We start from the raw sequence: 143,580 nt of genomic DNA on the forward strand, positions 1-143,580 counted from the left end.
TTGATCTTTTGGGGTTTGATTTAGTGGGTCTAGCAAGGACCTGCTAAATCAAAGGCTGAGTGCGCCTAACTTGACCCCAGAGCTCCCATTGCAAGTGCTACCACTTGTAAAGTATTATTGTCCTTTACGGAGATTGTAAGACTGCTTTCTTGTTCTATTTTTATACAGCTCCTCACACAATGGAGTCCTGGTCTACATCTAGAGTGCCTAGATTCTACCACAGTGCAAATTCTTAATAATAATACACTCAGTCCCTGCTTCTGTTTACTGTATGTTCTCACAGTCTCAGTCATCCCTTATCATGGCTCTTATTCTTGTGAGCCTGGCATCCTCAGAACCTGGGCAGCCTTTATTCATATGCTTCTGTGCAGAAGACTCTTGCAGGACTATTTTTATTTATTTTAATCTTTCTGCACTCCAAGTCCTCCCCCCCATCTCCTAAATGATTGGGCAAATCACCCCCCCCACACACACACTTTTATTCCATTAGTGTGAACTTTATTAGCTGCTCTTGGCAACAGCTATCTTCTGTGATTACAAACATCTCTTTTACTGCCATTACCACTGACGCAACCCCCCGAGGAAGAAACATTTCCAGGCTGTTCTAAAGAGACATTTTCAGTCTTCCCTGAGTAATCACTGTACTTATAGACGCGGTGGAGCTGGAGGAAGAGTCTTTTGTTACCTGTCTGTGGCTACGTCTACAAGTGCACCCAACTTCGAAATAGCTTATTTCGATGTTAAGACATCGAAATAGGCTATTTCGATGAATAACGTCTACACGTCCTCCAGGGCTGGCAACGTCGATGTTCAACTTCGACGTTGCTCAGCCCAACATCGAAATAGGCACAGCGAGGGAAAGTCTACACGCCAAAGTGGCACACATCGAAATAAGGGAGCCAGGCACAGCTGCAGACAGGGTCACGGGGCGGACTCAACAGCAAGTCGCTCCCTTAAAGGGCCCCTCCCAGACACACTTTCATTAAACAGTGCAAGATACACAGAGCCAACAACTAGTTGCAGACCCTGTATATGCAGCACGGACCCCCCAGCTGCAGCAGCAGCAGCCAGAAGCCCTGGGCTAAGGGCTGCTGCCCACGGTGACCACAGAGCCCCGGAAGGGCTGGAGAGAGAGTATCTCTCAACCCCCCAGCTGATGGCCGCCATGGAGGACCCCGCTATTTCGATGTTGCGGGACGCGGATCGTCTACACGTCCCTACTTCGATGTTGAACGTCGAAGTAGGGCGCTATTCCCATCCCCTCATGGGGTTAGCGACTTCGACGTCTCGCCGCCTAACGTCGATTTCAACTTCGAAATAGCGCCCAACACGTGTAGACGTGACGGGCGCTATTTCGAAGTTACTGCCGCTACTTCGAAGTAGCGTGCACGTGTAGACGCAGCTTGTATGGCACAAAGGCATCCGGATGCTTTGCTGGGATCCTTAAATGCAATTCTACTTCCAATAACTCTAGTTATATCCCATGGCAGACACATATTTCCTAAACTGGCCTATTTGTTTTCTGATGTGAGGACAGCTCAGCAATATGATATGACCCTTTCCAAATGGGTCTAGGAAGAGTTCATTTTCCATATGATGTGGTCAGAGGCAGGGACAGCAGGGAAGCCAAGGCACAGGACATCTAGTGTGTCTAGCTGCAATCATGGATCCGGGGCAGCAAGCTCATTGTATGAGCCACCAATGTCAGCTTGTGCTGTCTTGTCAGTGTAGCACTCGGGAGCAGTCAGTGCTAGGGGAGAGGGCATGGATCCAGCAACCCTGAATGCATCCCAGCTTCCAGAGATGCTGTTGAGTGATGGAGGTGGCACTGCATCCATGTATTCAGCTCCCCAAACCCCTGCTGGTTTCCTATCCAAAGCTCAGGGCTCCCAGCAGAGGAAGTGGATTTAAGAACAAAACCACACTGCCCACCCCCAGCATGAGAAAACGTTCAGTGTTATCAGTGGGTGAGTGGAGGGAATAACTAAGTACCATGTCAATGATTGCTCTGTGCTCTTCCTACTACCCTGAAGGAGATCCAAGTTTGATTGCTGGTTCTTGGCTCTTGCTCAACAGGGCTATTAAGTATCACCCTGAGAAAGTAGGAGGAAGTGACTTGATTTGTAGCAATTTCCCCAGCAGTTTGAGGAGCCACACAAGCAAAGTTTTGTCTAGTTCCCATTGATGAAGGGAGTCATGGCCACGAAACAGGATCTTTGTCTTGGAGGATGGCTGTGAAGCACAAGAAGAGGAAAGACCTTGAAGGTCCTTACAAAAACATTGAAGACTCTGTATTTTCAGGGAAACCCAAAATCATTGTAACATCTGGTAAACAAGCTGAAGTTCAGTAGTTAAGATTCACAAACACTTGTAACAGGATCAGTCCTTTGGTCAGAAAAATCTTTATTATTCCAGTCAAATAGGGCCAGGTTTGCAATTTTGGACGTTAGAAGGCTATATAAAAATAGCCTTCATCCAGTAGTTACAAACAAACCCCAGTCATTTGGTCACAGATGGGTAAAGATGGGATGGAAAAAAACAGGCAAGATTTTTAAAAATCCCTCTTCCTGCCCTCCCAAAAACCTCCACCCAACTATGGATTGTTGAGTTTGCTTGTGCACCTAAGAGTTCCACCAGAGTGATGAAAGACCTTTGTCCTGAACTCCAAGCCAGATATGGTATCAGGCAATATCCAAAAGGTTTCTAATTTTGGGGCGGGGGGGAGGCTTCTATATTTAGGTAAGTTCTGGCTAGCCCTGGGCACAGCATATTTCCTCGTCCCACGTGTTCCAGGTTGCCTTGCAAGGGCTAGGAGAGCTGGGGGGGGGGGGGGGCTGTTCCTAATCCCTTTAGTGAAGACGTTTCAAGGCTGCCGCCACCGTCTGCTGCATTTTTAAAATAAAAAGACTGGTCCCTAAAGTTGCCTGTGGACTGATTTTCCCCTGCCCCGCCCAGCCTCTGAGCAGGCCCAGTCAAGGGGGGGGAGGGGTTGACCTTTCCTCCCGGGTTCCCCACCTCTCCGCCCGCTCTGCGAACCGGCCAGCCCTGCAGCACGCGCAGAGCCTCCGCCCGGCCGGGGCCGCGCCTGGCCGCAGCGTCTTTTGTTCGCGGCTGCAGGCCCGCCCCCATGCCGTCATCCAGGCGCCCGAGCCAATGGGAGAGGCGCAGGGAGTGTCCCGGCGGGGGTCCCTCCTCCCCGCTGGCGCTCGCGCTCTCTCCCCGCCGGTGGTTCGCCCTGCAGGGGTGTCCCCGGCGCAGCGCCCTATATAAAGCCCCTGCAGCCAGGCAGCGGCCGCTCCCTCGGCGGCTGGAGGGTCAGGCAGCGGCGGGCAGGAGCAGACCCCCCATGAGAGTGGCTGGCCGCCGGCTCGCAGCGTGATGCTCTCCCCGTGCTCTCGCCAGCCGCTGAAGATGCCCGCTCGCCCGGGGCGGCTGCTGCTGCTGCTCCTCGCCCTGTGCCTGGGGCCCGGGGCGCACTGCGCGCAGCCCAAGACGGGCAAAAGCAGGAGGCAAACGCAGCAGCTCGCCCAGCCGCCGGTCCCCGGCAGCCAGAGCAAGCGTGAGTGGCTGGGGCGCGGGGCCGGGGTGGCGCACGGAGATCCCCTGGGAGCGCTGCCCGGGAGAGCCGGGGCCCTGCGGGCGGGGCCCCGGGAAGGCTGGGTTGTTCTCTGCTGTACCCTACTCCCTCCCTTCCTCCAGCTGGGTGGCCGAGTGGCGTCAGGGGGTTTACCTGGTGAGCAGAGCACAATGGGATCGAGCCTGTTGGTCTGTAGCATGGCAGACCCAAGCAGTCCTGCAGCACCTTGGAGACTGACCTGTGTATTTAGTGGGTAGTGAGCGGTCCTGGGCCAGACCCACTTCTCCAGCTACAGGTACTGGATGGGTTTCCACTCCCAGTGGCTAAATGCAGTGTCCTGCCGGGTAGACTGTCTGTGCGGGGCAGCTGTGATAGTCTGCAGCTTCAGAAAAAACCAAGCAGTCCTGTAGCACCTCAAAGACCAGCCAGTTTAGTTATTTGGGCATGAGGTTTTGGAGGTGAGACCCGCCGCTTTCATGACAGCAACCCTGATGAATCCTAGATGCCAGACTTTTCCTTCCAACTAAACCGCGGCTTATTGTCCTGTTTCACGTCTGGGGATGTGGTTTTCATTACAACCCCTAGTTCAGAAACAATAGTTTTATTATCCTGTGGAACTGACAAAGATATAACAAAGGAGAATGCTGAAAGATTTCTGTGAGCAACCAGATTCGGGAGCCGTTTGCTGGAACGATGGCTGTTGTTGCCTTTGAAAGCCTCTGAGGATCTTGAGGCTACATCAGGAACAAAGTTTCTGGTGCTGAGCTCTATCAGGCTGTGAAGTGAGGGAAGTGGTGGAAGCCTGGCTGCTTGGCACACTGAGAACTGAGCTGGACACAACGCCTATAAACCTAACCCTGGGAAGCCATCCGTCATGGGCTGCAGCCAACCCAAAATCCACTGGAGCCAGTGGCAGTCTTTCCTTTGACCTGAACGCAGCTTTGAGTCAGGCCCTAGATGAGATTCTGAGCATGTTAACTCTTTGTTCCCAAGTCCTTCTAAATTCCTGTGCAGTTTCCACAGTATCTAGTGCTGGGAAGATTGACAATTCGTTGCTGGATCTTGACTTTATATTTGTGTCCCAAATTCCTGTGGTCTCAGCAGGAATTTTGCATGCATAGACAATTCAGGATCAGGACCTCATAGTTAAGAAAACAAGTGTTTTATTATTCCACATAAACAAAAATAATGTAGCTTTCCTTTTTGTGTCTGGAGTGCTGTGGTTAAAGGAGGCTGAAGTTACCCAAGGGTCCTGTTTCTTTTTCAGAGGGCTGTTATGACAATGGGAGATACTATCAGATAAACCAACAATGGGAACGCATTTACCTGGGGAACACACTTGTCTGTACCTGCTATGGCGGAAGCAGAGGCTTTAACTGTGAGAGCAAGCCTGAACGTAAGTTGGTGGGAGTCCTTATCTTCATGATAAATGGAGGATGGATTGTGAGACCAGTTAAATTATGCGCTAAAAATATGGCAGATAAGATTCTCAGCTGGTGTTAATTAGCATGAGAACCAGCAATGCATCTGTGTTTATTTACACGGAGGAGCTGGCCTGAGATTTAAAGAGAGATTATTCATTAGAAGCCTGGGTCCAAATAACAGTCCACCACAAGTGGGATCTGGATCTGAATTTTGCAGGCAGCCTCATCTCTACAATTCTCTGACCTGACCTTTGATCTGAAATCCCTAACAAATGCAAACAGTGGAACTGGAACCAAACTTTTTCTCTCAACTTTTTAACTGATTCCATGGCCTGTAACTTTAAACAGGCATTCCAGAGCCCCACGTTGTGAGACAGCTTTAAAAAAAATTTTTGTTTCATGTTGACTTTCATTTGCAACTTCTTCCCTGGTCTTTCTAACTTGCATGTGAGTTTCCCATAGTTGGGTGTGAGTTTGATTAGAAGGTTCTTATACCTATTTGTTGTTATTCTGGGATACTGCAATTCATCCTCAACTGCCTAAAGCTATGTCTACATTACCGGAAGATCGACTTGTTCAGGGTTGATCTTCTGGGGTTCGATTTAGCATGCCTAGAGGGGATGCGCTAAATTGAACCATCAGGGCTCTACAGTCAACCCTGGTACTCCTCAATCTCATGAAGCGTAACATACGACGACGAGAGGGTTTCTCCCATCGATCTCCCTCTGTGCGGACGGCCAGACAAATCGATCTAGGATATGTCGATTTCAGTTACACAGTTCTAGCGACAACAATTGTGTGTCATGAATTGACTTTTCAGTCTAGTGTAGGCCTGGCCTAAGTGTCCTAGGGAGACGCAGAATACACGTGGATAATCAAGATTCTGGATAGCAGAGGGATTTTGAAATGTAACAGATGATGGAGGATGTGATCCTGTGTAGGATGACAAGGGCATTTGGCTAATCAGCTGGAACTGCATATATTGGGCTGTATTCACTGGAGTGCTCTGGCTGTTGCCAGTTATGCTGTTCTGGTGATGCAAAGCAGCCATAAACCTTCTTAACTGATAGGCTAGTTTATGGCTGTCTTTCCTTGCTGGTACAGCACAAACCAGCTGGTTTACAGCTCTGTATAGCAGCTGGTTCTCAGCAAGGGGGCTGGGGCCACTTGGGGTTCTGCAAGCAGGTTGCTGGGGGGCTGTTAAGCAGGGCTCTGCATTAGGCTTGTTGGGGCCCAGGGTAGAAAGTCAAACCCCTCGTGTGAGGCTGAAGCCTGGGTTGCTGAGCCCTGCCACCTGGGGCAGATGCCCAACTGTGGGTAACATCACTTTTTGGGGCCCCAGTGGTATGCAGGGTTCCCACTAATATTTTTTTGTCCCTGGGTAGAATAAATTTTGTTATGTGCACCACCAGTAAAAACACACGCTGCCAGCTGTGGGCGCTCTGCTAATCAGCTGGGTGGCATCTGAATCTTTCCCCCAAATGCTCTGCTTACTGGGAATGCTGGTGGCATGGGGCCCCAGGCATCTCCCCTGCCTGCTACCCCTAATCCTGACCCTGTTTTTTATAAGCAGATGGCCAGTTACTGGGGCACAGGTGGAGTTTTTATAGCACATTGCAAGGGGTGGGGAGGGAGGCTCAGAAAGAAAAAGCCTGAGACCCCCTCCTGGAGAGGTCCTTGTAGGAGACCTCAATGCTTGGATGAATTCCACTCTGCTTGCTTTCATGCTGCCACTTTAATGTGGCTGTCACTCTTCTTTGAAAACTAGACAGACATGATTTCTCTTGTATGAGGAAAAACCAGTAGAGGGGACCGGACAGGAATAAGGGTGCAGGTGGTTTGTGCTCTAATTTGTGGTCATTAATTTGTGGTCACGTGGCCTTTTTGTCCCCTCAGCTGAAGAAACTTGCTTTGACAAATACACTGGATCTACCTATCGAGTTGGGGAGACTTACGAGCGCCCCAAGGACTCCATGATCTGGGATTGTACCTGCATTGGGGCTGGGCGTGGGCGAATCAGCTGCACCATTGCAAGTAGGTAACAAGGGTCTGGTTGCTCCAGTAACTGCGCTTCCCTGCTGCGCCTCTTTCTGGGGCGACTGATGGGACAGCCCGAAGTGCAGTGCAGATGTGCTGATTACTTAAAGGCACGGGGCCTGACGCCAAGCCCCTGAAGTCAGTTGGAGTCTTTCCATGGTCGAAGCTCCTCCTCTTCACATGAATGGTCCCATGGAAGTCCGTGGAGTGATTTATGGGGGTAAGCCTTGCAGGGCTGGCTGGGCCTTCAGTTTCAGAGCAAAGGTGCCAATCTGTGACGTGTGTTAATGCCCTGTGACTCAGTAAAGAGTGTTTCAGCAGCTGTACATGTAACCCACCCACCTCAGGTGTGGGCCGCTGACCCGTGTAGCGGCAGCTGGACCACTCACAGAGAGGAAGAAAGAGTCTCCTCTACAGCTTAGCTGAGAGCCAGGTGGCTTTTAGTTCACACTGGAGAGGTTCCTGCGCTAAGCTCCAGAGGTGCCAGGTTTGAGGCCACCTGTGGGTGGGTACATGTGCTTAGTACGGCTCTCAGAGGGGCATTGGGTCTTGATGGCTGCTCTGGACGTGTGTTTACTCCTGGCAGAGAATGGAGGCCAAATCCTTAGCTGGTGAAAATCAGCACAGCTTTAATAGCGTCAATAGATCTGTGCTGATTTACACCGGCGGAGGACTAATGTGGTCTCTGTAGTGACCGCTCTGTGAGTCTGTTTGCTGGAGATTCAGGGAACCAGGCTGTGATTTCTCCAGAGCCGCCCTTACCCATATTCACAATACGGACTTGTGTGGGACACCTGAAAAATTGGCACCCCTGGGTCTTAATATCCACCATCCGCCTCATGCGATCCCTGTTATGTGGCGCTGCTTTTTCCTGCGAGGAGCTGCCTCAGTTAAAAGTGGACAAAGCCTGCCGGAGCTATTGGCAGAACCTGTCAAAAAGCGATTCAGGTGGCCAGGAAGTCATTTGGTTGGTATTTGCCAATCCCAGGGAGCTACTGTCAGTTTCTAAATTTACTGTGTTAGTCCACAGGACCTTAGTTGAATATTTGTTTTAAAATATTTCTTTAGCGCTCTGCTGCGGTTATGACATCGCACCTCTAAAAGGTCATCCTCCCCCTGCCCTGGGCTGCCATCGGGCATGGGGCACCAATTTAGTACTACAGCATAGGTTCCCATCAATCCAAAGACTGGTCCGAGGTCTCTCAGACCGTTCCCAATATGCTTTTTCTCTTGTCTTGGCTTCCTCACAGCCCCCCGCCCTCCGCTGTGCTCTCTCGCCACTCTTCTGTTTTCTTGCCTGTCTCTCTGGAACTCCTTGCCTTTGAGTCGGGTCCCTCTTTAAGAAGTGACATCTCTCTAGCTTCTGATTAGACTCTCTCCGCAAAACAGTCTCTGTGGTGCTCATGTGGGGTTAGATTTCCCAGTCCACATGCTGTCTTTGAGAATCGCAGCTGATTGCACCCTTTGATACAATAGCAGGTTTGGTTGGGTTTGTCACTGGCTTGCCATGTGCAGCCCCAGGTACTTCCCGTAGGACATCAGACATGAATCCTCAGACTCGGAGGGAAGGGCGTCTTACAAGGCAGCCTAGCTCAGCCCTGGATTCAGTGGAGTTGTATTGGGCAGAGCTGAGCTTGGCCCAGAATCAGTAGTGGGAGATTTACAGTGCAAAAGATTAAATGGTTGTTAAACTCTGACTTCTGTTTCCTCCTCATGGATTTGTTCCAAAGCCCACGGAAGTCAGTGGAAAGTCTTCCCTGACTGCAACTGGCTTCATCTCGGGCTGCCGCCCAAATCGTTTGGTTATTCTAGGAACTAGACCAAGGTCAGGTGCCTCTGGATCTTGATCTTGATCAATGGATAATCCTTATCCATTCGGACAACTCCATGCAGTTGTCCGGTTCTGAAATTCTGCACTAACTAGTGGGATCAAAGAGGCATTTATTGTGAATCTTTCTGATCCTAATTGATCCAGAGATTGACCGTGCACTGAGTTTTGGAGTAAACAAGATTAATATCATAACCTGGGGTCCTGCCCCATCAGATCTTGTTTTCTAAAATTCTGGCCAGCGCTCCTGGCTCTCCTGGTTTTAGGCAATCCAACAGGCCTACGTTGAGCTAATTCAAAAACTATTTTCTTTAAAAGTTGTGAACAACAATTTACTTGAATTTTTAGCACTTTTTGGGGAGTGTCTAAATGAAATGAGAGTTTGTTTTCATTTCAACTAAACTTGAAGAGGAAGTTTTGTTGTGGCTTTTAAAAGCTGAAATTACAGTAAATAAATACATAAAATAAAAAAGAAACCAAAACATGAAAAATGCCATTTGAAATTGAAAAAAGTAGAAGTCTTTTCTTTAGAAATTTCCCATTAAAAAGCCAAAGAGTGATTAGTCTAGAGCTTTGCCTCTGCTGAGGAAGTAGGTAATGGTGTGAACCACTAATGTAAATATTTTGCAGTGGTGCAGATGAATTTTAACATAAGTGCATGACTTTTACAGGCCAATTTTGCACCAGCGCAACTAGGTTGTTGCAATATTTTCCTGCAAAAAAAAAAAGTTCTGAAGAAACAAAGTCTTACCCGAGTTCTGTGGGTGACTTGGGAGCTTTAGAATATGTCACTGATTCTTCTGTTGGGAACTCTTTCTTTCTCTGATGTTCAGGGGAGCACCTCCCTGCCAGCCATTCCTCGTAACAATCACTGTTTTCCTCTTAAACTTTTAGCAAAGATAAATACTATCTCCCATTGCCCGGGGATGCTCTTTATGTTTAAGTGTCCAGGGACTGGATCATTTGTCACTCTACAGTGAATCTATACAGACCGAGCTCTCAATGAGGTGACGACTCAACCATTTTCTGTCTGACACAGATCGGTGCCATGAAGGGGGCCAGTCCTATAAGATTGGCGACACCTGGCGCAGACCGCACGAGACCGGCGGCTACATGCTGGAATGCGTGTGTCTGGGCAACGGGAAAGGGGAATGGACTTGCAAACCTGTAGGTATGTAATGGGGTTGCCGACACATTCCTTTGAGAGACCTTCTAATATGGAGAGGCTCAGGTGGCCATGACCTTTCACCCTGTTTGCGGTGTTGCCAACCCTAGAAGAAGAACCCAGGTTTTTAAAAACAAATGCAAGAACCTTGTCTTTTCCTACGTTCCTGCAGCTGAGCGATGCTATGACAACACGGCTGGCACGTCCTACATTGTTGGAGAGACCTGGGAGAAGCCCTACCAAGGCTGGATGATGGTGGACTGCACCTGCTTAGGCGAAGGCAGTGGGCGTATCACCTGTACATCCAGGAGTACGTATTGCTCTCTGTTGCACTTCATTCTTCTGAAGCTCAGGCTCAGAAATTCTGTTTTTTCCTGATCCCTAAGACGCTGTGTAAGAGAGAGAAAAAGGAAGACAATGTCCAACGCGGGGGGTGTGTTTGGTCCGATGTAGAGAAGTTGCCATAGTATTGGACGGCACCAAAACAAGCTGTATGAGGGATCAGATTAAGTTGCAACAGAAGCGAAAAATGTTAAATGTTTTTTTACCACATCCTGTTCGGGAATCCCACCACCCTGGTGGACACACTGTGACGTTAGCTACGTGGGCAAGGAACAAGCTGGCAGGTTGCTAGGTCTGTGCTGTGCTTGTGGGAAATATACATATGAACTAACTGGCTATCTAGTGTTTATGCACTTACTTACCCTGCATGTGTCCCCCAGGAACCGAGTGGAATTGTGCCAAGTTAAAGACCATTTTTTAGTTTGCAGAAGAGAAGAGTGAAGGGCAATTTGTTAGCGGCCTTCATCTTCCTGAAGGAGGGCTCTAAAGAGGATGGAGAGAGGCTGTTATCGGTAGTGACCGATGGCAGAACAAGGAGCTATGATCTGAAGTTACAGTGGGGGAGGTATAGGTTTGATATTAGGAAAAACTATTTCACCAGCAGGGTGTGTGTTACCCAGAGAGGTGGTGGAATTTCCATCCCTAAAGGTTTTTAAGTCCCATCTTGACCTAGTCATGGCTGGGATGATTTATTTGGGGTTGATCTTGCTTTAGGTAGGGGGCTGGACTTGATAACTTCCTGAGGTCTCTTCCAGCCCTATGAGTCTATGACCAGCCATAAAGAGTTTGGCTTGGAACTGCCACTCCTGGAGAAAGAAGGCGCTTGTAAAAGGAAATTGTCACCTGCTTTATTTTCTTGAGAACCTGGTGTTATTGACTAATCCAAAAATTCCTGGTAGAGCTCTAAAAATGCACAGTTTGCCCATTTGTTTTTTAACATAATCTAGAACATCTAAAAGCAGAAGAGAAGTGATTATTTAGTCTAATGCATTGCCTCCATTGAGGATTTAGGTAATGGTGTGAACCCCCTTTGCAGGGGTGCAGATGAATTTTAACATAGGTACATCACTTTTACAGGCCAACTTTGCCAATGCACCTACAGTATTGCAAAATTATTCCAATGGATTGGCCTATAAACTGTAGGTAGGAGATTTACAAATCACTTCTGATTATTACTTTTTTCTGCTATGGTTGTACTGAAAAACAAGCCCCATTTTGGAGCAATGACAATTTTCACCAGCTGAACTTCTGCCCTGAAGGAATTTGACCTGGTCTTTTGCACCATTTCTTAGGTGGGTTTTGAGATCTTCCTCTGTAGCTTTTAAATGGCCTCATGCCCAGTTGCCTTGCGATACAAAGCTAAGAGCTTTTTGCTAAAATAAACAATAGAACTGTAAAGAACTAAAATTTATAGATGTTTGAAATAAAAGTCAAAGTTCTGGAGAGAAGTAGTCAAGAAATAAAGCTATAAAACAAAACCAGCCTGGAGAATTTCCACTGTTTAAAAGCACCTAGGAGGAAAAATAATTAACCATCAAATCAAATGGGAAAGGACAAAGCAGAGAGATCACGTTATATACAAGCTTCAAGTTATAAATCAATAAGAACAATTTGGCAGTGTTCTTCACCGCACAGTCCTGGAGTCTACTGGTAGACTTTATAGGAAATTGCAACCTATCCATTTTTTTCCGCCCAATAGTGGGTTTTGCTTCCCAAATGTAATCACATATATAAATGTATTGTCTAAAATGACAGTTGTGGCTCACATAGTAGTTTAAACACTGATGTGTGGGTAGCACGCAAGTATTCCGGCCAAGATTTTCCAAAGCAACTTGTGGTTTGGGATACCTAAATGACTGGGAGCCCATTCTGAGACACCTGATCTTCAGAGGGCAAGTGGCCGCATTTTCATATACGTATAATTACGTTATCAGCCCTTCAGCCACTTCTCTCATTCTTGGAAAATGTACAGCACAGTGTCATTTTATCTACTGTGATTTGTTAATGTCTTTTCCACAAGTTAGTGTTTGATCCAGAGCCCTCTAGCTCTATGGCAGTCTGAAGTAATCTGTACCTCATTTCCCAGTTGTACGGACGATATAGCAGACTGCTTTTGACCCACGATTAAATGTGAGTCATTGTATTGCGTTGCCACTGCATGTGAGGGTAAGGTGCTGTAATGGAAGAAGAATGAATTAATCTGTGTGGCTCTGCATGCAGCTAGAAGTAGTTTATTATGATATTGTTTGAATCAATTTGCTCAATTCATCGTGGGTTGTAGGCTGTTTGTTAAAAGACTGATTTCCCAGACATACATGTGCAACTTCCATTAACTGGAATCGTAGTTGTTTGCCTATTTCTGGGGGAAGAATTTAATCCCAAAGACATTGCCAGTTATACCGGATTTAGTTCCTTCCATATGAAGTAGTCCCATGAGGGCCCTGTCTACAACATGCAATGACCATGCTAAGAAACCATTTGGCATTAAACAACATTAAAACTGGTTTCATCTTAGCAGGGTTTTCTCCACTATAAGGACAATGCACAAGGTGCTTAATATGGTTTTGAAAACTGTTAGCAAGAGTCGGAAGCTGGTATCACACTGTGCCTCGCCTTCACTGGGAGCACAACAGTACTAACCAAAACTATGCTGAAAATCAGTACGTTCAGTAAGTCCCATGACTTCAATGGGACCAGGATTTCACTCCACATTTTCGAATGGCTTCCCAGCATTTGCCTTTCTGCAACAGAGCCATAAAGCAGTGGTTCCCAACCTTTTCCACTAGTGCCGACTCCCAGTCGCTACCCCCCAAAAACCATTTGAAGCCCCCCATCAAAGCCAATTCTAGCCCCTATGTACACTTAATTGAATGAAAAAGGAAACCACAACATAGATTTTTGGACAGCCATTAATAACATGATTGGAAGATATTTAATTTAAAAATACTAATTGATTGTAACTTTGCAGTTTATTTAAAACTTATTTTCTATGCTAATTTTTATTGGTTTTTCATGGACCCCAGGTTGGGATCACTGCTATAGAGCATATGGACACCTACATAGAGGTGATGGAGCATGGTAGCGGAAAATTAACTGAACTGCAGACGATTAACCATGAAATATCAAAAAAGGACTTCTTAGCTGTTTGTGATGAGCCTGCCACTAAACACAAGGAAAACTGAGCTTTGCTCCCGTTGTTGTAACTGTTTCTTTTCCTCTGCAGATAGGTGCAATGATCAGGACACCAAGACTTCGTACAGAATTGGAGACACCTGGAGCAAGAAGGATAACGGAGGAAACCTGCTTCAATGCATCTGCACTGGGAATGGCAGAGGCGAGTGGAAATGTGAAAGGCATTCAGCTGTGCAAACAGCTGGCATCGGTAAGTGGTCATTTAGTGCAACGGAGGCATTGGAAGTAAGTCACCCATGCCTGATTTTCTGCTGATTCACACAACAATGATTGAGATAAAAATCTTGTCAAAGCTAAAAGGAGTTCTGCCAAAGGAAATATGCAATATTTAAGGCCAGTTTTTCACTGGAGGCTAAACAGTGTTGTCCATTGGGCATGAACAAATGAGAGAATTCATTTACGCAGAGCTTGCGTGCACAAAAAAGCCGTTTGCGCATGCAGATTAGAACATTTGCACATTCAAGAAAGCAAAAAAAATGGCATGCTCAGAGTCATGGATCCATGAATAGAGGCTGTATTTTTAAACTGTGGCACTTCAGGGTAATATTTATGAAATCAATAGGGTTTCTAAAGGGTGACTTACTTCCTGAATTTAAGCTTGAAGACCTTGTGGATCTCGGAAGTTAAACTGTTCTCGTGGCCAGAGAAACACATCCTCTTATGCTCAAGCTTTAATATGTGGAATTGTCAACAATGCACTGTATTAAGTGAATTGTATTTGTATATCAAATCCTTCGTGATTTTTTTTTGGTATGGGATTTTATTTAGTTTTCTGGAATACAGTGTCCTCTGTTCTAAATTTATAGTAAAACATTGAGCTTCTAAAGCGGAAGTGAACAACCTGTGGATTGAATGCAGTCCACTGGCACTCTACCTGTGGCCAAGGGACCCCCTGGCTGTCCCCCAACTCCCATGTGCCTCTTTCACATTGGGGCACTGGAACTCCACACTTCCTATGATGTCTCCTCCGCCCCAGCATTTTTGTAGCATGTGAATCGCCTGATTGGCGCTCCATCTGTGTTCCTCCCGCTCCCTTCCAGAGGTGGAATGTCGCAAATCAGCTGTTCGCAGTGTTCCAGTTCTGGTCCACTCCCCTTCCTCCCCCTCTCTTTCAGAGGTGGAATGCCGCGAATCAGCTGTTTGCAGTATTCCAACTCTGGGAGGGAGGGGGAGGAGCGGGGACAGAGCACCCATCGGGTGATTTGCTCCGCCTCCAAAAGTGCTGGGAGGGATGGGGGTGAGTAGTAAGTGCAGGACTCTGGTGCCTCCATGCTTGGGACATGGGGGAAAGGGGAGCAGGCAGAGGGTCTGCAGTTGAAAACATGTACCCCACTCATGCACCCCACATGCTATTCATGATTGCCTATCCCCATTTCAGAGCCTTTCTTAATTTAAGTATTTGGGCATGTTAAGGCTCTAGATCTACTTTTAATAAGTAAGTCTGGCCTTTCCCCTGGGATGGTGTTACTAGGTTTTTGGCTACCCATTTCCTACTCTTGCCATCACCAGTTTATCTCCATGGCGATAATACTAGTAGACAGAACTTCAGGAAACCTCTAGCTTTTAATAGGCAGAGTTCAGAGCAGGCCTAAGCTGCTCAGTGTGTAAACTTGAGTGGTTGTCAATGACTTGCCTGCACTTTCATTCCCAGGTTGACTGACTGTTTTAGGTGGAGCTAAACAGGTGGTAGGAAGAGAAGGAAATTTTTAGCAACATTTCCACATGGAGCAGAGGCTTTTGTGTCTCTTTCCATACTACTTTTAACTAGAGCTAGTGGAAATTTTTCCTTTGAGACTGTCCTTTGAGACATGGACAGAGATGTTTTTTTTTCTTGGGGATGGGGGGGAAAAACCCAACACGTGTCTTTTGGTTTTTTTGGAAAATCAAATCCATGCCGTTTTCCCCTCTTTCTTTCCTCTCTTCGTTGGCTCCAATTTTGGTTTTCAGTTTTTCATCCAAAAAAGCAAAACATTTTCCTAGGAAACCTCAATTTCTGTGTGCACCTCTCCCCCCATTCGCTCCCCCCTGCCACAAAAAAAAAATTCCTGTGGGAAAACTGGCATTTTTGACTTGCTCTCTTCACACACCTTGGCTGTGCAGTGGCTGTTGTTGGGAAGGATGATCATCAAGGCTAGAGATTCCTTTTTAATGTTTAAAGTTACTAATTGAAGTGCAAAGCATTATGATGAAAATGGAAAGTGATTCCATATCAGCAGACGTTACACCTAGGAAAGTTAAATGGGCTTTTCCTTGAACGGGCTTTTCCACTGGAAAGGGCTGAAAACATTAACATCATAGCCCTTGACACTGATCTTCTTTTTCCCCCTTTATTTTTTGGGTTGAAACCTGCCACTTGCTGCCTCCTTCGTAATGTTTTCTGCCTTAGGATCTGGAGCTCCTACCTTCACAGATGTCCGAACTGCACTTTACCAGCCTCAGCCCCAGCCTCAGCCATATGGACACTGTGTTACTGACAGTGGGGTGGTGTACTCCGTCGGCATGCAGTGGCTCAAGACTCAGGGCAGCCAGCAGATGCTTTGTACTTGTCTGGGGAATGGAGTCAGCTGCCAGGAGACAGGTATGAGCTTACCTTTGATGATCACTCCTCAGCAAGTCAAAGCCCCAGTGCAGCAGAATGCTGAGCCAGTGCATGGGGTTGTCCACGTTAGCACTCCTGTTGAAGGCAGCGTTTAAGTGCTGCGTTGGATGGAGACCTATATGCTGAAGGTTCTTACCTAGAAAATTATCTCTAGTGCCCCCTCTGAACTCAGGTGCTGATACAAAGCCCTTTGAAGTCGGGGGGGCAAAGAGTCCCGTTGACTTCAGCGGATCAAGCACAAAGAGAATTTCAGCTGTTTCACTTCTTGTGAGTCCTAGTGTCCATAGACATGAGAGTATGCTGCTCTTGGGCAACGCACGTGACGTGTATTAATGGCCCCCACACACACGGAGGGAAGAGAAAATCCCTTGGGCGCTTTTGTGTCTCGTGAGAAATGAGGATCTTGGTGACTGTATAAGCAGGGTGTTCTGAAGAACATGCAGAAGGAGGAACAGTGAGACCTTTGGGCTGTGTTTACACTTGCATACCTCTTTTGAAAGAGGTATACAAATGAGGTAAATCGAAAATGCAGATGAGGTACATATGTGCATATCTGACACCTCATTTGCATATTCTTATTTTAAAATAGCTTCTTTTGAAAGAAGAAGACCAGTGCAGAGACTGCTCTTTCGAAAGTAAACGCCATCTTCGAAAGAATCCTTCTTCCCTTTTTTTATGGGGTTTACTTTCGAAACAGCAGTTTCTACACTGGTTTCTTCTTTCAAAAGAAGCTATTTTGAAATATGAAAATGACGTGTTGGCGATGCAAATTTGTACCTCATTTGCATTTTCAATTTACCTCATTTGCATGCCTCTTTCGAAAGAACAATGCAAGTGTAGACACAGCTTTGGAGAAGGGAAAGGAAAGAACCCCAAATTTCTATTGATCTTAATTATATGGGCCTAGTTCTGTTGGACAGAACTAACTTCCATTGAGTTACATTCATCAGCATAGGAGAATGACTCCATGGGAAGCAGAATTAGTAACTAAGTTTCAGCAGTATGTCTTTGGAGGAGGACGGAGAATGAATGAAAAATTTACAAGGCCAAATCCTCAGCCGGTATAAATTGGCTTGGGGCAACTCTTTACTATTTATTTGCTGTTTACGTTGGCTAAGGCTTTGGTCCAGAGACGTAGAGTTACTCTAGGGCACAAAGAACTGAAGTGGGGACTCTGAGTTGTAAATGCAATGTTGTGCTTTGCTTGTTTTAAAGCTGTGACCCAAACCTATGGTGGCAATTCTAATGGGGAGCCATGCGTTCTGCCATTCACCTATGGTGGCAGGACCTTCTACGCTTGCACCACAGAAGGTCGTTCGGACGGACACTTGTGGTGCAGCACAACCTCCAACTTCGAACAGGACAACAAATACTCCTTCTGCACAGGGCAAAATGGTAAGCTTGTCTAGAGAAACACGTTGGGGCTGGGGGCGGGCGGGGGGGGGAATCCCATGAATCTCCAATATTTGGCACTTATATAGGCCGGATCTTCAGCTGGTCTCAGTCGGCCTGTAATGGACACCGTCTCCACCTTGCAGGGTTGGAAGTTTTAATGTTTGCCAGATGCAGGGAGGATAGAGAACATGTCACAAGAACGCTCCTTTTGCCTTTGGGGGTTTTCTTGGACTAGCTAGAGAGGGTCTCTTCTGTACATGGCACAGGGCCCAGATCAGCATTTTTATTTAAGGACATCTCTATGTCATATCGTTGCTCTCCCTACCTGACCTTTAGAACAGAGTTGTTTAGAGTACAGCTCGCTGTCTTTGAGCCAAGGGACCTTTAGACCTCTCTTGGCTGGTTGAATTTCAACCTGTCAGACAAGAGCCCTAGGCCATGAAGGGAGAACACTGCCCAGAGCCTGATCTGTGCAGCTCTTGGCTCCTCGGATGTCATGCCCTCCATTCTGGCTCCCCAGTCAGTCTGCCTTTATAGCAGCAACCCTAATGTGCCCTAGGAAGGAGAGCTGTGGACATTCCTTAAGACAAGTCCAGGAAGCCCAGGGACCTTCCATAAGACAGGTGAATTTCTGTTGGATCTGATCCTAAGTGAAGAACGGTCGAACTTATTCAGACATACGTAGATTTAGTAAAGTGGTGAAATTACTACTACAACTTAGATGTGTCATTTCTGAGCACTGTGCCATTTTCATGGGGTTTTTAATACCTTCTGGTTCCCTCGAAGGCAAATCTAGATCCCTTTCCGCTGTGTCACAATTATTCCATTTTAAGAGAATTGGTAGAATTCATCTGCTCTTGATGGCATTGGTGATGGACTTCTAAGAAATCCCTTTCGCTCCACTATGGGGCGTGGAAATCTCAACCAAGCAAAGTCCGGCCTTCCTGGCTGTTTGTGCATCATTGAGCTGTAACTGTTTCCTAGGGGCTGAGGATATATTTAAAGTCATCGGACACAGCCCAGCTCTCAGTTAAATCCATCCAGCCCCATGTGCCTCTGTGGGTTTGTACAGGTGTAGCAGAACGGAGAGACTATCGGATTCACTGGGCCAGCTCCATGGTCCCATTCCTGGTGGTTCGTGACCACTCGCAAAGAAGCACTAAAGTACGTGGAGCTGGATCTCTGATCTGTGCACGTGGGGGAGCTGCTGTCATGACCCCCGTGCCAATGCCCTTCCTGGCACAGGGGCCCGTACAGGTTTTTCCTGCTCCCCAGAGATTCCCATGGCCAGACCCCCATCTGTTCCTGGGGGTGTAGGAGAGGCTTTCTGGTTTTGCAGGTCCCTTGAGCATGGACCAACTTTTCACAAGCTTTGTATTTCCATGATGAAATCAATGTGCATCAGAAAAGAGAGTTAAGGATACTCTGGTGAGGGGCACAGGTGAACAGTGTCCGTGCTCTGTTCTGAAACAACTGCTGGCTCCTCTGGGGAGACCACCAGCTCAGATACATCTCTTCTTTAATTCCCCGGCTTGCTGCAGTGCTGGTCCAGACCCGGGGTGGCAACTCCAATGGTGCCTTGTGCCACTTCCCCTTCCTGTATAACAATCGCAATTACACTGACTGCACTTCTGAGGGACGGCGAGACAACATGAAGTGGTGCGGAACCACCCAGAACTACGATGCTGACCAGAAGTTTGGCTTCTGCCCTATGGCTGGTAAGTGGTGGATGGGAAGGTCTCTGGCCGGTCTCTGTTCATGACTGGTCACTGAGGTGTCCGCTCTAGAGCAGCGGTTCTCAGATAGCGTTCCGTGAGCTGTTACTGAGATGTAGAGCCCACGTCCGCTGCAATGAACCTGCAGTCAGTAGTGGCTTCCAGGGAGCTGTCACCCAATTCAAATTTCTTCTAGGGCTTCTGCAGGGTTTTATGAGCAATGACTTGGGTATTACAAATAGAAAGTAATTTCCTCTGCCCCTGTGCACAGCCATCCATAACTGCACATGTGACAAACCAGAGGGCATCGCCACCAGTCTCCCTACCTAGAGCCTCACAATTTCGCCAGTAGAAAGACCTAATCTAGCATGTATAATGAATGCCCAGGGCCTTGCATTTAGAGCACCTAGTGAAAGTGGGATTTGGAAAACTAGTGAGGCCATAAAAACCCTCGCATGAGGCTGTGGAACCTGTAGCAAAGTGCAGAGGGGGTGATACCAGTGTTTGTGTTCATGGTGATGCTGGCTAAACAAAACCCCTTGCGTTCTTTGAGCAGCCCACGAGGAAATCTGCACAACCAACGAAGGCGTCATGTACCGCGTTGGAGACCAGTGGGACAAACAGCACGACATGGGCCATCTGATGAAATGCACGTGCATCGGAAATGGCCGTGGCGAATGGACCTGCATTGCCTACTCCCAGCTCAGAGGTGCGTGTCTTCATTCGGCCACCACGGGCCTGCAGCTGCTCTCCCTGGAGCCAACGGGTTTCTTTCCACTGGCTTCTCTGGGAATCGGAGCAGGCCTGCCACATGATTCTCCAAGAGGTCTCTCTGGGGGCAGTCAGGAGAGAGTTGTACAAAAATCCAGATGGTGTTGGCAGTCAGGAGTAGTGCTAACCCAGCACTTGCAGGGAGGGGAAGCTGAGGTAAACCTCACTTCGCTTGATCAATGCGAATCCCTGCATTCTCTTACTTGTATTTAAGGGTCGTCACCCTCGCAGCACTGGTTGGGGGAATCTGGAGCCGTTCTCCTGTGCAGACAAAGCCCCAGTCTAGTCTGAAGCTGCAAGGCAAGGTTAAAGGGCAGTGCAGTTCCGTTTTGCTCTTCTCCAGGGAGGTTTTTAATTCCTCTGTGTAGGATGCATCCCCTTTGCAGGCTAATCTGTATGAAAAATCAGCAGGACGGCACTGAGATTTCTTTTCAGCTGTTCGAGTGCGGAAGTGCTTAGACAAGACCAAAAAGAGGACTTCAGAGTGGGAGAGCGTAGACATTTAATCATCCTGAGACTACTTACAGTGTTGCAGTCGTGTCTGGAAAAAGCAGAGTGGTTGCTGTCAGAGAGCCAAGAAAGGCTGCTCACGCCACTGCTGGAATTGGATATAGCATACATGGGGCAGCTCTCTCCAGGGCTTTGAGGTTTTCCACAGGTCTTGTACAGAGCTGGGAGAGACGCACACCTGAAGGAATGGCTGTCCTAACTCAGCCCAAATGGCCAGCACTCTGATCTCCCAAGGAGAAAGTGGGGAAAGTGTGAAAAGGAGCTGTTGGGTTAAAGCAACTTCTGCTGCAAAGAGCAAAGTAACCTAGTTAGGGAAATAATTTCCCTTCTTAAAGGGCGTGATTCTCTCAACAGTGCTCTTCGATCACAGCTGTGTCGGAAACCACTCTGGCCCTAGTTGCCATAGCTGAGAACTGACAAAGCAACAAGGGATTTAGCCTCGCAATGCACTCTTGAGGCAGGGAAGTGCTAGCCTCATTTTACGGATGGGCAACTGGGGTAGCGCAGATTAAATGACTTGCCCAAGGACGGGAAGTCTGTGACACCTAGAACTGAATCCAGGTCTTTGGAGGCTGACTCCATGCCTTAGCTATTAGCAAACCACATTTATAAATCACCACTGCTCTGTTGAACTGACTGCAGGATGCGACAGTGCTTTAGCAGGCACTAATAACGAGCTGGCTGTATAATACATCAGTTCTTCTCTTGGGGTTACAGCAAAGCATTGTCAAGGTCCTGGGTAAAGTGCAAAGAACATTTTGGATTGCAGTCACACTATCTAATCCCATCCCAGGAAGCTCACTCTGTTCTCTGACAGATACCTGAAGGTGTCTGTCTCTTTCACACGTGGTTACCTTCTATAGCTTTTCAAGGCAGTGCAGGAGGGTCATATGCTGAGCAGCAGATGTCTTTTGTACCTTTTTTTCTTAAATGCAAAGCGGCCATCGAGTGAAGCCTCATGTTCTCTCTCAGACCAGTGTATTGTTGATGACATCACCTATGATGTTAACCAGACATTCCACAAGCGTCACGAGGAAGGACACATGCTCAACTGTACGTGCTTCGGCCAAGGTCGTGGGCGATGGAAATGTGATCCTGTCGGTAGGTTACACCCCTGCTGCTCCCACGCGTGAAGGCCAAACTGTAGCCCCGCAATACAAAGGAGATATGTGAGGGGGCCGGTGTGTGCATCTTTGGACAAGCTCTGCCCTCGCTCTCTCTAGTCCAAAACCGAAGTGCCTGACTTCAGAGGATGGCCCTGGATTTCCAGTGCAGGGCGCGAGAGCAGAATTTGAGCTAACTCCAGTTATCTGACATGCGATGGTAGAAGCTGATAACCTAGATAGTGGTGGCATCTTTACGCCGTATGATGCTACCCTGCGAGCGTTACTACACTGTCGCATTCTGTAGCTTCAGCAGCTGCCAAAGATCTACACTAACTGAGCATTTTAGCTACCCGTTGGATTGAACTCTGACCAGGCCCACCGCCAGGGACGGGGGGCAATTGCCCCTGGGCCCAACATTTCAAAGGGGCCTGGAGCTCCAACCCCGCTGCGGCTGAAGCTCTGGACCACTTTGAAATGCAGTGGAACACGGGCTCAGAGGGACCATGGTGGGAACACTAGGGCAGACTGTCTTAAGCCCCGCCCCTACCGGGGTAGAGAGCCAGGCCCCCTCTCCCACCTTGCCCTGGACTCATAGTGCCTCTTGGCGCTGCTGACTCTAACAAAGGAGACAGCAGATTCCATGTAATTAGCTGTTGCATGCAGCAATGCTAGACTCTTGCTTGTAAATTGTTTTTTCCTCCTCCGCTGAAATCTTCCAGTCTCCTGGCTGAACGGAAAGGCAGGCAAGACACCACCAGCAAATATTATCTTGGGCTAAACTTATTTCTTCTGGTGGCCTATTATACCGGGCAGCCAACCAAAAAGAGCAAGCCAATGCTAAGGGTGTATGTGTTGCTACCGCTCCAGAGTTTAGCTAAAACCCTCATAAGTCTGTACTGGAATGAAGAGATTTCTACTTTTCTAACCAAAAAATGGACTCTGATCTGATGATAAGACTTGGTTGTTTGATCGGTGGTTACCAACCCTACGAGAACGATAATGTTTCAGAAAGCTCTGGGGGGTAAAATTCTGCTTTATTTACAATGTATGACTGCCCAGATTTACTGAAAGAGATCAGATAAAGTTCTTGCAAATTGCTCCTTTTAAAGAAGGAAAGAAATGTATTTTGAAATGAGTTGAATTTTATTGGTGGTTCTCCTAAACTTAGATCCTCTTCTTCCAAAGAGAGCATACTCTGAATTCTCATTGCAGTCCATCAGTAAGACTTCTGCTGAGCTGGCTTCAGAGCTGAGCTATGCTCACATTTGTCTGGAATCACTGTGGTGATGTGAATGGTGTCACTCTAGAGTTTTCACCTGAGGTTTTGCCATGACCTTCATGGGAACAAGACTGGGCCTTAAATGACAGAAGAACAGGCCCAGTGGCTGCAGCAGAGTCAGGATCCAAACCAATATCTGCGGGCCAGACCCTGGTAGCAGAGAAACACCCATTGTCCTTGGGAGTGTTGTCATTGGCCAAAACACACCACAGCTGAATTAACTCCCAAACATCTGATTGCCAATGCAGTAATAAATCTAAGGTCTGAATGAGTTTCCATGTTTTCTAGTTTTGGAGTTGGACTTCTGTTGCCCCTTTGAATAACACTTTCAGTAACACTGTTTGCAGCATGCTTTTCCTCTTTGTTATTCCCCAGTATGTTAGCTCAAGGCTTTTGTTTTGGGTTTTGGTCATTGAAGTCACTATCTGACACTTACCGCTACTGGTTTCATGCCTCTAGACCAATGCCAAGATTCAGAAACCCGGACCTTTTACCAAATTGGGGACTCGTGGGAGAAATTCGTTCATGGTGTTCGATACCAGTGCTATTGCTATGGCCGGGGAATTGGAGAGTGGCATTGCCAACCTCTGCAGACCTATCCAGGTAAGAATTCCAAAGATTAAGCAGATTCTTCTGACTCGTTCTATTTTAATAGGATAGGATGAGGTTGGCGACATCAGTGAACACCCAGCCTGCCTCCTTGCCTGATCTTTGCAATGTGCATGTCCTTTTGTGTCCTTGTCAACATCACTTATGGTTAGATGGTTCTTTCTGTATAACAAGCAAATACAGGGTTTGAATTCTCTAGGTTCCTTTGCTTGGTGAGGGTTTCCAGCTCCCAGCACCCTGGGAAACTTCTGTTGGTTTTCTTTTAAAGCAGAACCACTTCTACCTGAAGGTAGATGCCAGTTGGTGTCAAGCTCTCACAATCACAATTAGAATCTAGAATCATTCTGTTGGCTTCCTGGGGGTTGCTCTCGGTTCACACTAGAATCTAGCCCCCTGGGTTTTATTTCTGTTGGTGTTTTACTAAAATTATAGATCTGCAATCCATCTGCTATGTCTATATTGCTTGGGGCTATTAAACCATCCCCATGCATGGACAGAGCCACCTTACCCAACCTACCTGCTGAAGCACAATGCACCATAGCAGGAAATGCCTTCCATGGTCAGTGCCCTGAACCAAACATTTGAACTCTCCTTTGCCCAATCAATTCTAGGAAATATTCAGAAGCCGGTCAATATCTCTGTTTGCTGTCTTGTTCTTTGGTCATTCCATGAACGTGAGGTGATAAGAGCAGCAGTTGCAGCAACTGTTCTGTTTAACGGTTGCTTCTCCCACTGAGCCTTCATTTAACTATTAAAACTTTACAGGTGAACATGCTAGTAAGGGTTTATAAAAAGCCAGTTCTGCTCTCCAGGTTTTGGCCTAGATCTTGCTTCTAGATCTCACTGGCCTAGATCTTGCTTCCATGTTGGAATAAATAGGATGGGTAGCAGGTTCAAAACTAATAAAAAAAGTTTTTTCTTCACACAGCGCACAGTCTGTGGAACTCCTTACCAGAGGAGGCTGTGAAGGCCAGGACTCTAACAGAGTTTAAAAAAGAGCTCGATAAATATTTGGAGGTCAGGTCCATAGATGGCTATTAGCAAGGGGTAAGGTATGGTGCCTGGCCTTTTGTCGAAGGCGGGAGAGGGATCGCAGGAGACAAATCGCTTGATCATTGTCTTCGGTTCACCTCCTCTGGGGCACCTGGCATTGGCTACTGTCGGCAGACAGGCTACTGGGCTAGATGGACCTTTGATCTGACCCAGTATGGCCGTTCTTATGTTCTTATGTAGCTCCATTAAAATCAACAGAGTAATTTTAGTGCATGGAGTTAATCCTACCATAACCCCAACACGAGCACTCCACCTCAGCTCCACACCCAGTAGCCGGGCCAATCCTGGAGCGCGCAGCATGGCAGGGTCCACCTAGGAGCGGAGTGCCCACCTGGGAGCATGTGCAGTGTGGCGGGGCCTGGCCCGGAAGCGCAGGCAATGTGGCGGCGGCCGGCCTAGGAGCGGAGAACCTACTCGGGAGTGTACAGCATGGAGTGTGGAAAGCCCCACGTGCTGGACCAGTTTTTTTGGCAGTCCCTTGAAAGTGGCAGCCCTGGGTGTCCACCCAGCTCGCCAGCCCCTAAGACAGGCTCTGTTAGTGCATAACTTGCTCGACATCAACAAGCTCATTTATCATGAGTCCCAACGTAATTATTGATGGAAATGTGCTAATAAAGTGAGACCCAGAGAAAGGTAAATACTCGCTAAACAACCATTGAACCACTAGGCTATTTGCCAGCCAGCCACCTCAGGGTCTGGGGCAAAGTAGGAGGGGCACCCAGCTCCACGGCCCTGGAAGAGGTGGGTCCAAGGGCAGAAGGGGCAGAGCTAAGTGGAGGCAGCCCTTAGCGCTTCCCTCTCACAGCCACACGGGGCAGCAGAGCAGCGCTACCGCGTCTCCTCAAAGGGGCCTGGCGCTATGGCTCCTGCTGCTGCTGAAGTAGCAGGGGTGGTGGCTGGCATTTGAAAGGGCAGGCCCCGGGGCAACTTTCCCTCCCTCCCTCCCCTCTCCGTCAGCGGCCTTGGACAGACCTCTTTACTTACTGTCTTATTACCACATAAACTCATGTGAGGCACAGCGGCGTGCGCGAGTAACAAAATAGGCTGAAGTAGAGATGTATCTGTGCACAAGTGGTGGTATTTGATATGACCGGGGTCCTTGTAAAAACTCAGATAAAGTAACAGGCTTGTGGTTTTATACCTACATTGTGTTAAGGGGAATAAAATGATTTGTGAGTAGCTGGCAAGTTAGAACTGGTCAGAAAAGGCTTATTCATCCACGCTGATGTTTTCAAGAGAGTGGATCGCTTTTGACAAATTTTTCAGTTTTAAAAAGGAAAAAGGAGGGAGAATGGAATAAACCACTGAAAATTGTTGCAGCTTCATAGATGACACTTCTTGGAATGAAAAATTCCCCGTTTCTGTTGTGATGCCGTGTTTTGAAATGAAAGCTAATTATAGTAAATTAGATTTTTTTTTTCTATTTTTTTTTAAAAAGTGTACTGAAATTAGCAAATACTCATGTTTTGACTGACCTAAACAGAATTAATATATGGTTTGTGAACATTTTTGATATTTTTGAATTTTCATTCTAAGTGGAGAGTTGTTTGGCGGGGGGGAGAACGCAAGCACCTGCCTTTCTGTTCGCTTGTTCCTGGTCCATGGTGACAAAGAGGCTTTTCACAGCCCACTAATTGTCCACCCCGTTGCATGCCAGGGCCTGGACAACCCAGGGGCCGCGTTGGTCCCAGCCCTACAGGGTCTGGCCACGCTGATGGCCCACACAGAGGTGTGAGTGAGCTGGTTGGATTCTCTTGCGTCTTGTATCGCCTCTCTTCTTCTAGAACCTGAGCACCTCCCAGTCTTTAATGATTTATCCACCTGACCACCTAGAGAGGTAGGAAAGCATGTGAAGTGCAATGACTCCAGAGTGAATCTACGTTGCAAACCCTTCCCCGGTCCCTGCAGCAGTGATTCGTAGAGCCTGGGTCAACATGCTTACCACAAGCCCCACGAGCCCATCTGGATTTTTCCCCTCAGGCTGTGAGCTGCACACCACTGGCTTGGTGTCAGAGCCCAGGCTCCACCCCAAACACAGACGTCTACACTGCAATTTTAGCTTCATAGCCCCTGTGCTGGAGCCAGCTGAGCCAGGCTCCGAGACCCAGTGCTGCAGGGTGGTGTTCTAGACATTCCCGCAGAGAGTTGCCCATGGACAGACAGGAAATCTGGCATAACCAGTGTCTCCAAATCCCAAATTAGTGCCCTAATCTGTGACCCTGGACAAATTACCTGGTCCCTTTGGGTCAGATCAGCCAAGGCGGTTTGGCTCATAAGTTCTGTTTGGTTTCAGTGGAAGATAAGAAACTAAATATCCTTGTGGGTCTGGGCCTTCCTGTCTCTGCCCCTAATCATCCTGCCGCCATCTCTCTCTGGGGATGGACTCACAACTGAGCTCTTTACGAGAGACAAAACAGGACTGGGTGGGTTGAACTGAGGTCCGCCAGCAAAAGGAAGAATGGGATTTTGTTGTTGTTGTTGCTGAGTTTCTCTCACACTTGCTGAGCCCTTTGGCTCCTAGGTGTCTCAACCAAACATCTGGCTGAGCTATGTGAAATATGCGCTCCGTTAGACTGGAAACCAAAGCTTCGGACTTCCTTGAGGCATGCAAATGCCTGGAAATGGGTTTGTAAATCAAATATAGAGTTCCTGAATATAGATTTGGGGTTGACAAGCTTTAAAATATTCTCTGTGTGGGTCCGGATTTGTTTGGCTGGAAGTCTTTTTTTAAGTACGTGCAGGTATGTCTGTTACACAGTTGTCCAAACAAACTATAAAAGGAAATCTGAAAAGGAGGGGAGGGGGGAGAGATTTAATGGCTGAAAGAACAGATCGTGCTGGAGGGTCACACAGCTCTGTGCTGGAGTTTTCCCATCACTTAACACCTACTAGTATAGGCACAGAGAGGTAACCTCATAGCGTAATACTCTGAGCGTGTCTGATAGTCAGACCTTCTCAACACCTTGTTGAAAGCTTTTCCTGTGTATTTCTGGTCAAGTGAGGAACACAAACAAGACAAGAGGAGACTGTTTTGTGGGCTTTGTTCTAATACCCAGTGGAACTGTGGGTGCCTTTCCACTGAGCTACCTGGACATTGGATCAAACTGTTAGCATCTTTGGTCCTGACTCAGCTAAATACTTAAGCACGTGCTAAAAGTCTGTTGGACAGACACATGGTTTTTTAATGCTTTGCTGAATAGATGTTCTCTTAAAACACGCGCCTAAGTGCTTTTCTGAATCTGGGTCTTAAACCTCTGGGCGCACTGTAGGCTTGGAAGCATGTGTGTGGTACTCGTTTTTGTCCTCCACCCAGTGGCTGTTGTAAAACCCAGGTGTTAAACCCCGTTGATAAAGAGAGGTTGCAAAATGTAGTGTTTTCACCCGATGCTGTTCAGAAAAACTGCCGCTTCTAGCAAGATGGACATATGGATCAATTGGAATAAATGGGATGGAAATAGTTAAAGATCCCCCCCCCCCTCTTTTTGTTGCTTAATTTATTTGTGTGAGGCTGGGGCCTTTCCCAGATTAATGGAGGATGATGGGGGCTACACTCCATCAAGCTGAATGATGCATTGCTGAGTAAAAGCCTGAAATAAGCCCACAGAAATGGGGCTCTCTTATAAGGAAACTTATTCTGCCCCTGGTTCTGCTTTGGTACGTGATTGTCTTCTGAACTTTATTACCGGCAGTGGCTGTATTGTTGACCTTCTCTCCAGCCAGCCAGCATCTCAGGTTCTCCAGCACTCTGATGCACTCTTATTGTACTCTGTTGGCTTGTGCAGTTCTCAGGACACTGATGCTGCTTTGGGAAAGCCCCAGGTCCTTTAAATTGCTGATGGAGCCGCACAGGGTGCTGAGGGCTGGCTGAGGGAGGCATGGCGCAGTCAAAGTAGCGCTAAGAGCTGGCTGCTCCTAGCCCCGCCTCTTCTTGCCAAGGCCCCACCCCAACGGGGAATTAGAGCTGAATTCCCCTCTGTCCGTTGCCTAGGGCCCGTTAAAGTCTGTCATCAACCATGCTCCAATTAACTGTGGAGATCTGCTTCACTTCAGGGAGAGCATTCCCTGGACCCAGTTCTGCATGGTGCAGAACACACCCAACTCCGACTGGCTTAGGCAGTGAGGCTCCTTAGCACCATGAAGAATGAGGGTCTAGGTTAGCCAGAATTTTACACTGTTAAAAATTAATCCTAAATGCAGAGAAGTGCAACGTGCTGAAAAATGTCCTCTTATTCCCTGTGGTGTGTCAATCTACCCCACTGTTTGGCAAGGCTTTTTTGTATACCACGTATTGCACAAGTCTTCTATCACCAACACAAATCTTCCATCTTAAGCTTATCCAGGCTTCCTGTGCCAACTCCTACAGAGCAAGAAGTGTACCAGAGCATTTGCTATAATGAGTGTTGGTGGGATGGGAGGTGGGAAAAGAACAAAAACATTTATTTCAAATGTTTGTAATAATATTATGCAAGCAAATGCATTTGGATTAATAAATTATAGATGTACAGTGGAATCTGTCTAATCCAGAGCGCACTCATCCAGCAACATCTGTCATCCAGCATGATTTTAGTTAGCCGGGTGAGCACTTGTCATGAGCGTGGCCAAGTTTCCTGTGATTCCATGAAGTTTGTTTCCAGCCCCCATTCCTCGCTCTCTGTTCTGTGCTGTTATTTAGCTGTAATTTACCCCTAAATGTCTTCTAAGAGCGCAGGAAGCAGTGGCAGTGTTGGTAATGCTGCTAAACAACATTGACCTCCTCTGGTCCAGCAAATCCTTTTGTTCGGCACCAGTCAGATCCCCTGGTGCTGGATTAGAGAGGCTCAGCCTGTGCTAAATATCACACCAGCGGGTTAAAAAGTTAAAATTGGTAATTTCTATTTCAGGGGCCACTGGGCCAGTGCAGGTGATTATCACCGAGAGTGCAAGTCATCCCAACTCGCATCCTATCCAGTGGAATGCACCTGAAACCTCACACATTTCCAAGTACATTCTCCGATGGAAACCGGTAAGTACTTCCTTCAGTCATAGTATCCATCAGCTGTGTTTTTAGCTTCTGCCAGGCCAGGCTCTCAGAAGCTCCAAATGAAAACCTTCTTGGTTTGGGGCTTCAAAGTATTTTTTCCAATAAAAATTTGAAAAATGTTGACGAAAACAGAAATTTCCTGATACAAATTGCCGTTTTTTTGTTAAAAATGTTAATTCGAAAAGGCATTTTTGTTGGCAGTGGGGGAGGAATGAAAAATTTTCATCTCGTCTCTACTTGCTAATTCTGTGATTTCCCCACTCCCCCGCTATTGAGGGTGTTTGGCTCGCTGTGAGGGCGACTGGACTTGATGACCTCTTGAGGTCTCTTCCAATTCCAGTATTCTATGATTCTATGACACTTGCCTTGAGCATTACAGGTGCTGGTTATTATCTACTCATGTACAGTCATCATGGTTATCTCTGAGTGAGCATTGTGCTTATGAATTTATCATTTCAGTTGGAGTTAGGTACCTAGATATCTCTGCGGATCTGAGCCTACGTATTAGGTAATATGCTCAGAAATTTGGCATCTTGAGGTTATATCCTTGTGAGCTCCCTTATTTGGCAGGAACATTGGCATTGTACCATGTCTATTTTACTGGAATAATTAGGGTACATTGTATCACCTTAATGAGGAGGTGAAAATGAGCAGGCTACAAAGATATAAACAGTCAGCAGAAGATTAAATAAAGCCCTCATTGCCTTTCATCTGTACAGTCTGAGCCAAAAATGGTTAGCCACAGCTGGCTGGTTCATTCATATTTAAGTGTGATTCATTTTAACGAGTGCAAATGAGTCCTGTTACAATGCCTCAGAGAACTCTCTTCACAGATGCCTACTCCTCTCTTAAGCCTGTTGGTGCATACTCACAGCTTGGCATTATGAGAGCTGTTGGCCCCTTCTAGCCAAATGGAATCTCTCCACTGATTTCAATGGGTTTTTGGATCAGGTCCTCAATGAAATGGGTTTCAAACACCAAGGTGTAGCCCTTAAAAAGGTGGCGATTTATTTTAGAAGTTCCTGTAGAAATCAGTTTTGGCTCAGAGGGGGAGAATTTCTCAGAGCAAAGCTCTCAAAGGGTGAGCCAGCATGACTGGATGATTGCCAAACATTGTCCCTGCTGTACAATTGCTGTTGGACTTTTCATGTCTGTTTGACTGATCCCTGGGCTGATACTGCTGTGAAAACCTCTTCAAAGGCAAACTATTAAAACCACTGTGCACACAACTCATTTCACCAGGACTATTGTCCTGTGTCCCATTATGTACCTAAATGCCTATAGATAGCCACCCGTCCTTCCCAGAACGTTCGTTCCATCCTGATGTTGGTCCAGCCCCAAATATAGACCTCTAGATCTCACAGTGATGGGCAGCCATATGAAAACATAGTTTGATATTTATGCTCTTGGGCTTTGGGGTTCTCTTTCATGATATAGGTTGAGCCTCTCTAATCTGGAACTCTCTCGTCCGGTAACATCCGTAATCCAGCATGATTTTAATTAGCTGGACAACCACTTAGCATGGGTGTGGCCAAGTTTTCTACAGTCCCATAAAGTTTGTTTCCAGCCACCAGTCCTGGCTCTCGGTGTTCTGTGCTGTTATTTAGCTGTAATTTACCTCTAACTGTCTTCTAAGAGCCCAGTAAGTTGTGGAAGTGTTCGTAATGTTGCTAGACAATATTGACCTCTGGTAGTCCATCAGATTCTCTTGTTCAGCACCAGTCAGGTCCTGAGGGTGCTGGAGGAGAGAAGTTCAACCTGTATTTTGGATGCCTGTGTTCTTTTAGAAAAACCAGAGAGCGTTTTGGAAAGAAGCCACCATCCCAGGTCATTTGAACTCCTATACGATCTCAGGCCTGAAACCTGGTGTGTTGTATGAAGGGCAACTGATCAGCGTACAGCAGTATGGACACAGAGAAGTTACACGCTTTGATTTTACCACCACGAGTACGACACCTATTACTAGTAAGTAACATTATAAAACTATATTTCCATGCAGTTTCCTTCCTATGGTGTACTTCCTCATATGGTAGTTTCCTAAATTACTTGTTGCCTGTTAAAAATAATCATCTGCATTCTCTATGGATGTTACAATAGTTTTTGGTTCTCACTTCTTTGCCACACTTCATATTTATCTTTTTACGTAGGTAATAGGTACACCCAAGTCCTAACTGGCATAAATTAGCACAGCTTCACTGAGGTCACCGACCAAGGATCTGTCCCCCAATTTGTTTTGGCTTGACATTTATTAGTTCAAATAATCCCATCTGGCACCTGCCAATCTTTCTTTTTTGCCTTAGCAGGCAACACCCTTTCAGGAGAGACAACTCCTCTTTCTCCAGTGGTCGCTACCTCTGAGTCGGTGACAGAAATCACAGCAAGCAGCTTTGTCGTCTCCTGGGTTTCTGCTTCTGACACTGTCTCAGGATTCCGGGTTGAGTACGAGCTCAGCGAGGAAGGGGACGAGCCACAGTATCTTGGTAAGGCAGACGTTTGAACCTGTTTGGCCAAGTGCTCTGCTGCGGGAGGTTACTGCTGGGTAGTTGGTTCTCCTGCTCTTATATCTGGGTGAAGTCTGTAAACCATCTTCTTTTCAAGGTATGAGGAACTCTTGTTTAATATTTTTGTCCATGGAGATTTACATATTCTGTAACATCAACATATTAGACTGTCTTCTGGTTAGAATGCTAGACTGGGATTTAGGAGGTCTGGGGTTCATCCCTCCCTCTGCTGTAGACTCTGTGAGCATGGGCAGCTAAACCTTAGTCTCCCTGTGTCTCAATTCTCCATCTGTAAAATGGGAACAATGCCATTTCACAGGGGCATTATGGGGGCAGAGCTTAAACAGTGCCAGGATTTTTGCTCTGGAAAAGAATCTGAGGGGAAGGAGGGCATGTTTGATTTGATGCCCATTCAGCTGCTACCATCCTTCTCCCCACATGTTTTATATAAATTGTGGGTGAACCACCAGATAATTCTTCACCACCTCCCTGACAGAACTAGAAACTTAGCAGGTGAGTTGGTGTGAATCCAGCAGTGCTGAAGTCAGGCAGGGCAGTGGGGCCAACAGCTACTGTGGGCCCTGGGGCAAGATGGGAGGGCGACCTGGCTCCACGCTCCCAGAAGGGGCGGGGCCTCGGTCAGTCAGACATTACCGCTACCTGGACTGTGGCTCTGGGGCCCCCTCCTCCTCCAGAGCCATGCAGAATGGAAGAGCCGCACTTCAACTGCCCCTTTGCCTCTCCCTCACCATCAGCAGGCCTGAGGCAGAGTGCAGTTGGATGCTGTACACGCCTGCCGATGCGGCTTTGGGCTGACCTATACTTCTGTGCCTGCGCCATGCCCCCGTCCTTTTGTAAAGAACTGCCTTAGGTGCTGTAGAGCTGTGCAGCGGGCTCAGAACAAACACATTTCGTAACAAGAAAATGGTGACTCCACAGAATGAGCCCAGAGTTTCCAGTTGATTTTTGAGGGGGTGGGGGAACCCCGCTATCAATAAGACTTTTTTCTATTTGCTTTTTTGCCAAGATCTCCCGAGCACGGCCACCTCTGTGAACATCCCAGACTTGCTACCTGGGCGTAAGTACATCGTCAACGTCTATCAGATCTCAGAAGAGGGAGAGCAGAATCTGATCCTGTCTACTTCCCAAACAACAGGTACCACAGTGGGAGGTGCTCCTTGCCTTTGGGATTTGCTGTTCTGTGGATTGTTCTCTCAGAGATGTTTTGACGTATCTTGGCCTCGCTTACTTTTCTCCATTGTTTATTATTCCCTTCAATTCTTTCAAACAGCACCTGATGCACCTCCAGAACATAACGTGGATCGAGTTGACGACACTTCGATTGTCGTTAGCTGGAGCAGACCACAAGCTCCCATCACAGGTCTGCCTCATTTACGTGTAACTCTTTCAAACTGTTGAGGGAATATTTGCAAAACGTGGCGGTTCGAAGAGAGGAACATACAAAGCTCAGCAGAGCAGATGAGCAGTTCTGTCCGCCCTGAGGTGCCACATAGACAGCATATTTCAGACAAATGGAGAGTCCAAGACTCACCTAGCAGGCTGCACAGTTGAAGCTGGAGAGAGCCTGTAGTGTTTGGTTCATGTTGGGTTTTACAATTTGAAGTCTGTAGTTCAGTGGGTTGGCTGCAATACAATCCCTGCAGGTTCAGTTGCAGATCTAGGTTTGACTAACCACCATCTCGCTACAGGTTGCTCCTGCTTAGACGGTGACTCTCTGGTCTGGCAACATCTGTGGGCTGACAAGACTGAGGATATTCCTGGGCCAGAGAGCCCTGGAGGCCGGGAGTCAGGCAACAGAAGGGCTGGCAGCTCGGAGCCCAGCTGGGCTGGGAGCTGGGGCCACAACCGATGTGGCACGGCTGTGAGCCAGGGTTGGGGCTGCCTAACTGGGAAGCTGTAGCTGGGGTTGGGGCTGCAGCAGGATGGCTGGCTGGGGCTTGAGTGGAGCCAGCTGTGAGCTGTGGGGCTGATGGCAGGGAATCTCTCTAGGTCTGGCAAATTCTCTTGTTCAGGGCTGGTCAGGTTCCAAAGATGCTGGCCCAGGGAGTCTGACCTGTGTGTCTTCTAAACATAAGGCCTCTGTCTGCCCTGGCATCATCCTCATAACAAACCTAGGAAGCACATTCTTATCAGAATCCCAACCTGCACTTCAGATACGGGGGCTTCAGCTCTGTGGATATGGGTTGGCCCATTCTACAATTCTCAGATTTGTAAGGGATTCCTCTGGCTATCTAATCTAGCCTCCAGTGGGGCCACAGATGGGGCAGCTCTGACCTTCACTGGAAGTTCAAGGGTGTTTTGCGGTTTCTTCAGGGAAAATGTGTTCCTTTCCTGTTTTGACAGCTCCTTGTGCTGGTCCTAAGGACTGTGTTTGGTGATCATGTCTGTTCCATCACATTAGGTTACAGAATTGTCTATACTCCCTCGGTGGAAGGTAGCAGCACTGAACTCAACTTGCCTGACACAGCGACCTCTGTGACCCTCAGTGACTTGATGCCTGGGGTTCAGTATAACATCTCCATCTATGCCGTGGAAGAAAATCAGGAGAGTACGCCCGTCTTTATCCAACAGGAAACCACAGGTGTCCCACAGAAAGGTAACAGCCAGCATGCTCCCTGGGGTATCAGTCGTTCCAAATATCAGAGAGGTAGCTGAGTTAGTCTGTATCTTCAAAAACAACAAGAAGTCCTGTGGCACCTTATAGACTAACAGATATCCATATCTGTTAGTCTATAAGGTGCCACAGGATTTCTTGTTGTTCATTCCAAAGTCATTTGTCAGACAGAGCAGGGCCCAATAAAAATGCAGCCTTGAGAGTCCAGCTTTAATTGTGAGTACATCACCAGCAAGGGCTGTGAATGGGCCTATAATCAACATTGGCCTTCACTGTCCACCTCACCAAATGTTGGCTAAAGTACAGGCTTTAAAAATTGACCTAGTAAAGGCAAGTGCTATTTCCTGCCAAGCACAGATTGCCACTTTGGGATCTCTAGTTTTCATTAGCAGAAACTTAATACTTACCTAGGCCATGCATACCTTACAAAATTAGGTGAATCCAACTTCTGTTAGCAAACAGCTGTCAAATACGGGTGCACACTTTGTGTCAATGGGGCATGTCTTCATCGGGGTGCTTCTCTCGATGGTATCGTCAGTGTGGGGTATTGTGGGATGGCTCCTGAAAAGCAGGAAGGGTTGACGTAAGCAACACAGTGTCTACACTGATACCGCGTGGACATAACTGCGTTGAGGCGCTACTTGAGGCAGAGAGGCGCTTGCATCAGTGGGAGGCAAATTTAAGTGAGAACAGCTCTTCCGACCCAAGACAGCTTACATAAGAGATCTATCTTTTCTCTTTCATGTTTGTATGGTACTTAGCACAAGGGGATCCATAACTAGGCTCCTAGGTGCTGCTGCAATACAGATCATAAACAACACTAATAGCCAAGGTTAAGATTTTTGTCATGGTTTTGCAGGCAACAAACAAAAATCCACCTATGCCCGTGACCTGCCCCGTGACAAAATAGGGATGATGGGGGAGGGTATGGCCAACCACCCCAGTAGCTCTGTGGTCATCCTTACCCTTGGTGGTGGCTGGGAGCTGCAGTCCCACCACCCTGGGACTGAAGTGGAAAATGTTACGAAGGTCCCTTCCATGACCTCTGAGACACAATCTTAGCTTTATTAATACCTAGCAGTGAAATTATGGATCAGTCAATAGGCTGAGATCTGTTGTAAGAACATGTCTACACAAAGGAAAAAATCTCAACAGATTTTTCTTAGTCGTCATCAAGGTCCTCTTGTGAGATCATATTGCCAGTATTGAAAAGGCATCTTGTAGCCTTGAGACTTCAGATTTCAAATGTCTAGGGTTTGGAACCCTGGTCAATATTTAAACACCTGAATAATTAAGCAGATTTTTCAGGTACTGAATGTCTGCTAAAGGCTACATCTACACAGTGAGATTTTTTTCGAAATAATTTACACAATTTGTGCTATGCACCCATCATGTAGACATAGCCTAGGAGTGGAAATAGCTCATCACTTACGAATTCGGAAGCTTTATTGAAGGCACTCAAGTTTAAAAAATATTGCCCTTAACTTCAAAAAAGCTAATTCTGCAGGCTTTATAACAGAACTGAAAAAGAAATGCTCTGGGAGAATTAGGGTCTGGTATGGTGTTAGTGAATCGGGCGTTCCTTTGATGACAACAATGCCAGGAAAGAACTAAGCCCAGTGATTTTATGATTTGTCATCTATATATTCTGAGATCAGACCCTGTGGTTGTTTTAATTGGAGACTCTCCAGGTATTCTTCTGATTTTTTTTTTTTTTTTTTTTTTCAAATCCTTTTCTTAAATAGCAAAGTAAGTGCTTCTTTCCAGTCACTGGATATTTTTCCCCCTTCAAACTTACGACTCTATAAAAGCTGCTTCATTCATTTGATTTTTTTTTTCAGTGTCTTTTGTGCCAGCAAAATGTGATATGCAAATCTTGGAATAAACTTTTCTAGGCCAAGTAGGGTAATTTCAAATGTATGAGATATACAGATCTTCTCCAAAAATCATTTGTTATAAGGCTAGTTTGATATTTTCAGTTACGTTAATGGTCTCTGTCAAATGTGCAAGATTTTAGTTATTCAGTCAGAACTCTTTCCTTGTTCCACACCTTCTTCCTGGAGTCACCTTTAGCATTCTGTAAGGAAAGCCTGTGTCTTACTGGATGTCTCTCTTCTGTCAGGTGATGTTCCTTCACCCAAGGACCTTCAGTTTGTGGAAGTCTCTGATGTCAAAATCACCATCCTATGGACCCCACCGCCAAGCACAGTGACTGGCTATCGGGTGGAAGTCATTCCAGTTAATCGCCCTGGTGTACACGGACAGAAAATACCCGTTACTCGGAACTACTATGCTGAGGTCATCGATCTTTTACCTGGGACGACCTATCTGTTCAAGGTCTTTGCAGTACTCCATGGCAGAGAGAGCAAGCCATTGACTGGAGAGCAAACAACTAGTAAGTGTCTTTCCTTTATGTGTTGTTATGGATTTCTCAGTGACTATTTCTCTCTTTTTTTAGAGTAACTGGTAAATACATCACTTAAAGTGGAACCATTTGTTCTAGCCTTGCAACATCCTGAAAGCAAAATGAGGAGCTGAGACTTCAGCTGGTCATTCAGTGACCCTATTAGCAGATGTATTCTCTTCGGGTGGTATCTACACAGCTGTTATTAAGGGCATTTATTTGTCCACAAAACTCCAGTCAACAGCTCATTTCTACACATAAAAGCAGATTGATCCTCTACCAAAAAACTGACTTAAAAAAATTACAATGCTGAGAACTGAAAACCTGACTTTTTTGAGGGGTAGGTTCCACAGACAGTGTTTTGTTTTTTCACAAATCTTAATTTTGTCAAAGGACATTTTAAAATGTTTTAGATGGAAGAGTTTTTGACTGGTGCAAGTTGCAACATGGGATTGTAACATAGAAAAGTTGAAAACTACTGTACTGAGTAACTCAGGGTCAGGCTTTTAAAGGAATTCAAGTGTCTAACTCCCATTGGATCATCTTCTTTTCTTTTTTTTTTGTCCCCGAGCCTTTCCTGACCCTTAATTCCTATGATTTAGGTGTACCTCCTCACAGGCAGACTCAAACCTGGGACCTCTGGAGCTTCGTGCAGGCATCTCTATAATTTGAGCTAAAAGCTAGCTACATCTCGGCTCAGGCTGTAGAGTATGCTAATTCTTCCCCACTGCATGGGATAGCGAACTGCACATAGGTGTGTGGGTTACATAAGCATTGTTAGGGGGCAGCATCATCTCTGTTGCATTCATTTTGCTCTGGATTCAGCATTGCATTTAAGGATGTGCATAACTTTAAGTCCATATTTAGGTGCTTTGCTGTTTCAGGGACCTTAAAGATGAGAGAATGTCTGTATGGAGACATGTGAAACATTCCAAAGACCTTGTCCAGCAGAGACAAACACACGTAGGGTTATTTTCTGGCACAGTTCTCCACTTGACTGTTTCAGGTGACCATATTCCTCCCTAGAAATATGTTGTGTTTTATTATATTTTTATAAGTGGCGAATATGTTTTGGTATTTAAAAAATCACCTGCCAAGGTTTTCAGAAGAGTGCCCAAAGTTAGGTTGCTGACCTCCTGGAAGAACTGTTAATACACCCGGTGCTTTCCCTTCTAGAACTTGATGCTCCTACCAGTCTGCGGTTTGATAACATTACTGAGTCTGCCGTGTTAGTGACCTGGACTTCACCGCGTGCTCCCATCACCGGGTACCAATTGACTGTGGGTCCCACCAGAGGAGGCCAACAAAAGCAGTATAACGTGGGGCCGTCTGCCACCAAATACACGCTACGGCATTTGCAGCCTGGGACTGAGTACACTGTCTACCTTGTGGCTGTGAAAGGCAACCAGGAAAGCACCAGAGAAACTGCAGTTTTCACTACTTGTAAGCACGATGGGGGGGCTTATTCATTTGTCGTTTTCATCTTCAAAAGCATAGGCCTGTGTATGAAACCAGCCGTTCTAATGCCTCTTTCAGATAAGTCCTGTGAAATAATATTTGAGTGTAGCTGCTCAGGAAACAGTTTTCCCCTGATATTCCATAAGAAATTTACATAAAACCCCAAACTGTTTCATTTTTGTAACTGCCCACAGGTGGACTGGAACCTGGTACATCTGGAGTTTGAGTTAAAAGACTTTCTTTGTGTTAGGTGTCTAGATGCCACTAGATGGGACAGTGAATCCCATCCCTAAGTGTGTGGGTTACATTTCCACTAGAAATTTCTGATGAAATGTTTCAGCTTTTTGCTGAAAAGCCAACCCAAAATGGAAAAAAAAATGTCAGTTGTCAGCAACCCAAATGCCGCAACACGTTTCAGGCAAGCATGTGTTTTAAGCTTCATCCAATGTGTATTGATTTGTTGTGTGGGTTTTCAAATTTTGCACTGAAAACCTAAGGGAAAAAAAATCATTAAAATCTGGTATTCTCCATGGAAATTTGCATTTTGATGGAAAAAGCCACTTTCCCTCAAAACATTTTCAGACAGTTCTATGTCTGAGCCTTTCTGGTGTTAGCTTGTGGTTGAAGAGAATGAGCAGCAGATAAAATGGTCTGTTTCTGGACAAAGATTATAGTGTTCAGATGAGTTGGTAAAGAACCAATGTTTATTTGTAGAAAGGATAAATATTTTGCTACTCAAGTAGTGACGAAGTTGTGAGAGAAACCAACAAGAATCAAAACCTCTTATTAATACGATTGGTAACCACATCCTCTGTTCAAAGGATCGTGTGGGTTTTATATCGCTGTGAAGTTAAAATGAAGCCCCCATGTTTATCCCTGGTGTAACGGAGATATTGACTTGTTCAGTAAAGTTACACCAGAAGTGCACTGGGGTTATAGAGTCTGTCCTAGTTGTGGTCATTCTGGATGAGGACGGTAAGGGTGTGTCGACACAATAACTTTCCTAATGTCTACACAATGCAACCGCTATTTTTTTTTTTTAATTGGAGATACACATCTCCTAGGACTGGAAGGGACCTCAGGAGGTCGCCTAGTCCAGTCCCCTGCCTCCCTCAGCAGGACCAAGCACCATCCCTGACATCTATCTGCCCCAGTCCCTGAGTGGCCTCCTCAAAGGACTGAACTCACAGTGCTGGGTTTAGCAGGCCAATGCTCAAACCACTTCAAAAGAGTGGCTGTCTTATTTTGAAATAGGTATATCTCATTGCATGAAGATGGGGAATAGCGCCTATTTTGAAATAAACCATATGACCTCCAAGGGCTCTATTTCAAAATAGGCTGTATTGTGTGTGGGCGATATATTTCAAAATAGCTAAGTGCTATTTCAAAATGCATTTTTGTGTGTAGCAGTGTTATTGTTGGGGGGGGAAAAAAAAAGCTCTTCCGGCATAACTTATTTCAGAATAACGTTGCTGTGTAGCCATACCCTGATTGGCCAAGGTAAAGACAGCTACTGCCTTGCGTATCTGCTTGATTGAGTAGAGTCTGTTGTAGGTTAGGAATATGTTGTGCAACTGTGTGACTTTTTTCATCAACTGTATTTTAAAGAAGAAAATTGTAAAATCTCAGCTAAGGTTATTTTGCTTGAGAAGTTTGTGGACTCATTACAGGATCAGCCAAATTACAAGTCCTTAAAACAGATGGAAACAAACATTGACGCCCTCCGCCCCAAACATCACTAACGACTTGGGGGTGTGGGTGACAAACAACCGCCCCCGGGTTGTCATCTAATTTTGCACTAAATTAGCACAAATACAAGGTTGAAAGTAGATGGCTTACAGGGCAGCAGCACTTGCGGATTTCCGTAACTCTTTGGATATCACTGAGTTTGAACTCCATTTATCTCTCTCTATTTCACAGTGCAGCCCGTGACCTCCATCCCTCCCTATAACACGGAAGTGACCGAAACGTCGATTGTTGTAACCTGGACACCTGCACCAAGGATTGGTTTCAAGGTACTTTCCCACTAAGCCCTTGGCTCTATTTTTCTCTCTCTTGCTTAATTACATTCATTTTCACCCAGCTGGGACCAGTTAAGAATTAATGGCCATAGAGTGTAGTTTGGTGAAGGTAAAGGCAGGGACAAACATGGAAGTGCCCCCAGGACTCTGTGCTATCTTGTGTTCTTCCTCTGAAGCGAGTATCCATGTTTGAAAATATTTGTGTTCACCCATGCGTGAGCCATGGCCCATTGAAGTCAATAGGAGTCTTTCACCTGTGGGCTTTGGATCAGGTCCCTATTTGAGGCAGCATGAGGACAGTCTTGTCACAAAGCTCTATGAAATTACATTGTCCCATTCTGTTCCACGATGCTGAGGCTCCCCCATCTACAGGGCTGTCCGTGCCTTTGTGATCCATCATAGACCAACTTCCCCAGTATGCTTAGACACCTGGGTGATTCATATACAAATCTGGAAAGCAACCTTCTCCCTTTCTTCTCTGTTACAGCTGGGTGTGCGGCCAAGTCAAGGTGGAGAAGCCCCACGGGAGGTGATTTCTGACTCTGGTAGCATTGTTATCTCTGGCCTGACTCCTGGAGTGGAGTATGTCTACAGCATTTCAGTCCTGATGGACGGCCAGGACAGAGACACGCCGATCATCAAAAGAATAACTACACGTACGACACCTGAATATTCTTATTAATCTATAACGCACTCACTCTATTTTGCTATGGAGTTGTGTGGTTAAGAGGGTCGGGTAATACTGGACTCTGGAGGGTTGAATTCTATTTGCAACTCTACCACTGAAGGATAACCTTGGTCAAGGCTCTTTGTCTCTGTTCTGCCCTATATTTAATGAAAATAAATAACAATAATGATTTTCCTTTATAAAGCACTTTAGGATCTGGGTCTGGTCCAGCTCCCATTGAATTCAGTTGAGTGAAAAGGACTACTGCTAGTAGTATCCCTCAGTCCATAAAACAGTGTGTTTTGTGTTTCAAATTCTCTCTCTGATTCTCCGATGACATTAACATTCTTGCACGTGGCTAGTCTGAGTAGAGCTTTGAAAGCAGCTTGTTTAATCGTTCGTTAATTTTAAGGATTTGAACTGTTTTCTTATTCAAATGACTCCTGGGGTTGTCAGCTGATCCTGCCTGTGGTTTCTTGTAGCGTTGTCCCCACCAACGAACCTACATCTGGAGCCTAATACTGACACTGGAGTCTTGACGGTCTCCTGGGATAGAAGCACCACTCCAGGTAACCATGTAGCATTAGAAACAGCGTTGCATCACAATGGTATAGCTCAAGGACAACTCCACTGATTTTACTCCAGAATTTCATTAGTGAAACTAATGGCCCAACACTTACTCTTAACCAGGCACCAATTAAATGATTAAGCACCATGTCATTTTTGGCATGTTAATTCTGCTTGCTTTAGAATATCATCGGACAGAATACAAATGTTCCATATTCCTGTATGAAAACGGTTTGCAACAAGACTCGTGTACCTGCCATGTTAAATTGTGATATTTCAAAGGATGTAGAGGTTGCCTTTCAATTCAGGTACAGTATGGTGAGCGCATTGATTATAAGATGGATAGAAAGTTGGCTGGATCCTAGGGCTCAGTGAGCAGAGATCAACGGACTGATGTCTAGTTGGCAGCTGCTATAAAGGTTGGTCCCTGGGGCTGGTTTTCTTCAACATCTTCATTAAAGATCTGGATGGACTGCACCGTCGGCAAGAACATGGATGACGCTATACTTTGGGAAGTGGTAGATATACTGGAGGGAGGGATAGAGGCCGAAGTGACCTAGACAAACTGGAGGATAAGGTCAAAAGAAATATGATGAGGTCCAACTAGAACAAGTGCCAAGTCCTGGACTTACGATGGAAAAATCCCAAGCATTGTTACAAGCTGGGGACCGACTGGCTAAGTAGCTGTTCTGTAGAAAAGGACATGGGGATGACTGTGGACAGGTGGCTGGAAGTGACTCAACAGTGTGCCCTTGTTACCAAGAAGGCTAATAGTCATGCAGCCTAGGAGCACTGCCAGTAGGTGGAGGGAATTGATTATTTCCCTTTATTTGGCTTTGGCGAAGCCACATCTGGAATACTGAGTCCAGCTTTGGCCCCCACTAGAGAAGGGATGTGGATAAAGTGGAGAGAGTCCAGCAAAGGGCAACGAAATGATTCCGGGGGCTGGAGCACAAGACTTATGAGGAAAGGCTGAGGAAACCGGGCTTATTTAGTCCACAAAGGAGAAGAATGAAAGGGGAGCTGATTACAGCTTTCATCTCCCTGAAAGATGGGGAGGTGTCTGAAATGGATGGAGCCAGGCTGTTCTCAGTGGTGATAGATGACAGAATAAGGAGCAATGTCTGAAGTTCTGGTGAGGGAGATCTATGCCAGATCTTAGGAAGAGCTATTTCACTTGAAAGGTGGTGAAGCACTGCAATGGGTTACCTAGGGAGGTGTTTGAATCTCCAGGCTTAAGTGCAGGCTTGGCAAAGCCCTGGCTGGGATAATTTAGTTGAGATTGGCCCTGCTTTGAGCAGGGATTGGACTAGATGATTTCCTGAGTTCTCTTTGAACTCTACTCTTCTATGATCCTACAAGTGAGGACACTGCTGTACTATCCTCATCAGGTAACATAGAGTCTGAAATAAAGCACAAAAGACCCAGACGGTTTCTGGCACAAAACGAAAATTTGAGTTTGGCTCATTGAAACTGAGGGTGCCATTTTCCAAAGCACCCAGCCTTGGCCTAACTCCTCTCCCATTGATGTGGAGGGGGTATTTCTCCTGAGTCCAGCAGGAACTGTTAGGCCAATGTCTATTGCTTTTGAAACCCCTGGGCTGAGAGATGAAACTTTCCTATTTCTTGCCATCGAAATTTTGGCTTGAGAGAACAAGTGCTAAGTGCTGCAGAGAATAGCCAGGTGTCTCTGTTAAAGCCCAGGGGAGCTGCACAGCTTAAGGCCCTACTGGCCACCTCTTTGGAGGTGTCACTGTGAAATGAACTGCCCCTACCACGAGTTAGTGCTTGCCTGCCTGGTTCAGGGTGACAGGGCACATCTGTTTAATGCCATTTCTATTTAGGCTGCGCAAACCCGGTTTCAATAAATCCGCTAATTGATTCCTGTGATGTGTGTTTCAGGGATCACTGGGTACAGAATTACCACCGTTCCTACCAGTGGGCAGCAGGGTTACACTCTGGAGGAAGTGGTCAGTGCAGACCAGAATTCCTGTATCTTTGAAAACCTGAGCCCTGGCCTGGAGTACAACGTCAGTGTTTATTCTGTCAAGCATAACAAGGAAAGCGTCCCCATCTCCAAAACCATCACGCAAGGTGAGTGGCCAGCCTGGCCGTGGTCAGAGACCAACCTTGGGAACTGTCTGCATGTGTCTCCTGCAGATTAGGTGGTGAAGGATTTGGAGGTTAAGACCCTAGTGGCAAGACAGTCACTTGTCTTCTACACCCTTATTCCCTCTTACCCATGGGCACCCCATCCTCAGGGGCGGAGCTATACACTGTGCATTTGCACAGTTGGGCAGTGCCTTTCCACCCCATGCCACCCCAGCCAGCAGATCTGAGCTGGTGAAGAAGGGGAAGGAAGCACATAACATGGTACTGGCAGGAGCTTTCGGCAGATTGTTTTGTGGGTATTTTGCTACGTGCCGGGATGCCTCCTCTAAGCTTCCATTTGTCATCCCAGTACCACAGTAGCCTGATAAACATCCAAATCCCTGGCTGACTGGGTGTCTCTTGGCTTTGTGAGCATTTGGTTTGGCTTTGTTTCTGCTAAGCCATGAAGCAATGCCAGCGATTGCGTTTCCTGAACGCTTGCTGTTTAACCCTGCTTTTTAAAAATGTCTGTGCTTCACCGAGTTGCTGTGTGCTCTCGGGCATCAAAAGCAGCGGCGTTGTGCCGTTAAAGCAGCAACAACAGCTTTTAACCTGCACTGTGCTCTGGTGGGAGGGGAGAAAAGCACTAAAGTGGCATCACTGTGTCTTCTGGCGCTCGTTAAAGGTGATGTGGGAAATGCACCCCATGAGGATAAGTAGCTATATTACAGAAAATGGACACGTTGCTGCACTTACTCTGTAATGTGTGTGTTTTCCATAACAGAGCGAGAAGTTGTGCAGTTATTAAGCCATTTCTATCTGATTCCCTTTTTCCAGCTAACTCCTAATGACTCTATCAGAGGTATTAAGCCTTAGGGCAGGGTTGGCCACGAGTGGTGAGTGGGCCACATGAGTGGCCTTCTTGAGGCTGCAGCAGCCCACTGCGGTTCCACCTGTGGCTCAATGGGCCTGTATGTGCTGCTTTTCCTCCCCACAACTCTTGCGCACTGGGGGACCGGAGCTCCACGTTGATCCGCTCCTCCCCCTGCCTCCCAGCACTTTCAGAGAGCCCTGTCACCTGATTTGCACTCTGTCCCAGCTACTCCCGCTCCCTCCCAGAGGTGGAATGCTGCGAATCAGCTGTTCGCAGTGTTCTAGCTCTGGGAGGGAGGGGGGACAGAGCACCAATCAGGTGATTTGCTCCTCCTCCAAAAGTGCTGGGACGGAGAGGGGGGAGGTGTAGGACGTGTGGTGCTCTGGTACCCTGAGCAAGGTATATGTGCGAGGGAGGCCACCAGGGGGTCTTTGCAGGTTGCCCACCACTGCCCTACATCCAGTACCACACCTTCTGCTGACTCCAGGATTGCTGGTGAGGTTCTGTTGACTACAAAGAAACCGCTCCCTGTAATGTAAGGACCATGCAAAATCCCTGACTTATGTTGGGTCTCACTTGTGGCAGAGCACAGCTTTGCTAGCATCGTCGTGTCCATTGGAAAAAATGTCACAGCCCTGCGAGCAATGCGAAAGGTACCAGGTGCATTTAGCAGGTTATTGATCCGGATCCTAACTCAATGGCTTGGTGTTAACACTGTAAAGGCTGGTTAAGAACCATGTCAGTTTCTCTCAGCCATTCTCTGCTCCTGGCTGAACATTGAGATCTGGGCGATGCTGGGAGTTTCACAGGGGAAAATCCATAGCCTAGAAAAACTCATTTTTAACCACTTGCAGTTGTTCTAAGCAAGCTTTATCTGGCTTCCAAGTTTGGGGGGGTTTATTTCAGCACCCTGGTGCTGCTGTAGCAGGAAGACCTCAAGAACACTGGGTCAGAACCTCAGCTGCCATTCGGCCGTTGAAGATACTCTGGTTTAAACCATCTGCCTTTAGTGACATAAATAGAGCTATAACAGTTTTTGCCAGCTCAGGATTTGACTCAATCCAGTTATTTCACTGTTCTCAGTGGTGGATAACTTTATGATCTGAACAGTTAAAGCCAGACACAGTATTTGGACTATTGTGGTATTTTTTTTTCTTATTTTTAAGGCAAAAATTCTTGAGGGTCAGTTATCGGTAATCTGGCTTTTATTAACAGGCACAGTGTTCTTTTTAAAAATGCTAAATTTGGGCTTGTGTCTTTACGAGAATCATTTAAAAAGCCATCATAGGGCTCAGCTGTCTCCTCCTTACAGTAAGCTCAATGGGAGATAGGTACTTACGCTGCTTAGGATTATGTACATCCCATCAGTCCAGATCCTCAAAACTACTGAGGCACCTAACTCCCACGGAAGTCCTGTGCTCCTGCCTGCTACTTGGGCTTGGTCTACACTAGGCAGGTAAGTCGACTGCAGATACTTATCTGCAATCAACTTATCTGCTTATCTGCAATTGACTTACCTGGCTGTCCTCACTGAGGAAGGTTGATGGGAGAAACACTCCCATCAACCTCCCATCCTCCTCACAATATTGAGGAGTGCCGGGGTTGACTGCCAATGCCTGATAGGTTGATTTTGCACATCTCCACCAGCACTCGAAATCAAACCCCAGAAGATTGCCCCTGGGTGGGGAATGTAGACATGGCCTTTCTCTTTGTAAATCTGGCCCTCTGTCGGTTGCAAGGTGTTATTTCGCATGAGGAAGGGCAGCACAACTGGGCCCTCAGGATGATGTTGGATATCACCATCATCACTTTACCGTTTCCTCACTGTTAAGACATGTAACCTGATGAACGCTGCTTTATTTCCCACCCCCTTCCTCCTTTCTTTTGCCTCTGTGTGTCTCTCTCTCTCTTGGTCCCCCGTGTGCTAAGCAGAGGTGCCCCAGCTCACTGACCTAAGCTTTGTTGACATAACTGACACAAGCATCGGCCTGAGGTGGACCCCGCTAAACGCCTCCACCATTATTGGTTACCGCATCACGGTAGTTGCAGCAGGAGACAGTGTCCCTATTTTTGAAGATTTTGTGGACTCTTCAGTAGGATACTACACAGTCACAGGCCTGGAGCCGGGCATTGATTACGACATCAGCGTAATCACACTCATTAATGGCGGAGAGAGTGCCCCTACCACTCTGACACAGCAAACGGGTGAATTTTGAGAACTTCTGTCTTCATGACCTGGATGGTGTCTCATGCTGTCACTAGCTGCTAGGATGATGGGGCCTTCTCTGAGAAGAATTGAGTCACTCACTGTGATGGGGAAGGGGACAAGACCAGCTTCTGTTTTAAGTATTGCGTGGGAAGGCCTACGCATCTTGCATTTATTAGCCCTGTGCATGAATTGCCTTTTTTTATATACTGCAGATACCTGCAAAGTCTAGACTCCATTCATGATGGCTTTTCAGGTCTTAATATGAAACATGGGTTATATGATCCCCAAATTATAAAATCCTGAATCGCAATCTCCGAATGATTCTGGAGACACTCTTTGGGTCTTGACTCTGGTCAAGTCATTTGAGCTGTTAGTAATTTTTTGGTGGTGACTCAACTCTTCCAATTGTGCCTCGAAAGGAGGACAAGAAACACTGGTCCCTGAGCACACGCTAGTGACAGGCATGTCACACTGTCAAGGTTCTCGGTAGTGCATGGGTAGACGATGAACTGAGACCTAGTTGTGCATGAAACCCTGTCACATCTGAATAAACTTCAGAGGTGCTAAACACTTAAATACATGAGTAGATCTAGAGGCTAAGGGACTATGTCCTCTCCTATGAATGCATGTGTCCGTTTTTTGTATGAAATTACTTTTTCACATGTAAACTGCTGTCTGGAAACTTAAGCCTCTTTTGGCCACATCTCTACAACACAACATCCGAACAATGCAAGGCCAATATTCTAGAAACCTGCCACCTTGCTTTCAAATTATCTCAATAGAATACAATGAAGTATTAGCAATTGCCAAGAGGCTAAAGGAGCCAGACAGTAGCTGGAGTGTTTTTCACTTGTAGAGGAGCCAAATGTCACTGTTTGCATGGGTCTGACATAGTAGCCTCTTCTTTGCATGAGCAACACTATAGATTCCCTGAGCATCCATCCTGGTAAACTCTCGCCTTCCAGAAAATGTTAAAGAAAATACCCCAATATTCCTTCCACATAGCTGTTCCTGCACCAACTGATCTACGCTTCACCAATGTGGGACCCGACACTATGCGTGTGACCTGGACTCCTCCAGCATCCATTGAACTGACCAGTTTCCTGGTGCGTTACTCGCCTGTGAAGAAGGAGGATGACGTTGCTGAGCTGACCATTTCACCCTCCGACAACATGGTGATTTTAACAAGTAAGAGCTGACTTGCAGAGCTCAGCTGAAAGTCAGAGACTTTTCTACATCCGCACTTCCCAAACTGATGTCTACAGAGCACTTGCTGGTCTGTAGATCAGTATGCTGGCTCTGGTCACGTGGTATTAGCTCCCTCCCCTTGCTTTGCAGCAGCTAGGTTATGTTAACAGAGGTAGGAAGAATCACAGAATACTGGAACTGGAATGGACCTCTAGAGGTCATGGAGTCCAATCCCCTGGACTCGTGGCAGGACCAAGCACCATCTAGAATCATGCCCAGGTGCTGGGTCCAGCCTGCCAGGCATTTCTCTCCAGCTCACACAGCTGATGAGTGGAGCCTGCGTATTTACAGCCAGCAGCATGTGTTCAGCTGCCCCTCCCGCCATCTTATTCCATCTGCAGACCAGCTGGTCCTAGGATTCTCCTGCTAGCTGTGCAGAGGGGGAGGGGATGGAAAGGAGAGGGCGGTGCTTAAGTCAGGGTGTTCCCGTGCCCCTGTATCCCATCTTTGCAGAGCAGGGATCTGGGAAAGTCTGAAGCATGGATGGCAAGTGACTCAGGAGTCCAGAGCAGGGGAAGGAGGAGACAACAGAGTAGGACAGCTGTTCCTAAGAGACAAGAGGGTGGCTTCTCTCGGGAACTTACCTAGCAGTGAGCACGTACCTTGCGTCACTGTCACACGTACCCAGTCTGGGCCCCACACACACAGTCACTGCAGCACACACTCAGTCTGTGTCACAAAGTCTTTCTCGCGCAAAGTGTTTCTTTTTCATGCTCTCTCTCTCTTTGTGTCTCTCCATAGACCTCAGCCCCACCCCTTCTGCCTGAGGCTCCGCCCCTTCCAGGGGGCCCAGAGGCAGCCTGCACCCAGTACCAGAATTCATGGAGTTGGCCCCTCTGTGACAATTATTGCCCACCCTGATCTAGATTATCCCTGATAGATATTTGTCTAACCTGCTTTTAAATATCTCCAATGATGGAGATTCCACAACCTCCCTAGGCAATTTATTCCTGTGCTTAACCACCCTGACAGTTAGGAAGATTTTCCTAATATCCAGCCTAAACTTCCCTTGCTGCAACTTAAACCCATTGCTCCTTGTTGTATCATCAGAGATTAAGGAGAAGACATTTTTCTCTCTTCTTGTAACAAACACCCTTTGAGGTACTTGAAAGCTGTTCACATGTCCCCTCTGTCTTTTCTTTTCCAGACTAAACAAACCCAGTTCTTTCAGTCTTCTCTCACAGGCCATGTTCTCTAGACCTTTAATCATTTTTGTTGCTCGTCTCTGGACCTTCTCCAGTTTCTCTACATCTTTCCTGAAATGTGGTGCTCAGAAATGGACACAATACTCCAGCTGAAGCCTAATCAGCAGAGTAGAGTGGAAGAATGACTTCACAGGTCTTATTTTACAATGCTCCTGTTAATGTATCCCAAAATTATGTTTGCTTTTTTGCAGCTGTGACATACTGTTGATTTAGCTTGTGGGCTACTCCGCATGTCTTGTGTAGTACTCTTTCCTAGGCAGTCATTTCCCGGTTTGTATGTGTGAAACTGATTGTTCTTTCCCAAGTGGAAACAAAGCGTCCTTCCTGAATGTTGTGCTAATGGGGATAGCTGCCCCATGGACATTATGAGTGGTCATGAAGTGGGGAGATGGGGTTTCCATGATTTGTGAATGGGAAAGTGGGTTGCTCCATGACATAATTTCCTGGACGATGGGGTCTATCTTCTGAGCACATTGAGAAACCCCAGATCTCCAGTAAATTCCTTGTTGGAGACCCTGCTTATGAAGCGGGGGAGGGGGGAAGCAAGGTGTTTACTAAAATAATGGACCGAGTTCTCTACTGGTGCAAACTGGCCCACCTTCATTAACTTCCATAGAGCTATGCTAGTTTACATAAGCTAGGGACTTGGTTTACTATTTTAACTAAAGTCAAACCTTGCAAACAATTATCTCACGACAAGGACAATGATTTATCCCACTGTGGGGCAACTGAGCCTGGTTAGGTATTAAGAGTAGGTACATATTGCAAATCTTGTTTGACAACAAGTCAATGACTTTGCGTGCACTGAGTTTAGATATGAAGCTGCAAAGGATCAAATTAAGCAAAAGTCCCTTCCGAGTCTTTAAATTTAGATAAGGAAACTAAAATGTGCCATCTGAAATTTCAACAGCGCGGTGCAATTGATCTCTGACGCTTCTCTCAAGCGTATAATTAATCTGTTCGACTTGATACAAAAGTTGTGTTTTGTTGGGAGGATTTTTCCTTGAAACTGGACGAGCGGATTGAGTGAGAGATGGTTCCGGCTTTAAAAACAAAGGATTGCATTCTTCTCTGGTCTAAATCGGAATCGCATCACTGAAATTCAGCAGTGCTAGTCAGTTGACATCAGCTGAGAATCTGGCCTTGTGTATTGCTAATTTCTCAGAGATAGACGGTCTCTCTGGAAAACTACTCACTGCTGACAAGTGCCTGGAAATAATGCCCTTGAAAATAATCATAAAAGAAAGAAAAGAAACTGCCAACACTTGTTGCAGGTTAAAACTTCCAGTCAAACTAAAGACCCTCCCCCTAGCAAAGAAAGTTTGAAGATTTAGCTGGATTCAAATGTTTAACTATATGCATTAGGCTCGGGTTTTGCACAGGCTAAGTAAAAGTTGGCCACTGCACCTAATGAGCTGTGTCAGTTAAAATTGCTGAGGTTTTTCAGTTGCTCCAAGAGTCCATCAATTGTGAGCATCTAAAGTGGTGTGTTTTAATCCTTCAGACATGCTGCCTGGCACTGAGTACCTGGTGAGCGTCTACAGCGTTTATGAACAGCATGAGAGCACTCCTCTGACAGGCGTGCACAAAACAGGTATGTGGAAACCCGCTTGGGAAAACTTCTGTTGCCTGCTTTCCCTTCCATTAACCACTCGCTAACCAGACCCAGGACATCAAACCCTTTAAGATTTGGCTCCCCTGGACATGTATTGTCCTATTGTTGGAGAGCTGCACAAAAAAAGTTAAAGGAGGGAACCAGAGAGACAACTTGGGAAGCGTTGAGGAAAATGGTCCAAGGGCCAGCTCTTCGGTGGGTTTTAAGTGGTGTGAAATTGGCTAGGCTGATTTACATCCATTGAGGATTTGGCTTAACAAGAAACCAAAGTTCAAGTTCCCCCAGGAGGTTGCCCATACAGCAGGATCAGGCCTATTCTTTGTATCCCTCTCACATTTTACAACCAAGTACCAGAATGACTCTTTTATGCATTTTCTTCCCTTGGCTTGTTTATCCTCTGAAACCAGGACAGGTGTTTTGTTTGGGCGAAGATTTAAAACTGTCAAATGCCTCAAGTCCAAAGGACTCCAAAGATGGACTAAACTGGTGATGAGGTTCCATAGGTTGCATTTACATTCCTGTGGTTTTTTTTTTTTTTTTTTACACCACCCTATGACCTGGATCTGGACACATTTGTAAGGCCAACGTTAAGCAGCATTTGGCAGGAGTGCAAATGGGATTCTGAAATTACGCTGTGGGGGAGGGGTGGGGGAATCCCTCATGACTACAAAAATAAATGCGTCCGTTACTCAAATAAGCTAAACCTTCCTTTTCTTGGGCAACCTCCTGCTCCTACCAGGTCTTGATTCTCCAACTGGCATTGACTTTTCGGATATAACTGCCAACTCTTTCACTGTCCACTGGATCACTCCTCGCGCCACCATCACTGGCTACAAAATTCGCCACCACTTGGAGCATGGAGGTGGGAGGCCCAAAGAAGACCGGGTGCCACCTTCCCGGAATTCCATCACCCTCACGAACCTGGTGCCAGGGTCAGAGTATGTGGTCAGCATTATCGCTGTCAATGGCAGAGAGGAGAGCTTGCCCTTGGTTGGCCAGCAAACAACAGGTCAGTTCGGAAACAAGCCAGACAAAATGTGCATTGAAATTTTCCTGCCTCTGTCTTAACAAGCTGTTTAAACTATGCTCCAGCAAGTCACTGAACTACTGAGTGCAAAGCAGAAAGTTGGCTAGAGGAGAAAAGATCTGATTTCAGAGGTCTCCAAGTTCAACAGGCAGACTCCCACGGAGTTCCATAAGCTTAGGATCAGGCCCAAAGCGCAGAAAACCTGTTTGCTCAGGAGACAAGGCATTTTACCGTACAGAGGAGTTTCTGAAGAGGCTGTGCTCATTCGGATAGGCTGGGCCAATGCCTACTGTGCACACTCCTTTTGTTTGAAATGAACCGGGGCTGGGCTTGGGTTAGGGCACCATGCTGCCAGCAAAGGGACAATCCAAGGAGTTGCTGTTGGCTCCATGGCTGGTGGATCCATGAGGATGGAACCCTTTCTTCTAGGGAGACTTCAAAGCCCTCCACGAAGGGGAGCAGCCTTCAAAAATACATTCTCTGGCCATGTCCCTTTGCCCTAGGTTTTATTTTAGAGAAGGGAATGCTTAGGGCTCAGTATATTGGCCACAGAAGTCAATAGAAAATTTTCCATAGTCATTGAATTCAAGCTTTTAGCCAGGTATGTCCAACTGTGGGTTGTTGGAAAAACTAGTTAGTAGCAACAGACTCCAGTGTAAAGTGGGGGGGAAATACAAACCTGTAGCGTTTGTATGTTTTAATTTTCTTTGTAACCCTGACCTCTTTCCCTAGTTTCTGATGTTCCAAGGGACCTGGAAGTTACTGCCACTAGCCCCACCAGCCTGGTGATTTCCTGGGATGCTCCTGCCGTTACCGTCAGATACTATAGGATAACCTATGGTGAAACAGGTTAGTACGCGCTAATACTACCACCTGTACGAGACCTCCAAATGCAAAGCTTGAAGCTTGGACCATTTAAAAACTGCAGCAAATCACGAAGGCAGGTATTCTCGGGACATGCAGTCTACACTAAAAGGACGCCGTGCGTGGATGCATATGCAGTTAGAGAAGGCTAGCGATAAATATGATGGCTGAACTTTAAAGGTGAGGCAAATCACCTTCACCTACCACATCTGAAACTCCCTGGGCCTCTCGTTTACCTCTTGGTTTGTGATGAAAAAGTCTTTTCCAACTCTTTAGCAGTTGACCCAAATCCCCTTGAAATCAATGGAAGTGTTCTGCTGACTTCAGCTCAGTGGGTTGTGGCTCATCCCAACTTTTTGTTTGGGAGTAATTGCCAGCTTGTTCACCACAACTGCTTTCTTGCCTTCCCTCCTAGGTGGCAATAGCCCTGTCCAGGAGTTTACTGTGCCTGGCACCATGTCCACTGCCACCATCAATGACATTAAGCCTGGAACAGACTATACTATCACCATGTACGCAGTGACAGGCCGTGGAGACAGCCCCGCCAGCAGCAAGCCAGTCACCATCACGTACAAAACAGGTGAGACACATGGACAATGCTACTAGCTTGTGGTTAAACTCTTAATGGCCCTTGGGTTTGGCTGGAACAAGACGACCATTTGCTTCGGTGGAGTTACACCAAATGTAGCTTTCGCCTGTCATGTTGATAATGTTACCAAATGGGATGGTGGCTTTTGGAGAAGGGAGCTTTTAATAGTGAGACTAAATAAACTTACGGGAGTTGTGGAGCTATTGTTTGGGGGTGAACCATTTGTTCTTGCATCGGTTTTTGTTGGCGGAAGCATGCCAAGCGAAGGCTGACTCCTCACCCTTGGGATGTCAAAGCACTTGGGCGGTGTGATGTAGGATGACTGTTGTGTCTGTACCTTATCTCGGGCATTTCTAATGCCCTGTAGTCTATAGTCTGACCTTAATAAGAACTACTCCTGATGAGCTCTTGGGGGCAGAGACTGTCTTCCCCTTAGTCCTTTGTAAAGGGCTTGATCCAGTGCCCATTGACATTGATGCAAAATCTCTTTCACAGCCCTTTTTTAAAAGGTTTTCACTGCCCTTGTTGGGTGTTGGATGTAGTGAGCCCAGCACTAGGGGCACGATGCAGAAATCTTGACTGGGGCACCTAGCTGGATTATAAATGGCATGGGGCAGGAACTGCCTCCTGCTCTTTCTGTACAATGAGGTCCCGTTCTTGGTTGGCCTTTAGGTACAACTGTATTTAAATGTGCTCAATCTTATGCACTCGAGGGTACAAATAGTAAGTCAGAGTAGCACAGGATTTCCATTAAAAACCAGTAAGGAAAAGAAAAGCAGATGTGATTGTGCTGTGGAGGTCGCAGTGGGCCCTGCAGACATGGGAGGAATTGAGGAAAGGAGAATTCCTGCACTGCAGATGCTCAGAGGTCTTGTTTTTCGCTGCACAGAGATTGACACACCATCCCAGTTGCAAGTGACCGATGTCCAGGATAACAGCATCAGTGTCAAATGGTTGCCTTCGACATCTCCGGTCACAGGATACCGAGTGACAAGCGTCCCCAAGGATGGCCACGGCCCCACGAAAACAAAAATCGTCCCTGCAGGTGAGCACATCTTCCCATCCCCCAGGCTCTCTCCCTCCAATCACCGGGAGTCCATCAGCCTCGCTTCTTAGAACCCCTGCAAGGGAGACATTGAGAAGTTTCCCTCTACAGCTGGAGCATGTGGTCGAAGGGCTCTTCCCGTGACTCTGCATTTTGTCCTCTGGAAGGTTTCCCTGTGTTTTACCAGCTGTGCTGGGATTAACTCTCAAGGTTGTTTGTTGCTGCGGCCAGGTTAATGTTCAACCCCATTCCAAAAAGTGGGGACGATCTAGCTGCCTTTGTTTTGTTTCTCTAGCGGAGAGAGCCTGATTACAGGGCTCTGCCAAAAGGGGCCTTCGAGGGGTTATAAATTGAAATAACACCCACTTGGATGACTCTCTGCACAGAGCAGGCTGAAGGAGCCATGGTGCACATGAGTCAGGCCTGGTATGGCCAAACTCTGCTGACCTTTGGCATCACAGTAGGTCTTCGGCTGCAGTTCAGTACACTGCTCACTTCTGCGGGACAGCAAACTCATCAACATTTGGTTCAGGTTTAAAAATAAGGCCCACAGGTCAAAGCAGGCAGTCAGAATTCCCCATGGGACTGGATGAATAGCTGGGTGGCTGTGTTACTCCCCTCCCTCCTTTGTCCTCAGCTCTGCTGTGAGCTGTGGCCGTTCCCGGCGAGGGGCTAGGCCTACAAAGGTAGATAAAAGCCAGAAATGTTGGAGATCTTTAGACAGTCCTGCCCCTGCTCTGCAGAGTTCCAGCCTCCTCCAGCAAAGGCGGCAGATGGAGCCATACAACAGCTAGTGGTGGAACCTCTCTGCTTTCTCCCGTAGATTCCCAGGCTAGTCCTTCTCTTTTTTTTTTTTTTTTTTTTACATTGCATGTAGCCTGGGGAATTGAATCCTACCGCGAAATGACTGATTCCTTCCGATTTCCCCCAAACAATCCAAGCAGACTTTCGGCGATGGGCAGGAGATGTTCCGTGTAGCACTGTTACCTCCCCTTGGCGATCATACCCTCCCTGCTTTGACTACGGCGCTGCTATATGGCAGCATGGGATTGATTTCAATGAGCGTTTGGCATCTAAATGCCTTTTGAAAATTGAGGCTTCAGATACCAAATCATCTCACTCTCTTCCCAGTAATTGTTGCTGTCTTTTCCTTGCAGATCAAACGCATACTACCATTGAGGGCTTGCAGCCCACAGTCGAGTACGTGGTTAGTGTCTATGCTCAGAATCAGAATGGAGAGAGCCTCCCGCTGGTTGAGACGGCCATTACCAGTATGTACTTAATTTTACCCAAAAAACCCGCAAAACTACTTTTAGTAGCTTCTGATATGGGAATCCACTGTGCACCTTTTACTGTGGGAACTTCGGAGACCTCTAGTTTCCAGAGACTGAGAGCAAGCTGGATCTGCTGCCAAAATAACACAGTTTCTCCCAAATGCTGCCAAAATATGCAATTCCCCACAATGCTGAGCTTTTAATTTTTTTTCACTGAAATGGCTTAAGGAAAATCATTTGTGTGTCTTTAGCAAGTCTTTGGAAAACGTTTTGCGGAGACCTCATTTCTAAAGCAGGAGGGCAAAGGTGGTTTTTAAAGGGCTAGATTTTTGACTAGGAGTATTTGCCTGAACAGTGGAGCAAGAACCTGCTTTTTATACCCTGATGTGGACCACTAGACCTTAGGACCCAGCATACCAAAGTAAGCATGGCTTACCCATCTGATTGCTCACTCCCAAGAGCAGCTGGGTGGGGTCCTGGCCCATCTTTCTCTGTGCTGGTTAGCAGCAGAGTACAACTTGGGAAGGGCAGAGAAAGCAGGGGAAACTGTGTGTCATTTAGAGGGATGTTTCTAATGCACAGAGCTATTCCTGGGGACAAAATGGTGCATGTACATGTCTGTTAGCAAAGCCGCGATTTAACCCAAATAATTATAAAATATGGTAAAGCAGACCAAGGGTTTTCTTAAGTGTTGCATAGGAGTATTGCATCAACTGCTTCAGTGTTACGGCAGATGCTTCCTATAAAATCGCCTTTGCTCACTTTACAGCATAGGAAATGCAGGTCTGTAGTGCTGATACCATGTTGCAAAAAACTGACTGCTTAATTCAGAGCCGATGATTAAGGGCCTGACCTTCAGCAGGTGTAAATGGGTACAGGGCCACAGAAGTCCGGATCATCATCACCAGTGCTGTACTTATTTATCCTGGCTTAGGCTTTCATGCTCAAATCTAATCTTATGAGAAGATTACAGTGGACCGCTCTGATTTGTGGGTATATAAAACGGTGTGTATTTGGACACCCCATGCATGCTTGTAACAAAGCCTAAGGTTGTTTTTGATTTAGAACATAATCAACCTCGTCATTCGCTATTGTTGTAAATGATTTAATTGGATGTTAATTTTTCAAAAAAAATCGTGGGACTGGTTCTCCCCAGCCGTGTACGGTTACTTGCACTAGTGAACAGTGAGCACAGCGTGGGCGTGCAAGGCTACTAAATTGAAACAGCGGGGCCCGATTTCCATTGAGACCAAAGTTCCTTATGCTTGTGTGTCAGTGTAAAAGTGAATCCTAGTTTGTGCTAATTACATTTCTGTCACTATCAGGCCCCACCTCGTGACCCAAGTGGCATAAAAGGGCCGTAGTATCAGTGAGACTCAGATGCATGGGGTGCAATCTTGGCCTTATGCAAGTCAATAGCAAAACTCCTGTGGACTTGAGCAGGGCTGGGATTTTTATGCTCACTGTGGAGAAGTGCAAAGGCCTGTGCAAGGCAGGGGAAAACTGAGGCAAACCTGGAGGCTGCTTTGCATGTCATCAAAATGCTTTTCCCACTGCCTCCCAACCCGCTTTTATCACATAACCTCTCACCGTTAATTTGCCTAACAGACATTGACCGCCCTAAAGGACTGACATTCACTGAGGTGGATGTCGATTCCATCAAAATTGCTTGGGAGAGCCCCCAGGGGCAAGTCACCGGCTACCGGGTGACCTACTCAAGCCCTGAGGATGGAATCCATGAGCTAGTGCCCGCCCCCGATGGTGAAGACGACACTGCGGAGCTGCCCGGCCTCAGGCCTGGTTCTGAGTACACTGTCACCATCGTTGCCTTGCACAATGACCTGGAGAGCCAGACCCTGAGCGGGACCCAGTCCACAGGTATACCTCTAACGACGTGGCCCAGCAGGCCCTGGCAGCATCGGCTTTGTCCCTGTGGAGTAAAAAACCCTACGCTGGGCAGCTGGTACCTGGCTGAGGGAGGAACTCCACAGGAGCGCTGGGGGTATTGGCTGACGAGAGGGGGACTTTGTGTGCTTGCAGAAGTGGGTCGTGTTTGAAGATTACCAGGGATTTCCTATGTAAACTTAGGAGGTTTGAATTACTCGAATTGCTGATGGCAGGGTTGAGAGCCACATCACAGACCCCTCAGGAGCTGGGGCATAAGTCGCTTCTGCTCCTTGCTAGGGCAATTCAGTGGGGTGGTCCGGCTTCTAGCACATGTTAGAGCAGCCTCGCCTGAGCAGACAGTAACAGTCCTCAAGGGCCCAGTCTGCCATGCCAGGAAGAAATCCAGGGTGGCAGTGGGAGGACCAAGGATGGCTGATGGGTGGTTTCCTTGTGCAGCCAGGGCAGCACAGAAGGAGCGGATAGGAGTCCGGGACCTGTCCCCTAAACAGATATGTTCTGCTATCCCTGTCAGTCACTTAGCCCTATTGTACCACAAGTGCTTCACACGCCCTCCTTGGCGCTGCTCTGTACGCTCACCGGCTGCCATTTCAACCTCTCCTGCAACAGAGTGAGAATAGGCTCCTTCCAGATGAGTGCCTCCAGCACGTCAACGATCTGGGCCTCAATCCCCTCGTATCTCGGGAGACATAGAATCGTTACAGGATCAGATATTCCTGGCATGGAGCCCATGAAAAAAGGTTCCTTTTTGAGAGGGGCCTAGCCACTCTCAGGCTCTGGATATGGCAGGTTATCTGGTTTGTTGTGCCACCGCTCCATCACAACAATATGTGTGTGTTGGTGTGGTACACGTTCACAGGAGTGCAGCCCTCCTCCTAGAACAAGGGTGGGGAACCTCTTTTGGGTTGGGGGCCACTGGCCCACTGCAAAATCAGTTGGGGCCACGCAAGTGAGAAGCAAAAAAAAAAAAAAAAACCTCTTTCTGGTGTAGTCTGCAGCTGGAAAACAAAATAAAAGCAGATGCCCCTCACACACCACCCCAGAGCCTGGGGCCAAGGCTAGTACATTTTGTGGGCCCCTCTAGGCTCTGGGGTGGGGCCAACAGTGAAGGGTTCGATGTGGGTGGGGGCTGCCAGGGAGTGGGTTGGGGCATGAGGTCTGGGCAGGAGGAGGTTGCAGGTGTGGGCTGGGGGGCATGATCTGGGCGGGAGTGGCTTAGAATTTCCCTCTTGCTCAGTAATTTCCACGCACCAGTGGCTGTATACCTTTTAAGTGGGTGGGTCTTTGCTCAAGAGCTGAGGCCTGGAACTATTATCTGAGCTCTGTCGGCTGCCAGCAGTCTGGAATCTACAGCAGAATTTCCCCTGTTGCCAGCCAAGTCCTGGTAGCAATTCACAATCGAACTTCTGCTAACTTTACAAAGGAAAAGCTGACGCTGAAAGGCCACAAATGCACTGCAAGTTATGGATCTGAATTGACAAATTAATAAAACAAACTACCTGAAGCGCTAAAATGATTGGAGGTGGACAGGCTACTTATACCTGTCAGAAATGCGAACAGTAATTCTTCAGTCACTTGTCCGGGACCCATTCACTGAACCGTTGGCATCAATGGGATTCTTTCTGTTGCTTCCAGCAAAGCAAGGGAGAATTGCATTGTATCTAGATGCTGTGAAATGAGAGGTGCTTTCCAGCTAGATGGTCATGATTGGCATTATGGTAAGCGATAGATCTGGCCTGTTAGACCAAGAATTACAAATAATGAGACCATCAATGTGTCCCTGCTACTTCTATTTCTTTAGTTTACGTGAACCAAAGGACTTTAAAGTAAGTTCTTTATTCAAGTATTAGGTATATTAGCTCACACAGATACAGTAAACAGCCGTATAGCTTCCACAGCCAATTCTCCACTGCCTTGTACTTTGTGTAGTCATCCATAGGTTGATGTCAGATGGTCCCATTTTGGCTTGGCAGTATTTCTATATCCACCCTGCACTCACTGGAACTTCTTTTGCACCCTTATCCATCAGGAATAATGCCGTAGAGATGAGAGACTTTAGACAAGCTGCAAGGCAGTGGCGAAAATGACCTAAAATGTCATTGTGGGGGCATGGGGATGAGAGAGGCTGAAGAGGAATGGTCCTTGAGACTGACTTATTGAATGGAAGCACCTCCAAAGCCAGGTTGTGATAGCACTTCCGCAGAGCTTCACAACTCTTCAGCACAGCCCTTTTCATTTCTGTTGGACTACACAGATCTGGGGAGAGATAACATCACAGCTGTGTGTATCCAAGTCTCGTCCTTGAACACCATAGCAGCTGGGTTCTGTGGTGACAGATCCAATAGCTACCCCAAATCTATCATTCTCCGAGGCCCTCACTGGTGTATTTCACACCTCGGACGCCTCCGTGCTCATGGCTGACATGTTATCTTGACTGGAGCCATGTTCTTCTGAGCTAACCGTCGTCTCATTCCAATTTTTCACAGCGATTCCTCCTCCAACAAACCTGCAGTTTGTTCAGGTGACTCCAACTAGCCTGAAAGTCAACTGGAACGCGCCCAACGTTCGTCTCACTGGCTACCGAGTGCGAGTGAATCCCAAGGAGAAGATGGGGCCCATGAAAGAAATCAACCTCTCCCCGGACAGCACGTTTGCTGTCGTGTCCGGATTAATGGTGATTTTGTTGGGTGTGGCGTGGGGGAGAGGGGATGTTGGATTTGTTAAGCAATTTAAAAATGTGTCAGGACAGAACCTCAGCAGGGGTAAATCAGCGCAGTTCCTGCTGATGTGGCCTTTGTTTTAAGTCTGGTTGATTAGCTGTGGAACGTAGTCCCTTGGATCTCAACGGTTAAGACGACAGTGGTTCTGTCAGCGCAAACCACGGTCTCCCTGTCGTCTCTTCACTCCGCCCCTTCCAGTAATGCCTGGGGGCATCTCGGGCAATATGCTTCTGTCAGAACCAAGTTACCAGCATAATGGTGCAATTCTCTGGCATAGGTTCTGCAGGAGGCCGCACTAGAAGACTGAATGGTCCGTTCTGGCTTTAGACTCTATGACTATTTTTTTTTCTTTTTCCCAGAAGCTTCTGAATTGTGCAAAAATGAGATTTTTTTTTCATTAAATTCCTTACCCAACCTGAATTGGGCCAGCTCTGGCTGCTGTAAACTGCAAACAGATAATCACACGGCTTCTCTTTAGTTAGCCACCTGGCCAGTAAATAGTAGGATTGTACTCCAAAACATACTTAGCACTGCTGGCTAATGTTCATGAAGGATCCTGGGTTCCTAAAACCAGCTGCCCTGGCTCTACCAGCCTTCACATTTCTGGTTTTTCACATATTTGTGTCAAATACATTTTTAAAGCAGACATTTGAAGCTGTTGCTGAACCTGAACTTGATTTTCTTGAAGAGGGATTAAAAAAAGAGGGAGAGGAGCGGGTCTGATGCTTTTCTGACTTGCATCTGTTTTACCCCAAAGAAACCGCTATTGACTTGAACTAAGGTTTGCCATTTCACTGAGCTTAAAGTCAGGCCTTAGTTTTCCCATTCTGTATTTATCTGGAAGTAAATCTAACCATCCGGTTCTCTTTAGCTCACTTGATTTCTATGTTATTGAAGAGTTTCATGTTTAAATAGGACCTCAGTGTTGACTAACCAGTGACTCTACCAAACCCCAGATGAGCTTATGCTTATTTCCCTGTATCCTAGCTGTCCCTGCTTTTCTGAAGATTAGATGTTCCATGTAGTTCCCTTATCATTGTATACCTTTATTTCCAGGTGGCAACCAAGTATGAAGTCAGTGTGTATGCGCTGAAGGATTCTTTGACAAGCAGGCCAGCCCAGGGTGTGGTCACCACACTTGAGAGTAAGCAATCCTCCTTTACAAATAGCAGCAGGTACCATGCATGGAGTCAGTGGGCCAAGTCCTGAGTAAGGACATAGCAGAAGCAATGAAGTGAAGACATCAGCATGTGGCCCTTCAAAAATACAGGCTGAACCTCTCTAATCTGGCATCCTCGGAACCTGAACAGTGTTGGATGAGAGAATTTGCCAGATGACAGGAGGTTAATATTTTCTAGCACATTACCATTGCTTCCGTGCTTACTGGGCTCTTAGAAGCCAGCTAGGGGTAAATTAGAATGAAATAACACAGAGCACTGAGAACCAGGGCCAGTGGCTGGAAAAAAGATTTATTGGGACCATGGGAAACTTGGCCACCCCCATGGTAAGTGGTTGTCTGGCTGACTAAAATCATGCCAGATTTCATATGCTGCCAGACAAGAGAGTTCCGGATCAGAGAGTTTCAACCTGTAGTTGACAAATATCAAAGACGCGGCTAGAGAAGATTTTGTTTTAGTGCCTTCCCGCATCCCCAGATCATTGCTTTTTGCCCTTATACTGACCTCAAATCCTTCTGTGCAGATGTCAGCCCTCCCCGCAGGACTCGTGTGACCGACTTTACTGAGACAACCATCACAATCACCTGGCGCACTAAGACGGAGACAATCACTGGTTTCCAAGTGGAAGCCATCCCGGCAGATAGCCAGACCCCTATTCGACGGACCATTAGCCCTGATGTTCGATCCTACACCATCACTGGTAAATGAACCTCCTCTCCACTGCAGTGCCATTTTGCTACTACAATCGCAAGGGATACGTTGGGTTGCTGCTCTGGGCTGGGGATCCCTTGGTGGGAATGGAGCCGAGGTGGAACTTAGGTGGCTTCCTTGTGCAGGTCATATAACACGCGTACACGTTAATCTTGAGAACTCTCATTAGAGCCCTCTGAGAGCAGAGCTCCCATTGGAGCTAACAGGTGGCACAGTAGCATCAGGTCTGGATTTGATGGGGATGCAGGAAAGCAGTCTTGTGTGATACCTCCTAGACCATCTCCATTTGGAACCTTCCCAGCTTCCAAGATCTGACTAGATCTTCAGTGACTGTCATTCCCCTTCCATTCCCTAACCATTTCTTCATTCAAGTTTTCTGCTGGTTCCACTGTTTGGTTTTCCCCTTCATTAACCCCAGCCTGACCACTCAACATGTAATGAGAACAATGTCCTCGTCTCTTTGTAGCGACCCTTTGTACGCTGCTTGCTCCTAGTTGGGTGAGAGCAGACTGAATACCCTGTTACAAGATGTTTATTTCTCACACAAAGGTAACAGACATCTCAGATTTATCAGTGGGGTTTTTTAAAAGCACTCAGTGCTGATCTAATTCCGCTCCTGTTGACTTCGTCAGAAGCGAAATTAAGCTAAGGGGTGCCTTTGAAAAATCTCTCCGTTAATTTTTGGCCAGTTTACAGCCAACGTACCCAACCTCGGTGTTAACAACTAGTTAGATTCTTGGCGTGACTGCAGCAGGTTTCTGTATAGCTCTTCAACCAGGCAGGGTTGAAACTGTAATATTTCTACTCCAATTCCAGGCTTGCAACCAGGCACGGACTACAAGATCTACCTTTACACCGTCAATGAGAATGCCCGCAGCTCCCCTGTTATCATTGATGCTTCCACCGGTAATGGTGCTTTTTGTTTTGTCTGAAGTGACACTTGTGCTTTCCTTGACTTCGATCATGTACACAATTGTCTACGTGTTACAGCCTTATTTTCTCCTGCTGGGGGTGATGTTTGCTGTCAGTGACTGCCGCCCATGGAGAACCTTCATTCTCTTGAGCCCTTGGGGTAGGAAACATGAAGACGTACTTGGTGTTTACCACATTAATTAAGTGATTTATTTTTTTTTATTTTTTTTTTTTTTGTTTGCTCTTAGCCATCGATGCGCCTTCCAACCTGCGCTTCCTCACAACCACGAGCAACTCCCTGCTGATTTCTTGGCAGCCACCCCATGCCCCGATCACGGGTTATGTCATCAAATATGAGAGACCTGGTGCACAGCCCAAGGAGCTGATCCCTCGCCCGCGCGCCAGCACCACAGAGGCTACGCTCATTGGTACGTCTGCTCCCATGTGGGAGTTCATCTGCCTAACGCCCTCTGTACTGAGCTGATTCCTATGTAGGGGGAAAGGTGAGGTGGGCGGGGAAGGGTCTTGGCTGGATCAGACACTATGGAGCTGTGCATGTGGCCAGAGCCTTGGAGCCATTCCGTCCCCTCTTCTCCTGCACGTGCCAGCTGTGCTGCTGAGATGGCATGGAACAACAAATAATCTGAACAAATTACATGGCTGATGCAGATTACGCCTGGCTAGAGGAAGGAGAAGCCCGAGGTGATGTACTGGCACCCAGAATCACAATTTGGCTCCCATTCTGTTACCAGCACAACACCTCTATGGAACTGGCCCGTGTGCAGGGCAAGGTTCACTCTTGCTATCCAGCCTTCATTAGCAAACACCCAGACCGCTGTCAGCTTCTAGAAAACACAATCTGAAGTGCCTTCAGTGCTCGATAATGACGAGAGCTGTAGAGTCCAGGTCTTGTCACGCCAAAGGATTATGGGGGCACAGCCATGATCACAACAGGTGGTTTCTGAGTGTTTAGCACAAAGGTGATTGGCGAATGCATTGTACTTGTGCAGTAGTACTTTCATTTCCATAGTAGGGAGAAACACCTTGACTCCTTATTTCGTAAATCTCTGCTTAGCTCTCCCTGATGGTCCATTTTATAATTAGGGGTTTCCTTAAGCATGAGGTCATTCTGTTCCTCCCCAGGTCTGGAGCCAGGAACTGAATACACCATCTACATCACTGCTGTGAAGAACAACCAAAAGAGTGAGCCATTGGTTGGCAAGAAAAAAACAGGTACAACATTTTTTTTTTTTTTGGGAGAAGCTGACATTTCCTCACTGGAGAATTCATGGCTCAGCCCTGGGATCATGTCTTCTCCAGAGGGCTAACATTATAACATAGCTTAACATATCCTTTTTGCTGGGGTCTGTTAACCAAACACAAGCTTTCCCTACGAGGGAGGCTGCTTGTAGAAAATAGCATGCTTCCTCCCTTTTCTCTTTTTCTGCTGTAAGAAGAGGGCTGTGGTTTCATCAGCAACAGCTCTACAATAGAAGTGTTCTGCCGAAGAATACAAAGCACGCTGTGGTGAGCTCAGATAGCGAAGACACGAGAGTGTATCCAGTTTGGAGTTTTTCTGTGTACCCAAAAACATAATTAAATGAATGCTGATGTTCACTTTTCCTTCTAGCCTGAGATTTGTTCAATGGGAGAAGCCCACATAGAGTGAAGCTGTTCATTTGATACAACTTGATGATTGAATTTGTATGACTTTGCATCCAGTCTGTGAGATGCTGTAAAGAGGATGCAGCAAGTAAAATCTCTGTCCTGCTGGAGACCTGAACAGCAAAAAGATTGAATCCCTTAGCCTGGGCCTAAAGTTATCTTCAGTTGGCAGATTATGAACATCTATGTCAATTGCATCTTGTTTTCATAATTTGTGCATTGGTGGCTTCTTTGCAGAGCAGTGATCACAGCTTGGGCTCAGAACAGGTTGAACCTCTCTGGTGCAGTAACATTCATGGTCTGGCGTGATTTTAGTTAGCTGGAGGACCACTTATCATGGGTGTGGCTAGGTTTCCCGTGGGCCCATAAAGTTTAATTACAGCTACCAGTCCTGGCTCTCAGTGTTCTGTGCTGTCATTTAGCTGTAAATTACCCCTAAATGTCTCGTAAGAGCCCAGTAAGCAGTGGAAATGCTGTTAGACAATACTGACCTCCAGTGGTCCAGCAAATTCTCTCATTTGGCACCGGTCATGTCCTGAAGGTGCTGGAACGGTTCAACCTGTAGTATGAAAATGAATGAAATTTCTCTCATTCTTCCCACGCTTCAGCATATATTAAAAATAATCTCAGCAGACTCCTCCCAAAGAGGTCCTAAAAAGTGTGCTGGATGTGTGGGGCAGTTGCTATTGTTTAGTTGCTTTGAGCGGTTTACAGCAGTCACTGTAGTTGCCTAGTTTATCATCACTAATGCTGGGGCTTAAGGGGCTTTGCTTTATTGCTTCTAACCTTTCTTTGGCTAGATGATCTCCCACAGCTGGTAACCCTACCGCACCCAAACCAAGGTGGACCAGAGATTCTCGACGTACCTTCCACTGTGGAGAGGACGCCTTATGTGACAGACAGGTTTGAAAATGGAAATGGTATCCAGCTTCCAGGCACAAGTGGCCAGCAAACCCTGGGAAACCAGGGACAACAAGTCTTCTTTGAAGAACATGGCTTTAGAAGGACCACCGCTCCCACCACAGCCACTCCCATTAGGCACCGGCCGAGACTGCAGCCCCCAGCCGTGGACAAAGAGATCGACCTTGGTAACAGGTACTCCATACAGAGAGTGGACTTGGTTCAGCCTTCATTCCCTCACTCATTAGGGCCCAGGCGCAATGACACGACGGGCCAGGAAGCCCTTTCTCAGACAACCATCTCTTGGAGGCCTCTGCTGGAGAGCTCCGAATACATCATCTCATGCCAGCCAGTTGGCACTGAAGAAGAACCTTTACAGGTAATTGTTTTCTTTTCCCCCTAGGGAGCAATGAGAGTTCTGCCATTATACAGGCCATGACTATTGCAGCCCACAAACATTTCAGGAGAAAGGACCTGGGATTCTAGCTCCCCTGGGTTGCATTCTAGAATGGATAAAAGTCAGAATTTGCTTATAAGTATCTATCTGCATCCCGCCTAGGCACTTCCTGTGTGCCACGTCCCAGAGCAGCCTGAACAGCCCTGCAGGGTTAAAGCACTTTTGGTCTCTGGCAGGGACAGGTGCCTGGAGGGGAAATGGCTGGTATACTGGTTGAAAGACAAAGACCCTGGGATGCTGTTTGGAACTTCCTATAGGGAATGCTAATGTAATGGAGATGCTTGGGGACTTTGTCCTATACAACTGTCTAGGAAAAGACCTAGGTAGGACTGGGGAATCTTATCACTGGAGGGCTTTGAGGACAGGTTAGGCAAACAGCTGCCTGAGATGGTCTAGGTCATATTTAGACCTGTCTCAGTGCAGAGGCCTGGACCAGATGACTTGGTGAGGTTCCTTTATAGTCTTACCTTTCCATGGTGCTATGACACACAGTAGGGGAATGAGGCAGCCATGTCAATATTGCTGATCTAAAGGAGGTCTTGTGGCTGAAAGAAAACACTGGAATTTCAGGGATTTGGATGGTTTCTGTTCTACCACAGACTTCCTGGGTGAGCTGGGAAAGCCACTTCACCCTGTGCTAATAGTGAGAGGGCAGTAGCTCCCTACCTCACTGAATTCCCTGATCGGCACTTGGGGAACTGCAGGAGTGGACCCTTGTGCGAGGTACCATAACAGAATATCCGGCCTTATCCTGAGCCTCTCACAGCCTGAGAAACATGCTCTTTCCAAAGTCAATTCCGCGGTGATGTAATTGCAGTTCAGAGTTCCTGGAACTTCCTCCTCTGCAACGCTGACGGGCCTTACGAGAGGTGCCACCTACAACATCATAGTGGAGGCACTGAAGGATCGTAGGAGACACAAGGTTCTGGAGGAGGTTGTCACAGTCGGCAATGCGGGTAGGTTAAAACTCAACGGTCTCGGCAAAAGTCTGCCTCATATCTCTTGCCCCTATTTCCTCGTTTCACGTCCGTCTTACAATAGACGCCGTTCTCTCTGGTTTTGTGGCACAGATGACTCTGCCTTGGTGGTAAGAGTTATGTTAGTCTGCTGCCTGAACGTGCATAGAGACATGGAGTGGGTGATGACCAAGTTCTGTGGGCTCTGTTCTTTTACTGGACCAACTTCTGTTGCTGTGATAGACTGTTCGAGAGGAAGTCATAGCTGCTAGGACCGTGGTAATGGTGGTGTCCTGGCTGACATTCCTCATTACTGGTACCAAAATAATATATCTAGAACGAGGAAGGAGTTACTCAAAGTCCATCACCTCCTTCCTCTCTCTCCAGTGACCAATGGGTGGTGATTGGCCAGGTGAACTGTGACATCATCTCACTGATTAACAGATTTGCCTGCTGGAGGTTGTCCATAGGCCAAAGAGCCCAGTCAGTGGCTCCTAGCTGTGGTGTAGCCAACACCTCTTCTGGCTGTAAATCACCTGGCATGTTCATTGTATACGAGCAAACCAGCTGGGCAGAGGCCAGCTCTGCACATGGGTAGATTTTGGGGACCTGCAAGTGCAGTATACTCCCCTGAGGTATACACCTTCTCTGTACTTAGTTTTGTTCTGTGCCAGAGTTTAGCTCAAGCCCCAGTATACCCAACCGCCCTGAAATTTATCACTCCCCCAGCGTGCAGAATCCAAATGCGAGCTGCACCATGCAAATGCAGCGTGCTTCTCTGTAAAGGCGATTTAATCTGACGCTTTCCAGTCGCAAATGCAAAACGAGCACACTTGAAACCCAACACGTCAATATGCAAACAAGTTCCACCTCTATGGTTTTTATCATCACTCTGCTGCTCTGCCAAACGCCTCTGGAAAATAAATCATTCCGAGGTTGATATGCTGGCAGTGCAGCCAAGCAAATGCTCCATCGTTATGAGAACATGGATTAATAATTCTCTTTCTAGGTTTGTATCCCTGTGTATGACACCTGTTTGCTTGCTCTTCTTTCCAGTGTCTGAAAGAGTGAACCAGCCAGCTGACGACACATGTTACGACACTTATACTGGCTCCTTCTACTCTATTGGAGAGGAATGGGAGCGACTGTCTGAAACGGGCTTTAAACTCTGGTGTCAGTGCTTAGGCTTTGGCAGTGGTCACTTCAGATGTGATTCATCTAGTGAGTAGCTTGCTGTTGTCCATCTTTGCCTCCCTCTAAACGTTGGGCTTAATTAGTACTAATGGTATGTTTCGCAGATCCAATCTGACCCAAACACAAAGCAAATAAGTGCATGCGCTTGTACATGTTTTGTGTTGATGATGGTGGTGGTTGCGTTTTGCAGTCTTTGCAGTACTTCTCTTCCCTGTGCAAGCTGTAGTCTTGTTGATAATGATCAGTAATGCTTTGGTAAGGAAATTACCAATCTCCCTTCCCTTGCAGGGTGAGCCCAGTTAATACTTAAAAACAAGTGGACTGGGTATCTAATGTAGATCTGAACAGTCATTTAGGAAAACACCCCAATGGGATTAGGTAATCTCTGAATCCTAATTTTATACATCAGTTCAGTGGATTTGAAACAACTCTCATTAAAGTCAATGGGTATGGGACAAACTCCACAGTTTGGATTGAAAGAAAAACCCACAGAATTAGAGAAAACTAGAAGGGATCTCAAGAGGTCATCCAGTCCCCTGCACTCATGGCAGGACCAAATACCATCTAGAGCATCCCTGACCTATCATTATAACCCCTGGAGGCTGTCAGTTGGCATTGCCAAGCAAACCACACTTCTGCAGTAGCATGGAGTTTAACTCTTGGCAGGAGTTGGGCGTTAGGAGACAAATTTTGGCTGAAAGATCGGGGATGAAAACATTAGAATGATCAAGCAGTTCTGCAGGGTGTGAGTCTCGCTGATTGTAATGGGAAAGGTTCGATTTCAAAGTAAGCAGAGAACGAAGGGAATCTCTATGTTGTATGCAGCTTTAAAAGTAATTGCGACAAAGCAGACATTTGATACAAAGTTTAATTGTTGTTTTCCCATTATTTGGTGTGAAAAGATTATACTATATAGTTACTCTTTTAAAATACTAGTAAGTTTTCTTCCCTACCTCGGCTCAAGTGCCCGCTTAATTAAGCATCGTTTTTATGCCCGTTGACACCAGCCATGGCTTGCTCCTTGGGTTTCTCTGCTCTCCTGTTGGACCGTGAGGCTTCAGAGATTAATTCTCTGACCCCTAACTGATAGGACTGTGTAGACTAACCACTCACTTCTTTGCTCTTGTTTATTCAGAATGGTGCCACGATAACGGCGTGAACTACAAGATCGGAGAGAAGTGGGACCGCCAGGGCGAGAATGGGCAGATGATGAGCTGCACGTGTCTTGGCAATGGAAAGGGAGAATTCAAGTGTGACCCACGTATGTTTCTTCATGGTGTATACGGACGTTATCTCAGTTTCAGGCTTTCGTATTACCAGTGGCTCTTAGAATCTGTTTAGTGGCACAGAGTGGGGGGATCCTAAACGTGGTTAAAATGTGCCAGTGTTTATGGTGTAACCTGGCATCCCAAGGTGGGTGAACAGCAGTGGGGACAGATGTGAGGTTCTCAGGATTTTAGAGCAGGAACTAAAAGATTCTTCTCCGTTAGACAAGGTTGTAGGAGGCTCATGCGCCTCTGCTGACATTAGAGGGGGGGAGAGTTCCATGTTACTATTCAACACAGAAGGCATTTCAGATGATGATGAGTAAAGTGAATGCTTTAAATCCAACTGATTTACCCAAGGCCAATCAGTGAGTCACTGGCGGAATGGGAAATGGTAGTTCTGACTCCTGGGTTTTTGCTCTTGCCAACCCCCCACCAGGCTCATCCCCAAAGTCTTAACCCTGAAAAGCAAATGTAAACCACGTGATGGACTCTTGCTTCTTCCTTTCATTTTCCCCAGATGAAGCCACGTGCTACGACGACGGCAAGATGTACCACGTAGGAGAACAGTGGCAGAAAGAGTACCTTGGTGCCATCTGCTCCTGTACTTGTTACGGAGGACAACAGGTAGACAGAACTAGCCTGGCATGCTAATAGAGATGTCATGATGCACAGTATTGGACAATTAGCCATTAGGAGATGGCGGGGGGGAATATCACACATTAATAATATGCTAAAACCTTAGACATTTCGGCTCGAGTCAGTAATTACATCATCTGGGACTGTGGTCACCTCTGAAATAAACACAAACTTCAAAAAGGCCCTGTACCTACAAAATCCAGAGGTGAATCTTGAGAAAAGTGGAAGTTGGTTTCCTTTGTCTCTCCCAGCTTTGCAAACATGTGCCGTCCAGTACACCGACTAAAGGTTCTCAAATTTTGGCCCCAGGCCGTTAGTAGTCTCTGAAGATAGGGCTGGTCGCAAGGTACTAGCCCATGCTCCTTGCCAGCTGCTGAACTTATTCATACTTTCCTCCTATTTTTCAGTGGCTGTGTGGACAGTTGTGTGTTCACACAGTAGGAGGGGGAGTGGGCCATGCAATTTTAAGTGGGGAGAGGTGTTCATGAAACAGTCTCCCTGTTGAAATCCGGCCCACACTGGAGAAGTCTTAGAGCCCCTGCTGCAGACTTACTTAAACCAGCCCCCTCCCTTAATTCCTCCCCTGTGTGAATGAAAGGGTTTCCATGTTAGCACCACTCTTAGCCAGAGAAGTCAGAGGCAAAACAAGTAAATGCATAAGGAGGAAGGCAAAGCAGATTCACCCCTACTTTAATTTACACCCTCTTTTACTTCTGTACCACTAGTGTCAAACTGGAGAAGCTTCCTTGACTTCACTAGTTTCCCCAGGGATGAATTCTGATCTGTGCATAGTATCAGAGGGGTAGCCGAGTTAGTCTGTAGCTTTGAGAACAAGAAGTCCCGTGGCACCTTATAGACAAACAGACATTTTGCAGCATAAGCTTTCATGGGCAAAGACCCACTTCATCAGATGCATGAGTCATGCATCGATCTCTGTGCAACGTATGAACTTAATCTGTCATGAGGCTCTTTAGAAAGTGTCTGATTGGGGCGTGTGTATTTCTCAAGGGCTGGCGCTGTGACAACTGCCGCAGACCTGGTGCTGAGATGACTCCTGAAGGCACTGCTGGCCACTCCTACACACAGTTTTCACAGAGATACCACCAGAGCACAAATACTGTAAGTAGAGCAGCCCCATTTCCATTCATTATGAGTCTTGCCTAGGGCGACATTGCGAATTACATACTTATTAACCATAATCATGGCTTAGAACCACTTGCAGATTTCCATTTGTTCTGCAGTTGACAAATATTTTAAGGCCACCTGCAGCAAAGAATGCTTTAATACTTGGCTGAATGGAGGCCTGCCTAATGTTACCTCTTTTCCAAACCTTCGTAAGCAAAGGCAAAAATCATAAATGGTTTCTAGTGGGAAATGTAAATAGCTGCAAATGCAAAGAGCTTGGCTGCATTTCTACTACGTTGCAGCACCTCTTTTATAGTATTGAGCACTAACTGGTTTTCTTCCCTCCCAGCAGAATGTCAATTGCCCGATTGAGTGCTTCATGCCCTTAGATGTACAGGCAGACAGACAACATCGACCGGGAAAGTAACATCTAAAAAAGTCTTACAACACCACCAACACCAATCGATCGACCAAGATGACCATCCAAACTGGAGTGATGCTAGCAAAAGCAGATCTTTAAAAATGGCCTTCTGCTCCTGAGTCACTTTCCCAGCTTAAGCTCAACTCACAGCTTCTCCAAGCATCATTCTCGGTCTATTTCAGACTTCTCATGTATTGTCTCATTTTCTCCTCAGTGTTTGATACCATTCAGTATTTTCAAATGGTAAAAAGATGCTAAATTGTGAATTGGTTGGGGATGAAAATAATGCTGGGGGTGGGTAGGGAAAAATGGGATCAAAAGCTCCTGTGCCATGCAAACAAAAACTAACAAGAATGATACTACTAACATTTACAGGAAGAAAAGTACACTGAACACTTTGTCTTCACCTAAGCGTGCAGCCAGCAATAATCAAGTGACTGCACACCCGATCACTGTGATATTTAAAATATGCACAGTCTTAATTCTTTCTCAATGATCCCATTATTTTTCTAGCTGTCTCTTTGTATCTCATACTGTTATTTATCAATTTTTGTTCCCCATCCCTCAAGTGTTTTTATATGGGAAAAAAATGTATTGATACTTAGTATGCAGTTGACAAAGAGGAATTTGGTGTAATTATGATCGGTGATTATTTTTTATACTGTAAGTGCCAAAGCTTTACTACTGTGGAAAGACAACTCTTTTAATAAAAAGATTTACAAACCAAATGTGTGCTTAGTGGTTTTCTTTTTTATTTTCAGTTTTGTTGTTGCAGTGGGCGTCAGATAAAGGCATACTCTGAAACTGGAGTAGCTTTGCTTTTTGAAATAAGACAAGACAACCATCTTTCTGCAACATGAAGCTGAAAATAGAAAGTATGTGTCAATTGCTTTCTTAAAAGACAGAGTAGCAAAGAAAATAATCTGAATTACAGTAGCCCCTGGAGATCAAAGCAGCACTGAGTTAATACAAAACTTGGAGAGCCTTGTACACACACGAGAAGAAAGTGATGGGGAACACTTCAGGCCAGGGACTGCTTACATGTTAAGACAAAAGGTGGAGAGAAAAAGAAGTATTATCTCAATTTTAAAGACAAAAAACTGAGGGATAGCATGTCTGGCCTTGATTCAACACTAATTTAAGCATGGGACTACCTTTTAAGCACGTTACCTCATCAGTTTTAATAGGACTACTGGCATGCTTAAAATTAGCAGCCATACGTAGCTTAAAATATTTGCTGAATTGTGGTCCACATGACTTACCCAGGATTCCCAAGGAAGTAGTAAAGGCAGGAATAGAACCCACATCTCCTGAGAGCAGGTCTATGCCTTAGCAGCACAATCACCCATACAGAGTAAGCACTGGGAGAGAGAATAAATCATCTTAATTCCGCTCTCTTTACAGCTGTTCAGGGAGGGTAATTTAATCACTCATTTCTGAGCACGTACAGAGAGGTCTCAAAGAATTTACATACGCGCACTTCACTCCTCTTCCAAAAATGGGCTGCTATAGCTACCTTTCCAACACGGAAAATAAAAAAAAATCAAAATGCCGTTTGTTCAGACACTCTTGCTAGTAAAAGTGATCTCAGCTGGAACCATACGTTAGGTGATACTCTCAGATAATGTATTTTTTACAGCACCTCAGCAGAAATTTTCCACAATAAGGGAAGACAGATATACAGGGAAAAAGTGGACAACTGTGTTTCAAAATGGGTAACAACTGCAGAATAATTGGAAGACTGTTTTGCTATGATCTTAAGGAAATGAAAATGTTATGATTTGATCAGTGATAACTGACTCAAATTTCCTAGTTGATGCATTCCTACCTCACCTTGTTTGAGAGACTGGTGTTTACTGAAACCACAATTTTATCATCCAGTACTGTTTTACATTCATACAGCAGACCACCCCAATCTAAATATCCCTTTAGAACTTTTTTTTTTTTAAAGTAAAGTCAGTTGGATTGCAATGAACTGAATAAAGAAAAAGACCCTTTGGGTTGTACTGTCTGCCCTGCAAAAACCTCACGTTATGAGGAAATACCAACTGTAAAAGCTTCCCCTATGATTCCCTGAAACAAACTCTGCTCTCAGCTACACAGGAGTTGCATTATTCAAGTCAAGGGAATCACTGTGGTTTTACTTAAATACAGAATCCGTAAACCACTGTGGATTTACTTAAATATAGCCTGAGAATGGAATCTGGCTTCTTGACATGAGAAATATGCAACACACAGCAATTGTTTTAATGGATTTCTATCCAGCAACTGAATTGTTTGCATCTCAGACAATTGTGGCAGTAAGAATGAATAATATCCTAACATTGTTCCAATAGGATGAGCGAAATAAGTACCTAAAGTACACCCAGGTTAGAAAGGCTCAGAGCCATAGGGGGAAAATTAGTTTTTAAAACTAGATTCCCATTATTGTATCTTTCCCAAGCTCTGTTGTTCATATCTATCCTGACTTCCCTCGAGGAATCTGTCTTTCTGACCTTAGCTCCAACTACCTCATTGCCAGCCCAGGATCAGCCTTCTCCAGTGTCCTGTCTGGAAGTGGCCGATACCACAAGTTGTTGTAGAATCTGCCAAGAAATCCCTACAGGAGCTACGTATGGGATAAGTTGTCCTCAGAACATTTCCATGGGTCTGACCCCCAGTTAATCAGATGCTGGCACCTGCTGGGCAATGATATGCCTTATCTTGCAATGTTCTTTTCCTACCATTCAGGAGGGAAGTATATCTTAACAGCGCACGATGCCACTGAGCAAGCGTCAAACACGTCTGCACCTTAAAAGGTTAAAACTATGCCCTGCTCAACAATAAACAGCAAGAAGCCAGCACGCTCCAAGCACCATCACTGAGGGAACGAACCACTCACTACTTAAGCTCCAGACCCCCAGCAGGAGGTCCCTGAAGGGAAACACACTGACAGCCGAGCACGAGTCCACTTTGTCTACCGGTTCTCGACAACATGGCTACATCTACATGGCAGACATCAAACGTAAACAGCCTCTGCTCAGTCAACACATAGTGAAACAGTGGGGCACAAGTCATAGAAGCCACTTCTAATCAGCTGGAGACGTTGTCCTTGCTGGGCTCGGTAGGGACAGGCACAAAGGACACATCGGCAGTTCTGTGCCCGTCCCAGCAGTCCTCAAGAGATCACCTGGCAGAGGGGCATTACTAGAACCTGGTGTGTCCTCAGCCCGTTCCTCCACCACCCCACCCAACGCTCCTCTCTCACGCACGGGGCACTACAGCGGGGAGAGCTAAGTGGTTTATGACCCCCTTGTGCTGGAATCTGGCCCCTCTTGAATTCACGTGAGCTGGTTCAACGTGCCGCTGTACAAGCCCATGCCCTGCAGGGGGCAAAGCCATCTCGAGTACTGCGTGCAGATGTGGTCTCCTCACCTCAAAAAAGATATATTGGCATTAGAAAAGGTTCAGAAAAGGGCGACTAAGATGATTAGGGGCTTGGAAAGGGTCCCATATGGGGAGAGGCTAGAGAGACTGGGACTTTTCAGTTTGGAAAAGAGGCGATTGAGGGGCGATATGATAGAGGTATATAAAATCATGAATGGTGTGGAGAAAGTGAATATAGAAAAATTATTTACCTTTTCCCATAATACAAGAACTAGGGGACACCAAATGAAATTGATGGGTAGTAGGTTCAAAACTAATAAAAGGAAATTTTTCTTCACACAGCGCACAGTCAACCTGTGGAACTCCTTGCCCGAGGAGGCTGTGAAGGCCAGGACTCTATTAGGGTTTAAAAAAGAGCTTGATAAATTTTTGCAGGTCAGGTCCATAAATGGCTATTAGCCAGGGATAAAGTATGGTGCCCTAGCCTTCATAACAAGGGCAGGAGATGGATGGCAGGAGATAAATCACTTGTCTTCTGTTCTCCTTCTCTGGGGCACCTGGCATTGGCCACCGTCGGCAGATGGGATGCTGGGCTTGATGGACCTTTGGTCTGACCCAGTATGGCCGTTCTTATGTTCTTATGGGAGCTGTCAGAGCGGAGCTGCTGTAGAACCAGAAAATGGGGGCACCTATAACTCAGGGGGCACAGCACCCTGCTCTGAGGGACTGACAGGTGGCAGCAGTAAGATGAGGCTATCTACCCAGGCGCATGCTGGCATGCCACTCGCCAGGGAAAGCACAGACTAATTAGGGTCTCTTAATAGACTCAGCTAGTCTCTCACAGGAACTGGCTGCAGCCTGAGCACTTCACTCATGCCCCACTCGCCTGGATAAAACACTCGTACATCTGGGGCAATGAGTGAATCCAGCAGCCCTGGCAGAAGCCAACCGTGCACATCTGAGAACGGAAGTAGTTCCAGGCAAGACGCCTGCACATGAGCTCTGACTTGGATTCGCTTGGTCTGAGAACCGCGCCGGTACGATTCACAGCAGCTGGCGCTTCCCCTTTCACCTCTAAGCAGCAATTCAACTTGGTCTTTGGCAAGAACACGCCCACCACACAGTGAACCTGCAACTGCCCCAGATGCAGGGCCAATTACACATGTTCGGCACAAAACGAGGCTAATGGATTGGACACACTGGGAAAAAGCAGCTAGCGCAAAAGTAAATTGGCGTCGTTTCAGTTTATAACCCAGATTTTTATCAATTCATTACCAACGTGGCTGCAAGGCAGACGTTCATAGTGTTTCCCCAGCTTTTTAATGAATTGGTAAAAGCTGAGCTATAAAATTTTAACTCGCTTCACGAAGCCCCATTTCCCAAACACACACACACCATTTGGGTGACATGAGAGACTGTAGCCAGGAATCGCATATTTATTTTCGAAAGAAATTAATTCCCTTAGAGGCATAAACTTCTTTTTGCTTTAATCTGCAGCCAGCAGTCAGGCTTTGTTCGGTGACGACACTAGGGTCCTCTACTGCAAGCAGACTGGGTTTCCAGATGGCACCAGTGCAGGTACGGTCACTGCTTATGCAAGCCTGGGGTTGAGTGAGTGACAGCAACCGGCTACGGTAGCCCAAGATGAATCAGTGATGGAACAGCCGAAGATTGGTGTGAATGAGAGTTATTCCCAGCTCGTTGCATGCCTCAATCACAACTTGGTCAGCTGCTGAACCAGAAGGAGCAGCAATAAATTGTACTCCGCTCTGAACAAAGAATTGGAGAAACGAAAGGTTAGCGACGACAAGCAAAAACAACTGGGTGAGCTGTGCAGCGAAGTGGTGCAACCAGCACAGACGTGCACTTGTCTCTAGTTCAGATGGTGAGCCCCATCTTTGAACAGCCACAGAATAAAAAGATGGCCTCCGCCCCAAAGGGCTTACAGGCCAGAGAGGAACTTACTCCCATGAGTAGCCCTGGTCTGCTTCTCAGACCAGTAATGGCTCGCCGGTGGGGGGAAAAAAGGGTCACAAAACAGCATGATCGTAACATCCTTTGGCCACATCTGTAATGCTTTAACAAAATCGACTGTCGATATGCAATTCCAGTTCCAAACACAGCACAGCTGGAACTGGCTCTGTCTACCCTCGACGTCCTCGGCTGTCCTCGCAGAGGGAGGTCGATGGAAGAAACTCTCTCCTTGATCTCCATGTCTCCTCATGAGATTGAGGAGTACTGGGGTTCACTGGCCACCCCAGAGAGTTTGCATCCCCACTAGGCATGCAAAATCAAACCCCAGAAGCTCTGCATAATATAGACATACCCAAAACCACCCTGGCGTCTCCCTCATGTCACCCTGACATCGAGGCCTCACAGCGACCTTACCCGTTTGGCGCGGTCCACGTTGTCCCTAAAGGGGAAGAAAGCATCCGAGCTGAGGGAAACTGCATCTAGCTGGCCAACCCACTCCTTCTTCTCAGCCTCAGTCAACTGTGCTGGGACTTCCTCAAACATCGCCTGCCACTTAACCAAATCGTCGCCCTGCGGAGATAGAGTCAGCTCAGCCCAAAAGCATTCACAGAACCACAGAAGACTAGAAACGGAAGGAACCTGGAGAGGTCATCGAATCCAGCCCCCTGCCCTCATGGCAGGACCAAGCACAGTCTAGACCCTCCCAGACAGATGTCTGTCTAACCTGCTCTTAGGTATCTCCAGTGATGGAGATTCCACAACTTCCCCAGGGAATTTATTCGCTCCTTCACCTGCTCTCTGGCTATCACCAGGCCACAAACAGCTTCTGGATTTCCCTCCCAACCACCTCCTAAAACAAGGGGTGTCATTGCTTTTCCATCCAAGTTCACGTCTCTTCCATAATCCCGATCTTACATGGTGCTCTGCAGCTGTGACCTTCATACCAGCCACTATCAGAGCCTGTGAAAGTAGATGACCAACCAGAGCTCCTGCTACCATATGCATGGTTAGTGGCCTAGACGTGCCTTGCCTGGCCTGTTTGTGTCGTGCTGCTTTGTGTATAACAAACACGCACGCACGCGCGCGCACACACACACACACACACACACACACACACACACACACACACACACACACACACACACACACACACACACACACACACACACACACAGTTTGATATAAGGAGCTTCACACATGTATGAGGAACAGGGGTTTGACTTATGAGTCACTTCCTCAATCTAAACTAATTCACCTCCCACACAATCCCCTTAAGCAAGCCAACCGCTGAAGTGTGAGTGAGCCACGAGGAGCCCAGTCCAGTGGTAAGGTTCACGCTTTAAAAGGGGATATCTGCTTTCCCGAGGCAGTCACTCACTGCCTGCAACAGCCAGGCTGGAAACCAAGCAGCCTTAGAAACGAACTGCAATAAATCAGTGAAAATAGAGCTGCACGCGTTTAGAGGTTGGCAATCCTCTGAACCTTTGAGTCTTTGTTTTCAGAGATTCAAAATTAATTTAATGTCTCTTGGAGACGGCCAGATAAAAACAGCCCTGGAGATTGATGCCCTCTGCACAAGTAAAAAAGTCAACGGCCCCTTCTCCTGCAGCACACGGTGGGTGGGAAAATCAGGAGATACGGTTCTATCCACTAGCTCTGCCACAGACCTGCTATGTGACCATGGGCAAGTCACCTCCTATCTTCATGTCTCGTCAGCCACCTCTTTATGTTCGAAGCTCTTTGGGGCACCACCTACCAGTGTGTACATATTCAGTGCGTGGCGCAAGAAGGCCCCACACTCAGCTAGGTCCCTGAGGTGCTGCTACCCAAGAGAAATAGCCCACCAGATGCCTCCGCCCATGAAAGACGATCACAGCTTCGCTACCCACTTGTGTAGCTAGATCGACTGCAGCTACAATGATTGCAGGAGGAGCCGTCGTACAGTCTTCCCTAGGAACTGGGCAGAGATCATTTTCACCCAGGCCAAACAATTCTCACTTCCTAACAATCTCTGCCCATTCACAGCCGGGGCCTCATTTGACCTGTGGCCACAGGTGAACAACCGAATCCCATTACCACCCAGTCCTCCACACAACACCTGCAGGAGATGGACGGGTAGCCTCACCAATTGAAAAACCCTAATCTGCCCCCTGTCACCCGAGGGGCTAAGAGTGCAACCTCAGGAGCACGCTCGGTGTGGTGCAAAGGAGGCATTGCTCCTCTCCTTCCACAGTTAACGCGTGTGCCGGGAAAGGGTACAGCCCCGCCCCAGACAGGAAATCAGGTGCTATGGTGGAAGACTGGCATGAAAGGAGGAGCAGGAAAAGAGAGGAATGGATCACCCTCCAGAGTGAAGAATCCCTGCCTATGGGGGGCGGAAGATAAATAAAAATGATCATAGAAAACAAAGACACCAAATGAAATTAATGGGCAGCAGGTTTAAAACGAAAGGAAATTCTTCACACAGTGCACAGTCAACCTGTGGAACTCCTTGCCAGAGGAGGCTGTGAAGGCTAGGACTATAGCAAGGTTTAAAAAAGAGCTACATAAATTCCTGGAGGTTAGGTCCATTAATGGCTATTTTCCAGGATCGGTAACGAAAGGTGTCACTAGCCTCTGTTTGTTGGAAGCTGGCGATGGATGGCAGGAGAGAAATCGATACCTGTTCAGCCCACTCCCTCTGGGACACCTGGTATTGGCCACTATCAGCAGTGTATTCACCTGCACTGATCCCACGAGAAACCATTTCCAGCCTGGCTTTGCAGAACCCTCCCAGGCATGGTTCCTTCTCATTTTAACCACCCAGGGCAGAATAAATTTTGTTACATGCACCAAGGTATGCAGGGATGTGCACCACCAGTAGAAGCTGGCTGTGGGTGCTCTGCTACTCAGCTGGGTGGCACTTGAACATTTCCTGGCAGGGGGCAGGGTGCTGCTCGAGGGCTCAGCTTACAGGGAAAACTGGTCCTCTCTTTGGGGAAAATCCTGGCACTTTACCTCGCCGATGGTCCCAGTGACATACTGATCGATGGCATTGGAGATCTCTGCCCTCTTCACTCCGGCTTTGAACTTCATGGCGAGCACACGGGGGTGGTGCCTGAGCCACCAGTGGTTGGCCTTGTCACCAGCCAGACGCGTGCAGTGGATTCGGGACTGCTGGCCTGCCCCAATGCCGATAACCTGGAACACATGCAGGGCATTGTAATTAACAGCCGACGCACACTGTGATCTTTATCACAGCAGCACCAACCCCAGAGCAGTTATGGAGACAAGTGGCTTTCAGAGTTGGCTTTCCTTCATCAAGGCAGAGAAAAGCCTCACAGACCACTCCTGATGGTGGTGAGCGCTCTGTACATACCCAAACCCTTCACCTTGCCACATGGGTGTAAGGAAGATGCCAGTACTCGTGACTTCACTGGGCCTCCGTAGCTAGGTTCTGTGAATGCACTTTTACCTGTGCGCAACCAGACGCAGGATGGGGCCCAAGGAACCAGGACAGGCACCCTGTTGGGAACAAACTTTTTCTGTAGTGGCTCTTCCTAGTCAACTACTTGCACTTTAAATTCCCCATTGCACACTTACTAATCTCTCTTTCTTTGCATCTGTACTTTCTTCCTCAGACACAAAGCCTGCCTGAGCCTACCACCCTCACCACCAGGGCGTTTGTTTCTCTTACCCATTGTGTGAATGGCTGTCGCTGTTTTATCATTTGTATTCCCGTAGCACCTAGACGCCCTAGTCATGGGGCTGATAACTATTGTGCTGGAGAAATGGAGAAGCAGAATTCACGATGTAAACTTCCGCCTCTAGTGGCATTAGAAAAGGTACAGAAAAGGGCGACTAAAATGATTAGGGGTTTGAAACGGGTCCCATATGGGGAGAGGCTAGAGAGACTGGGACTTTTCAGTCTGGAAAAGAGGCGACTGAGGCGCGATATGATAGAGGTATATAAAATCATGAATGGTGTGGAGAAAGTGAACATAGAAAAATTATTTACCTTTTCCCATAATACAAGAACTAGGGGACACCAAATGAAATTGATGGGTAGTAGGTTCAAAACTAATAAAAGGAAATTTTTCTTCACACAGCGCACAGTCAACCTGTGGAACTCCTTGCCGGAGGAGGCTGTGAAGGCCAGGACTCTACTAGGGTTTAAAAAAGAGCTTGATACATTTTTGCAGGTTAGGTCCATAAATGGCTATTAGCCGGGGTAAAGTATGGTGCCCCTAGCCTTCAGAACAAGAGCAGGAGACGGATGGCAGGAGATAAATCACTTGATCATTGTCTTCTGTTCTCCTTCTCTGGGGCACCTGGCATTGGCCACCGTCGGCAGACGGGATACTGGGCTGGATGGACCTTTGGTCTGAACCAGTATGGCCATTCTTATGTTCTTAGTGATGTACTTTTCTGCCAAGGGATTTAAAAAGCCAAATCAAAGAAAGGTTTGCTGCAGCTCTGGCTTTCATGTAAAAGGCCCACTGTCTGCGCCAGGAATGAACACGGCTGGTGAGGGTTCTGCCACCCTATCTGTTCTTGGAAAGAAGCACTGGAAAGGGAATTCAGGTCTGAGCCCAGACCACCCACGAAGGTGTACTCTTTAAATGCCAGCAAGAACGGCATGCTATCAACAACTCCACAGCTTAGATGCAATTTCTGGCACGTTATAAACAAGCCCCAGTTGAGCCTGATGAGGAAGAAAAGCAAGAATTCAAACTGTACCACTGGTCCGTCAAATCAGGGCACAATTTGAAACATCAAAACTTTGCAGCTCCCAACATGTTTCCTGTTCTGCCACCTGCCAGAAAGCAGATTTAAAAACAGCTCAACGCTAAACCTAGCCCTTATTTAGTGGGATTGAAGTTCAATATAAATCCAGGCCCCCAGGAGCCAAGTTTGAAAGGGGACTTTTCCAGCCAGCGAGGATGAAAGAGGCAGCGTATCTGCTTTCCCTTCTCAAGCTTTGCTCCTGTCAGACAAATTTTTCACTCAGCACAGAGCGTTTTCTTTCTCCCTTCCATCTGGGCAGATCCTAGCACTCAGATTTTTGGAGAATCTTCTGCTGTCCTGAAATAGAAGCCCTGATGGCTGATTGCAAATCACAAGCCTTAAAGGAGATGGGATGATATTAAAGAAACAAAACCAACGGCCACCTGCCCAAAGGAGTACACTGCTGAACTCCCCACCAACCACAGGGCCAATCACACTTTTGCGAGGTGGCTTTTGTCACAAGTTCTGCAGACCTGATGGCTCCTGCTTTTGGCTGGATATGTCAATCCCACACAACCAGGAGCAGCCTCTCCCTTCCCCCAAAGATGAGGTAGGCTCGTTTTACCACTCTGCCTGGTTCATGGTGCAGAAACACTGGCGTCACGTGTCACACGCTCCGTTCTCCCGCTTGCGGCAGAGAGCATGCCGGGAAATGCCGTGGCGCGAAAGCCACTGAGCCTCGGGACACGGCACAAAACGACGGGGCTGCCAGCAGTGCCCTTGGTCCCCTTTTACAGGTGGGTACTGAGATACAGATGCTGCAGACCTCGAGGAGCCCAATGTCCGCTGATTGTAGCTGCCGTGGGGAAGGGCAGTCTACCCACAAACTGGCCTGCCTGAGAGGGTAAATCAGCCCACCTGGTGGGTGAGCCAGGCCTAACGAAAGGTGAAGCCCAGCTGGGGAGAAGCTGGCTGAGGGGGAAAAAGGCAGAGGCCATCTGGAGCAGAGAGAGGCTGCATGGAGGGAGCATACGACCCTGTAGTCACTCTGGGCAGCAGAGAGGCTTGAGGGGTGAAGGAAGGCGCTAGGAGGCCAAGGATGAAGGCCAGTGGAGGTGAGATAGGGGGATGGCACAGAATCGGAGCAAGCTTCTGTGGCTGCCCCGGCACCAGAGCAGGAACCAGACCTGTGGGGAGGAAATACAAGGGTCGGGGGGACCCCAGAAGAAAGGCCTGTCATGGGAAGGAGCCCAAGGAGGCCGCAGCAAGGTGTGTGACAGAGCAGAACATGGCTGCTCAGTCCCTAGACTGGAACCCAGTGTACCGGCCAGGCCTGGGCCCCCCTATCAGCTGCTGGGGAGGTGGCACGAAGCCCCTGAGAAGAGAGGATGAGAGCGGGAGAGTGCAGGGACGGGGAGCCAGAGCGGGAGGCCGAAGAGCGGAAGGAAGGGTTGGGGTGACTGTTGAGTTTCGTTACCCCTCAAGTTGAGGGGCTAAGAGGTGACCTGAGACGAGACCCCCACCCCCAGCAGGCCTGAAGTGACTCTTCAGCAAAGAGCTGCTGAGCCCTCGCCCAGCCATCGGGGGCAAACCAAACAGGGCATGAGCCTCTTCCACCTGCCCAAATAGGATGGGAGCATCAGCGACCTGGCCAAGCTCAGACCAGGCCTCCACCAGGACAGGCCCCTGAAGGCTGAGCCACCATCCAATGGCTGGACGCTGAAGCCAGACAAATTCGGACAGGAGGTAAGAGGTAAACTGTTAACAGTGAGAGTAATGAACTACTGGACACCTGCCCCACGGTCATATTGTTCTTAGAGAAACACTAATTCAACCAGGAATTATTGCGGTGACGTCCCCCGACCTGGAGGAGTTTGGCTTGATAATCTCAGGGGCCTTACAATGTACAATCATCCCGCCCCTTTAATTCTGTCTTTAATGGGACTGACGGCCACACGCCGCTGCCTTTTCAAAAGTCTTATCACCCCCTGGCCCGGGGGCAGTAACATTTGTTTTGATGCACCAGTAAAGAGCTAACGCCCCAGCTCCCACCACACAGCAGAAGAGGGTGCTGGGGCCAGTTGCGTGCTGGGGCCGGTTGCTTTTCGGGGCAGTTTAGCAAGGCTGGGCATAACTCCAGCTATTTCAAACGGAAGCTCACAGGGATATGGAAACCCCTTTTGGTCATTTCTTACAGCGGCCACTGAGCCAAGGCTGGAGAGTTAACCTGATTTGCTAGCTTGGAAGACTGCCGTGGAGGCCCTGGCCAACGCCTCAGACTTTCCAACTCAGCTAGACTGCAACAGATGTTAAAGCTATAAGTCAAAAGCTGAGTCGAAAGAAATGAATCATTTGCCTTTTCATTCACCAGGATGTAATGACTTCACTGTCAAGCCATAAAACACACTTCCCTCCTAGACTAAATGAAAGATTCGGACTGTGGTCTTTCTTGAGTCAACACCTAATCATCAAGTGCTCCTAATGAATGTATTGCTCCTGTGTTTAATAAAACCAAAGAGTTAAATCTGAGCAGTGTTACTGATGTCGTGATATGAAGTAACAAACATCATGCGCAGATTTTTTTATGGCGCTTTTCATCAGTATCTCAAAATCATTTTATAAATTATAACCACTTTACAGGTAGGAAAACAGAGTAAGAGGCAGACCCATTGCAGAGCCAGGAACAAAACTCAGATCTTGAGTCCACAGCTGCTACCACTAGGCCACAAGTAGTTAAAATATTCCATTTGCTTAGTAAGAAAACTGGCCCTTACTGCCCTCCTTATCCTGCCCAAAAGAACCCTGTACTTACACAGAACCCTGATGAAGTTGGTGGGGTTCTGTGTGGCCACAGAAAGTTACCTCCACTAATGCAGTTTTGGGATCCGAGCTTTAGCTGTTTTATTTCCCTGGCAATCTACGCAGTCTGGCTGCATTAAGAGACCTACGTTCATTGCCCTGCATTCACTGAGTACTGAGAGAAGTCTAATGCCCTCTTAAAGGCTACATTATAAAGAATGTTGCCAATATTTATTTCCAAGTGGAAAAAAAATGAAGTGTGGTAGCTGAGAGTCTAAATATTGAAAATAAAATAATGGGCCCATTTTATTTTTAGGCTACTCTGAACAGAAAAGGGGAAACGCTCAATTGCCTTTTTTAATTTATTAATAATCGTAACACCTAATTCTTATATCACCCTGTTCACCAGTAGATCTCTGAGTGCTTTGCAAATGACTAGCCCCAGGTCAGATGGAAAGTGAAGTGGTGGAACAAGGAAATGAATGTGAGTCTCCTAGTGCTCTAACTACTGAGTCACACTACCCTTCCTGTATCTTTAAGGAGCATAAACCACGGTGCTGCCCAGCAGTATAATGGCTGTTTTTTTCCATTGCAGGAAAGCAAAGTAAGCGACAAGATCCTTCACAAAATTCTTAGTGACTGTTCACTGCAAATTAAGTGACATTTCCACAAATGATTCTTCCCAATGCTCCCCAAATCTAATCAGCAACCTGCCCTGGTTGCAGCATCTGTGCCACTGACAATCCCAGAGAAACTCATCTGGTTGAAAGAAATCACAAGGCACTGAAACATGAAAGCTCCTCTGAAAAAAAACAGAAAGAGATGGGTTGTAGGTAAGACAACGCCGAGGGAATCAAAGCAATGTCAGTTGTGAGCACTCAGCCCCCCACAGGACTGGTCCAGCAGTGGAGAGACAGCAGACATCAGATGCCTAGAATATATCTTAAGACCGTTTATCATGAACTACCCTTCAAGTGTCCCTCCTCAGCTTCTACTTTGAAAGGTGAACACTGGATATTCCAGGGGCAGAATGCCAGTCTCCAAGCCTGGGTGGGTGATTGGTCAGTCACACATCTCTAGACAGCACTGCATACAGGGAATTGCTTGAGCTAGGAGACTTCTTAGCTGGAATGCTATATGCAGGGATGGAGGTCTTCCTTTCCACGTGCTCCAAAAATAAGAGAGGGTCATGCCAACGGCTAGAATCCCAGAGGGCATTCCATAGATTCTGACACCATCTAGTCTGGCATTCTGAAGAACGTTGCTATAAACCTTTACCAAGTGATTCCTACCTCAAGTAGCGGGAAGATATTCAACTTGGATGCAAGTGATAGAGAACTAACTGCTGGTTCATTACCTTCACTGGTCAAAAACTGTGCCTTATTTCTAGCTTGAAACTGTGAAGCTTCTGCTTCTAACCATAGAATCTTGGTCCTTCCATCATCATGAGGCAGAATGTACAATAAAACCCAAGAAGACAAAATATGCAGGCTTGGCTGAGAGACTTCCCATGAATGTGAATAAGCAAATTATCAAGCAAGCCTAGGCAAGGCACCAGCTGGAATCCTGCTTATGTAGACATAATTCTAACCCTCATCTCATCCATCACAAGGGCCTTTTCACAAACACATGGGACAGGCATCACTGCAACCACCTCAGAAACACCTGCAGTACCACATCAACCTTGTCCCTGAAGGGCACCAGAGGGTGCTGTACTGTACTAAAACGGGAAAAAAGGAACTAAGGCTAATCAGACCTTTGCCTTGGGACAATCAGAAGATGCTGCCGCAGAGGAAGACCTACTTAAAAAGCCTCAGGGAGACAAAATGCCAACTTTCCAGCCAAATAATTAATCAGAGAAATGTAGCACACAGCTCCAGAAACTACAGTGAAGCAATGCAGAGCTGCATTTTAACTATAGATGGTGACAATTCGGAGTATGCAGAAGAATAAAAAGGAACATGGATTAAACAAGATATCTTTAAAGGTGATATGCAAATAAAGTAAACTGGGACCGTACCTATCTTTGCTTCTGTATGATTGAAGGGCCTAAAAGTTTATTTTAAAAAAAATCTGCTTTTTCTTTTAAACATAAGAAATTCCGGTTCTGTCTCACCTGGTTAGACACCGTAAGAGCAAGCAACCAAGATGGGACATTAATTTTAGTCAGTCTGTTAAAAACTTTTTGGTACTATTTAAATAGAAAAGCTAATGAACACATGGGAAAAAATGTTTTTGTTAAAAGAGTCACAGCCGACCCACCCATTTATGGTGCAACGTTTAACACCACACATAAAAGCCCATCCCCAAAGTAGGTCTCCCATCAAAATCAAGGAGTTGACGCTCCTGATATTCCAAAGCCAAAAGACAAACAGAATAAAACCCACATCAGTTTGCAAAAAAGCCTTCTTGATACACCACAAAGTGGCAAATTAAAGCAATTAAAATATACACTTGAGGGAACCTTTAAATTAAACTGTCAGATGCTAGGCATGAAACCCATTCTCACATGCTAACGCTTTAGAAGGCCATTATGAAATAAATGAACGCTCACTCATAAAAAGGCCCTCTTAAAAATCTGGGCACAAGATTTAGGGGAAAAATACTGCAGGCCCTGATCCTGCAAAGCTTTATCAACGTGAACAAAATGAATCAAGTGTTTAAATCTTTGCAAGCATGAGCCCAGAGCTCCTGTATCACCATCTATTCCCATGCTGTCAAAAGATCCCGATTTCACTTTCACAGGCAGTCATTTGAGAACTACAGAACTTGAGCTACTCTTCCCCCTAAGACAGCTTGCCTACACTTCTTGCATCGCTCCTGACACACTAAATGATTTTACAGCTGGTACATGACAACACGTACTATCGGCCACTGTGGTGGAGATGGTATACTCCCCTGAAACATTGCAGTTTGGTTACCTGCCCGTTCTTGGCGTAGCAAACCGAGTTGGACTGGGTGTACTTGACAGCGATGGTGGCAACAATCAAATTTTGGAGAGCAGGCTCCGGCAGCTGAAACAATAGAAAAGGATCATAAATGTACCATTTAAATAACCAGGATTTATAACACTCTGCTATTGGCTGAGTTCACTACTCACACATCCAATGCTAAGCTTGTGCTTACCTACCTGCCAGACCAAGGCCGCAGCTTAAAATGTTGTCTATTTTATTTTACACTCATTCTGCTACAAATTTGTTAACTGCTTCCGTTTTACTGCATATCTCAACTCACTTTGTCATACATGACTGTTTATACATTCACATAGGTCTGCTACTTAGTGTGAAATTAGAACAAATTTAAAACACATGCGACTAACTGCCCACTGGTGATATGTAAACCACCTGTGCATGGAACAGAGATCCAGAAGTTTATTCAATGAGACTATTAAACGGTGACTCGGAAGGACACAATGATTTCTTACCGTATGGCTGTGGAACTATAGAAACTAAAAGAAGAACTTCCTACATATAGCCTGGATAATCAGCAATAAAAAGCTCGATTCACCTTATCTTACTCAGGCTGTAATGAAGGCAATATCTTTACTCGTATGAGTAGATCTGGCCAATGCATTCATTTGCTGAAAGCCACTTAAACTTTGTCTGAATGTTGCAGGGTCTCTTAACAATAGCATTTCACTTCCTTCCCTGATGGGAAATCCGACGGTTCAGGCAAGCAGCCGTCAAGCTCATTTCTCACCAATTCCCTTACACTTACATTTTTGTTTTTGCTAACAATGTTCTTGAACAGCGACCGGTCAATGACACCATTGTTCCTTTTCTGCGCAAGATGCAACCCAAAGAGCGTTCGAGTCTCGTTTTCATCTGGCTCGTAATCAAGCTCCATCTAAAAGCAGACAAATGGAAAAGAGTGTTCATGCTCTTTGCATCTTTACCATCCAGCTGTGAGCGATGACCCTTTCAATTCTCACTTCCAGCAAGAGTTTACCTTAAAAAATTGTCTTTTTTTTTTTTTTTTAACATTATCCAAAAGAGAGGAGGGCCAAAACAAAGGAAGTATCAGCAAACTGGAACACCAACTTAGCAGCAGCAAAACAGGAAGCATCACTCCAAGGGAGAGGATAGGTGAGAGGACTAGGCATGCTGGATGTTAAGACACATAAGCCGTGTCTACACATGCACGCTACACGCGTCGGGCACTATTTCCAAGTTAACTTCGACGTTAGGCGGCGAGACGTCGAAGCCGCTAACCCCATGAGGGGATAGGAATAGCGCCCTACTTCGACGTTGAACGTCGAAGTAGGGACCGTGTAGTCGTTGCGCGTCCCGCAACTTCGAAATAGCGGGGTCCGCCATGGCGCCCATCAGCTGAGGGGTTGAGAGACGCTCTCTCTCGAGCCCCTGCGGGGCTCTATGGTCACCGTGGGCAGCAGCCCTTAGCCCAGGGCTTGTGGCTGCTGCTGTGGCAGCTGGGGATCCATGCTGCAGGCACAGGGTCTGCAACCAGTTGTCGGCTCTGTGGATCTTGTGTTGTTTAGTGCAACTGTGTCTGGGAGGGGCCCTTTAAGGAAGCGGCTTGCTGTTGAGTCCGCCCTGTGACCCTGTCTGCAGCTGTGCCTGGCACCCTTATTTCGATGTGTGCTACTTTGGCATGTAGACGTTCCCTCGCAGCGCCTATTTCGATGTGGTGCTGCGCAACGTCGAAGTTGAACATCGACGTTGCCAGCCCTGGAGGACGTGTAGACGTTATTCATCAAAATAGCCTATTTCGATGTCGCTACATCAAAATAGGCTACTTCGATGTAGGCTTCACGTGTAGACGTAGCCATAGTGTGGAGTAGATGTGCAGAATGTGCATTGTCCCACCACTCTATCATGAAGTCAAACACCAAGCACAAGCTCTCTTTATAGTGAATATGGTGACAAGCAGAGATTGAGTGAGATAAAGGTTAGCACTGCGACCTTGCAAAACTGATTTAATATGGGAAGACTCAATCTCCTAGATTGCCTATAGTTTCATTCCCGCTTGCCTAAAGCACCTGAGCCATCTTCTAGAGCTCCACTGCCAGCAACACTTGAATCCTTCTCTCATCTAAATGGTGGCATTTTGTATGTGCCACTACTGAGGTTCTTAGCTGACTTGTGCAAGAGACAGGCACTACGTAGCTACTTGATCTGTAGTACAAAATCGTCTAGAGAATCTACAATGAAACTGGCAGAATTTAAAATCACTTGTAAATTAGAGGAATGGAGACAAAAATTTGAATTATCTGGCACTGTCCTGCAATACATCTGAATCTTTTTAATGTGGCAACCTTGAGCTAATAACCTATGTCGGTATATGGAATCTTCCAGACCTTGGATGCTCACGTATCCTTTTCGTTTTGCAAGGTGAAAATAAAAACATTTAGCAAAGTAGTGAATTGTTGTTTTATGCGTAACACAGGCAGTAGTATCTACAGGCCCTGGGAGGGAAGAAGGGTGAAGGAGTGTGCCGGTGATAGAGGTACAGTGTCGGGGGGGAGGGTGCAGGAGCGTGCTAGGGATGGGGCCTGGGAAGGAGTGGGTAAAGCAGCATGCTGGGGATGAAGGTGCAGTGTCTGTTGGGCTGGGGGGTGCAGGAGCATGCTGGAGGGTGGGGGGTCTGGGAGGGTGGGAAGGTGAGTGAGGGTTGGGGGGGTGCAGATCTGGGGGTGAGAGGCATTTACCCAGTGCCCCACTCCTGGGGGGCACATTTGACTATGCACCCTCTACTGCTATGAGTGCAGCAGTGGGAAAGCCGCTCCGTGAGAACATCACTGCACTGCTGTCTGGGGAGGTAGAGAGAGGCAAGGCCCAGACCGGCTTCCTCCTCCCCCTGCCAGTGTCTTAACCACAGGTGTTCCCAGATCAGGGACAGCCAGATTACGGAGGTTCAAGTGTATTTGACAAGTGCAGTTCCAAAGCTAACACAGAACCATGTATTACCATGGAGTGCAGATTGTGCCTGCAACCTGAGTACTCCTCGGATACAAACATATTTCTTAAAAAAATGGCTCGCCATGGTCTTTGGTTGAACTGAGAGATTGCTCCTCAGATCATACACCAGCCGTTCTGTTGTTTTTAAGGGCCACGTGCACTGATACAACGAACTCGCTTCATACAGGACATCTCAGTGATAACCTTAAATGATAACCACAAAGCTGCAGAATTTCACAGACGACAGGGAGGAATTTCTGAGTGTCAGGAGCAGAGAGGGAAAGGGAGGGAGAAGTGGTTGCAAAGCAGAGAGTAGTTCAGAAATTGCATTCCTGTAAAGTGCTGCTGCTAATGGGCACATCGTTACAAAAATCAATGAAGGTATCACGAAAACAGTCCTGTTTAATGTAAGCCTTTGCTGTATCTTCATGGGCATGCCGCTCTGTGACGTTCTAGATCCTTTCGGACTCTAATCTCAAACTGAATCACGGCTTAATTAGCTCAACAGGAGAATTCAGCGGGCATTGGCTCAGGCCCCGAGCTCGTGTAGTTCTAGCGCTGTAAATGCCATGATTTCCATATAAAAAATATTTCCCAGTAGCATGGGGAGAGGGCAACAAAAATGAAGGTCACAATGAAAATGGAGCTGAGATAGAGATTTGGGTGGCTGCATTCAGCGACCACAGAGCACAGAAAACACCCACCTGGAGGATACAGTAAGCCCCATTTTTCTTTTTCGAAAGGATTTTGAGAGCTTCCCCCTCGTATCCTGGGGCCACCACGCCATCAGACACCTGCAACACACACACACAGCATTAGCACCCCCCAGGGAACGAGCAACACTAATATGCGATCTCATTAGAGGCTTGATCTGAAGCCAATAAATCTATAAACTTCAGTAGAGTTTGGATGGGGGCCTAAGGGCTCAAACCTGCAAACACTATCACATGCAAGTAGCATTACAAATGAGAATCATCCATTTAAGGACAAGAGGATTCTTAGCACTCATTGCCGGATACAACCACAGGGTTGGGTGCCACAAAGCCGGCACATGCCCCTGATGAAGCGGGTCTTTGCCCACGAAAGCTTATGCTCCAAAAATCTGTCAGTCTATGAGGTGGCACAAGACTTCTTGTTGTTTTGGCAGCAGCACTTGTTTTTCCCTGCTGAAGTCAAAGGCAGCTCCTTCCAGGCACACTTCTGAGGGATGAATTCATTGCTGCCCTATTCGAGAGAGGAAACAGCGTACGGAAATACGTTACCTACTCTACACAAGCGGGGTCTGTATCACACTCTTTACTTTGATCCTCTCTGAAGCTCTGAGTGATCTATAAAAGTCCCGGCACCTTTGTAAATCTACCTGCCTGCCTGGGTTCCGAAGAGATGGGCTTTTGATTTCCTTTTCTGAAAGCGGCTGACAAAGTGGTGAGTGTATCTGGAGCAGCACCATTTGAACCCATGCTCTGACTAGTCACAGACTGACAGACAGAGACACCCCTTTTTAAAATCATTCATTGTTTCAAACTCTGCGATGCTTTGAGGACAAAAAGCAGGGACCAGATGGAACTACTTCATCCCAAACAGCATTACAAACGGACAGAGGTGGTTTACTTTCATTACGTCATGCAGCGGTTCATATTTTTTTCATTCATTATCTGCTCTCATCTCTACCTAAATCATCTTCAGCAATACGGAACTCAGCCTGGTATAAACACAAACACTGTCTGGTTAAGTACTAACTTTCACTGATTTAACTTCACACACCGTGTTCCATCTGTTGTAGTGACTTACGTGATATGTTCAGTTAGAAAAGCAAAGGTGAACACAGCAGAAGTGGAAGTACTATAGATTTGGAAAGAGTCCATTGGTAGATAGCAATAATATAAGGAGAAATACTTATCTCCCAGAACTAGAAGAGACTTCCAGATCATCCAGTCCAGTCCCCTGCCCTCAAAGCAGGGCTTATCAACATCCCTGATATATTTTTGTAATTTTTTTGCCCCAGATCCCTAAACATCCCCCTTAAGGAGTGAACTCTCGACCCTGGGTTTAGCAGGGCAATACTCAAACCACATGAGTCTATTCTGTATTCCCAGAAAGACACAGCTGGGACTACTATGGAATTCCCTACTATTCCATCACAACTGTGTGATGAACTATTACAACACACAGGTTTAGAGACCTGATTAAGTAGATGATGAAGTTTATGATCCTGTCTTGAACATTGTTAGTTTGACTGTTCAGTTTTCACATTTGCAATTGCATATGAGCCACACTTTCAACAACAGCTGGGGAAAGAAAAAAAAAAAAAAAACTAAGACGGGTCTAAATTCTGCACCCAGGATATTATGTTACCTGAATGGACCAATAAATTAAAAAAAATGAATAAAAAAGGAGAGAAAAAAAAACGAACCAACAAAAAATGTCTGAATGGAATTGTCATTACAATTACCAAGAGCTAGGCACTTCTGCAGAATAAATTGCAGTTCTTTCACTAACCTCTCTGGAAATGATTTTAGCCGTAGGGACATCACAGATATCAGAAAGAGCGATGAAGTCACCAAATGAAGACATCCGATCAGCACCTGCAAAATAACACCAAGAACGCGATTCATTTGTTTCACACAGAAACCCACACATATGCACTTTTCCAGCCCTTCGTGACTCAGTTTCTTTCCTCAGAGTTGGGTAATTTCATCACAAAGAAGAAAGGAATACTTGAGCATCACAAGGAAAAATCTAAGCCAGCCTCCCCATTACACGAAACACATCCTAAAATATTTCTGTGGGTTTGTATTTCCTCTTCCGCATTCTCACTTACAAAACTTCTCTGATGAATGTCTTATATAGCATTGATTTTTCTGTGTGAAACCAGAGTCAGAAATGCATGTAACAGCGATTATGTACTTCGCATTGAATGAATTGGTGCTCATTAAACCAGAGACAAATCGCACCAGAGGTCACAGTGAAGGCTCTTCATCCTTAACCAGCAACCACCTAGCCATCCTAATCACTTGCCTTTCTTCTGAGAAGGAATGCCAGTCATGTAGTCATGCTTTTAAATGATCAAGGACCCTCAAAGGTGAAAAAGTGGGCATGTGACAGTTATTTCCTTTTGCAACAGATTTTTATCTACCCTGCTTTTCCTGGAATGCGAAGGACACCGAAGGAACAAGGAGAACAACCTCAAAAAATCAAGTGTGAAATCTGAGTGGCTGAGAAGGGACGAAGAGATTTTTAGCCTTCCTTTGTGCCAATACTTTTAACTCAAATATAAAACCAACAGGTGGGAGAAAAGATTTCATTGTGACTGATTCAACAGGACCCCATGCACAGCTGAGGGCTGAAAGCTTCTTACCCCAGTTTCTGGTTGTTCAGACTCTACTGGTAAAAGTGGTTTGTGGTTTCTGAAGGGAAAAGCAGCAGGGTTTGGTTGAACTAACTAAACTCTCTTTGCCTTGACTGCCAGTCCTGATTTGAGTCTACGTTCCTTGAGAGGTAAATGGATAGTGCTTTGATCAGCAAAGTTATTTAGACCTTTTGAGGAAAAAAATCTACAAAACAAGAGCTACCAGGATCGTCTCCTGGCAAGTTGATGGTGATATTTAGAAGAGTCTCTGAACCACATGGCTTGGGAGCACGTTCCAATGGTCTCCTCTACTCTTTGCACAAATTATTTTATTACTTGCCCTCTCACCTCTTGCTCGTGCATATGCAGTTGCCAAAGGTGTAAGGGTCGCATGGATGTCATGCACCATACAGACTTGAGCTTCTTCCAGTGTGAGTGGCAGTCCAACAGCGGCCCCTGGTGGATAAAATGAGCAAAGAACAAAATAAGAACTATAGTGCAGGGCTGAGCAAACTATTTACATCAAGCCCCATTTTTCCCCCTGCAATTAGCAGGGCCCTTCAACGCATCTAATATAATGCAAATTGAGGGCATGTCTACACAGCAGTCTTATTCCAAAATAAACTATTCTGGATTAGCTATTCTGAAATAGCTTATTTCAAAACAGTGCTGCTACGCACAAAAATACACTTCAAAATAGCACTTAGCTATTTCGAAATAGAGAGTCTACACACATACAGCCTATTTTGAAAGAGAAACATTGGACTCATTATGGCTTATTTCAAAACAGGTGCTATTCCTCGTGAAATGAGCTTTACCAATTTCGAAATAAGATGGCCGCTATTTTGAATTTATTTTGAAATAGCAGTTGCATTGTGTAGACACCAGCATAGTTATTTTCAAATAATTTTGCCGTGTAGTCCTACTTGGACAGAAATTTTGATTATGTTCATACGGAAAAAAACAAATCAGACAAATCAAAAACCCTTTCGGCATGCGTAAGAAAACAAGTACGTAGCATGTGAAAACTTTATCAAATTGGTATATAAAGGTGACATAAAGACAGTAACATATTTCAACATTTTTAATTAGATGAATGAACCTGCGACCCAGCAGCTGATCACACTGTGCACTCCTTATGAAATTTTACACCTGCTGTGAGGAGGCCCAACCCCCACTTTGCACACCCTTGGTCTAGTCCATGGGTGTCCAACCTTTTGGCTTGCCTGGGCCGCATTGAGTGACGAGGAATTGTCTTGGGCCGCATATAAAATATATAATATAGTTAATGTATATAAATCACATAATAATGTTAAAAGTTTACGATCTTGTGGGGCCGCATTACTAGCTGTCCAGGGCCGCATGCGGCCCACGGGCTGGATGCGCCTGGTCTAGTCCAACGCCTTCTTATCAGCAAAGCTGCCAGGACCTTTTCAGAGGGGAAGAGGCCAGACACTTGAATGGCTTTGAAAGAACAGAGAGCCTTAATTTCTTCCATCAGATGAATATCAATAAGATCCTCTCTCACCTGCAGGACTGACGTGTTTGAATGAGGCTGCGGCGGGCATGTCTAAAGCTTGCTTGAGTTCCTTCACCAGCTGCCAAGCATTCAGTGCATCGCACAGGTTGATGAAGCCAGGGGATCCATTCAGAACTGCACCCAGACCAGAAATGCGCATGAAAGGGTGAAGGTTCCTCTCCCACAAGGAGCCGGAACCCTGAGTACAAGTTATTGCAAATTCAAACTAGCTACTGCACAGAACCCAAATTATAAGGCAGCTACATGTGTTTTCCTTCTGACACATTGAGCACGTATGGAAAAAATGAACTGTTTGCTGCCCAGGTGCCTTGCATATTGGACAGCCCGCGCGGAACGAAGCCCAAACGCAAGAACAAAGTTTGACGCAAAGTTGGACATTCCTGTAGGTAACACACTGGACTAGGACTTAACAAAACTGTGGTCAGTGCCTGTCTCAGCCACAGGACAAGCTATTCGGGCCCACAGCCTCAAAAGATATTTCGGCATCCAATGGGAGTTAGGAGCAAGATCCTTACAGGTAGTGGGGCTCTGAATACCCCCATGCCTCAGTTCCCCACATGTAAACTAGGGGAAAAAACCAGTACTTTTTCCCTACTCCCATCTAGCAGTCTCCTTTGTCTATTTTTGGCCCAGACTATCGCTCCCTGTCGATACGTATTCTACAGGCTGAACCTCTCTAATCCGGCACACTCTCATCCAGCAGTATCCATAGTTTGTCATGATTTTAGTTAGCCGAATGACCATTGGCTGTGGGTGTGGCCAAGTTTCCCGCGGTCCCATAAAGTTTGTTTCCAGCCACCAGTCCTGGCTCTCAGTGATCTGTGTTATTTAGCTTTAATTTAACTGTAACTGTCCTCTGTGAGCCCAGTAAGCAGTGGAAGTGTTGGTAATGCTGCTAGACAGTATTGATCTCCTGTAGGATGGCAAATTCTCTCATTCGGCACCGGTCAGAACCTGAGGGTGCCAGACAAAAGAGGTTCAACCTGTACTACTACTAATTAGAAACATAAAATCCTAGAGAACAAGTTAGGTATTTTACTGGTTCTGCCTGGGCCTAGGAAAACAAATTCCTAGGACCAATCACGTATGACTCTTGCTTTTCCCAGGACTTCCCATAATTCTGCATGGGAGCCAGCAGCCAAAGCTGCCTTCTTCCTACTCCTCTGCAATACAGCAGACAGCAAGCCAGGGTGCTGCACACCAAAAGTAGGTTGGACTCTGCTTCTGTAGCCCAGCCAGGGCTGCTGTCTTACCAGTCAGAGGAAGCTTTGACCTCAGTGTGTACAGCTGTGCAGGGGTCTGATGGGGGTTCATGCCATACCGCAGTGGAAGCTGGGAGACCCCCTGGCTGTACTCCTTCCTGAAGTAATCGGAGATAACTGCGTCATACTGAGCCGTGTGAGTGAAAGCCTGAGGACAGAAGAGGCAAAACTGTTCGGTTTCCAGGATACACTCACCCAAGGGAGCACAATTTGGTTCTAAAGAAAGGAGCAGACCTTCAGTGCCAGCAGACGTCTGGTTTCCAAGGAGGTGTCTTTACTGGTAGAGGTCTGCATCTCCCTAGCCACAGAGGTGTAATCTGCAGGGTCGCACACCACCGTCACACGAGCGTGGTTCTTTGCAGCAGCACGTAACAGGGCTACGCCTCCTTCAAATAAAAAAGAAACCAGAAGCGTATAACATTTCTCTTCTGGACTCCCACATCTTAGTGTGAAGTTGATGCCTTCCGATTTAGGGCTAAGGTAGCGCGAGTCCCCTGTCTACTAAAAGTCTGTGTTACCTACCCACTGAAGTTCTCCAAACTCTTTGCAAATATTAATGGGCTGTACGGAAGCTCTAAGCTCATTTTTCCCTCTTATATCCAACCACACACAGCTATTAAAACACTTTGGATGCTGAACAGGGATGTCGTGCTAAAGGAAAAGCCAGTCCCTGCCAGCTGAGTTACGAACACAAGGAGCAGAACTACGTACCCCAGAGAAAGCCACATTTCTAAACCCTCCAGAGTAAGCACCAAAAGAAGGTTCCTGCCTAATTTCAGAAGGGAGTAAATTGTGCACAGAAAGCCCCTGTATTTGTAACTGGTCCTTGCAATGGGTTTATCGGTGACGCTCCTTGGTACTTTTAACTGCACAGATTTTCTTCTCCAAAGCACCTATATTTCATTATATTGCCATGAGCTACAGGAAGACACTTATCTGAGCTCCAGGTTGCCAGGTAGTCTGCTCAGCCTCCAACTTATAAACAAACCTGCTCAGTACACATGGTGCTTCTGTAAGTCAGGCCACACTATTCCATCAGCTGAAAAGCGTGGCGGTCAGTTAGAATGAATCCTATTCCTGAAGAGCATCTTAACTTCATTCTGGCTATGTCTACACTATAGGACATTTCAGAAATAACTTATTTCAATGGTCTAATGTCTAAATAAGTTATTTCTGAAAAGAGGGTTCACACCACAAGAGCATTTCAAAATTGAGCATTCACCCTAGAGAGCCCAATCCTGAAATAAGCGTGATGATAGGATGCCTCCCTGGAAGCCAATTAAGTCATAATTACCAGGGTTTAGCACACAGTGAGTCAGTTTTGAAACTGAAATGGGGAGGGGGTTGGTTAAAATTTTTCATTTTGGTGGAGTCGCTATTTTGAGTTAAATGCTCTGTTATTCCAGAATAACAAGCTTTGCAGTGTGGATGCGAGATTTTTCTCTCTTTTTCCTGGAAAAAAAAGTTTTCTTCCCACAAAAAAATCCAGTGTAGACAAGCCTTCTCTGTCACCCAAGCTTGGCCAACCACTCACCCTTCCTCAGCTGCCAACTGCCATAATAGTTTGCCAACGTGGTCATGACCACCTGAGAGAACAGCGTTAACGCTGTGGTACGGAACAACCAAAGAAGGGCCCAAAGAGTAACAATATCATTGTCACGCCTGCAGACCTTTATGCATGCATGAAGTCTTCCCAGCAGTCACTAATGGACCAGAGAGCAACGTCTTTCATTGGTCATTTCTCTTCTCACTGCTATCACATCAGCCCTCAGTGAAAAGTTTGTTCTCACAGTTTCCCTCAGACTTACCAATGTCGATGTTCTCAACTGCCTCCTCTACGGTGACATCTGGTGAAGACACGGTCTTCACAAAAGGGTACAGGTTACAAACCACAACTCTGGAGAGTGAGGAGGGAAAAGGTTACTCATCAAGAGTTACTCATCACTGTTCTTTCCTCATGTCCTCGTTTCTGACAGGGGACCAGCACAGAATCCTGAACTCAGATCAGTACCTCTGTAAACGAAGAGGAGACTGCTAAAACGCATCGATTCGTACATTCTAAGGCTGGAAGGGACCACTGTGATAATCTAGTCTGACTGCTTGCAACACACCTTGACTGAGATCATCTTTCTCAGGACAACATTCATTTTTGATGTAATAATTTCCAGTGAGTGAGAATCCACTTGCTAAACTGTTCAAAGATTAACTACCTTGGGCTAAACATGCTCAAAATAGACTTTCATCTTCCAGGCATGCCTATTTCGCCATGTGTCATTCATTTGGGCCTCCCCGTATTTCTAACCACGGAAGGGCATTAAATTCATCCAATTGTTTTTTAAACCAAATGTGATGCAAAAGAAGTAGTGGTAGCCTAGGATTGCCAGTTAAAATAGATTGTTATTCTGAAGGGACCAATCCCCCAGGTCAGTCTCCTGATAAAGAAACTAATGGAAACACAGAGCAAGATAAACAGAAAGGATCTATGTTGTACCACGGAACATAGTTTAAGAAACACTGCACAAGACTATCCCTGACAGGTGTTTGTCTATTCTGCTCTTAAAACACCTCCAATGATGAAGATTCCACAACCTCCCTAAACAATTTATTCCAGTGTTTTACCACCCTGGCAGTTAGGAAGTTTTTCATCATGTCCAACCTAAACCTCCCTGGCTGCCATTTAAACCCCCTGCTTCTTGCCCTATCCTCAGAGGTTAAGGAGATAATTTTTGTCCCGCCTTCTCAGAACAACTTTGTACGTGTCTGAAAGCCATTATCATCTAGCCAAACACTTTTGTAGGCTCCTGTTCCAATTATTGTGTTTAATCCATCCAACTGAATGTTGAAATTCAAATAGCGGTGCACAAATCTCAAAATGTACATTTATTAAGCCCATATTTCCAAATGAAAATAAAAAAGAGGTCAGACTGACCCTCACGGAGTGCTGTTTGCTATATTTACAGGTGGAAACACATATCTGCAACAAACTAACAAACCGGTGTTTCAAATGAAGTCCAGGTACTCAAAGAGTCTAACTGGGAAAGTGAAGAAGAACATGGACTGCATTTTCCTGTTTGGAGATGGTGCTGTGATCCCTTCCATTCCTGCTCACAGTTATTCACTGACTGGTCTCGCATCTTCCTCTCGTGGTTAGTGATAAACTGCATCATGTATTCGGACATTTACCTTACAAAGCTGAACTCCTGTTTGTCCATATCTGCTTCATCTTCTGGAATATTACGAGCCAAGATTCCTAGTTAAAAAAGTTTTGTTTTGTTTTTTTTAAAATAATGGGCAATTAAAACTTTCTCAGCATCTTTCTTCAGATTACATGTTTCATCAGAGATTTTAATTCCATGAACGTATTCTGATTATGTTATAATTTAAACAACAATAGCAAAAATCCCATTATATTAGTTTTCTGGCTGCTCAAATTTCACTCTCATAGATCTTCCAGCACTAGATCCCACGGGAACTTCATGTGCTGAACACAGAGCCACAAAACAACTGCACTTAATGAACAGCCAGCTGGTTACTTTAAAATATGGGAACTGTAACAGACGGTTTTGGCGCTCACGTAAGGAGGAAAAAAAAGATATCCAGGATCTGCTAGCCAACAATACACAAACCCTGTGAAACGACTAAGGGGGTTAACAAAGTGTTGCCTTGGGTAGAATCAGACAGCTGTCATGCTGGTGTAAAGCAAGTGGAAGAGGCATAAGAACGGCCATACTCGGTCAGACCAAAGGTCCATCTAGCCCAGTATCCTGTCTTCTCACAAAGGACAATGCCAAATGCCCCAGAGGGAGCATACGAAACAGGTAACCATCACGTGATGCCTCTCCTGTCATCCATTTCCAGCCTCTGACAAAGAGAGGCAAGGGACACCATTCCTACCCATCTTGGCCTAATAAACATTGATGGACCTAACCTCCATCAATTCATCTAGTTTTTTTTTTTCAACACTGTTGAAGTCCTGCTGATCATAACATCCTCTGGCAGGGAGTTCCACAGATGCAGAACTGGAGGTCCTCTGAAGAAACCCAACTTTTCCAGTATTCTTAAGAGCGTAAAATGAGACAGCTAACGGGTCCACCCCACAGATCTCAAGTGCTGCAACAGTAGATAAATCAGCAGATGGCTTGTGGGATGGACTGGCCAAATAACCTGACCCTTTCCAAATGCACAAGCATTAATCAGCCACAACGAGGTGGGAGTCAGTCAAGCATACAGCTGCAGGAATCACCCATTAAAGCCAAAACTGCCAGTCAAATTCATCTACAGGCCAAGTTCAATAGAGATCAACCTGCTAGAATAGGTTTAAATTTCAGGGTGCCAGCTTTCAAAGGAAGCCATGGCAAGCCATGCTGTTTTGCATTAAGGTTACAATTCCCAAGAGAAGCTCTGCTCGCAGCTGAAATCAGGTTGTAGTAGCATTTAAAAGCAATGCAACTAGTCCAAAGAACATTAGTACAGATTGAAACTCTCTGGTCCAGCAACATCTGTGGTCCTGTCTGTAAGCGCTAATCCCAGTCACTGTAAACAAACCTCATCAACAGAGAGAAGGCAGACACGGACACGCAAGGCCTTCCTGGCACGTCTCCTTCTCAGTGAGCAATGCCTCCTACCGTGTTGCTAAAGTGATTAGAGGTGACTCATCTGCCTCCAGCATCCTGGGAGAAGGAACCAATCAGAGGAAAGGATGCTAGGTCTGTGCCCCACACATGCTAAGAGCCAGCGAAGGATTCAGCTCCCGCTGACTTGAGTATGGATTACAATTAGGTGACCTTATTCCCCAATACTCCCACACAATCCCCAGAGCAGCCCACCAGCCAGACGCCCTGACACAAGCACACCAGCGGCAACTTACCAGCATGGACTGCAGGGTGCAGGGTTTTCACACGCCCTCCTAACATTTCAGGAAATCCAGTCAGATCAGACACGTCTCTGCTCAAGGGGAAAACAAAACGTGGCAATAACAGCTCAGTACTGCCCGGCAAGCTCAATATTCAGCGCACTCACTCCTGGCCTAAACTGGTCTCATTTTAGTCAACGGGAGTTTTAACATTGGCTGAAATAGGAGAAGATTCAAACCTTAAAAGTGCCTAAATGTAAAAGGATGCCCAAGATTACGAAAGCCAAAAATTAGACTTTGCAGCTGTGCGTTGATAAAAATCATGAGGTCTCTGCCTCCAGTCACTGCTGAAGAGAGAGCATGATTCTTGTAAGTGGCAGAGCCCTGTATGTTCACAAGACAGGAGCAGGTGCTCGGTTATTCGTGCATCGCACAACTCAGTTTTACCCATTATTGCATCCTTGTGAAGGACTGATAGACATTTCAGGACAGGGAATCACGGAAAGTATTGTGTTAAGGTTTGTATGGCTTATGGTTCTCTTTTGCCTGGCATTTCTCTGATACTAACTCGCAAAACAGCTCTAGGAGTAAGTGTTATTTGCAGAAACATGCTTGTGTAACTCTTTCTCACAATTTCATTGACTTCCTACGCTTAAAGAGGCATAGATCCATATTTTATGTAAAAACTACATCCAACACAGCACAAAAAAGGCCTCTGCTTTCAAATCTGCCCTGAAACACCACAGCAGGATCTCCCAAAACAAATGAATGAATCTAACGGGCATCAGCTGCTTTTCCCATGAATGAAAACAAAGTATGTTTTTTAAAATAAAATTAATCTGATCTACCCAGTTATTTTGTGAATGGGCTCTTACACTGAAATAACCAAGATTAGCAAAAGGCCAAATCAACGTGATTCACCAAAAAATAAGTAAACAATACAACATTGCTACTTTAGGACTGAAGACGTTGTAGAAGACACGGACTAAATAATTTAATAAGACCTGGTAGAAAAAAGTTGGGAGGTGAATCTTAGCAGAAGAATTATATGGGGAATCTGACTTAAGCGTTTTAAAGATCTGGAATGTTAAGTCATTATTATTCAGCTCACAGAAAAAAGTTCAAGACACCAGCACTAAGGATGTAAAATCCCATCGAATTAGTTAATTGGTTAAACATCAAGTTTAAATGGGATGGGGGATCGAGCTCATATCCGCCCCACCCCAGTGAGCCGCCCCTGCCATGGACAATGGCTGCTCTGGCCAGGCTGAAGCACCCCCCAATCCGCAGTGCTCCCAGGGCTGCTCTGGAGCTCCCCTACCCATGGCTGGAACAGCCCCCTGCCTGCAGACAGCGGGGAGTGGGGGGCTGCTTCAGCCCCCGTTGGTTAACCGTAACCGGTAATTCTCATCGGTGAGGCCTATGGGTTAACCAGTTAAACATTAAACATTCCTACCCAGCAACAGACCCCCTTTAAAATGTGGGTGGCTTTAATGCCTCTGCTGTGATACAGTTCACTGTTCTGCCTAGTTAGCCTTGGCTAATGCATGAAAAAACGATGAAGCTGCTTTCCAATTCCTTCACCTCATGACAGTTTATAGTTAGAAGGAACAGTAAATTGGGGAGGGAACGAGACTACCGTGGCCATCTCTAAGCACATCTAGAGTGACGGACCACAAACACAACCTGAGGAGAAATTTGGAGGAAGCATGGTTCATGCCGATGATGTCACAGCTTTTCCTGCCAAATGCTTCAACATACGCGGCATCGCTGTATTGGGAACTACTTATGCTTGACTGGAACTGGTTTTGAACGATGGAGTGCAGCGCCAGACTGGCTAGAGACCCTGCGTGCCTCCCTTTTTAACAGAGGAGTGGCTCAAGGCTTTCTGCAAAGCAGGGCCCTCACGGAGGACACCCCCCCAACTTACTTGCCATGGTTGAAAAGCCCGGCCGTCGTTTTCACACAGCCAATCTGTCAAACCCTGTTGCGAGCATGGTTTCAAGGAGAAATAATCTCTGGCTCCCCCCTAATTTCCACTCCCCCCTACTCTGTGGCACTTCCACTCTCCAAAAAGGAACAAAGAGCAGCTTTGAGTTGCCTCTGAAGTCTAGCGTTAGAGACAGATCTCAGATGTTAAAGTCAACATATTGCCTCATGGGAGAAGAAAACAAGAATACCTCTCTCTTCCCCCGCAGCCACCACACACAGTCCCTTATACAGGTTGTCCCTCCATGGTCTAGCACTCTCAGGACCTGAATGGTCTCAAATGAGTGAATTTGCCAGAGCAGGGGAGGTGAGGCCTCTGGGTTCTCCTGTGGGGGAACCTCCTCACCACCACCAGCTTTCTGACCCCAGGCTCCCTGGGGGGCTTTGCTCCTGGTGGAGCTCCCTGCCAGCTCCCCAGCCACATCAGGCCTACCGTCAGGGCTCCCTGACACCAGACAGACAGAACCAGAGAGTTTCACTCTGTACTTACATTCTTTGGACTAGTCTCATTGCTTTTAAATGGTATTTTTCCTTCTCCATCTCCTCATCAAACCTCAGCAAACTCATCAAGTGATTTAACATTTTCAGAAGGTTATGTATCTGTATATTTTTGCTTGGGGTTTATGGTTAAAGAGAGAGAGAGAGTGAGCGAGCTCTTACCTGACATTCAAACCAGCATCTCTAAGGCAGTTTGCTGTTCCTCCAGAGGCAACCAAAGCCAACCCAAAGGAGTTGAGGCATTTTGCAAATTCCACCAGGCCAGTCTTGTCTGAGACACTGAATAACGCTACGAAGAGAGGGAACATCCTTGTAAAACACTGGTGGATTTTTTTTCCTTTACCGCTTTGCATAAAGTAACAGAATTAAAGCCAAATATGAACTTCACGAGTCATAATTTTTGAAATCCAAACTTCAAACTACTCCTGTGAGGCTGGGTGTTGAAATGCCGACCGAGTCTGCTGCCTACCTCTAGAACCTAACAGTATCATTAAAATATTTGACCATGCTCTTGGAAGTTATGTGACCTGCTAGATAAAGAGCTGAACTGGGATTAGGTTCTACATGAGTTACAGCTATGAAAAATAAGGCCCCAAAATCCAAAATAGTTTGGATATTTACAAAAAATACCAAAGTACTTGGATTGTGAGGAAACTTTATGTCAGAAGACCAAGTGTCTATAAATGGACTTACCAAAAGAGGATGCACAGAGACTGAGAGTTTTTAGCTATTATCTTTAGCTGTGCAGATTAATAGCACCATCAACCCATAGCTCACAGATCTGACACACTGATGTATCATTAGGCTCTTAACTTGCGAAACATTTACCTATGAGTAACTTCATGCACAAAAAGTTATTCACAGCTGTTTGCAGGGTCAGAGACGGCCTGTACTAGCAGCCACGGATGCAGCTACTACTGTTATAAGCCGCGCTAATCCAAGTTCACCACACCGTAGAGGTGCTTTACAAGCATTAAACAGACACACGGCTAGGTTTATCTTCGTTTTGTGATGGGTAAACCAAGAAAAGGAAAAGGTTAAGTTACTTGCCTATGACAGCATAGCAAATTCATGAGAAGAAAAGAAAATGCAAACCCAGTCCTCTGCCCTAACCACAAGATTTTACCTAAGGGCCTGACATGGGGGTTTGCATCCACACATAGCAGACCCCTGGGCACCCAAAGAACTGATTGTAAAATTGGGACTCAATATTTCCAGAGTAAGGACACGAGGTCTGAGAAAATCAGTGGGCAAGTAATAATGGGAAGAGAGACAGTATTTGTATTCACTATCCTTGAAGGATCGTCTGTGCATTTGGAGCTGTGTATCTCCTTATACTTCTAGCCAAATAATATTTAAAAAAATCTCCTGTGTTCCCCCTGTCAGCACAGCTACAGAAGAGGGAGCTAGGTTGCATTTTGCTCCAGACATTATCTCAATTATTCACTAAGGCCATGTCTACCCTTACAAGATTACAGTGGCATAGATGTATCCCTGTAAGAGCATGATGTAGCCATTGATATAATAAAACTAGCTCAGGGAGCAAGCAGCAGGAGCTAGGTGAGTGGGAAAACAACTCCGGCTGATGCAACGTTGTGCACACAAGCATCTATGTTGCTCAGAAACGTGGGGGGAAAAGGAAACCCACACACCCAGAGGGATGAAAGTTTTGCAGACATAAGTCATAGTGTAGACATGGCCTACCAGTCATGGGATTGGGCTAATTCAAAGTCACACCTTGCTCTCTGTGTAGTTATTTACATCTGTGCAAACGGTGCACTCATGTATAAAATGCTCTTTAGAAATATTCTGCACCTGTGTTACAATGGTGCAAATAGGTGTGATTCAGACCCCAGAAAGCTGCACAGGGAACCCAACCAAATTCAACCCCCAGGGCTGCTTGTTTCAGAGGCTCTTACACTTAAAAGTCTGAAGGGTAGCTACATTAATTGGCAACTTCAAAAACAACAAGCAAATCCTGCGGCACCTTAAGAGACTAACAACTTTATTAGGTCCTGAGCTTTGGTGGGTAAAACCCACTTCAGCAGAGGGTTTTGCCCATGAAAACTCATGTCCTAACAAACTCGTTACTCTCCAAATCGGGATTCCTTAAGCTACGTGCCGGGGAACACTGGAACAACACACAGGTGCTCCGCGCGCGGCTGACACACGCTGTTAATATCATACCCCGAAGGTCTATATTTTCCGTTATAACCAGATCCAAGGTTCCTTCTTCACTGCTGCGCTACCTGATTAAACGAGAACAACCAGAAGTCCTGTGGCACCGTATCGACTAACCGATATTTTGGAGCATAAGCTTTCGCGGGCAAAGACCCGCCTCGGCGGGTCTTTGCCCGCGAAAGCTTATGCTCCAAAATATCGGTTAGTCGATACGGTGTCACAGGACTTCCGGTTGCTTTGGAAGCCACAGACTAACAGGGCCCCCTCTTCTCTGACCCTGATGAGATGAGCTCCTCTGGCTTTCGCTGCACCTGTGGCTGCTTGTTTTTACGCGCTGCTCGCAATGGACGTTCCCAGAAGTGTTCTAGCCTCAAAAAAAAAAAAATACACCATTGCTCGGTTGCTTCAAGCTCACGCAGCGCTGCGGGTTGACTCAAAGCAGGGAGCTCGCCGCACCCCTGCCGAGGAGGGGAGCCCCCGAATTTGTTAATGGCCAACCCTGCCAGCTCACCCCCCCCGCCCCCCAAGGGCCCCCGGGCCGCGTGTTCTAACACCTGCTCCCAGCAGTCACGGGCCGCGGCTGCTGCTGCTCCCCGCCCGCGCAATGCACGCCCAGGCCCCGGATGCAACCCCGCTTCCCCCGCGGCCCTTCCCAGCCCTAGGCCGGACGCCGCTGCAGACGCTGCTCCGCCGGCCCGGCCCCCGGGGCGCGCGGCCTCACCCAGCGGCTGCCTCGCGGCCATGCTCTGCGGCGGGCCCGATCCCGGCCGGGGTGGGGGGTAGGAGCGGGTTCAGCGGCGGCACGTGGGGCCCCGCTCGGAAGCGCCGGGCGGGAGGTGGGGACGGCGGGAGCATGCTGGGAGCGAGGGGCTGGGCCGTCCTCCGGACCCACCCCCGGGGCGGGCCGGGTGAGAGGCTGGCGGGGCGCTGCCTGCAGCAAAGCAACCTCGGATCCCACCCGCAGGTAGGGAGGGGCGTTTCGCCGGCGGAGCCGCACCCGCGCGAGCCTCCCTGCAAGGGCGGCTTGGCTGGCAAAACGGTGCAACACACGCACGCAACCGCCAACCCGCAACAGTAACACACACGCTGCCGGCCTCACTTAGAGCGCTCTAGGGATGCCCTGCAAGGGCGGCTTGGCTGGCAAAACGGTGCAACACACGCACGCAACCGCCAACCCGCAACAGTAACACACACGCTGCCGGCCTCACTTAGAGCGCTCTAGGGATGCCCTGCAAGGGCGGCTTGGCTGGCAAAACGGTGCAACACACGCACACAACCGCCAACCCGCAACAGTAACACACACGCTGCCGGCCTCACTTAGAGCGCTCTAGGGATGCCCTGCAAGGGCGGCTTGGCTGGCAAAACGGTGCAACACACGCACACAACCGCCAACCCGCAACAGTAACACACACGCTGCCGGCCTCACTTAGAGCGCTCTAGGGATGCCCTGCAAGGGCGGCTTGGCTGGCAAAACGGTGCAACACACGCACGCAACCGCCAACCCGCAACAGTAACACACACGCTGCCGGCCTCACTTAGAGCGCTCTAGGGATGCCCTGCAAGGGCGGCTTGGCTGGCAAAACGGTGCAACACACGCACACAACCGCCAACCCGCAACAGTAACACACACGCTGCCGGCCTCACTTAGAGCGCTCTAGGGATGCCCTGCAAGGGCGGCTTGGCTGGCAAAACGGTGCAACACACGCACACAACCGCCAACCCGCAACAGTAACACACACGCTGCCGGCCTCACTTAGAGCGCTCTGGGGTTGTTTCAGGCAAGATGATGGTGTGTCAGGGCGTTAAAATCTGACTGTAACGTCTTTATGCTTTAAATCTATTCATGCTTATTATTGCTCATGACGCATGGTGAAGCTACGCTTAATTTTCAAATAAGAATGACGTGATGCATTTCTTTTGTTCCCTTAAAAGGCATTGTTTTAACAAAATGGAATTAGGGAGCCTTGTGGCCCCTTACGTCTAGGGGCCCTGGAACAATGGCTCCTTCTGCCCTGATGTCAATCCGCCGCTGGAATCAGTGGCTGCAGGGAAAGCAAACTTCAGATCTTCATTCCTCATCTCAGGTAGGGGGGTTATACCAGCAGAGCTGCCTCAGCAAAATCCGCCCTCTATAAAGGCAATTTTAGTGGCAAAAAGAAAAGATGCAACACAAACACACAACCGTCAACCCACAACAGTAGCTAACACGCTTGTTAGTCTCACTGATACCGCTCTAGGGTTTTTGCAGGCAACATAATGGTGTGTAAGAAAATCCCACCCTAACACAACGGTGCTGGTGCCACTTTGTAGCCTTGACCTGCCGTGCACCAATCCTAGGTCTTCACTAACCCCCTCAACCCCTGAAAAATCTACATTTCAGAGCTGGTAGAAATGTTCCTAACTTCAATCAAAAATGTCAAAATATGGTGAATTTCAATTAAAGGACAGGAAATTCAAAATTCTCGTGAAACCTGGCTCTTGAGAAAACTGATCATTGCACTTTTGTCTCAAACAAGCATCTCTTCCCCAGTATACCAATGAGCCATGAGCAGATGTGTTCAACCAGGTGCATGTGTACACAGAGGTCTGCTAAAGGTCGCCTCAACTGGGGCAAATATTTGCTTACTTTAACACCAGGGTACATAAAAAGCACTAGGGTAGTCCTTACCAATTAAAATTTCATACAATGGCTTGTTTATACTGCTCTAAGTCCTATTTACTGAAATGTAAATACAGTACAATGTTTCTATTCCATCTGGTTTATGCTACATGGTAAAAATGTGACAGTAATTTTTTTTTCCCCAGTAATATAGTGTGCTGCGGTACATTTTTATTTTTATGCCTGGTTTTGGAAGCAAGTAGCTTTTAAGTGAGGTGAAACTTGGGTGCAGAAGACAGATCAGTTTTCTGGAAGGGGTACCCCAGTTTGGAGAGCAACTGAAAGATTAAGCCTATAAAAAAGATGATGCTTTTCTCCTATAGGGGAAGCCAGAAAGCTACCGTTCCTCCCACACCATCTTAGCCAAAAATTTAACATCAGAATATAAAAATTCTGGAAATGCTAACAGAAAGCAATTTTTTAAAGTAGCCAGTTTAAAAAATGTATGTTAACAGTATCTCCTGAAATATATTGGAAATGCAACAGCAGAGCAATAGTGAAAACCATGTGTGGCTGTACTGGTCTATATAATAATACGAAGAAGCTCTTATATCCCAGATCTCAAAGTACTTTTCAGACAGGAGATCAGCAATATATCGGGATTTGCAACTGAATGATAATATGGACTCAGTCAGTAAGTATGTCTAAACAGCAACTGGACACGCACAGTGTGTCAAACATGAAGCTGAAATATTCCTTTCTCAGTACATTATATGTGTTTTCTGCATGCTGCCAAACTGTTTCTTTAATTTCAGAAATGAATGTATTTACACTGTTCAGTAATGTTTACCTCTGATTTGAAAATTCTGTGTTTGTAGTTGTACAGGAAAGCTGAAAGCAGGTTTCTTCCACCCTTAGTATTGGGCCTGACTTTCTCTCACCCTCTAACTTGTGTACTCAATCACACTCCAGATTGAACCTCTCTAGCCAAGTATCAGAGAGGTAGCTGTGTTCGTCTGTATCTTCGAGAGCAACAAGAAGTCCTGTGGCACTAGTCAGGCACTCCCTCGTCCGGCAACATCCATAATCTGGCAAGATTTTTTAGTTTGCTGGACAACCACTTATCATGGGTGTGGGCAAGATCCCTGTGGTGTCATAGGCTCCGTGTGCATTAGAAGCATCTGTCTACAGAAGCTGCTGTCGGAAGAGATATTCCGACGAAACTTCTGTCAACAAATCGCATCTACGCATAAAAGCAGATTGATCTTTTGACCCGCTTTGTCGACAAAAGGGCCCCCCACAGCATCTATGTGGCTTTTTTGTTCATAGTTTCTGTCGACAAAATGCGTTTTGTGCATAGATGTTTTGTCGACAAAACTCTCTCTTGGAGACATATCCATAAAGTTTGTTTCCAGCCACCACTCCTGGCTCAGTGTTCTGTGCTGTTACTTAGCTGTAATTTACCCCTAAATATCTTCTAAGAGCCCGGTAAGCAGTGGGAGTGTTGGTAATATGCTAGACAATATTGACCTCCTGTGGTCCTGCAAGTTCTCTTGTTCCGCACTGGCCAGGTCCTGAAGGTGCCGGACTAAAGAGGTTCAAGCTGTCCTGAAAACGACTGTTATCTGGATGTCAAATACTACCCCATCGGAAGTCCTTTTGCGCTAATGTGACTGACTGCACAAAGAGTGGCAATGGAGAATCAGGCCCTGTGTGTTTCTCAGTGCTATGTAGATAACTGTATTAATTAAGAGCTTATGCCTTCTGCTGCTTGATTTGCAGAGAGGAAGGAGCTCACTGCAGTTTTGCCTTATGCTTTGAGGCACCACTGGGGGCTCACTTGGTCCAAGAAATGCAAGAGAGTCATACTGAAAATTATAAGGTGGGACTAGGAGAGTAAGGCAAACAATAATAATAATAATCATAGTATCACGGTCGTGGAAAAACAATGCAGATTGTACCTCCCTGGTCCAGCACCCTTAGGACCTGAGTGGAATATGCTGGACCAAGAGAGGTCAGGCTTACAGGCTCACCTGCCAGCTTCCTGCCCCAGCCTGGCTCTGTGCAGCCAGGGATCCCCGTCCCCAGTGCAGCTCCCCACTCCTGCAGGACTGCTGCAGGGGATCCCCAGCCCTGGACAGGCTAGGATCTCTGTTGCTGCAGGACTGCTGGGAGGTTCCCTGGGCTCGAGCTGGGCCCCCACAGTGGGTCTCCCTGACTCAGTTGGGGATCCTCCCAGGGCTCCCTGCCACCATGGGTCTGGGCAGCTGGGGCTCTCTGGTCTTGTGACCACGGATGCTGCAGTATGAGAGAGTGCCAAAGAGAGAGTTTCAACCTGTATTTGTTCACGCCGAGATGTACGTCCGTACGCAGACGATCAGATTTAATTAACTGTGCATTCTACTGCTTCAACAAGGAGAAGTGAAAAGCAGGTCAACACTGAATAGGGAGATACAAAGAATAAATTTCCAGGGTTTGCAGTTGTCGAGGTGATACCCCAGAGTCCTCTCTCTGGGGAAGGTGGAATCTAAAGGCAATGCTCTTTAGCTACCTTGGCTTCAAATCACTGTTGTAACTCTGTTTTTGCATGGCCGCACGCTAACAGGGTTTCAGGTTGATAATCACTTAAACTTGGTACGTTAGAATGACATCTCGTGGCCTAATTTTTCTTAGTTCCTTCTCAACGACTGATTGTTTGGCTAATTGTTCATGTAAACCAAAAGCAATTCAAAGAATGTACCCTTTTAGTCATTTGCGTTCGCAAAGTCATTTGTCTTCCTTTATTCTCTTTATGTGACTCCAGTAAAAAAAAATCACGGTTCTAATAGCATCCCGACACAGCTATTTTGTATAATTTAAGGAGCACCAACACACAACATCTGTTCCATAGGAACCGTCTCTCATACTAATGGTCATTTAAGCCGTTGGAAAATGAATCCAATGTACAACTCAGGAAGAGAGCTAAATTGTAAAAGGTGATTGCTGTTATGTGTATTGCCACAGCACCTAATGATGCGTCCTCTTTCTGCTGTCAGGACCCCAAAATCAATGCCCCAAACACCTTACAATGCAAGACACCTGTTCTGCAAACACTTATGCCTGTGTTTAACATTGCTCATCCACGAGAGGGTAATAGGGTTATGAGGAATAGCCAACAGACGTTTGCAAGAACAAATAACGTCACGCTAACTTAATTTCCACACCGGACGAGATATTGCCCAAGAGCAGGGGTTCCCACACTTTTCGGCATCACGCCCCCCTTTTGAGTTTTGAGAGACCCTCACACCCTCCACCTCTTTACCATCATCCAATCCCCCTTTAACAAAAAACTAACTCAATTCATAATTTAAAATAAACACAAAAACTAGATATAAAAGTTCTTTAAAATTAAGAATAAGCACAAATAGTTTTCTTGACCCTTGTGGGTGCCTAGGGCAGCCCCAGCTGGCCAGCTGCCTGAGCCCCATGCTGGCTATCAGAGCTACCTGCACTCGCTGCCTGCCTGAGACCTGCGCTGCCAGACCCACCTGCCCAAGCCCTGTACCAGCGGGGCCAGCCACTCACCCACCTGCGAGTTGCTGGGGCTGGCCACCTGCCCACCCATGGGCCACCCGGGCCTTGTGCTGCTGGCACCAGCTGCCCACCCACTAGCTGTCCGCCCCCACCACAGGCCAGACGCCCAAGCCCCATGCAGCCAGGGCCAGGCAGCTGCCCGCCAGCCCAAGCTACCCAAGCCCCTGCTGCCAGGGCCACCTGCCCGAGCCCCGCACTGCTGGGGCCAGCCACCCACCCACCAACCCGAGCCTTGCAATTCTGGGGCCAGCCGCCCACCCACCCACCAGCCTGAGCTGCCTGAGCCCTGTGATGCTGGGGCCAGCTGCCCAAGCCCCACGAGCCACCCACCTGAGCCCTTCCCCTCTCACAAAGCCAGGCACCACCAGCCCCCCACTCTTACCCCATCCTCATCTCTCTCTCCTGTACCAGGCACCACCAGGCCCCCATCTAACCCCATCCTTCTCTCTCCCAACCCACACTCACTGACCGCTGCGCGGGGGTCTTCACTGGCTGCCTGCTTTTTATAGTGGCTGCACCAGGTCACCCACATAAAATGACATGAGAACCAGATGCAAATGCAGGCTCTTTGTTCGGGCGGGGGGATTAATGAGGGGGGTTAGGGTGCCTCACACCCCCCTAGAATTTCATCATGCCCCCCAGTTTGAGAAGCCATGCCCTAGAAGGTGGGGGCGAAGTTGCAGATGTGGTACACTTTGAATTTAGGAAGGCTTTCTAATAGGTCGCACATGATATTCTCATGCTAATTAGAGACATGCAGTCTAAATTAAATTATTATACACTGTGCAAAATTGTTTGCAAGACCTCACACAAAGGGCAGGGCTCAATGATTCAATATCCAACTGGGAGGATCTATCTAGTGGGGTCCAATCAGGATCTGAGACTAGTCAATGTTTTCATTAATGGCTTGGATAATGGAATGGAGATTATGCTGATAAAGCCTGAGGGTGACCATAAACTGGGAGGTGTTGCTAACACCTTGGAAGACACAATTTAGATTCAAAATGACCTTGGAAAATTGGTCCGAAATCAAGGTGAAATTCAATAAAGACAAGTGCAAATGAAGGAAAACCAAATGCGCAGCTACAAAATGGGGAACAACTGGCTAGGCAGTAGCATTACTCAAAAGGATCTGGAGGGGAAAAAAAGGCTCTGAGACAACAATGTGATGCAGTTGCAAAAAGGGTGAATATCATTCTGGGGTGTTGTTTGCAAGACACGAGAAGTAATTATCCTGCTCTGCTTAGTCCTGTTGAGGCCACAAGTGGAGTGCTATTTCCAATTGTGAGTACCACCATTTAGGAAAGATGTGGACAAGCTGGAGAGAGCCCAGAGAAGAGCAACACCAATGATAATAGGTTTAGAAAACCTGACCTATCAGGAAAGGTTAAAAAACCCTGGAGGTATTTTCCGTGTTGAGGAAAGATGTCTGAGCAGGGACCGGGCAGCAGTGATCAGTGGTGTTGAGATATGTTCTGAAGATGACTGTGTTCAAATGTTCTCCAGGCTCGCTGAAGGTAGAACACAAACTTTTGGGCTCAATTTGCAGCAAGGGAGAGCTGTGGAAAGCTTTCTAATTGCGGGGATAGTTAAAATCTAGAATGGGAATGCGAGGGAGGCTGTGGAATTCCTGCAGTTGGAGGTTTCCAAGAACAAGTCAGACACTTGCCAAGGATGGCCTAGGAGGTGTACTTGATCCGGAAGCTGTACAAGATGACCTGTTGAGATCCCTTCCAGCCTGACATTTCTGTGCCTAGAAGATGACTCATAATAGCGAAGGTAAGGGTATGCTTAGGTGTTTAAGGGAGAGGGGTGCTTAAATAGACAAGCAGAGGCACACAGAAGAGAAATGATTTATCCAGCACGACAGCATGGAAGTTCAGAAGATTAGAACCCAGCTTTTCTGATCTCAGTCCAGCATCGTGTCCTGGGGTCAGCTGCCTCTCAGATTCATAGGGTCCTCAGAAAGGATCGTTAACACTGCAGAATGAAGCATCATTACCTGTTGGGTTGTATCATGGTGTGCTAGAGTTAAGCCAAGCATCACTGCTCCATGCTAAGCAGGCCATCAGCCTTTGGAAGCCAATTAACAGAGGTTTATTTACCAGCTGTGCTGAGGGAAAGACTAGCTCAGAATGGTCCATAGTAACCAGAGAGACCTGAGAGCTATAATTATTTCACAGTTCTCTTCGTTGTCCAAAGCTGCATAGCTAGGTCTTGGATCCTGTAATTAGTTGATCTTTACTGGTTGATACTGACTTGTCTTTCATTCATTGACATAAGGCTGTGCATTCTCCTGGCTGTACTTGATACATCTGGCAGCAAGATCACAAATATAATTATGGTTATCAGCTTGTCAACAGCTGAGCGTTGCTCTTCTGATTCAGTTTAGGCCAGAATTTCTGAGAAAGCAGAGCACCCACAACTGGGAGCAGACTTTGCAAAAGTTCAGCTTCTGTTTATGCACCAGAACGAACAGAGGGGAGCAGAGCACGCAAATCGCAGATCTGCATGGAAAATATGGCACTTTTTTTGGTCGAAAGCAGCACATAGGGTTGCGTCTACGCTTGCTGTTGGAAGAACTCGTGCTCACAAGACAGAAGTGTATGCAAGAACAAGAGCGATAGCATGGTGCTATTTAACATGGCCACCTGTGGGCACATTGTTATTCTATATTTATTCATCTTTGGTACTTTCAGGTCAATTTCAGGGTCTGCTTCCGGGAAGAAAGCCGCTTCTATTTTCAGTTGTACTGGTGTGCTCTTACGATCGGCAGTGCGTTCTTTACTGCAGGGGTGGCCAACCAGTGAAGGACAAAGAGCCACAGAGAGAGTGCAAAGAACCACGCAGATAGAGTACAAAGAGCCACATAATATATATTTATTTTTATCTAGCCAGCTAGCTAAATAAAAATAAATATATAATCCGTGGTTCAGTACCCTCCCTGTCTCCCAGAGCCAGGCACCTCCAGATCCCTGCTCTAATCCAGTCCCCCTCCTGAGAGCCAGGCGCCCTCAGCCTCCTTGCTGTAACCCAATCCTCCTCCCCTCACCACGAACTAGGCCCCTCCCACAGCCTCCCTACTCTAACCCAGTACCCCTCCCCTCCTCCAGAACCATGCACCCCCAGCCTCTCACTCTCATCTAATCCCCCTCTTCTCCCCAGGGCCAGGTACCCCAGCCCCCTCCCCTGCTCTAACTTGATGTCGGCAACTCACCAGAACTGCCGCCGCCCCAGAGCCACCACAGCTGCCCCTCACTTCTCCTACCAAGTGGTGGAGCATGTGAGCAGAGCGGCTCCTGGCACATGGCTTTGAGGAGGAGATGCATTTAATGGCTCAAAGAGCTGCAGGTAGCTTGAGAGCCGTGGGTTGGCCACCTGGCCTTACTGCACAGTCCTATAACATCTTATCCCCTATAAAGGTGGTGAGAAAAGGTCCATGCTGGTCAGACTTGTGGTCTTTTTTGTTTTCTAAACAAACCAAACTCACGGTCTTTTTTGTTTTCTAACCCAAAAATGGGTTAAAAATTGCATTAGAAAAGCAACAATTCAGTCACCTGAAGCACCAGCAGGTTAACGATAACAGAAAAACAGCCACATTAGGAAAGGGTAGGCTGTTTAAATGGGCAAACTGGAAAAGGGAAAGTTGAAAGTAATTTGGTTCTACCACCTTTAGTTTTGCAACAAAGAAAAATGGTTTCCCCCAGAGTTATTTTTGAACAGAAATTCTCCTTTCCATTTCAACTGTTCAAAAAGCCCCACCTGGGAGCTCAAAACCAAACAAACCCAAAGGCAGTTTTGTGATTATATTTGTCCACTAAATGCAGGAACCTCAACCACCACCCTTCATGCAACGCCGCTGAAGCAGGTGCTAATTATTTCAAGGCAGCAGAGTTCTGATGCTTATGGTTTTCGTCAGCACCAGAGCTGTGTCCTAACTTGTTAGCTGGATTTCACTGTTCAGCAAAGTAGAAGAATTGTAGCTCAGATCCCTCCAGGGATTTGTTAGCTTGGCTTTCATGTTACCGTCCTACACACTCCTTTATTTTATTGTAAACTCCATGAGTGGGAATCATGGCTGTACACCTGTTTGCATGCAATGCTTGGGGCGTTCTTGTCCTGAAGTAATTTAATGCTAACAATAATGCTGGTTTTAATCTGAGGGGAAGGATTACTTTTTTCTTTTAAAGACAAATAATTGTAATCACATTCCAAATCCTTTGTTATATTTCAAGCGTCCCACCTCTAAATAGCTGTCACCCATTGCTAAAAATTGCTGATATAATGCTGAATGCAAATATTAAGCGCCAAAAGGAAAGGAGGGTTTAAGAATAAAAACCACTATCTTGTTTTCCTTCAAAATGGAGCAAATGGAGGCCATCAGTTATCAGTGGCTTCCTGTGTACTGCATCACAGAACAGCTGTGGAGATACTCAGCAGAAGCCAGAGAAGTCTCCATGAGTAATGATGTCCTCCATTGATGGGCGGAAGGGGTGGCAGGGCTGTCCTTTTCATTAATGTTTCTTAGGACCAAAGAGCCATGAGCAGCAGCAAGGAACGGGAAGCTAAATGGGGCCAAACTACAAGATCGGAGGAGCTACGTTTATCTCGCACAGTGAAATTAATACTTTGGGGGATATAATCTTGGCCCCTTTGAAGTTAACGGCGAACCTCCCACTAGCTTCAGTGGGGCCAGGAATTCCCCCACTGATGTTCAGACTAGGGGAGAGCATTGTGATGATCTGGTCTGACCTCATGTATATTGCCAGCCACAAAATTTCACCCAAACTATTCAGTGCATTGTCAAATTGATTATTTTCCTCTCAGTTGTACTGAAGAAACGAGGAAAGTTGTTGGATTTCAGCTGCTGGCAAATTGTGCCCTCAGGGAAATGTCCAGGGACTTGCTGAAAACTTATCAAATGGTAGAAGGTGGCTGTGTTTTATTGACTAGCTAATGGAATTAAAATTTGATGGTCTAAGGACACAGTCCTTATGTAGCATTTAGCTAGTCCTCAGGAATCTGGGAGTAGCAGGATTTTTTTTCATCCAGTACTTACAAGCAAGGTAAACTTTGGCAGAATCTGCCAAGTGAGAGATTTGGTTTGGGTATAGTTAGTTAACCTTAACTGAGCACACTGCTGCAGAAAACAATTGCCATAAACCCTCGAGTTACGCAGGGGTTGTGTTCCTACAACCCCCCGGGACTCAAATTTTTGTGCAAAATGAGGGGAGATGGGAACCAGGCTGCAGCCTGGTCCCCACCTCTCCTAGGCTTGCAGGAGCCAGGAAACTGACCGGCCCACCAGGACTGGTCAGTTTCCTGGATCCCAGAGTGTAAGTGAGCCGGGGACTGGGGCATCCTAGTTCCTGTCTCCCCTGCATTTGTAGGGTTCGGGTTTCCCCACTCCTGTCAGGGACGGCAGCCTGACTCTCGGCTGCCACCCCTGACAGGAGTGGTTTCCCCATTTCTGTCAGGGGTGGCGGTTGTGTTAACCCAGGACACACACAACTTGGTTGCGTGTATCTCGAGGGTTTACTATAACGGTGAATGGTTACAGAGAGGTAGCCGTGTGAGTCTGTATCTTCAGGAAACAAAAAAGCAGTCATGCATCACTTTAAAGACTAACAAAATATATTAGGTGATGAGCTTTCATGAGTCAGACCCACTTCTTCAGGTCTGGAAATAGTGCTGAAAGTGAACTGGCATGACAAATATTTAACAGAGAGCTAGAATACACACACGCACGCATGCACACAAAAGAAATGAAAACTAACAGATCAGATGAGTTGGTCAAAGGGTAGGGAGGAGGGGGAAGAAATTACTTACTGCAAATGTTAATTAAGTTGAGTGACTTGCCTGAGATCACTACGAATAACAAAGTTGGGGAAGCTGTCTTTGTAATGCGTAAGGTAATTGCTGTCTCTCTTAAGACCAAGAGGCAAAGCGTCAAATTTCAGAATATATGAATCCTGGGCTGAATTCTACCCTGATGGTAACAGGCTGAGTTACAGCAGCGATAATCTTAACCATAGAGTTTTAAGGATTGTTGTATTCTTAATTTAGCATTTTGCCTCATTTTTCCAGAGCCTCACACAAAACTGTTCTTGTTTTATTGGTATTTTTCTAAACAGGACTCAGTCTCATTACAAAAAAAAAGAAAAAGAAAATGCCCATCTTCTTATAGAGAGGTAAGTGCTTCTATTCCCTGCAGAGATTTGCATAGTATTTTCATAGCACCTCTCCTTTCCTTATATGAATATGAATATGAATTCATATGAATTCATCTAATTGAATTCATCTAAATTCATCTAAATGAATTAATCTAATATGAATATGGCATTAGGAATATATTACCGACCACCTAACCGGGACAGTGATAGTGATGCTGAAATGTTAAGGGAGATTAGAGAGGCTATCAAAATAAAAAACACAGTAATAATAGGAGATTTCAATTATCCCCATATTGATTGGGTGCATGTCACCTCAGGACGGGATTCAGAGATTAAATTTCTTGATGCCTTAAATGACTGCTTCTTGGAGCAGCTAGTACAGGAACCCACAAGGGGAGAGTCAATTCTCGATCTAGTCTTGACTGGAACGCAGGATCTGGTCCAAGAGGTAACTGTTACTGGACCGCTTGGAAATAGTGACCACAATATAATAACTTTTAATATTCCTGCGTTGGGAAGAACACCGCAGCGGTCAAACACTCTGGCATTTAATTTCAAAAAGGGGAATTACACTAAAATGAGGAAGCTAGTTAAACAGAAACTAAAAGGTAGAGTAATTAAACTAAAATCCCTGGAAGCTGCATGGAAACTGTTTAAAGACACCATACTAGAGGCCCAACTTAAATGTATACCCCAAATAAAAAAACACAGTAAGAGACCTAACAAAGAACCACCATGGCTAAACAGCCATGTTAAAAAGGCAGTGAGAGGGAAAAGGGCAGCTTTTAAAAAGTGGAAGTCAAATCCTAGTGAGGAAAATAGAAAGGAACATAAACACTCCCAAATTAAGTGTCATAATGTAATAAGAAAAGCCAAAAAAGATTTTGAGGAACAGCTAGCCAAAAATTCAAAAAATGATAGTAAAATGTTTTTTAAATACATTAGAAGCAGGAAGCCCGCTAAAAAAGCAGTGGGGCCCTTGGACGATAAAGATATAAAAGGAGCGATCAAGGAAGACAGTGCCATTGCGGAGCGATTAAATGATTTCTTTGCTTCAGTCTTCACGGCTGAGGATGTTACAGAGGTTCCTAAATCTGAGCCAGCCTTTTTAGGTGACAAATCTGAGGAACTCACTCAGATTGAAGTGACATTAGAGGAGGTTTTGGAGTTAATTGATAAGCTGAATAGTAACAAGTCTCCAGGACCAGATGGCATTCACCCAAGGGTTCTGAAAGAACTCAAATGTGAAATTGCGGAGTTATTAACAGTGGTTTGTAACCTATCCTTTAAATCCACTTTGGTACCAGATGACTGGAAGATGGCCAATATAACGCCAATATTTAAAAAAGGCTCTAGAGGAGACCCTGGCAATTATAGACCGATAAGTTTAACATCAGTACCAGGCAAATTAGTAGAAACACTAGTAAAGAATAAAATTGCAAGGCACGTAGAAGAGCACGAATTGTTGGGCAAAAGTCAGCATGGTTTCTGCAGAGGGAAGTCGTGTCTAACTAATCTATTAGAATTCTTTGAAGGGGTTAATAAACATGCGGACAAGGGGCACCCAGTGGACATAATATACCTAGATTTCCAGAAAGCCTTTGACACGGTCCCACACCAAAGGCTTTTATGTAGATTAGGTGGTCATGGGATAGGAGGAAAGATCCTTTCATGGATCGGGAATTGGTTAAAAGACAGAAAACAAAGGGTGGGAATAAATGGTAAATTTTCACAATGGAGGAGGGTAACTAGTGGTGTTCCCCAGGGGTCAGTCCTGGGACCGATCCTGTTTAACTTGTTCATCAATGATCTAGAAAATGAGGTAAGCAGTGAGGTGGCAAAGTTTGCAGATGACACCAAGTTGTTCAGGACAGTCAAAAGCAAAAGGGATTGTGAAGAACTACAAAAAGATCTCAGCAAACTGAGTGACTGGGCAGCAAAATGGCAAATGAAATTTAATGTGGGTAAGTGTAAGGTAATGCATGTTGGAAAAAATAACCCAAATTACACGTACTACATGATGGGGTCAAATTTAGCTATGACAGATCAGGAAAAGGATCTTGGAGTTATAGTGGATAGTTCTCTGAAGACATCCACGCAGTGTGCAGCGGCAGTTAGTAAGGCAAATAGGATGTTAGGAATTATTAAAAAAGGGATAGATAATAAGACAAAAGATATCATACTTCCCCTATATAAAACTATGGTACGCCCACATCTTGAGTACTGCGTGCAGATGTGGTCTCCTCACCTCAAAAAAGATATATTGGCATTAGAAAAGGTTCAGAAAAGGGCGACTAAGATGATTAGGGGCTTGGAACGGGTCCCATATGGGGAGAGGCTAGAGAGACTGGGACTTTTCAGTTTGGAAAAGAGGCGATTGAGGGGCAATATGATAGAGGTATATAAAATCATGAATGGTGTGGAGAAAGTGAATATAGAAAAATTATTTACCTTTTCCCATAATACAAGAACTAGGGGACACCAAATGAAATTGATGGGTAGTAGGTTCAAAACTAATAAAAGGAAATTTTTCTTCACACAGCGCACAGTCAACCTGTGGAACTCCTTGCCCGAGGAAGCTGTGAAGGCCAGGACTCTATTAGGGTTTAAAAAAGAGCTTGATAAATTTTTGCAGGTTAGGTCCATAAATGGCTATTAGCCAGGGATAAAGTATGGTGCCCTAGCCTTCAGAACAAGGGCAGGAGATGGATGGCAGGAGATAAATCACTTGATCATTGTCTTCTGTTCTCCTTCTTTGGGGCACCTGGCATTGGCCACCGTCGGCAGATGGGATGCTGGGCTGGATGGACCTTTGGTCTGACCCAGTATGGCCATTCTTATGTTCTTACTAAAACATCCCCATCCATATTACAGTACATACAAAGTGTGTGCATAATTGGCTGGATTGCCATTCTGAGAGAGTAGTTATCAATGGTTCAGTCATGCTAGAGGGGCATAATATATTGAGTTCCACAGGAATCAGTTCTGGGTCCAGTACTGCTCAATAGCTTCATCAAAAATTCATATAATGGCATAGAGAGCACACTTTTAAAGTTTGTGGAAGATACCAAACGATAAGGTATTGCAAGTGCTTTGAAGGACAAAGATTATATATTGAGTTATAATCCTATCTGGACAAACTGGAGAAATGGTCTTAGGTAAAGTTCAATAAGGACAGATGCAAAGTAGTCCACTTAGGAAGGAAAAATCAGATGCACGCATGCAAAATGGGAAATGACGGCAGAAAGGGATTCGGGAAAGGGATCCACAAGCTAAATATGAGTCAAGAATGTGACACTGTTGTAAAAAAAGTGAATATTGTTCTCAGACATGTTAGCAGGAGTAGTGTAAGTTAGAAACAATAAGTAATTCTTCTGCTCTACACCACAACGATTAGTCCTCAGCTGGAGTACTGTATCTAGTTCTTGATACCACATTTCAGGAAAGGTGTGGACAAATAGGAAAAAGTCTAGAGAAGAACAATGAAAATTATGAAACATCTAGAAAACAAGACCTGTGAGGGAAGATCGAAAGTGTTGGGTTGCATTAGTTGAGAAAAGAGAAGACTGACAGGAGAGATGATAATAGTCTTCAAGTACCTAAAAGGTTGTCACAAGGAGGAAAGAGAAAAATTATTTTCCTTAACCTCTGATAATAGGAGAGGAGGCTGGGATGATTTAGTTGGGGTTGATCCTGCTTCTGGCAGGGGGCTGGACTAGATGACCTCCTGAGGTCCCTTCCAGCCCCAGAATTCTATGATTCTATGAAGCAGCGGGCTTAAGTTTTAGTGCGTGAAGTTTAGATTAACTTTAGGAAACACTTCTTGCCATTGTGGTTAAGCACTGGCATAAAATTGCCTAGGGAGATTGTGGAATCTCCATCACTGGACATTTTTAAGAGCAATTAGACAAACACCTTCCAGGGATGATGTAGATCAGTGTTTCTTCAACTCTATTCCATGATCAACTCGCAGGTGTGCTGTGAGGGTTTGGAAGAAATACGGTAATGCTCTATATTTTCTGATATTAACATCAGCTACAATGTTTCTTCTTCATTGCTACCCTACCTGATTAAATTGCTTCATTTTGTTTTTTCTGTGTACAGTACACTCTTTCCTATCTGGCATTCTGTCATCCAGAACTCTAAAATAACCAGCATTTTAACCATCAGTAAATTTTAGTTACATTTTCCATATGTACAGTACACTGAAAGCAAATACAAATAAATACAGCAAATACAGTGTAAGTTCACAGTGTCCAGTACTACAGCTCTTGGTAAATAAAGTAGTCTGCATAGATTTTAGTTTGTTTCTTAATATCTAATCTTGTTTTTCTTTTGTGTTATGCATTTTTAGGTCTACCTCTCTATTATCCAGAATATTTGAATATCTAGCAACCTCCTGGTCCTGGGGCTGCTGGATATGAAAGAGTTTACTGTATGTTGCTGGGTTGTTTTTTTTTTTGTTGGTTTGTTCTTTGTTTTGTGTTGTTTTTATCTGACAATTAGTTTTGAAGAAAATTTTCATTTTCATGTTCCTTATAAAAATATTATTTCTGACGTTCTGTGGTCTCAAAAAGTTTAAGAAACTCTACTCTAGATGGTGCTTGGACCTGCCATGAGGGCAGGGCGTATGGGACTTCATGTCTCCAGGTCTGTTTCAGTCCTGCAATGCTATGTTTCCCGTCTGCTGAATTTGCAAACAGAGCCTCATCTACAGTCCACTGGAAAGACTCCTATTAATGTCAGTGGCCTTTAAATCATCTCATAGAGCATCTCCATCCACCCCATATCTGCAGCTTAGCCAGCCCGTTCCTAAGGGTGTGATAATATAGGCAGGCCGTGAAAGTAAGCAGTACTGGCCGTGCTTTGCCACTAGTTCTCAGCACAAAGGGGAATCCCCAAGGAAAACCGTCAGACCTCAAGTGTCAGCAGCAACCTACAAAACCAGTAGCAGGTGATGGGCAGTGATAAGGAGAATCTAACCTGCAATAAAAGGGGAAAAACCAGCTCTACCTGCTGTCACTCTGCAGAGTGTGCTCTTTGTGCAGTTTTCCCTATCAGAACAGTTGTAAAACTAAGTGTCTATAAAGTCACAAGATACTGAAATAGAGGCAAATGGCTTCAGCAGTTTCCAAAATCTGCTAGACCAGTTTTCTCACTTGCTGGCATTTAAAGTGATTCATACCCCTAAAATTCACCTTGTAACATGGCTGCAAAGAGACTGAGCTAAGCAGAACTCCAATGACCCAATGTCAACTGATACAGTGATTATAGGCTAGGGCAGGAATTCTCTTCTCTTTACCTCCTCTCTGCCTCTCCTAATTCTCACCTTGCTTTTCCAGTTACTGGCATTGCCAGTTTTCCCATCTCCATTGCCAGAAAAACTTAGCCTCAGCTGTCACTTGTCATCCGCAACCCCTTTTTTGTGAGTCACTCCCAGTATTGCCAAATCTTGTGACTTTCCTGCAGGTCTTGTGATATTTGGAGCTCTTTTCTTCAAGTCCTAGCATTTAGAGTCCCAGAAACACATGAGAATCTTCAGTTTCCTTTTTAGAAGAGTGTATTTCTAGCCCTTTGTGCTGTAAAAAAAGTTTGAAAACAAAACCCCCAAAAGATTCCGATAGCAGTAGCCAAGTAAAATGAATGTAACGTTGTTGGAAAACCCACCTCCTGAGTTTCAGGGCCCGACTTACGATTTTTGAAGCATGCCCATACCACCCCCTGCAAAAACTTCATGAACCTTGTCTGCATCCTCCAGCTTCTTATTCCTAACTCTGCTCAAACCTTAGTGTTCTGCCCTCAGCTTTTGCTGTGCTCATCTGTCCAATCCCAGTCAACATGGCCCAGTTTGTAGTCCACAACTTGTAGTTCCCAGGGCTGCTCCTGAGGCACGCTGGACCTTGGGCTCAACTTACATCAGCAGGAGAGTCCCTCAGATTCATAGCCCATTCATAGGCGCTCCGACCTCCCCAATGGCGAGACAAGCCCTCCTGTCAATATAGCGCTGTGTACACTAGGAGTTCAGTCGGTATAGCTGTGTCACTAGGGTGCGTGGGTATAAAAGATGACTTAAGAAGTGTAATTTTCAGGCACACTTTCTGGGTAAGGTGAACATAGCAACTCTGAACAAGATGTCAGCCTGGAGGTTGGTATATAGAACCTTTTTCCTCTACTGTATCATTATTGTCTAAATAAGGTCAGTCGTTTGGTCTCTTGGGCATATTTCATAACGAACCATCCACTCAGGCAATTGACGATACAAATTTATCAACGAGTTGGAGAGAGCTTTGGTGATCTTGGTGAAAAGATGTTTTAAGTCAATGAGATGGTGTATGAGGGATTCAAAGAGGGGAATCACATGCTCAACCTGACACACAATCTGCATCTCCATAGTGCAGGGTTGTTGTTCAAGAAACCGTGTTTTATCCATCTGTATTATTTAAAGTGGGGCCTAAAATTGCTCTCTGTCGAATCAGTGATAAAACCCTGAGGGACTCCCTGAGCATGGGAGCCAGTCCTTAGAGTTCTCAGAAATCAAGGAAAATCTGATACGGCTACCCGCTAATTAAATAAGTGCATTGATTTCCCCTGGCAGGCAATTAAAAACATGAAATGCGGTGTTGCTAATTTCTTTCTTAAAATTAATTTTACAAATGATTGTTGATTTAAATGAAAGGAAACTGTTGTTCAAGAGGGAAAAAAAAGCCTTGTTTGGTGAAAATGTTCCAAAATATGAGAATATGTTCTTGGCAGGCTGTAGATATGGGTTCATTTAAATCTATTGCAAATCATTTATTTATGTTTCTCTACCTACCTTTTATATCATCCCAGAATAATGCATTCTGCATGAAAAGACATAAAAGGGGGTATGGTAACATTTTGGGATGTTTGCCAATAACTTTTATAATTCTTAACAACTGATATGAGTATCTCCGTCAGAGTCGTATCCCAGCCATCAGAAGCAGGTCAGAGCCAGACAGGTGGATGTAACTAACGTGTCTTTGCTTTGGATTGACTGTACAACAAAAGCTGGCATCAAAGATATCATTCTACCCCTTGGTTAATGTGCTCTTATTTTTGTATGTTACTGTTCTTGATGTCTGATTTGTGTCCATTTATTCTTGTGTGTAGAGACAGTCCAGTTCATCCAATGTATATGGCAGATGGACATTACAGGCACATGACGCCATGTATTACATTGGTAGATGTGCAGGTGAACAAGGCCTTGACGGTATGGCTGATGTGTTTAAGTCCTGTGGTATGACCAGGATAAAATGGTAGCATACAACAACCAGTAGGAGAGCACTTTAACCTCCCTGGACGCAGTTACAGACTTGAAAGTTGCCATACTTGAGCAAAAAAAACTTCAAAACCAGACTGCAGTGTGAAGTGGCTGAGCTGACATTCATATGCAGACTTGACCCCATCGGAATGGGTCTGAAGAGGGACTGGGACTGGCTAGCTCATTACAATAAGTTTAATTTCTGCCTTTAGACATTCTCACCTTCTTATGAACTGTTGGAAATGGGCTACATCCACCTGATCGAATTAGCCACATTAATACTGATCTAACACTCTCCTCTTTGTATGTACAAATCCCTGCAAACTGAAGCTTCCACTTCATGCATCTGGATGCAGCCCACGGAAGCTTGTGCCCTAATAAATTTATTAGCCTTTACAGAGCCACAGGAATCCTCATTGTTTTTGATAGCTAAGACTGGGTTCAAGTGTTTTCTACCCCTGGAGCTATTCCCAACTTCTTCCTTCGGCGGGTTTCAGACATCACAGTTCAGGAGGGTCCCGTCTCAGTAACAAAAGAAGGGATTTCCCAGCTAGGAGAGAGAAAACGAGGTTGTCAGTTAATAAATGGCTGCTCTAGGGCTGCAGCTGCTTGGCTTGATAAAATTTAAAGCTCCCGCTCCAGAAAGGCCAGCTGGGAAAAGAAAAAAAAAAAATCCTATAAAGAGGCAACATTGTGCTAGGAAGAGCTTGGAGCACTCGGGGCTGTTGTGGCTCTGTGATTGATGTCCCTGTGTCATACGTAGGCTTTCTAGGTCATTTGCCATGACTATCTGGCTCTCACATGCAAACTGCACTTCTAAGAAGCCGACTGAAAAGGCCCCAGGAGAAACATGTCTTGTGATTCCTCTTTTGTAGAGCCTCAGGCTGGGGCCCTACTCGCTTTTCGTGGTGCCTTATTCAGAGCAGTCCCACTTCCGTAACTGGGCCTTCTTGTGCAACTAAGCACGGAGAAGGGGGACGGCCCCTTCCAATCTCCTGTGTCTTGATTTCAGCAGCCCCTGACTCCAGAGGCAGCTCCCTTCATTCTACTGTGCCCTGATTTCCTCAGCCACTCGCTTCAGGGACTGACCCCTCCAGTCTCCTATACCCCAGTTTCTCCACCACAGCCCCCCACTCCAGGGACAGCTGCCTCCATCCAGCTGTGCCCTGATTTCCCGAGCCCCTCAGCCCAGGAATAGGTCCCTCCATCCTGCTGTGTCCTTATTTCAGCCTATCATCCCAAGGATGGCCATCTCCATCCTGGTGTGGCCCTGATTCCCCCAGTCCCTTGCTCTCCAGTATGGCCCTAGCCAGCCTGGTCTGCCTCGGTTTCCCCATCCCAACTTCTCACTCTGGGGACAGACCCCTGCCAAGCCTTATCTGCTCCGATTGGGCAGGTGACCAGACTCAGGATTAGCTCCTCCCAGCCTGGCTCTGCAGGCGGTAGGTGAATCCTGGGCAGTTGAGCAACAGGAACAAGCAATGGAAGGTGGGTCAGGCGGGAGAGGGGGCAGGACCTCAGAGGGCAGCGGTGGGGCTGTGGGAGAAGGGACGGCACAGCAATGTTTGGTTTTCACTGACTGGAAAGTTGGCAACCATATTGGAAAGCTACAGCTGAGCAGAGAGGCAGCAAGCACTAGATTAAAGAATGGCCTTGAGAGGTTGACTGTGGGCACAGTCATTACTGAGATGGTTCAAAATCGAACCAGATACAATATGGCTGTGAAGGTAGTGGGCTTCCTGAAGGAGTTGGTTTGGACTCTCATGACCCCAGAAGAGGACCATTATAAACAAGCCTCTACAAATCTGCAAAAGCAACGATCCAGACTAACACAGCTCCCCCTCTGATACCTTCTACAAATCTGACAACTCACAGCTTCCTTACAAAGAGTTGTTTTTCTTCAGGGAATAGTAGCGCACTTTACAGAGCTTAAAAACTGAATAGCAAAATCACCTTTTTCACTCCCTCTCTGAACATCCCAGGTCTTGTTGGTATTTTGATGGATGGAATAATTTCTACCAGCATAGACTAGTCTCACAGAAAGCTGTGGTCCTCTTTTTGGCTTGTTCTATCATCTCTTCCGCAGGCACCTGTTCTGAGCGGTTGGAATGAGATGTCACCAGCGGTAATTCCTTTATCGTCCATATTGATTTTGATCGTTGAAAAGAGTCCAGGACAATGGAAATAGGATGAATAGTGTTCTGTATTTAAAAGACTTGCCCTAGATATACTTTTCTATATCTGATCTCTGTAGACTAACTGACCCAATGGATGGCGTGATATCTGCCACTCCCTCCCAGTAATAACTGATTTTTTTTTAAAAGAGTATGCGGAATACAATATTTTAAACTGAATCTCCGCTGCATTCACAGTAGTCAATGCAACACCCACATGCAATTCATTAGCCGCGCCTGCTCTTCCAAAACATCTAGCTTTGAAAGAGAACACAGAAAGGAGTCTGCCTGTTGAGCAATAAAATACAAGGAGTGTTGTGCCATAGAGCACATGGCCAGCTAGATCTTTTAGTTATGAAGTTGGAGGCTGATTCATGCAATCATTTAAAGGTAGCGATGTTTCGTAACTGACACGCTCCCTGTCATCAAAAATTGCCTTGGAAGATACTTCTAAAACAGCAAACGTATTATTACATACAAAATTGCAATATCATAACCCAGGATAAATTAAATTAAAATTATGCGTGTCTCAGGAATTAAGCCTTTTAAAATTCAACTTTCCTGCAGTAAACAGATGCTAATCCTAGAACTGATTTTCTTGCTGTTTTGTTGTTTGTTTAATATCTTTTGGTTTTCCAGTATGGAATAGAAATAAGCAGCACTCTGTGTGCTCCCTAGGAAAAAAGCAAAGACAAGAATAAAGACTGGCCCCAGCAGCAAAATGTACATCGTGGGATCTGGTGATGTCTGTCTTTCAAGGGCAGGAGGTACACACCAGTCCAGAGTAAGAGAAAGGTGCCAGAGGGACTTTTTAATATGACCAAATGGGTCTTTGCCCAGGAAAGTTTATGCTCCAAAATATCTGTTAGTCTATAAGGTGCCACAGGACTGGTAGGTGTTTTTAATGTGACTGCTGCTTTAAGGAATAAAGGAAGCTAGATTCTGTGGGTTTACCAGGAACCTCCCTTAGCTGGAACTCTAACTTTTAGAGATGTTTTGTGCTGTTCCAACCCTTTTACATGGTGTGTAGGGGCCACAGCATGGACAAGGGTCTCACGCCTGAAATTTAAGGCTTAGGCCATGTCTGTATCACCTGGAAGATCAACCCGCTCAGAGTCGATTTTCCAGGGTTTAATTTCGCAAGCCTGGTAAAGACATGCAAAAATCAACCTATTGCGGTCGGCAGCCAACCCTTATACTCCCCGCCATTGTGAGGAGCAAGGGAGGTCAACATGAAAAAGTCTCCGTCGACCTTCCTCAGTGAGAACGGCCAGGTAAGTCGACTGCAGACAAGCTGATTCTAGCTATGCAATTGCCATAGCGAGAATTGCGTATCTGCAGTCGACTTACCTGCCTAGTGTTGATCAAGCCTTAGTTTCTCTGTTACTCTAGGTTTACCCTTCTACCCTTATATTGGTCTCCAAACAACTAATTATTGTTAGGGAACTGAAATCCACAGGGTAACTTGAAGCTATTCAAGCCGATGGGAATGTCCTGCCCGGAGCATTTTGTCAGTATTTCCAGGTTCATCGTGATTTAACTGAACTTAGTTCAAGGTTAAGACAAATTGATAGTGACTGCTCTAGAAAAGATACATTAGACAGGCTTGCACAAGACCCACCCTACGTCTAAAATTTGCCAGCTATGTCTTAATACCAGAGGTTCTCAAATTGGGAAAAACTAAAGCTTAATTATATGGGAGAAGGTGGGTGCGCTGCATTCAAACAGATTTAGTCTGTTTCACACTAGACCATGCACGTGCATCTAGATTTCTTCATTCCGGTGCAATGGCCGTCTTTCGTAAGGAGCTACTTTACTCAGTGTCAGGTGACTAGAAAGAAGAAATAGCTCCATGCTGTAAATGCTGGTTACGCAAAAAAACTTCAGGCAAGAAGCCATTTCTTAGATCTGGGGTATCAAAAAAACCTTTGATGTCCTCCTTTCCCTGAAACAGCTTCAGTCAGTCAGTCTGTAGGACCATGTGGGGTGGCCACATCTGGCCCTACATTTTTGGAGGCCCTGGGATGGTACAGAAGGAGGGAGGATTATCTAGGGCAGGGTGGACCGGCGGCAGCAGCAGCTAAAGGTTTCATCCCCTCACCCCCTCCCTCTGGCTCTCACCACATGGAAAAGTGGGGCCCCGCAGGCCGGGAAAGCAGAGCAGGCTGCCGTCCATGTGGTGAGTGCAAGGGGAGGAGGGAGCACGGGGGGGTAACCTCCTACTGCCATGACCACCCACCACTGCACCTCACTTCCAGCTAATTCCCAGCCCAGTTGGTCAGGGAGGGAGTCAAAGGTCAGGGTGGGAGTAGCATGGGAGGGGGCAGGTCCTGCAGCATGGGTGGGGCATTGCCCCAAGTCCCACAACTGGGGCACTGCTGGGGGGCGGAACGGGGGAAGGTCCAAGGCCCTGCCCTCCCTTAGGGTGGCCCTGTAAGGCAGCACAAATTAAGATGCTGCTTTTACTGTCTAGTTTGTAATAAGCCTGCACACAGCGCACAGGAAACGAGGGCCCCACTCTGAACCCCGTTAAACGGGCGAGCAACTTTACTTACATAGGTTTTAGAGCGGTAGCTGCGTTGGTCTTTTTCAGCCAAAACAACAAGGGGTCTTGTTGTTAAAAACTAAAGCAAATTTATTACGGCGTAAGCAAAAACTTAAATTTGTTACTCTTTAAGATGCCACAAGACCCTTTGTGGTTTTCACTCACACAGATTGTTCCGTTGACTTCCATGCCTGTAATCACGCCATTCAGATTATTCATGCGAAATTCCGTCAAGGCTGGTGCTGCTTGAAGGATAGCCACACGTCTGAGCAAACCTGCTCCTCCCCAGAAGCAGCTCCTGGAGGAGGCGCCACAAATATTTCAATTAAAAAAAGTCATTTTTATTTACATTTTCCACTGAAAGTTTGGTTTTTCCTTGGAAATATGAAAACCAAAATATTTTGCTTGGAAAATGCTGCATTCGTGCCTGGTGGGAGGTGTTGTGCAGGCATCTTAAACGCCCATTCTCTTAGAGGCTGAGGCATGGGCTTCTTGGTTGGCCTACATTGCCTGTGGAGGCAATGCATCGTGGGAATCACCAGCTCCGGGGAGAGTGGCGATATCAGGCAATTGAACTACAGTTCCCAGGAAGCAATGTGGCAGCAGATCTGAACAGAAATAATTTGGTTTTAGGGCAGTCCATTTTTTGACCCAAAAAAAAAAAAATCCCAACAGGCTGGTACACTGGGGAAGAGAGAGGGTTGAAGCCAAGATCCTACCACTCCTCACTTACCTGTCCATGGAGTGTGAGAAAAGAGTGGATACCCTCTGTTTACAGTGCAAATTCCAGGTGTCTCAGAGGTACCCAAGGGGAGATTTATTCCCCTGCACTAAGGCACAGTCCTACTCACAATCTAGCCTTTAATCCACAGAACAATTTTTCCAGGGATCAAGACAGAATCGGCTTGTCCCGACGGGGCTCCTTTTCGAAAGGACCCCGTCTACTTTGAAGTCTCCTTGTTCCTATGAGCAGATGGGAATAAGGGGATTTCGAAGTAGGCGGGGTCCTTTCAAAAAGGAGCCCCGTCTGGACAAGCCGTGCGGTGGCCAGCCACGTCAATTTCGAAGCGCCGCAGCCGCCCACATGCTAATGAGGCGCTGAATATGTATTTCAGCACTTTATTAGTAAACTTCGAAATGGCCATTTGCGTGGCCATTTCGAAGTTTTTGGCTAGTGTAGACATGGCCAATGGGTGTTAGCTGCAGAAAATCAGGCCTCAGCTTATTTGTGCCAACGGCTCCAGTATCCTGCATGAATTCTTGTCTTGCACCAATTCCTACACCAAAATGGTATCTGATTTCTTGTGGATCATGACATGGATCGTTGTTTGAATTGTTGGCTTGATATAAAATCAAAAGGTGACGTCAGCCAGGCATGGGTGTGTCAAAAATCTGGAATAGTAGCCTCGTGATGAGCCCCCTGCTCCTGGGCGAATTTCATCCATGCTGATGATAAATGATTTTTCTCAGGTTGTGCAGCTTGTGTGTCTACACAGCAAAGTTATTTTGGAATAAAGGCCGCTATTCCAAAATAACTGTGGAAGTGTATGCACAGCAAAACTGCTTTTTCAAAATAATTTCAAAATAGTGGATGGCTTATTTCAAAGTCTGTAATCCTCATTCTATGAGGAATAGTCCTATTCTGAAATAGATCTTTCAAAATAGAGGCTGTATAGACAGGAAATAAGGGCTAGTTTGAAATAAATTATTCTGGAATAGTTTATTCCAAAATAATGCTGTTATTTCAGATTAGAGCCTGTGGAAGCAGGGCTTCTAGCATCTCTAATCCAAAATAGGCTCTATTGTGTGTGGACACACTATTTTGGAGTAAGTTTTGCTTATGTTGGGGCTTCCCTGTAGTGAGGAAACGTTATTCCAGAATCATTTATTTTGGAATAATAACTCCAGAATAAATTATTCCGGAACAACTCTGTAGTGTAGGCATATCCAGACAGACCTGGAACAGCTTTGTGGTCACCTCCTGACTCCAACCATGTCTACGCTGCAACTGAGGGGATGTGACTGCAGCACATGTAGACTGATGGATCTAGCTAGCTCAAGTAAGAAGAGCTGTGCAGCCATGGCAGCCCTGGAAACAGCTGGGGCTAGGCACTAGAGTGGGTACCCACTCATCATCCCAGACAGGACTGCATTCAGGTGGCGGCCCTTGCTGTCAGTGCACTGATGTCCCTGCTGGTGTGACTCAGAGCCCCTTGTTTCTACATCTTCTGCAGGCAGACCTCCCGAGTGCAGTGTAGACAGGCCCCGGTGGCTGCTCCCCTCTCCAGTACGCCCCGTGGCCTTCTCCCAATGAACTGCATTGTCACCCCGTCGTTGGCGAACATGCGTCTCTCTAAGAATGAACGGTTGGTCCCCAGGGAAGTATTTTATCAGATTTCACCAGACCAGGTGCTTTTTCCTTCGCCAGGAAACTGACCCCCACTTTACCCTTAGAACCCCCACTTCGAAATTTTCACTTCACACCATGGCGCCTCTGTGGGGTGAGTCAGAGGATGTAGTCCGTTGCCTTGGAGCAGTTCCTCTGCAGATGAACTAACGAAGGGAGCTGTATAACATAACGCAGTGGTGTCCAGAAGAAATTTACCAATTGCCACACCCCCCGCCGCCGCGCAACCAGAGCCGCCGTGGCTGGAGCTGCTGCTACAGGAGCTGCCACACCTCTGGAACCCGTGTAGCACTTGGGGCCACGCCTGGAGCTGCACCGCAAGCCGCACAGGGCTGCCGGAGCTGCAGGAGGAACCGCCACCACCGCTGCCGCCATGGACTTCTCCTACCAAGCGGCGGGGTGCATCTGCGGAGCGGGCAGAGGGCGCTCCACATGTGCGGCTCTGATGAGCCGCTTCACCACACTGCGGTGTCCGGTTCGCCACATGTGGCAAATAGAAAGTGTATGGGACACCATGGACCTCATGAATAGTGGACACCGTTAGCATTGCTCATCTGCAGTTTAGAGGCCTGCTTGAAACACCCACTGAACGGAAACAAACCTTTCATCCATAAGCATATATATGTGTTCCCCATTACCTACCATGCCAAAAGGCTGCTGTGAAATGATCTGCATCCATACGCCCTCTGGCAGTGGGTGAGTTCAAACTATGGGAAGTTGCCGTGCAACTTAAACTTATGCAATGTGCTCCTACTCATCAGTACACCGTGGCGGTTTGCAAATAAGGGCGTGGCTTTTGTTAGCTCATTTCGTAATAGCGCCAGCTACCATGGCGATGGACACATAAAAATCATTCTAATAATAGCTTATAAATGCCACATCTGCACCCGGGGTTGAAGCAGTGTTGGTTATTATAACAATTTGTAACCCGCTAACAACTCTCCCTAGCTGCTGCTTCTTTCATCTCTCACCTCCCTACAACCGGATCTGTGTTAACAGGCCATTTCACCTTGAATGGTTAACAGTGGCACTCCAGAGTTACTCTTTGTCTCCACTTGCAGTGGATCAACACTGTTGTTCACAGATGCTTAAACCTCCTCTTGCCCTGTGACAAAAGTTGTGCCCTGGTAAAAGCAAGTGTAAACACCAGTTTATAAAATGAAAGCTCTTGGTGTTGACACAGCCCTCCTGAGAGGGAGACCTGTGTAAGCCTGAAAGTCTGTTTCTCGCTCACCACCAGATGTTGGCTCAATAATAGACATAAGAACATTAGAACCGCTATACAGGGTCAGACCAAGGATCCGTCTAGCCCAGTATCCTGTCTTCCAACCATGGCCAATGCCAGATGCCCCAGAGGGAGTGAATAGATCAGGTAATTACTGAGTGGTCCCTCTCCTGTCATCCATTTCCAGCCTCTGACAAAACAGAGGCGAAAGACACCATTCCTACCCCTCCTCACTAATAGCCATCGATGGACCTAATCTCCATGAATTTATCTAGTTGTCCTGTCTTCACAACATCCTCTGGCATGGCGTCCCACAGGCCTATTGTGCAGTGCATGAAGAAAATCTGTTTGTTAGTTTTAAACCTGCTACCCATTAATTTTATTTGGTGACCCCTAGTTCTTATGTTATGGGAACAAGTAAATAATTTTTCCTTGTTCACTTTTCCCTCACCAATCATGATTTTTATAGACCTCTATCATATCCTTCATTAGTTTCCTCCTTTCTAAAATGAAAAGTCCAAGTCTTTTTAATCTCTTTTCATATGGTGCCAAATCCCTAATCATTTTTGTTGCCCTTTTCCAATTGCAAGGTATCTTTTTTGACATGAAGCAACCACATCTGTACCATGGATTTACAAAGAGGCAATAAAATATTCTCCATCTTATTCTCAATCCCTTTTTAATGACTCCTAACATTATGTTTGCTTCTTTGACTGCTGCTGCATGTTGATTGGATGTTTTCAGAGAGCTAACCACAATGACTCCAAGATCTTCCTCTTGAATGGTTATAGCTAAATTAGTCCCCACCATTTTGTATGTATTGTTTGCATAATTTTTCCAATGTGAATTACTTTACATTTATCAACATTAAATTTCATTTGCCATTTTGTTGCCCAGTCACTTACTTTTGTGAGATCTTTTTGAAGCTCTTTGCTGTCTCTTTTGTTCTTAACTATCTTGAACCATTCAGGATCACCTGCAAATTTTGCCACCTCACTGTTTATCCTTTCCTACAGATAATTTATAAATAGGTTGAATAGGATTTGTCCTGGTACGAACTCTTGGGGGACACCGCTAGTTACCTATGTACATTCTGAAAACTTACCATTTATTCCTACCTTTTGTTTCTTGTCTTTTAACCATTTCGCAGTTCATGAGAGGACCTTCCTTATCCCATGACCACTTATTTTACTGAATAGTCTTTGGTGAGAGACCTTGTCAAAGGCTTTCTGGAAATCTAAGTACACTATATCCCTGGATCCACCTTGTCCACTTGCTTACTGACCTCCTCAAAGAGCTCTAGTAGCTTATTACAATATGATTTCCCTTTGTAGAAACCATGTTGACTTTTCCCTATCAGATTATGTTCATCTATGTGTCGAGCAATTTTATTCTTAACTATAGTTTTAGCTAATTTGCCCAGTACTGACATTAGACTTACCAGTCTGTAATTGAGAGTATCACCTCCAGAGGTCCTTTTAAATATCGGCATCGCATTAGTTATCAGTTATGTAAATCAGTCTGCTTTGGTGTTACCATTAATCAGGGTAATAGCCAGCTCTAACCACACTTGGAAATCCCACCTGAGGTTAGATGGAAGCTTGGCTACAAAACATGTTTGAAAATATGAGTACTGTTTCAGATGCCAAAACATTTAGGTGCCTCTGTTTAGGCTCTCGGGTTTGTAAGCACTGGCCTAAAACACTTACTCAGGCTGTGTACACCTTCTCTGAGACAGAGCTGATCTCAGTCACTCTGAAAACGAGATCAACTATCCCAGGGCTTGGCTATATGGCTCGCGTTGACTCAACAGACCGGGCATTATGGGACTATATACTTGTGTTTCTTTGGGTTTGGGTAGCTGCCTAAAAGCGTGGTACCAGATCTCCTGTGTGATGGCTGCTTTGGGACAAAGGAAGGTGGGGGTGAGGAGGAGGAACTCTTACAACTTCCTTTTAAGAGAGAATTAAGAGGTACCTATTATATTATCCCCAAAATATAAGAAAACACCTGGCCCACCATTGTGGACCAAACTGTTCCAAAGTTACTGGCATTGTTGGCAGCCTCTGTCTTGGATGGTGAAGGTGAGGTATTTTCCAGGGGCCTGACTTCAGGAAGTACTGAGCGCCTGCTTCATCTCAAGAGAGGTAACTGTGTCAGTTGGTAGCTGTGCAAATAACAAGCAATTCTGTGGCACCTTATAGATTAACAAATGTGCTAGATCATGTGCTTTTGTGGATAAGACCCTGTTCTACCACTCTTGCCCTTGTTGTTTTCCCTTTCACCAGTCCTGAAGCTCTTTCCTCCCTCTCACAGCATTCCTATCCTGCACAGGGAAGGCGCATCTCTTTTGCAGCCAACATCTCTCTCATTGCTATTTCAGTGCTACTGGATTGTAATTGCTTTATTGCAGTGACTCTGAAGCTTTTTGGCCTATTGTCCACTCAACTCCATGCAAACCCTTCCATGGACCACCAGCCAACCACCCATGATGACGAAATGTATTTGCTTATCTCTGAATGCCTTACACGTGAAATTATCTGTCTACTGGATCATAAAAACATAGATATGCAGCTGTCACACAAGGCTGGAGAGCCAGTGTGGGCTACTGGCTGGTAGATCAGACTTTGAGAACCACTGCTCTTCTGTCCCTTAGAGCTGTTTCTGGCCATCAGCATTGGCTTGAAGGTAAGGAGAGGGATGGGGTTCTTGAGTTGTCATTTTGTCTTTGCAAGTCACAACAAAGCTGTCTGAAGTGCGGCAGAAATATCACACCTTTGGCACAGCAATCCATTGATCTGTTCTTGAGCCTTCATCCCACGAGTTCCCAAATGTTCCAGCAAGAAGAGAAAAGATTTTCATTGACCCAATGATAAAATAAAAGAAGGGGAACAGGAGAAGAGGATCAAGGCAGGCTTTGTGTACTGAATTCACCTCTTTTCACCCCCTGTCCAGAGCATTATAATAAAGTTCCCTTTTGTTGCTGCAAGTGTCAAAATGGAGTGTGTGAGCAACAATTAAACAATCTGATTATGCCATGCTAATAGCTCATGAGTAAGGATAATTGGTCTCTTCTGCTGCCCCCTTCCCATCCCAAAAGGACCCTTCTGTTTTGACAGCTAGACCAAAAGATCTTGGTCAGACTTTCTAAATTTGGGGGTGAGTCATGGTGAGAGAGATTTAAGGAGAGAAGTAATGACCATAAGTGCATGTGTGTTACCTTGGAATAGGAGATCAGGGTTATATTGTCATTATTGTTAGAGGGGAGGAAGAAAAGAGAGAAAATTAAATCTTGCATCTTATTCCATAATGCTTAATTGCTTCCTTCTCCAGACATGACGAAGAGCCATGTAGCTTGAGTGCTTCTTTCCATCAACAGAAGTTGGTCCAATAAAAGACGTTACCTCTCCCACCTCTTCTCTCTGTCATATCCCAGGAGCTACAGAGCTAGAACCATGCTGCAAACAGCGTTTAAGGTCTCCGTGAAGGAGCTAGGATTCTCTCCCCAGTTTGTATCCGGGTGCATAAAAGACCTCTTCCAAGGAAATAGGGGTGTTGGTATGTGTTGGAGTTATGTATCGTATGCATTGGGTTGCATATAGGCAGCCAGAGGTGAAACCCTCATTTTAGGGTGTGTCCCGTGGTGCTGACAGCTGCTGCAGGCCCCGGGGCAAGGTGGGAGGGTGGATCTGCACCACACCTGGGAAGGGGGGTTCTAGTATGGAAGGGTGGGGCCTACAGCAGAAGGGGTGAGGCCTAGGGTGTTTGACACTCAGCACTGTCTGGATCACAGCACTACCCTCCACATCTCCCCACTCCCTCACAACCACGTGGAGTGTCGGAGCAGCATTGCCATGGCAAGTCAAAGGGGCCCGAAGCTTCATCCACCACAGCTGGCAAAGTAGCAGTAGCTGGGGCTCCAGGCCCAGGGGCAACTGCCCCCTTGCCCTCCCCTGTTAGTGGGCCTGGGTGTGTCTGACAATGTTGCCTTGTTTGATCAAACCCAGTTCCACTGGTTATTTTCTTAAGGTCACCGCAGAGTTTTGTGCTTGGATTCCCCCGGTAATTTAGAGCCTCAGTCTCAACTATCTGAGCATCTGGCTTGTTATTTTGAATGTTCTTCTACAGGAGGATGACAGGAAGCTCTGAAAAGTGCTCGGTTAGGACTCAACACGACAGAAACGTGGGTCAGACGTTTTGTCAGCCCTCCTACCACTTTCCATTAAGGGCAACGAAAACACCTGGGGAGCCACTAATGCATTCAGACACTGATCAAGGACAATCAGGCTATTTCTCATCACAACTATGACCAGGCGTCATTCCCTGCAGTGATGATGCACCATGCAAAAGCTTTGTTAAGAAGGACTATGTTTTGTGCAACCCAGAACGACAGAGTAATGGGATAGTGTGAGCTCAAGGTTGGCCTGGTAATCCAGTGACATTGCAATGCAGAGGATGTGGACAGCCAGGCTAGGCAACACAGTGACATCTGATTCAGCTCCTGAAGGAGAGGAATAATAATACTTTGCACTTACCTGACATCTTCTGCCTCAGCACCTCAGCTCCCTTCCCAGACATTAATTAGCTAAACGACACAGGACTGAGGTGTGGGCATCTCTGCTTCTGATTTATAAATGGAAGCGCAGGTGGAGGAAAAGACTTTGCCTCAGCTCAAATGAGAAGCTTGTGACAGAGCCAGGACTAGAATCTTTGACTGCAAGAGTTGGGTGGGGGATGGGCAGCCTAATAATCATTGTGGGTTTTCGTCAGCAGAGCCGGTTGGAAAATGTGTTCATCTGTAGAAAACTTAAGATTTTCTTTTTGCGTAAAACCCTTGGGGAAAAAAAAAACTGGATAAAAAAAGTTCAAAAATGCTTGAGGGGAGAAATATATAAAAATTGAGCAACATTTTTTCTCAGTTTTTGACTGAAAACTTTCTGGGTGGGGTTTTCCAGGGGTGGTTTTGAACAATTCCATCTGCTCAAATATAATATTTCATCAAAAATTTTTCAGGTGCAAACTTGCAACCAGCCCCATGGAAGCTCTGAAGAATAGGCTCTCGCCTTCAAATGTGACTCTTACCTAACTGTGAACATGGGATTCTGCCATCCCTGCTGGCTGGTTAGAGAATGCTGATAAGCGTAAGCACAGTGCATGGTGAAGACTAAGCTTGTTGCCACTAAAAACCACCCCAGGGTTACACCCAGATGTATTTTGTTAAATGCCACTGTTGGATTAAAGGAAAAAGGGGAACTAGTTTTCAAGCACCCGCCAACATACACTCCTACCCTCCTGACTCCTACGCTTACGCAGACAAACTCACGCAGGTGAAGAGTTGTGTAGAGACAGTGGAAGAACCCAAGGCATAGTGGGTCTGACGTGTCTGCCTGTAGTCATTAATCCAGGGCGGCGAGCGGATCATACAGCCCCTTTGGTAGCTTGCTCTCTTACCAGCTTGTGCTCTCCTGTCAACATAGTACTCATGAGTAGTCACTACAATCAGTCCTGGAGAGGAGGGGCCTAGGGTCAGAGCTCTGAGCCTCCTCTTCCCTCCCCAGCCAGCTGAGACTAACTCCTGCAGAATGGTGATGGAAAGAAGAACCCCAATCTTACAGCTTTGCACCCATCTTTTTACACATTTCAGTCCTTAGCTCTTGTCCTCTCCCACCGCTCCAGGATGCTGTATGACCATAAGTCATCAGTTAGTAGTAGATAGGACTTTGATCTTCTCTTTATGGGGCCTGTTTCTCCTTCTTGGGTGGGTCCTTTTGCAGGTCTCAGCTCCTAGTATTCTCTGGCTGGTGCTGCTGGCAGCTGATTGTCCAGACAGGCTGGATTTGGGGTCTGATTCCATTGCACACATACAGCCCCGTTCATACAACTTAATGAAATTGCAGACCCGCCTAACTTTCTAAAATGGAGTTTCAATAACAATATGTTTTAAAACAGAATTTCATTCTGTTTAAAACAGAAATTCTTGCAAGGTAATGCTTAACAAACTGCTAACAAATCATTACATTACGAGAGCAATACAAAAGTTTCTATATGATGGAATGTTGCAAAGCTCAAAGGTTATATAGACAATACCTGAAAGTTACAACTTAAGTCCATGTTATGCTGGGGTGGTTGGAGGCTTTATATAACAAAATTTATAGGAGTGATTACACTTAAAAAACAACAAGACTATCACGACTACCTCTCCGGAAGCTGTTTAGATTTAAAGAGAGCCTTCCCTGGGGAAAGATCGCAGACTGGTTTGCATAATGGCCCTTATGGAACAGAACAAAAGGTACATGGGACAGTAAACTCTCTGATATCTGGCATTCACGGGACTGGGAGGTTGCCGGATAATCAAACATTCTGGATAATCGAGAGTAGTCACGCTGGATGGGAGAGCAGAGGATCCTGCCAGCTGCTCTCAGATGTAAAGAAGGGACGCAGGACAGTGCTGACCCTCCCTTGCCGCCCTGGGGCAGAACATTGCTCTCTCTCTCTGTGCACAGACCTCAGCCCTAACGTTGCTTCTCCGTACTCCTGCCCCGTGACTGCTGACCGGATCTGCCTGGCTGTGAGTCATGCCAGCTATTCGAGTGTGTAGTTAGTCAAATAGCAGTTAAACAAGAGTTTACTGTAAAAACAAAAACAAAACAAAAAAAAATCATGGAACAGCAAATCTGAGGATCTGAGCCTGGCTGGCATGTTTTTTGTTTTTTTGGTTTTTGTTTATCATTTTGTTTGTTTCTTTGTTTTGGTCTGCATAACAATATGTGCCAGGCATCCTGCACCAGTAACACAATAGTTTTTAGGACAGGAAAGCTGCGTCTACACGTGCACGCTACTTCGAAGTAGCGGCACTAACTTCGAAATAGCGCCCGTCACGTCTACACGCGTCGGGCGCTATTTCGAAGTTGAAATCGACGTTAGGCGGCGAGACGTCGAAGTCGCTAACCCCATGAGGGGATGGGAATAGCGCCCTACTTCGACGTTCAACATCGAAGTAGGGACGTGTAGACAATCCGCGTCCCGCAACATCGAAATAGCGGGGTCCTCCATGGCGGCCATCAGCTGGGGGGTTGAGAGATACTCTCTCTCCAGCCCTTGCGGGGCTCTGTGGTCACCGTGGGCAGCAGCCCTTAGCCCAGGGCTTCTGGCTGCTGCTGCTGCAGCTGGGGGTCCGTGCTGCATATACAGGGTCTGCAACTAGTTGTTGGCTCTGTGTATCTTGCACTGTTTAATGAAAGTGTGTCTGGGAGGGGCCCTTTAAGGGAGCGACTTGCTGTTGAGTCCGCCCCGTGACCCTGTCTGCAGCTGTGCCTGGCTCCCTTATTTCGATGTGTGCTACTTTGGCGTGTAGACGTTCCCTCGCTGTGCCTATTTCGATGTTGGGCTGAGCAACGTCGAAGTTGAACATCGACGTTGCCAGCCCTGGAGGACGTGTAGACGTTATTCATCGAAATAGCCTATTTCGATGTCGCAACATCGAAATAAGCTATTTCGAAGTTGGGTGCATGTGTAGACGTAGCCGAAATGTTAAAAATACCTGTTTTTCCAAGGGGAGCAGTCAGCTATATTAGAAGGCTTCTCGTTGAGTGTGAATTACAGATGTTCTTATTACCACTTACTCACCACAAAACATCGGTAAACTGTGCTCTACTAAAACAACAAGCAGGCCTTTGACTCCTGAGAGACTGACACATGTATTAGCTCATAAGCTTTTGTGGGTAAAGCCCACTTCATCAGAGCTTCTCTAACAGCTGCCACAGGACCTTGTGCTTGTTGTTTTTGAAGTTACCGACTAACCAGGCTGCCCCTCGGAGATTTTCTGTGCTCTCCTGACCTGGGAGAGCACTCCATGCTTAAAGGCAGCTAAAGCAGGAATTTAGACAATTGTTATTGCATTGTCTTGCTTGATCTGGTCAGAGTCTGTAGCACTTGTTCTCTCAGAAGAAAAGACTTGGCTGAACCCTTGAGCTGTATATTGGCTTCCTTTTGGGGAGAGGTAGATCCACGTTAGCCACCTCCTGGAGGTTAGTCTTCATTGGCCCCAAGACCAGCAGACTGGAATTGAATGTATTGGGATTTAAGATGTTACGCCAACTGCTAGAGGCATAAACCATCTAGCTGGAAGTGGATGCAGAGCTGCTTTTTGGATTTCTGGCCTAGTGTACTATAAGGTACAATTTTGTAAGGTGATGCCAGACCAAATCATTGCCTCACAAAACAGGTCTTGTTCTCTCATCTGAAAGATGAATACCATGCCTGGCCAAAGTAGCAGCAACGCTGGCTAGAGCTCCAGGCTACTGGGGAGGAAGTAGCGCCACTGAGGGTCAGATGTCCTCGGCCCTGCCATCTTCCCACCTTGGTGGCACGGAGGGGTACTGTAACATAGGAGGACAATGGAAGCATTATAAGGCCTTTCTGAAGGTGCCAGAAGCTGAGGAGGACAAGGGATGCAGAAGGAGGGAGAGACTGCTTTTCAGTCATAGTCAACAACCTCCTTCCATGCCTGAAAACATCTCTCCTCGCTGTAATAGAACTTGTGGTTGAAGGGTAGGCCTTACCAGGTACCCGAGGATCCACAACGCCCATGGGAGATGACCATACTTGGCAAAATGTGATTGCCAACGTCATCATCAAGTGACGTAGGATTAAGCGTCCAGTGTCAAATCATTGCTCTCCTGGCAAGGAAACTGGCCACTCCTGGAACCAAATCAAGTCTAATCTACCTGTCTACCAATCCTTTTCTAGTGCTCTTGTTCCCCTGGGGAGCAACAGAGACAGTCAGCTGTACCTTTGCAACAACGTAACAAGGGTCATGGTGGGTTCTTCATCACTGACTATTTTTAAATCAAGATTGGATGTTTTTCTAAAAGATCTGCTCTTGGATTTATTTGGGTGGGAATTCCCAGGTCTGCACCGTACAGGACATCGCACTAGATCACCACCACGGTCTCTTCTGACCCTTGAAACTATGAATCTTCTTAACTGCTTGGAAGCTTAATTGAGACACACTCAGGGTCTGTGATGCAGTATCACTTTGGGGCTGTGCGGCTGTTTAATGACTGTCTGGAAGATAGATATCATACTTTAATGTGCTTGCTGTATTCACTTAGCCATGTTTTTCCCATGATGAGAGAGACAAGATTGGTCAGGTAATATGTTTCATTGAACCGGTGAAAGAAACAAGCTTTTGAACTCTTCGC

General features: G+C 46.3%; 2 protein-coding genes across 23 annotated transcripts; one reads left to right on the forward strand and one right to left on the reverse strand.

Moving 5' to 3' along the window:
• The first annotated feature begins 3,240 nt into the window (after positions 1-3,240).
• Positions 3,241-72,686, forward strand: FN1 (fibronectin 1). 20 transcript variants are annotated; one of them, XM_075001196.1, is made up of 46 exons: positions 3,241-3,559; positions 4,845-4,973; positions 6,898-7,035; positions 9,906-10,037; positions 10,204-10,341; positions 13,597-13,755; positions 15,952-16,143; positions 17,380-17,559; positions 19,101-19,277; positions 19,831-19,983; positions 21,528-21,656; positions 23,400-23,543; positions 29,483-29,604; positions 31,410-31,587; positions 31,923-32,102; positions 33,151-33,279; positions 33,415-33,504; positions 34,546-34,740; positions 36,881-37,153; positions 38,339-38,605; positions 40,541-40,635; positions 41,129-41,297; positions 41,791-41,877; positions 43,778-43,969; positions 46,773-47,045; positions 48,055-48,237; positions 51,007-51,096; positions 51,857-52,126; positions 52,877-52,993; positions 53,424-53,588; positions 54,487-54,642; positions 55,800-55,913; positions 57,525-57,794; positions 60,308-60,495; positions 61,598-61,685; positions 62,243-62,419; positions 63,247-63,336; positions 63,591-63,770; positions 64,486-64,575; positions 66,156-66,286; positions 67,182-67,320; positions 68,377-68,541; positions 69,650-69,775; positions 70,300-70,406; positions 71,427-71,537; positions 71,893-72,686. In XM_075001196.1, exons 1-46 carry the CDS (start codon positions 3,379-3,381, stop codon positions 71,968-71,970), a joined length of 7,137 nt encoding a protein of 2,378 aa, XP_074857297.1. In that variant the 5' UTR covers positions 3,241-3,378; the 3' UTR covers positions 71,971-72,686. The 20 variants fall into 20 exon arrangements, with proteins under 20 accessions (XP_074857297.1, XP_074857286.1, XP_074857288.1 ...); XM_075001185.1 differs by having other exon boundaries at positions 3,242-3,559; positions 65,808-66,286; XM_075001187.1 differs by having other exon boundaries at positions 3,242-3,559; positions 31,926-32,102; positions 65,808-66,286.
• Positions 72,687-76,720: 4,034 nt separating this feature from the next.
• ATIC (5-aminoimidazole-4-carboxamide ribonucleotide formyltransferase/IMP cyclohydrolase) lies at positions 76,721-107,246 on the reverse strand. 3 transcript variants are annotated; one of them, XM_075001417.1, is made up of 16 exons: positions 107,121-107,246; positions 104,381-104,507; positions 101,747-101,823; positions 100,063-100,129; positions 98,688-98,776; positions 97,114-97,265; positions 96,871-97,027; positions 95,606-95,731; positions 94,426-94,533; positions 93,228-93,313; positions 91,433-91,522; positions 88,528-88,656; positions 87,732-87,824; positions 80,302-80,484; positions 77,719-77,874; positions 76,721-77,099 (listed from the first exon to the last, which is right to left on the reverse strand). In XM_075001417.1, exons 1-16 carry the CDS (start codon positions 107,140-107,142, stop codon positions 76,980-76,982), a joined length of 1,782 nt encoding a protein of 593 aa, XP_074857518.1. In that variant the 5' UTR covers positions 107,143-107,246; the 3' UTR covers positions 76,721-76,979. The 3 variants fall into 3 exon arrangements, with proteins under 3 accessions (XP_074857518.1, XP_074857519.1, XP_074857520.1); XM_075001418.1 differs by lacking the exon at positions 107,121-107,246 and having other exon boundaries at positions 104,381-104,526; XM_075001419.1 differs by lacking the exons at positions 101,747-101,823; positions 107,121-107,246 and having other exon boundaries at positions 104,381-104,508.
• Between the last annotated feature and the right edge of the window lie 36,334 nt (positions 107,247-143,580).

Source organism: Carettochelys insculpta, chromosome 8, assembly GCF_033958435.1.
Source record: "Carettochelys insculpta isolate YL-2023 chromosome 8, ASM3395843v1, whole genome shotgun sequence".
Lineage (NCBI taxonomy): Eukaryota > Metazoa > Chordata > Testudines > Carettochelyidae > Carettochelys > Carettochelys insculpta.

What these genes read in the sequence shown, in the direction of transcription:
- FN1 (XM_075001185.1), top strand. Translation starts at nt 3,379, where the DNA reads ATGCTCTCCCCGTGCTCTCGCCAGCCGCTGAAGATGCCCGCTCGCCCG. An exon ending in ACCACAAGCTCCCATCACAG is followed by an intron (nt 33,505 to 34,545) that starts GTCTGCCTCATT and finishes CCATCACATTAG; the next exon opens with GTTACAGAATTGTCTATACT. An exon ending in CTTGTTACGGAGGACAACAG is followed by an intron (nt 70,407 to 71,426) that starts GTAGACAGAACT and finishes GTATTTCTCAAG; the next exon opens with GGCTGGCGCTGTGACAACTG.
- ATIC (XM_075001417.1), bottom strand. Translation starts at nt 107,142, where the DNA reads ATGGCCGCGAGGCAGCCGCTGG. An exon ending in GACGTCTGCTGGCACTGAAG is followed by an intron (nt 97,028 to 97,113) that starts GTCTGCTCCTTT and finishes TTCTGTCCTCAG; the next exon opens with GCTTTCACTCACACGGCTCA. An exon ending in TTGTTAGCAAAAACAAAAAT is followed by an intron (nt 87,825 to 88,527) that starts GTAAGTGTAAGG and finishes CTATTGTTTCAG; the next exon opens with CTGCCGGAGCCTGCTCTCCA.